The following is a 120,351-nucleotide window of genomic DNA, read 5'->3' on the forward strand; positions in this document are numbered from 1 at the left end:
GAAGAGAGGCGTGTGATTAAAATGCCGGAGGTCACGAGGGACCAAGGACCAAAATTCCAAACTGCGTCAAAAAACAAGCCACTCTCTTTTGTTGAATTATGATGAAGTACAATTAGCCATTATACGAACATTGTTCATGAAATGCTCTACAATACTTTTATAGCAATATATGAGTTTATTTGACACTGTAGCTTTTAATTAAGCCATAAATGTTAATGTATCATTTGTTGCTTATTGATGTGTAGCATCATAATCCACTGAGACCTAGGACAGATCAGAAATACTTTCATATGGCATATGGGGAAAATTAGATGCATAAATCAAACCAAATGTAGTATGAAATATCTCCACCCCCTTCATTCTTACACTGCACACACACACACACACACACAAGTTTGTCTTACTCTTCTTGTGAGGATCTTCCATTGACATAATTATTAACACAGCTAAATTAATGCTACGCTACACCTAAATCTATCCCAAACCTCAGAAACACTTGTTTTTTTAAAGGTTTGTTTGTTTGTTTGTTTGTTTGTTCCAAATAAAAGCTGGAAAACACAAGTTTCGTCAAGGAGACCAGTCAGATGTCCCCACAAAACTGTCTTTCTCTCTCTCACTCTCTCTCTCACACACACACACACACACACACATCTTACTGTCCTTGTGAGGACCTTCTACTGACATAATTATTAACGCAGCTACTTAAAATGCTACATTACACCTAAATAAAAGCTGCAGTTCTGTATAAACAAACAAATAAATAAATAAATAAATAAATAAATAAATAATAAAGTTGTTTTTACTTGTAGGGACCAAAACTGTCCTTGTTAGGACATTTGGTTCCCACCAAGATATAAAACCATGCCCAGACACACACACACACACACATTTCTTACAGGGTAGGCACACACACACCGTCGTGTTGTGATCTTGATATAAGAGGCAAATTTCTCCGAATCGTTTTTTATTATTTTTTTTAATTATTTTATTTATTTATTTTTTTTTTTGTCGAATATTCGCGTGGGTTTGTGCGTGTTTATTATTTACAGACGGTTAAGATTTGTCTCAATCTGGCAACCCTGAGGCTTTCCTGCACATGTAGCGGTGAGCAGGAGTGATCCTTCCTCTCCTCAGCACGTTTCCACTCTAACTCCTCACACAGCACACTGAGGGACAACCAGCTGGACATGGGGTTGTCCACGTCTCTGTCGGTGTTGACTTGTCCTCCTTTTCTCCCTCACTCATCGCAGGAGGAATGAAGGAGGACAGAAATCTCAGCCACTTGCATTGCGCGCTGGAGGAATGACGCTGCGTAAAGAGTGCTGGAGAATGGGGAAAACTCACTCTTTCACAAACATCCACTTCATATGAGCTGCACTTTCACAAGAGTTTGGCCATGAGGACACTGCAAACCGAGTTTATTCTGCGATTAATCGACTAAAGTTTGGGAACGCACGCACACACACCTGCTCCGGACCAAACATGAGGTGCAGCCAGGACTGAACACTGAAAGCGAGGTAACAGCTAATATTAAATATACATATACTAGGCTAAATTATACTGATATGTGACGTAATAACATTTAGTACCTCTGTTGTTGTTGTTGTTGTTCTAGCTGATTTTTGGTATGTCAGATATCAGTGCTTCTGAGTGTGTTATAATGAGTAGATCTGCATTTGCAGATTTGCATTAAACACCTACAGGCTTAAATGATTTCCTACACACAATTAGCATTTGGAGAGTTGATTTTAGCTTTATCTTTCAGTGTGCTTAATTATTATTGTTAGGAGACTAAGCACTGAATTATTATTATTATTATTATTATTATTATCATCATCATCATCATCATCATTTAGAGAGTTAACTTTAGTCTCATCCTTTAGTGTGTTATATAGTATTATTATTATTGTTAGGGGGCCAAGCACCGAATTATCACTATGATTAGTATAATTTTTAAAGGGTCTGTATGTATATATTGTCCAGTACTAACTCACCGTGGCGTCTTTCCTCCACATGTCCCATACGTGTTACTCTCTATGTACATCCTTGTAGCCAAAAGTGATCACCTGACAAATAACTATAAATTTTACAGTTAAAGCAGATATCATGTAACATTTTCTGATCATATTTCATTAGTGTTATGTTCACGAGCTTTTCCTACTACGTTGCATTAACTCTTATAGTGTTGGAGTCGCCTAATCCTACTAATGCTGAACTAACAGACATCCGGTGTTGAAATAACGTACCTGTATGCTGAATTAAATCGACGGTAATTGCTTTAAACACTTACAATGATGACTTTATATCTATAGGGTTGAAGAAATTCTTATAGTTTCGGATTAACAACAACAACAACAACAACAACAACATACTGCAAACACCCTAGAGTTAATCCAACCCTTCAGTGGAGCTATAAGGCTAACATAAGCTAATAACAGATAGAATTTTATACACATCAGTTAGTTTCAGACTACACACTGAAATCAACACATACTCGCCTAAATAATGCCATTTCTATATAATCAGTGTTGTAATATAGTAGAAGTAGTCCGTCTTTAGAATATTAACTGTAAATCCAATCAAGTGAGTTCAAATGGCTGTCACTGCATAATGTAAACAATGTATAGTTAATGATTTTTATAGATTTCTAATAATATTAAACAGTACCAGAAAGCTTAGTTTAGTTTATATGAGAATATTTAACATTTTAATACAAATATCTCAGTACCTAACTTTCAATGTGTGTGTTTGTTGATCATAAAGACCAGGCTTTTTTGTGCATAATCTATAATCTATACACTGTACTGGACAAAGGTCACTTTAGATTACAGGCTGAGGGAAGAAAGATCAGTTTAGCTTCAAAACTTAATAAATAAGTTATTGTATGTATATATATATATATATATATATATATATATATATATATATATATATATACCCAATAACTGTATATATTATTAGTATATTAAATTTATATATTAAATAATTGTATGTATGTATAGTTATATACAATTATTTCATATATAAAGTTAATTTATACTAATAATATATACAGAACAGCTCTTTATATATATATATATATAGAGAGAGAGAGAGAGAGACAGAATGTGTTTGGATGTTTGTATTAATTTGTATTATTTGATCTATTTCTTATTTAACACCTAATTTTTTTTCCAAATTGACTCTTGCTTTTTAAAATCAACACATACAACAACTTACAGATTTTTTTATCATTCTTTCTTACATCTAATTGTTATTTTTTAAAAAGTGGTCTATATAACTTCCATTACAAAACTAACTTGTCTCTTTACATCCTTGTAACTGAAAATGATCACATGGCACATAAGCTTTCGTTTTACTGGATAATAGGAATATTATGTAAAAATATAGATTATTTTATTGGTAGAATTGTTTAGTTGCTAAAGTTTGTGTCCTTTATAAATGATAAAATCCCATAGAGGGTTAAAATTGTGCTTTTCAATATTAAATCCCTTTTAAATGTCACATATATCTTTAAATGTCTCTGCTGATGTGGTCAGTATTTTTTGGAGCTCTGACTATTTATGAAAGATGTAGATCACACTGATATTTTATACTCTCCAGTTCATCAGGTCTTTTTAAATGTCTCTTAAAATGGTTCAGCTACATTGCCCAGACGTTTAGATGTGGATTATGTAGAAATTGTGTCCTTTTTTAAAGATCCCTCTAAAATTCTTAAATGTGTCTGTTGATGTGGCCAGGTCCTTGGTTTCTCAGTTGATTTAATAATGAGATGTAGATCACGCTCACATTTGGTAAGCTCTTGATGTTGTCAGGATTATACTTCCACAGGTTATTCAAGAATAAATCCTAGAACACAATGGGATTTTATCTTGTTTTAATTTTTGAATATCGTGTCCTTCTTAACATGTACTTTATCATCTTAAATGTGTCTCTTGATGTGGTCAGGAGCTCAGGTGCTGAAGATGGAGTGTGCGTTGGTGGGATCACTTTGGCTGCCCCTTTTGGTTCTGCTCAGCGGAGTGTCTTTAGGAGTCGTGGAACTGGAGATGGTTCCTCAGCATGGAGGATCACCTGCTCTTAAGAACATCACCCTGGCTGTAATCTTACCCCTCCATAACACTGAGTACCCATGGGCATGGCCTCGAGTGGGTCCTGCTCTAAACTGGGCTGTGGAGAAGGTCAACTCGGACCCCACACTGCTTCCAGGCCACCGCATGCGCCTCGTCTTCAGCAGCAGTGAGAACAAGGAGGGTCTGTGCTCCGACTCAGTGGCGCCCCTCGTGGCCGTGGACCTGAAGTTTGCCCATGACCCGTGGGCCTTCATTGGGCCGGGCTGTGACTATGCGTCGTCACCCGTCGCCCGCTTCACCACGCACTGGGAGGTGCCCATGGTGACGGCTGGAGCGCCGGCTTTGGGGTTTAGCTTGTACTCTTCCATCACAAACACAGGACCAACGCATGAGAAACTGGGCCAGTTTGTGGTGAAGATGCACAGAGACTTCGGCTGGCAAAAGTACGCCATGTTCATGTTCCATGACCAGAAGAATGACGACCGGCCGTGCTACTTTGCTGTGGAGGGACCGTATACGGAGATGAGAGACGAAAACATCACAGCTGAGCACATTGTGTTTAACGAGGATGAGACTGTTTCCTACGCTGATCTCATTAACGATATTAGCCAGCAAGCACGCGGTGAGTTGCAAAAGTTGAACTCAAACTCTGCTTGTTAATCCATCTGTCATGTTTAGTGGAGGCTAGTGATGTGGTGGAACAAGATACAAGTCAATTTATCAATTGGTAGAAATTTGCAAATATAGTTGAGCAACACTGCAAAAAAAATGACGTGAAAATCTCTTGAATATGGTCACATTTACATAGTATTTTCAATTATAGTATTACACTTAACCAAATATAAGATTATTAAATGTATTCCTAAACATTTTTTCCTAGTTTCAAGCTTGAAATAGTCCATTTGCAGGAACTGTTCCGTTGGCAGATGGAATTTTTGCTAATTTTAAATATTTATTTCTACAAAGAAGCAAAATTATCTGCCAATAGAATGAGAACATTTAAAGCTTGAAATCAGTAAAAAAAAATGTCTAGAAATAAGTTTGTGAATCTTATATTTGGTTTAAAATGTTTTAATTGGAAATTCTAGATCCCTCAGTCTATATTCAAGACATTTTCACTTGCTGAGATGATATTTTTCGCTGTGTGAATGTGGACTTTTCACTGACAGGTTATCATTTCCTGATTGTTGGACATGGCTAGAATTCATGCCAGTTTCTTCTGGAGAGGAGACAGAAGTGTCTACACAATATTTTTAGCTAGTGGCTAACATGCTATGTTGACTGACTGTTTATACTGAATGTTATCCCAAGCCTTAAAGTGCCTCTAAAATCGAAAAAAAAAATTTTAAGACGTGTCTCGTGGACTACAAAAACATGCCTATATATTGACAAAATTGTGTTTTGTACATTTTCTTATTTTAATTTTACAGTTTATCATTTTTGGCAAAACTGTCAAAAAATTGATGACTCATCCTGTTCTTATCCGATTTGCATCCAATCAAATGCTTTCTAGATTGAATGTGTCCCGCCCCTAAAACCAAACTGTGAATATGAATCTAGGTTCATCAGTTTGTTGTTTTTTATTATTTTCTTTTGGTGCAAACACTCAGGTGGTGAAGAACATGGCCTTCTGGGTGCACGGTATGCCGTCATGCAGGAAAACTGTTCTTGTGTAAGAAGATTTTTAGCCATGAAGGCTGTCACGATTTTCATGGTGCTCTCAGTGCAAGCGCTTGCACCACAATGGCAAGCTAATTACAATGCTCCAGTCTTATGAAAGTCTGCTTTTATATATCAATAACACGTTCCATCTCTTCTGCTGACTGTAACAACCCTTTTCCTATCATCACCAAGTAACATGACCAGCAGAACCCATCACATTACCCAGCATGCAGCTGTGAGAGGAGAGCTTCCACACCTGATCCAGACCGCACTACAGTTTGGTTGAAGCAAACCCCAGACCAGGGATGTGTTCTCTGAACTGTTCCTGTGAAGCCCCAGACCAGGGATGTGTTCTCTGAACTGTTCCTGTGATGTCACACACGTTTCCATTAGTAGTGCTGATGCACTGTAAATATATTTATTAGATTCGGCACACTGTAGTGTTTCGGTCCACCTCTCGCTGGCTGTCAGTGTCGTAGCTTACCAAGAAACCGAAGTGCTGCTGTACACAAGGCTTAAATATTTGGTGGAATGTTCCAGGTCCTGCTGTTTTTCTTGAGCTAGTATGATAATACACTATTATGTATTGTCTCATGAAAACACGTGCTTAGGAGAGGCATGTTTTTAAAAAATATATATATATATATATTCATTTATTTATTTATATGTGTGTGTGTATCAGTGAAATGATACATGTGGCATAGTGCCTGTATGATGACAATATTCAAAAGTATTTTTCCATGTTTTTCCAAGTGACTTTTTGAGAATTTGGCTTCAGGAAAGCTTTGCTATGACAGCTAAATGCAGAGAGAGAGAGAGAGAGAGAGAGAGAGAGAGAGAAATGAGGGAGGATGAGAGAAACAGAGAAGAAAACCAAACTCTACATCTGCTGCTCATCTTTTAATCATTTCATAGCTTTTAGAAGTACAGATTGCTCTTGTCCCTGTTTCTCGTTACAGCTCTTGGAAGAAGCGACGTCTGTGAATAATTACAGGGGTGATTTGACCCTCTTTATCCAATTAAGACCAAACAGCACTTAAAGCCTCGTTGAGAATATCATATTGTCTCTTTTCCCATGACATAATGATGCAGTTGGGCCATGTCATAAAGGGTCCGATTGAAAACACACACCCTTCTTTCTCACGTCGCTTCTGTTACTTCTCTTTCTCTTTCTGTATCTCTAGTGTCTCATGGCTGATCCGATCAACTGGTAATGAGACTTTTTCTCGCTTGCTCTGTGTCAATACTGTGTAATTGCTTGCTCTATCATCTGATCTCTAGAGCAGCATGTGTGTGTGTGTGTGTGTGTGTGTGTGTGTGTGTGTGTGTGCAGTCGTAAGGCTCTGTGTATCTGGTTCTCGTGTTCAGTGTGCCATGACGTGTGCTCTGTCGTGCAGAAAGATGGCACTGGTTAGGAAATTAGAGATTCAGACACTGGTGCAGATGCTGAGATAAAAGCGTGTTAAAAATGTCAACTAGCGCAAGTCAGCTTCTTAATGAACACACACACACACACACACATGCATGCATGCCGATACTCACACACAAACACTCCTCTTCGCTCTTTTTTAATGACACATGCTCGCATGCCTCAGAGCCAGAGTTTACGTACAGCTCATTCTGTCACACTGAACACTGAGACATGTCAGTGTGCTGCAGGCGCTACACAGCAAACAACTTTTATTATCCACACAGCAGTCTTCTTTTTTTCTTTAATTAAATCTAGGAATGCAACAGCTTTTGGGTGTTATTCACATAGATCTGGTCCAAATAAAGTCAACAGGATTATCAGGGAGGTTTTTAATGAGCTTTTCATTATTAGCACAGATGAATGCATAAATAAAAAGTGAAAGAAATTACTACAATTAGCACAGTTAACATGGTGCATTGCCGCATGTTGGTGCACGCCTCCAGGGTCTAGAGTTCGATCCTGACCTCAGGTTAGTGTCTGTGTGGGTTTCCTCTGACGTCTCCAGTTTCCTCCCACCCAAAAACATGCCAGTATGTTGATTGGCAAGTCTAAATTGCCCCGAGGTGTGTAGGAGTGTGTGAATATGTGTGTCCATGGTGCCTTGTAATGTAATGGCATCCCATTCAGGGTGTATTCCCAGGGGATGTGCTTCAAATCCACCACGTATCTGACCACAATAAAGCACTTACTAAAGATGAATAAATACATTTTTGGCCATTTTTTGGTTTTTCTCATTCAGGTGTCAGCTCAGTGTGTCCTGAATTCGGATGTTGTATTAGTGACATTATGTATAAGTGAGGAATAACACACAGCAGACTGTGATGGGGGGTGTGATGCAGCACAACTCGCAAGCCACTGATTTTCATAAAATAGTGCGGTCTGGAGTGTGTTATTCCACTTATACCACAGCAATTTGCCAATGATTACAAAGTTCAATTTATTAATGAATGACCTGTCACACATTTTATCAGCTAATAGTTAGATTTTACGTTGTGGAACGTCCAAGAGACAAGTTACTTGCTGTTCTCACTTACGTTATATCCTTACCAGACTCGTTCTTTTCTCTCTCTCTATCTGTCTGTCTCTCTTGCTCTCTCTCTCTCTCTCACACACACACACACACACACACACAAATCGCAGTCTGTCATTTTACCAAGAAAATGTGTAATTGAAACTGAGAGTACTTACAACCGAGACTCCTTCCATAAATGTTTAATACATGTCTGCTAACAAAAAACCTCACCACATCAACGATTATAAGAATTACTTTTGTTAAACATGTTTTTAAATTTGTTTATTATTACACCTTCTGACCAGATTCCAGCATTCTACCACACTGTGGTATATGTAAGAAATAAAACACTTGGGGGCATGCTGTTATAGGAAAATAATCAATAACAGGGTATTGTGATGCTGACTTACTGTTACCATGCAGAAATTCATCATTCATGATCTTGAAGTGTCTTTTTATACCAGAGCAATTTGCCACAATTATAGTTTTTTATTTATTAACGAATGGCATGCTTTACTTTTAAGCTTCATTGTTACATTTATTGTTTATTGTAGAACATCCTTGAAATAAGTTAGATCCTGTAAACACTTACGTTATAGCAGCTTTCAAATTCCTCACCTACTTTTTTGTCAGTATCCTGAAGTTAATAAGACAGAAAGAATGCAGCTTGTCATGTTATCGAGACCAAAAAGGGCAAAATCGTCTGAAGACTTTCCCATGTCGGAAAACTTACTGACTGATACAAAGCTCTGAAACTGGAGACTCCTTCCGTAAATGTTAAATAAACATCTCTTATATCAATGATTATACATTTGTCTTCTTAAACATCAACATGTTTTTAATCTGTTTATCGTTAGTCTTAGATTATCGTGCAGAATTTGCCTTGAAACCGGACCTGTTGTCAGAGCTTCTGTTATAGAAAATTAATCAACACCTTCTGACTAATCAGATTTGAGAATTCAGCTGTTCTGTGGTGTAATAGTGCTTAACATGAACACTTTCTTTTGAGCCAAGAATGATAATACACATAACTCTTAATTTTAATACATAACGCACATGAAGTTACACAGATAGAGACGACAGTTTTCATGTATCTTTCAGACACCCAGTTGTTTATTAAAGGTGTTTTTGCTACAGCGTGTAATTAGAAAGAAGATAATATGATGGGAAAAGAAACAAAGAGATAAAGACCTAACATTCTGCCTACTAGTTTCAGCTAAACAAAGCTTTCTCTCAAAAGTAGCAAACCCATCATTCTGTGTTCGAGAGCTTCACAATGACATATAATGTTAGAATTTCTCAAAAGTAAAATTGCCAAAGTACAATGAGCATAATCTAATAAAACCCTGAGGCCTGAATTGAGTTTTTGACTGAAAGATCTGATTTGTTATTTTAATATATTCAGCTCACTGGGCGAGATGAATATTGATTGATAGATTCAGCTTCTCCTTTCTCGACACTGGATTTACTGCTGCAGGTTTGGACAAATTATAAATTCATTAGCTAGCCCATGAGGCAAGGAAAAGCTCCAGTCTGCTGTCTGGTCCCGTCTTTCGGTTGCTCGGAAACCTTGACAAAAAGTCATTGGTCAACATTTCAGCTGTTGGTGTTCTGTCCTTGAATCACCACTATATGGCCAAATGTTTGTGGACACCTGACCATATGTGGTTCTTCCCCAAACTGTTGCCACAAAGTTGGAAACACACAATTGTATAGAATGGCTTTATATGCTGTAGCATTACAGTTTCCCTTCACTGGAACTAAGAGCTCCAAACCTGATCCAGCATGACAGTGCCCCTGTGCACAAAGCCAGCTCCATGAAGACATGGTGTGTGAAGGCTGGAGCTGACCTCAACCCCGCTGAACACCTTTGGGATGAACTGGAACACTGACTGAACCCCAGACATCCTCACCCAACATCAGCGCCTGATCTCACTAATGCTCTTGTAGCTGAATGATCAGAAATCCCCACAGCCACACTCCAAAATCTAGTGGAAAGCCTTCCCAGAAGAGTGGAGCTTATTATAATAGCAAAGGGGGAATAAATCTGGAATGAGATGTTCAGCAAGCACATACGGGCGTGATGGTCAGGTGTCCACAAATGTTTCTCCATATAGCGTATTATTCAAGCTATACTCTTTATTGTTACTGTTCTGAAAGCTTTGCATATGATATTTTTTCCCACATACCTGTTTGTTTCCTGGTTCTGAAAGACTGTCTTCTGTGCACACCACAGATGTCGATGTATGTCAGTGTTTGTCATCTGTTCATGTTAATTAATCCGAGTAGGAAAAAATCAAACAAGCAAAAAAAAAAAAAAAAAACGTTCTACTGTCAGCCTGTCGTCAGGGCTGATGGAGCCACTTCTGCTTGGAGCTTCACTCACCTGAAAATCACTCACTGCTGCCGAAGATGGTCCCACATGGATAACCTACAGATCACTATGAGTTTACTGTGGATGGTACCACACAAACCTCTTCAGATGGCTGTGGATGTTCTTTCAGCAACTGCTAAGAGCATTTTACACTCCAGTCGCCATCACTGAAAATTTAATAACTTCAGTTTGGTGAAAGAAACTTAGACTTAAAACTCTAATGATGTTCATACTCAAGTTTCTTAGCACACTTAGCACTGCTTGACTTTATAGTATACAGTTGTAGAAGAGAAATGATTTATAATCGCACTATCCAGTGTCACCCAGATGAGGATGGGTTCCCTTTTGAGTCTGGTTTCTTTCAAAGTTTCTTCCTCCTGTTGCCTCAGGGAGTTTTTCTTTAGCACCGCTGCCTCTGGCTTGCTCATTAGGGATAAATCTAAATGAAAATTTTATATCCGGATTTGTGCAAAGCTGCTTTGTGACAATGGCCATTGTTAAAAGCATTATACAAATGAAACTGAACTGAATTGAATGTGTGTAGTGCAGCAGATTCAGAAGCATGTTTAGAAATCACTAGTGTTACAGCGTTGAGGTGTTTTGCTATGTTACGTTTAAGCATAGCTACACCAAATCAAAACATTTGTCTTGCAAAAGTCTTTTTCTGGTTGTTGAACCTAAAGCTCAGACACAAAATCTGCTTTTTCTTCACGTTCGCCTCTGCACTGGGTTCAGGATGGCTTTGCGATCAAATTGTGTATGGAACATTTCAGGTGTTTTGTGGCCTGAAATCCTTGATTAAATTATTTGTACTCTTTTACAGTATAAGCACTTTTCGTTGACCAAATGAGGGTCATAATTATTAAACTTGGATATATTTAACCGGTCTCTCAGGCGTTACAGGACGCCAATGTTATAGTCCAAATTAATTTCTTAGACATCTGTTCTACCCATGAGAGTTACTTGGATTTACTGTTTTGCACTGAATGACCAGACTTGTATTTATGGGCATCGCTGTAAATATTCCCACACTCTAATTCGCATCTGTAAATCTGTAAACGCTCTCTGACTGAGTGTAACTCAAATCTCGGGCTCAGCCGGGGTGGATGCCCTGGATTTTGCCTTAATAAGGAAACAGCCACTGGTGAATGGTAGATATTTCCTGAAAAACATAATTTGTCCCCGACTTTTGTTCCTCTTTGGTTTTTGGCGCTATTTTTGTTCTGATTTCTGGTGTAAGTCCTGGACTTTATATTGACCATGTTTCTCTAAAACCGACCTGGGAATTGATTCAGGGAGTTGATCAGACCCAGATGGCGGGAGGTGGGAGGTGAGCGGGATGGGGAGAGAGTAAATTAGATGAGGACATTCGCGCTTACCCACACTGCTTTTTCCCAATTCACTTACACATCCCTGACCTTTGGTTTTCATTATCACTAGCTCAGCGTTCGGATTACATGAAAGTGAGATTGCATGAAGATTCACAAAGATTGTGTATGAGGTTCTTCTGGAGGTTGGTAAATCTAGGCGTCTAGGAACTCCAGATTTGGGGCTTCTGTTATGGTGGCTGATAAAAATAATCATATCACGGTTAATGGTCATTTCATGTATCATAGAGGACATTTCTATGATACATGATATGTATCACAATATATAGATTTGCTAACAAACTGCCAGCAATACAGTTGTAAAACCTGCTCGATAACATTTTATATACAATTTCTGTGTTAGCCTTATTGTAATCTGCCCAGGGGTTAATATTTTTATGCTAACTTAAAATTTTAAAACTAGCTTTATTGTTCTGGCAGTAATCAGACAAACAAAGCTACTTACCAGAGTGAATTACAGTATTTCAGCATTAAGCAGTGCGGATGTACTTATAGATGGATATTTTCCATGTTTGATCAGACCAGAATCATAGCTTCAGCTCAGGAAACAATACAGCGCTAAACTACGGCAATGCTAATGAGACTAAACATAAACTGTAAATGGAGTGTTGGTCAGAGATGGTTTAGTATAATGACCTCGAACAGAGCATGGATTTGTAGTGAGGATCAGGTGACACTGGAACTCATAGAGATTAGCATTATTAGGCCAGATACTCAAATTTGATTTTTACATACAGAAAATTAGATATTTTTAGACAGTGTAAATTAAAGCTCATTTTGCCAAGTAAACTAAAGTAATTATTTATAGCAGATTTTTTTGTGGCACTATTGTAATTTCAGATTTCAGGGTTGGTGCACTGCAGGCATGTCAGGCCCTGTGTGCGCGGAGTCTGCATGTTCTTCCCGTGCTTCGGGGGTTTTCTCCGGGTACTCCGGTTTCCTCCCCCAGTCCAAAGACATGCGTTGTAGGCTGATTGGCATTTCCAAATTGTCCGTAGTGTGTAGGTGAGTGTGTGTGTGATTGTGCCCTGCAATGCGCTGGCCCCCTGTCCAGGGTGTCCCCCGCCTCCTGCCCCAAGTTCCCTGGGATAGGCTCCAGACTCCCCGCGACCCTGTGTAGGATAAGTGGTACAGAAAATGGTTGGATGGAAAAAGGAGTATCTGGATTTCGTGTTTGGAGTTAAATGAGCAAAACACAGTGATTTGTAGCCATCAGTGCTTCGCAGACCCAAAAGCCCCATTACATCCCATTATTTTGAGTGTGTGACTGTGTCCTGGTGCTTTGGCTCACATGTAGGTGGTGAGAGGCTAATTCAGACAGTATGGCTAGGTTCAGTGCGGGATTACATTATACTGTCTCTGGGGTGATCAGGTGTGTTTATCCCTACAGCTCTATTTACTTAATCAAAGCTCTGTGTGTGTGTGTGTGTGTGTGTGTGTGTGTGTGTGTGCTTGAGACAGAGAAGAGCTGTACACCAGCATATTCTGTATTCCTTACAGGATGATATGTGCATGTCATTACCCATAAGGCCGAAAGTACATCTGTTTCTCCATATTAATTACACACAACATGCCGATTCAAAATACATCCATTTTTTTTCTAATGCATGTTTCTCGGAGGCTCAAACAAATTATAGTTAGCTCACGGCATTGTGGGCTGGTTGTTATTGGTTGTAATTTTAGTAATCCATCCAGTTATGTCACGAACACTTCAAAATGCGATCATTATCCCTGCGTTTTCTGTCCCACACTCCTAAATTTGTAACAATTCAAATTCAGTTCGTAGGAAAATTTACGAAGGGTGAGGGTAGGGTTAAGGGTGGGGGTGGTTTTCATACCTTTTCTTTTTGACTTTAAATGAAATCCAACTACATCGCCCTTTCTTGTTAAACCTGTCTGGATTTTTCACGTGTGGTGATTTTTACATGATATGCGATACACAGTACGATAATGCCATAAGTGTGTAAAATCAATTTTATTAATTATTAATTAATTTATTAATCAATAATTGCACATATATATATTTACATTTGCGATATTTCGATAATTTCAACATATTGTGCAGCCCTAAATGGAACTGTCACTGATTTAATTTTTCATCTGAAATTAAAGGTTTAGTTACTGAATTGAGAGAAATTTGACTTTAATGCCTTGACCCTTTTGTGTTAGCTACACATTGACTATAATATCATGAAACCACCCAGAATCTGCTCACTATCACTAAATCTGTCACTGCTTGATTCATTGTTAAACACTAACCAGAGAGAATAAAGTATGTCTGTGGTGGTTGTAATATTTCAAAATACGACACTTTGCTAAACATTTACCCTGTACTTTGACAAAAGAAGGTTCCGCGTTAGAAAAATATGAGCTAGTTAGCCCAATATCTCTAGTTACACAGGACAAAAAAACCACTCACACTTTAGCAGAAGTGGTACCCAAATCCCTTATTTAAGTAAAGGTGCAATTACGCAGCTCACTGTTTCATACATAAATTATTATAAATCTAGGGCTTTCAGAATTTACTATTTAATGCACTTGATTAGTTTTAAAATCATAACGTGTTTTACGTGTTTCATTAACACACAGCCATTGCTGAGGTATTTTCTACTAAGGCAGACGCAGACACTATGTGTGTAAAATCTTATTTTAAAATCATTGGCTATTGTTACTGTGCTCATAGTGTTAAGCACCTGTCCTGTTTTTTGGGTTTTTGTAGTTACCATAGGGCGGAAATTAAAATTGAAAATAGCAGTGGAGAAGAAAGGGAAACTATTACACAGTTCTTTTCATTTTAAAAACACTCCTAGATGGTCTAATGGACAAGGGTGTCATAGTTTGCAACCTTTGTCTTGCCGAATTATGATGTCTTTAACCTAGCTTTTAAAATCGAAGCACACCAGTGTGAAAACTGCTCTGATGAGTCAAGGAGTGCGCCAGACTGCAGCGGCACTGACTACTGACTACTGTCATTTAGCGACCAAAACTACCGTGCATCTAGAACATTTAACACTGGCCTGAATACAGCAACAATAGGCAGTGGAAATAAAGTACATGTGTTTAATTCCTTAATGTTATTTATTGCACTAATGAACATTATCAGCATATTATGTGAAAGCCAATTGCAGAACATTGGTCTTCCAGTGTAGTTATAGTTTATCTTCTTCCATTGGAAATACCTGTGTGAAGCACTGTCATGTTATTATGCTCAATATTTACAGTATTTATGTATGTAATCTCAATATGATTAAATATGCGATTAATCACAGAAAGTGTGAGATTAATCATGATTAAGAAAATGAATCCACTGACAGCGCTATGTAAAACATATCTAGATTTGCACATTTTTATTAATCAAAAAATAGCAAGCAAATACAAATTCATTTTTCCTTTTTTTAACAAGATATTGAAAAATAACTGAAGTTAGCAGGCAACAAGCAAAAGTAAACCAGAGTAAAATATTTCCATTGAAACATACTTGCAGTGTATGAAGTTATTCACTACAATTTTAGGTCTAAAATATTACAGAACATTTTTTAAAAACTTTGATAACCAAAATTATATTTTTAATAAATAACAGTAACTATGCAGTTTTGTGCAGAACATATGCGATGTTTTGTCTAAAAAAGCTAATCAGGTTTGTTACAGTCCGACATGTTTTTTTACTTGGTTAGAATTTTTGTGGAGAAAGATTAGACAGAAATGCCTGAGATGTGCTGGGTGTGTCACTGTCAGCCATTTCAGATTGGGAGGACAACATTTAAAGGTGCATTAGGTAAGATTAGTCTTTTTTTTCTTCCAAAATTAGGTCTCTAACAGCTAGGTGGATTCAACTTTTGAATGATTTCTGTCCCTGTTCAGGAATCTACAGTGGATCTACAGTGGCCCGTAGAGTAGAGTGTCTATAAAATGACTGACAAAAGGCGCATCCAAACCAGTATTCCGGACCGGAAGTCCATTTTCCAAATGGGGTTTCTCAGTGACTTAATAGACATTTGCTAAGACCATGGCATTATGCATTGTTTTTTTTACCAGGTTATTTGTGCAAGTAAGGAATAAAAATAATTGGCTATTTTACCTTTAATAGAGAAATTTGAAAATCAGGATAATGGTGTATATAACAAACTAATGGTCTATGAGTGTGGACACCGTACAGTAAAGAGCTAATTAATATAACTTACTTAAAGCATGAAAGTACGAGAAAGATTCACAAAAAATGATGCCTCGGATCACACACTGATTTTAGTTACTGACGGTAAATTAGTGGCTTGTTCACCAATGAGTCAACGTGTGAAAACATTAGCTAACAACTAACAACAGTGTTATTGCTAATCTCTCAAATGTTAGCTAGCATGATGATAACTCTGACAGTATAGACTAGCTGAGTGTGAATAGATTCGAATGTTTGAAAATTCATTGAGTAGAAAGTAGATTTTTCTTATGAAATGTGGTAAGCAAAAATGAACGGTGAAGAAAAATTCAAGTAAATTAGAGATACTTATAAACCAGACTTTGTACTTTGTTACTTCCCACCTCTGCTATTTAGATAGCAGTGCTTGAAAGATAACTTGGAATTCTGCCTCGTGAGCAGGACAGATGATAGGATAACATTAGTCTTTTTTCATTAGTCTATTTTGCAGTGTGGGGTTTTGGAAAGCTGGATCATAAATGCAGCTTGCTAATATTACTATTACGACTGTAGTAAGGCTAATTTGTTTAAACACGGATGTAGAAAGTAAGAGCGTAATGACACAGAGAGACGAATGATGAGTGTATGAGTTTTCCCCTCAGCTGTTTCCACAGCACATGTCTGGTTGTAGTGCAGGTTTATGGCAATTAAAAACAACTTTGAGACAATTTTATCCTTCTTGTCACCATGACTGGGAAGAACACAGATCAGTAGCCAGTGTTTCCATAGAGACAGAGAACATTTGAGCAAGTGTACAGAGGAGTGTATCAGGGCTAAGAGGTAGAGGGGTATCACCAGCCCTTTGACCTGATCATTTATGGCTTCCTGGCACTATTAGGGTAAACACACACACACATATACTCTCACCATACATTTTATTAGGATTATCTAATCAGCCAACCATGTGGCAGCAGTGCAATGTGTAAAATCATGCTGATACAGGTCAAAAGCTTCAGTTAGTGTTTACATCATACATCAGAATGAGGAAAAATGTGATGTCGGTGACTGTGGCCTTGCTGATGAGAGAGGTCACAGAAGACCAGACTAGTTTGAGGAAGGGACAGGACGGCTATGGTAACTCAGATAACCACTCTTTACAACTGTTGTGAGCAGAAAAGCATCTCAGAACATGTCGATCCTTGAGGTGGATGGGCTACAACAGCAAAAGACCACATCAGGTTCCACTCCTATAAGCCAAGAACAGGAATCTGAGGCTACAGTGGGCACAGGCTCACCCAAACTAGACAATTAAAGAGAGTGGGAAAAGGTAATCTGCTCTAGTTCCAGTCCTTAACTGACCAGTTTCAGTGAAGTTATCCTGAGCTCTGGTTACTGTTTGTGTGGAAGTTCTCCCAGTGTCCACATGGATTTCCACTGGGCTCTCCGGTTTCCTCCCAGCTAACAAAAACAAGATGGACTCGCTAAGCTAAAGTGGACCCTGACCAGGATGAAGCACTTACTAAAGACAAATGAATGAATGTAAATGTACAGTTTTGCTCTTCAGTTCATCCTTAGCTGAGTCACATTTCTGGTCTGTTCTTACACATCTAAATTCTAATGATGTTATAAAGGGTACATAGACACTTTTCTGGAATGTTGTAGAATGAAGCTGACGATTTCGAGACCGGATTTTATTCTCACTGACCGTATCGGAACAATTTTCTCACTATGCGTTATTTTTGGGGAGAACGTCTAGAGCAAGACGAAGAAGACCAACCAGGTGTTAGTGGATTAATTTACACTAGTAGCAGCAGTAAGTCATCTGTACAGTTAATGTCCTGTTTCTAGTTAGACGGAATGTTATAAACATTTTATTAATAATGTCATTAATATTGTTAAAATAGACAGAAGTGTTATTAATACTGTTAATATTATTAATAGTAGTGTTAAGATAGACAGACATGTTCTTTGAAACACTAATAATGTAATTAACTAATTAGTTTTATACTAATAGTGTAAAACTTGGCTGAATTACTAAAGTAAAAAAGTGCCAAAATAGGTATTATTAAATTGTTATTAAAACAATTAACAATGTTATTAAGTGTTTACATTTTATTTCAATGTTAGATTTGTTTGTATTAATAATTAATGCCAGTTAATACTGATGCCAGTATGTGTTATATTCAGTACTAGGGATGCATCAGTACAAATACTGATATTGCTCAATTACTCCCTGATACCAACAACTGATGCCAGGTCTTACTATGTGACACAAAGCTCGTATCTGAAAAAATTTGTAAAATTTAAAAAATTTGAAAAGTTAATATGTTCTCACACTAATGAACAGATGGTGCGAAATGACTGCAATCTGGACAAATTTCACAGTTAAGTAGTGCAAACTGTGCAGTGTGAAAATATCAAGAGGAGGAACTACAGCATCCTGCTACAAAACTAGTAACCTAATGAAAATATAAAACATAAAACACAGCACTTCATTACTAGAGGCACAAGACAGTAAATGATGCAGGCTAGGTGAGAAACCTAAATGAAGTGAATGAAAATAACAGTTCTTACCCAGTATGTTGTTCTTGAAGCTCAGCCACTGCTGTCATCGACAACAACGAATTCTGATGTAATTAAATCAAAAACATAGCTTTACACCTGTACTTCTGAAGTCAAACTAATCACACTCTCCACTACAGCCCTACTCGAGCCAAGGTAACTAATGTAGCTAGCTAATGAACATCATTTAAAATCAACTACCTAACATTATCAAGAACAAGCCTAGTAGCATAACCATAGCAACTTAACCACATCTAAATAAAATGTTCACATTAAATTCACATCAAATGAGTCATGTGAAGACAATCCCATTTAATTTAATTTTGTTTTTTTCACTCACGCCTAGCTCTGAAACTAGGCTAATTCCACTCGTTATTAAACATTAAACAGTTAATATCTCTCTCAAAGCAAAAACAAAAATTGTAGGAAATATAAATTCACCTACTCATTACAGAGGAGCATACCTGGAGTTGCTAGAACGTTAAAATCGAAGTGCGATGTTGCTTTTTCTCCTGCCCAGAAATAGCTGAAACACATCTGGTATTGGTTACCACTGGAAACGAGGGTAAATGTTTAAAAAACTGAGCTTCAACTACCACTTTATCATTGATTTGTTCCTTAATATTTCAAGAGTAAGAATACGAAAAAGTGATACTGTAAATGAATTTTACAGACTTACTGATGCTTATTTAGATGATTTACTCAAAAAAAAGTTCTTCTGGTTAATAGTGGAATGTCAAGGTTTGTCTCACTGTCCAGGAACATGGAGGTATACGAGCCTGCAGCATGTGCAGAGATACATGACTGTAGACAGTGATGAAGGGGAGAATGATGATGAACAGGACGAGGTGTATGATGATGATTATGATGGCAGTGATGAGGAAGAGAAGGGGGATGACTATGATGAAAATGATGATGAAGAGGAGAATGATGATGAAGAACAGGATGAGATATATGATGATGATTATGATGGCAGTGATGAGGAAGAGAAGGGGGATGACTATGATGAAAATGATGATGAAGAGGAGAATGATGATGAAGAACAGGATGAGATATATGATGATGATTATGATGGCAATGATGAGGAAGACGAGGAGGATGACGATGATGAAAATGATGATGAAGAGGAGGTATATGATGATTATGATGCCGATGACAAAGAAGAGGAGAATGATGATGAGTGGAGTGAGGGCAAGACGAGGATGAGGAGGATAATGACCGTGTCAGCAATGACCCTGATCACTTCGATGACATTGATGGTGATGAAAATGAAGATAACCCAGACAGGTGGTATATTATCACCACACAGGATGTGCTCTCGTTTACTGAGGAGCTCACGGGGATGAGGAGGAGGAGGAGGGACCAGAGATCTGAAGAAGAGGGAGTTTTAGAGATAGAAAATGATGACGAGGCTCCACCTCGTAGAAGGCGCCGTCTGGACCCTGATAAGAACAGTCGGTCTCAGAATAGAGCAGTCCCTGATTACGTGCAATGAGCCCTTTACGGAATCCCTGTGGTTCTGCAACTGGACACAATTTTCAAACCTGTTACTAGAGAGCTTTAAAATGTGGTCCATTAAACTTCTAGTTTATTTCTTCTAGTTGCATCCTGTAATTTCAGGCCTAATTTATTTGTCATGCCCTGTTTGTTCTTGTTTGTACTTTGATGCTGGTGTGATATTTAAGCTGCACTGATAAAAAACAGCTGTCCTCAGAGAAAGGTTGGGAGGTCATCATGAATCAGTACAGTATTGGTAAAATCTGCCCCTGTCAATCCCAGTGAAAGAGGCATGGCCCCTTTGTGTCTGTCACTTACAGTGAAAAAGGAAATCAAACTGTGAAATAAGAGCCGGGATATATTTATACATAAATTGTACTTAATGACGCCTCCCACTGCACATGTTAATTGCTATGGCTTTCTTCATAAACACGCATTGTCCTGCTGGTGGTCCAGAATGTCTTGACCTCCTGTATCTCTAATATTAAGGCACATGGCAATCTAATTTTCACACTGTAATATAGCATACAGCACATACACTCTCAAGACACAGCACACAACCGGTTTAAAGGCAAAAATCCTATGCATTTTAAACTCAACAGCTGATTTAAAAGTTATGTTTCCAGTGGTATGTTTCCACTCTTGTCACCTGATGTCATCTTCTGCTGTTGTAGATGCTTTTCTGCTCACCACAGTTGTAAAGAGTGGTTATTTGAGTTACTGTATCCTTCCTGTCAGCTCACTCAGCAACAACGCATTTCCAACTGCAGAACTGCTGTTTGCTGGATGTTTTTTGTTTTTCGCACCATTCTGTGTAGAAACCATTGTGCATGAAAATCCCAAGAGATCAGTGGTTTTTGAAATATTAAAACCAGCCCAACTGACAACAACAACCATGCCACGGTTAAATTCACTGAGATCACATTTATCAATATTGTTAAATAGAACTAATTAACCACAAAGACAATCTTTTTTTTAACTGTTTTTACTAATAATTTTGGAGCTGACTGTAGCATCATAGTTGCAGTGTTGAGTCTGACGTGAAATTGGAACGTGTATGTCTTCTGCACTTGTATTGGGGGAAAAGAAACAGCTGAATGAGGAGACATTAGAGTTGGAACGATGTGAGGAGGTTATGGTATGTATCACAGTTTTTGCTCTATTACAAAACTGCTAGAACTTTTTTCTTCACTATCTGTTAGTAGAAATATGATTTTTCCCTGATATCTCGTGACGTGCAGCACCTGTAGAGAGTATTTAGTGACATATAAAGCATAACATTAACAGTACTGTTATTTGGATTTTTTTTTTTGCGACCACCCATACAGACACAGTCTTAAGTAGTAAAAATGAAGTATTGAGGAGGTGCTGTAGACCCAGAATGCCTTGCGTCTTCATCATCAGGCATCTTGGCAGATGGGAAAGTGCTGGTTGGTTAAAGAGAATTCAGGCGTAACTCTAAAGTAACCAGTGGCCCAGTGAAAACTCTTTTTACGCACGCACACTCACACACTCAAACAGACACACACGATTATCTGCCTGATTTATACAGTGTGATAAGGTTGAGTGTGACGTCTGCATGAAAGAGAGAGGGGGGAGAAGTCTGACAAACACGCCTGCAGTTTCAGTCACTTCCAATAAACAGGGCCATCTGTTGCCCTTTGGCCACCCAAATAGCGATGATGCTAATCAGACCTGGGTGAGCCATGTAAGGCTTGAGCTGCATGGATTGAATGTGTAAAAACTAGTTGACTGGAAATGAGCATCTGCCGTTTTAGCAATTTCCTGTCTTCACCCCTGAAATAAAGAAGACTGGGGAAGTGAGGTCAAGGGAACATTTACTGGTATAACATCCATACCATTATTATAAGCCTTGATGTACTGATAATCAGTTATACAATATATTGTGATCTTTAAAACAAACAATATTGTTATCATGAGCCCTCAAGTGTCAGCTCTGGGGAAATTTTTGTCATTTTTGAACCTGGTCTTTACTTTGACCTTTGCATAATAATAAACACAGCTATGAAATGTATCCAAGCAGGCCTTTAATAGACAACTTTATACCACAGTGATGCTGAATTCTCGATTCTAAATGGTCAGAAGGTGTTGATTACTTTTCTATAACAGGAGCTCTGACAGCAGTTCCAGCTATAATTCAAATCATAGGTTTATATTAATGCGCTTGTTCTAATACATTATTGATTCATTTTCTATATTATTCCTAGAGTAATAAAAATTGTTGATATGGTGAAGTTTTCTGTGAGGAGATGTTTATTTAGCATTTCTCGATGGAGTGTTCAGTGTCAGAGCATTGTTCTAGTCAAAGATAAAGCTTTTACAGGATTTTAGGTTTCTCTGTAATGTGATAACGTGTTCTTTTTGTTTATAGCTGCTATAACATAAGTGAGAACAGGAAATAACTTCTTTCACGGACATTCAACAACATAAAATGTTTAGAAATTATAGTGCAAGCATGACAATTCACTCATTTATTTAAAGTTATGTTTATTTAAACATTTCTTAAAACTGATAGATGTTCAGAAAATAAAGGAAACAGTGTTAAGGAGTTAAGCATGTGATTTAAGCTCACGTCAGTATTCTTAGCTGAGTGCGCTGACTGTAAAGAGTGTCACAAGTGATTGAGAGCTGACTCCCGATTGGTGCAACAGAAAAGTGTTCACCCTATCAAAGGGAGATCGAGAATTTGTATCCCAACAGCCATCCATGACTGGGAGACAAGATTGGGGGCAATGACTGGGGGCAAAATTGATGGTGCTGGGTGGGAGGAGCATTGTCTCTCTCCCCTGTCAATCACAGCAATGATAGCCAATTGTAGGAGTTTGTGAGCTCATGTATGTGGAAGAGGGCAGATAGCACTTTCCTCAGACTGTGACGCAGCATGAGCAGCAGTTCGAAAAGATTCATCTGGCTGGCTTCATTCTCCAAGGAAGCCTTCACCCTCCCTGGTTGGTAGCTGTCATGTGATAGAATAGAGCTGGCCAGTGGGTGGGACTTGGAATCAAATTAGGAAGAAAGTTGGGGGAAAGTGATTGAGAGGTCCAGCATGGGAACGTTCTTAATCAGTAGTTAGATCAGCTTTGATTTGTTGATGATGAGTCTACATCCAGGATGAGATATCAGAAAGCCAGTCTGAGATATTGTATAAGGCTTGGGAAGTTGTGTGTCATCGTTGTAGAATTGGCAGGAGAAGACATATGATCTCATCACAGAGCCCAGTGATTTAATATATTGGGAAAACAAGAGTGGACCATGAACTGACCCCTGTGGAGCTCCTGCAGTGAAGCTGTGAGGTGATGAAACTGAACCTCTCCATGCTGTGTGCTCAGATGATTCCTGTAGATATGATGAAAATCAGGTTAGAGCAGAGCTCTCGATGCCCAAGTCTGTGATTTTGAAAACGAGGGTCTGTTGATTCACAGTACAGAAGGCAGCTGACATGAGAACGGAGGACACAGAGTTTTTCTTGGCTTTCTGTAATGCTTCAGCAACTGAAATCTTTCTGTAGAACTGGTTGTTATCTAGCTAAACAGTATGACAGTCCAAATGGCATGAGATTTTAAAAGAGAATATGAATAAGTAAACCTAAGATTAAGAAAGAGCCATACTCTATTGTCCTCTCTAACTGCGGATACAGTTCCACTCAGGCCCGATGTGGATTTGGAGTCTAAATTGATGTAATTGATGAAAACAGCCATGCTGCACACCATCTGAGAGCAGCTTGGCTCTGTTGTCGGTGTCTTTGTGTAGGGTGCAGGTGGCTTTTTATTTCTACAGCTACAGCTATCATTATTGTTATTATAGGTGTTTAAATGCATTTTTTTTTAAAGCTTTTTTCTTTTTATTATTATTTTCAGTTTTCTTCTGAAATATAGCTTAGTGTTGATTTAGCATTAAGATTTATTTATTTACTTACTTATCTACATGTTAGTCATATAGACCGATTGTGTAATTAGTTAGTCTCATCTTTAAAGAGGGATGAATGAATAGAGTACACATTGTGTAAAATTATTGCAATGGGAAAACATGTTAAAGGTGTCCTCTCTGACAGTGTTCTTAACATGTGACTATTTTTGACTATTTTACCTGTAATCATCTTGTTTATTCTGGCAGCACACATGCAGAGCCTTGGATTGGGAGATTTAGAGTCTGTTCACTTTTGGAAAGTAGCGCATCCTAAAATCTAGTTATAATTTGCAGTGAGCTGAAGGACATGATGATCAGCGTGGTGTTTTTTTAGGGCTAATCCAAGAATCATAGTCAAAATCTGGCAGGGGTCAAAACACAGGCAGACAGCATTAAATTAGAGCAATCCATAATTGGGGAAACTGGAAACACAAGCGAGGCACTAAACTTGGAAATACTAGACATGGAACAAGACTAAGGCTTGGAGTTTACGACAAGAATGCATGGCAAGACTTCGCGACGAGTCACAGGACGGTATAAAAAGGCAAACAAATAAAGGTTGAACAAAAAACAGGTGAGCACAATCAGAGAACACACCAATCACAGGACAGGAGTGGAGACAAGACTCAAATTCAAAACAAAACACAGGTGTCAATGTAAGCAAAGGAGCACTTGGAGGGAAGTCTATGTTTTTATATCTGTGTTATGTTGTTTACGGGGCATAATGTAGGGTACTTTGGTAAAATCTAGTGTGACCTTCTGAGCTATTTATTTATTGTGAAGCATATTGTGAAGCTTAACACATAAGAACTGTGAAGTTAACTCCTCCAGTCCTTCCCTTATCCCTGTCTGTCTGCTTGCTGGATTATCTCTCGCTTGGTGTACGGATAGCTTAAAATGTTTTACATGTGTTACAGGTATCACTTTGTATCCAGTCTATGAACTTATATATACAAAATATTTGATAGCACATGAAGGCAGCATAGGAACAAGATGTTCTAGAAGCAGTTATTTGCAACATTTTCACAAAACGTAGTGTTTTTTTTTTGTTTGTTTGTTTATGTCTTGACAAATAAAGACCCATTGTTTGCGTGAGTAACATTGGTAATCTTCATGGTTCAAACCTTTCGCTGATTAACTCATTAACTACCATGTAACCAAATTTGTGGTTGAGTTTTTCACTTGAAGGCACTTTAGCAGATTTTTCACCTACCAAATAGTGTAACTAATATGTACTTCATGTAATCAGGTCTCATTAAGAATCTCACATAGTCCTGCTTTAGATTTGAGACTTGTTGCATTGAAAGAAACACGGAGCCTCCGTTCTCATTTACCACATGATAAACTAGGAAAGAAGAGTATATGGAGAAAGTAAGGCACCTTCTCTGTATCTGTTTGTTTCTCCGCAAAGAACTGTGTGAAGCAATTTATTTCAGAGGAGGCTGCCACTTTGACTCAAGTACACTTTCAGAGTGCACGCTTCACCGCACTGCCCACCTCCCGTGTTTAATTAAACCGAAGCCTCTATTTTGCTTGCTTTCCCGTAAACGACTCTGCAGATCATTAATTCTTGTGGCTTGACCGTGGGCAGCTGTTCAGCACAGGGCAACGGCAAATACCGTTCACCCAAAGAGAGGGGGAGAATACAAGAGTATATAGCTCTCTTGCTGTGTTTCACATCTAAACCACATACATGATCATTTACAATAAGCCTAAATTTGATCATCAGCAAAGTTCAAGACTGCAGAAGGATCACTACAAGTGCACAAATGATTTAGTGATTTAAAAACAATCAGCCCATTTCTTTTTAAAGAGTGCAACTCAAACCTGCTTGATAAATTTAGACGCTGAGGTAGTACTCCCTGGCAGTGGGAAATAATGCTATTCGAGTTCCCATGAGTGGGTTGTCTTTGGAAACAGTTCACAGCCTAAGATGGCAAAGCCCAGACTATGACAATGAACTTGCTAAAATAGATTAGAAGACTCCTCCACATGTAGCCATTACTCATTAATCTACTGAACAGGCATTTTTCAATATGGATGGATGACTTGCTGGGCACAAACAGCAGGTTTAATTCCTGGGAACTTACTTTAGGGAGGATTGGTTTGTGTGATGGTATTATGTATGTTGCTTTTCATTTAAAATCTTTGAGATAAATTACCAATATTTTGGACTACAGGGCGTTTTTATTTGCAATTATATCACAAATAAAAACATAGATAGAGGATTATGGGTATCTTTCTAAAGTCTGTGTATAAAAAGTCATATAGCCTACATAGCGGATCATCTGGAAAGGTGGATTAAAAATGTTGTAAATTGTAATTTTTTTTTTACATTTGTAAGTGTTATTAGTGTTTATTAGTGTATTTACGGTAGAGACATGCTACTCCAACAGTTACGGTACTTTCCTGTACTATTTGGAAATGACCTTGACTCTAATCGTAATGTTGCTAATGACATAATTAGCAGGACTGGGCATGATTGGACAATGAATTCTATCCCACAGCATTGATGAGCTCTCAATTCTGATTGGCCAGAGGACTAGTTACATTTTTGTCTCTTTTTTTTGTCAACATTTTGTTTTGGAAACAAATTTGTTTCACGGATGTTCCACAACATTAAACGTAACTATAAATGGAAAAGAACTACGATGTGTCGTCCTTTAAACAAATAAAAAATGTAATGGCTGGGAAAAGTTGATGTGGTATAAGAGGAATAAAACATGTCAGAGTGTGCTGTTATAGGAAAATAATTCATTCTGAGTTCACAGTAACTCCGCTTCGTGTGGGCTTCACACCAACTCACATCACACCACCCTGTTGTTGATTATTTTCCCAACAGCACGCTGACAAGTATTTATTTCTTCCTTCAGGTGAATATTATCAAGGCGGATTCTGTATAAACAGCACTTCCTGGTTCTTGTGTAATTTGTTGTAGCTGATTTCCACAAAGAATGGGAGCAATGGGTGCCAGTTTTGCTGTCAGTCAGTTACACTGCTCCTAGTTTTAGCTATTTTTACCAAAAAAAAAAAAACAGAAACAGGTTGCATTCAAAGGAACATCAAGCTTGATTGCTGTTTAACTGTAAAGACACAGCTGCATGTTGTGTTCAAGCAACTGGGAATTAAAACATTTTAGTAAGACCTAGATGAATGTCTTGAGTGCTTAACATCTTTGTTTTTTATCTTATGATCATAGCAGAGCTTTATTGGTGATGGGAACAGATCCTCCGTCTCAGTTCTGGCTTGGCAAAGCTATAACACACTCACACACACACCTCCATTACGGCTCAGCACTCACGTACCCAACAGCTTTAACAAGCCTGTCAGACTTTTATTAATTGCATATGATTACATCTTAATTGTGGCTTTGATTGTGTGATGGCTGAAAATAGATCAAATATTCTCTAATTCATCTGGGAGAGGTGAGGGCTTAATAAGAAGTATAGAGTTTACCTCTTTATATTTGGCCATCCTCTGTGTGTAGTATGATACCAAATTTCTCTCTTAGCTCACTGTCCCTTTTGTAACAAATACTCAATTATATAATCAGTTATGCAATATATTACAATGTTGAACACTCACAGTATTGTGCACACCTCAGTGTAAGAAGAGGCTGCGTGGGTAGAGTTTATACCCCATTTGGGAGACAGTTATCCTCTGATGTGGCATATTTTAGACAGATTTGACGGCAACGCTATATACACCCTTCCTGCCAATGGCGGTCCCAATATCCTGTTTACCAGACGAGAGCTTAATGACGTATTTAAAAAGACAGCAGACAGAATTGCTCCTCTGACTACACACTTTTTGCTCATATAGTGCTTTTTGTACCACAGTGCTGCTGAATCCTCCAGTCTGATTGTAGTTGTAGCAGTAGTAGTAGCAGTAATAGTAGCAGTAGTAGTCAGCACAGTTACCAGTGTGATTTGAAAATTCATTTCATCATTATCCAACAGCGATGTTATGCATTGCAAGCAGGTTTTTTTTTACATTGACAGTTTTTGAGCCATAACACTGGGTTTCTTCACTTAGCTCCCATTAGTTAATGATACTGAGTTTGTTAGCCTAGTGTACTTCATAATATACAGCATACTTTAATGTCAGCTATGACTTTTTTGTAGCTTGCAAGACAGCAAACAAATCTTGCTTATTTGTGTGCCTTTTATGTCCGATGGGAACCTATTCAGGTCATACACAGATGGAGAATGCAGATTTTGTTATTTTCTTAGTATTTTGCCCCACCCTAGATTGCCACCCCAAGAAAGTGGTTGGGTCCAACCTGGCCAAGTCTGGATACGCACCTAGACGGAGGGCTTTGTAGTTTCTCAGTAACACGATAAGCTGCATTAGAGGCTAATGAGGGAATGCATTGTTGCAAAACATGATAAACGGTTGTGCAATTATGCACATGCATAACACAAGCCAGAAACCTGCTGCTGTCACTAAGCTTCAGTCTTTGTTGCCTATTTTTAGAGACGGTATCCAGAAGCCAGCACAAAACGAAAGTATAATAATACTTATAAATAATTAAACAAAGGTGATTGAAATGAGAAAATGGTCACCCTGCAATGACTGGGTTTTCTGAGCAAAACTTGGAAATGAAAGAAAGAAATTCAATTCACCAGGTATGATTCTGTGCTAGTGACAGGAAGGTTGTGAGTTAAATTCCCCGGACTGTCAGACATGATGACGGCTTTGACCTATTAAGCCAATTAAAATGGCAAACCTCCAGATATGTTTCTAAGTGTCTTCCCTCGTGTTTAGACTTCATCCACTGGGGTATTATAAAGGTCATCATTGAGACGAGCCTGTCACCGTGCTCACAAACAGCAAGCTCCGATTATAGAAGGGTAGCGTGGACCTGCAATGATTTCTCCACAGAAGAGACAGCAATTAAAGCACCAACTTTATGGAAAGGGTAAAATGTGAGGAAAAGAAAAATCTGTTTTAGACAGTTGTGCGGTATAGATTTTTTTCTGCTTTTTAAAAAGAAAAATTGCGATAAATTATTTCTTTTTTTAGTCCTTTTTTCTCTTTTGGTCTTAAACTGAAAGAGCCATTTTTGACCAATTTCTTCCAAAATTTTTCAGTGCCATTCCTAATAAATATAGCTAACCGAAGTAAACTAACCTAAGTCGTATATGCATTGATAGATTTCATTTCACATTAATGAACTCAAAACATTCTCAATTTTCCTTGATTTAGATTTCAATCACGAGTATATGAGATTGGGGGAAGGGGGCGGGGCTTCAAGGTCGTGGTGGTTAATATTAGAGAGGTAAAAACACCGGTGCAGATAATTGCAGATTCATATGTCTATTGGTACATTTCCCATTTTTACTAGGGAGAAACATACTGCTCTGCTCTCTCGTACTAGTGTACGTAGTGTTAAAAGATGCGTAATGGTTGGCTGCTCAGGTAACACAGTATAATTTGAGTAAATGTCACTGGATATCGTGGAAGTGTAATGTCATGTAGGGTCGATTAAACCTTTATATTGCAGAAGTCTAGTGTTTGGGTTTTTTTTTAAACAATTCAATAATTGTCTTTTGTTTGATTTTGCATTTTTCTTTATATTAGCTATAATTTTTTTCTATTTTTACCATTTTTTGACCAAGTATGAGTATGATTACATGCTTTTTGATATTTGTCAATACCAATAGCAATACTGATACTGAGATGAGTAACCTACTTAAATCCATTTTATTAACCTCTGTTTATGTTCCTCGGTTAACATAGTGGTAATGAAAAGCACACGTGTGCTTGTTTCAGCTATAAGTAAGGAATATTTTGTTTTCATCATCGCCAATGATTAATGTGGCTGATCATCAAGAATAACATACTGGGTCTTTTTTTTTACAAGTACAGCTATGAGGAAATGAGCAGCAGTATCAGTATCAATGTATCACTAATCTATAATGAACAATATAAAATTGCCAGAACAAATAGTAGGCCATGTTTGCTCTTATTTTGCTCTCAGTCCCCAGGAGCTCAGTTGTTGCCTTTAACCACATACTGTTTCCTTGGGGTATAAATATGAGGTTGCACACATATATAACCTTCTTTATCGTTACCATGGAAGGGAAAAAAAAAAATATTTTCAACATGGCTGCTGTTATTCCATTCATACACAAATGAAAAATGAAAAAAGGGTCTCAAAGATACAGGAATTACATTTTTTGTTACAGTTACTGTTTACATTAGCTTTTAGAGCCATTTTATTGCGTAGTAACGCAGTTACTAGGCAGAAAAAATGTTTCGTATTTAAGTTGTCTAAGTAAAGCCCATATGCAGGCAGCGCAGCAAATGAGCTACTGCATGGATGAAATCTGCTTTTATATGCTTGCGCTTAAATAAATGACTTCTGTTTTTTTTTTTTTTGACGGAAGCAGGTGCAGCCTACGCAGTGTGTTTGCCAGATGGAGCTCCTCACTGATCAATTATTTACGAAATAACTGCGCAGTAATGGGTGCTTTCAGAGCCACACTTGAACAGAGGAGATAAAAGCAGGTGACAGGCTGTGTGATGGGGAAAAGAGAGAGAGAGAGAGAGAGAGATGGACAGATAGTGGAAATGAAAAGAAAATGAGCGTGAATGAGAGGACATTTTTTATCTCTGATATTGTACATATATCATTATGTAATGAAATAAAAATGTAATTATCTTCAGCTTATATCCAGAGGCAGTGGTGGCTGGTCGTGATGTTGAATGGGAAGGCTGAAACATTGTAATTTGTGTATATGGTATATTCAGTATATACTGTTAAGTTAAAAATGATGTTGGGGAAACTACGCAGACACACAGGAACACTCACACATTCACTGAATATCACAGGCAGTTGAATTTGTGCTTTATACATTTCCACAAACAACAACAAAAAAAGCATTTTATGTTATTTTCGTGTCTCCATCAGATAACAAGCTACACAAAACGTGTGGTTTAGTCAGGGTTTTTTTGTGTGTTATTGGACAACATGTGCGTAATCTAATTATTTCTACTTTCTCCTTCAAGCCATTTTGAAAAAATGGATAATCAAGTATGTAGTCTGTCTTGATAACATACACAACACCTGCTATTGTATTCACAAGTGCCTTCTCAATCCTTGCTGATTACGATGTACAGTTACTGCTGCATTGAATTCTTCCTGAGACCATCTTCATCTTGGTGGTTCTTTAGGATTTGGATTTTAGGATTTAGTCATTTTGGCTGGAGTAATCTATATATATTGTGACTCTAAAGTGGCATGTAGGAAGGATCCTTGAAATGATAAAAAGAGAAAAGGGACTCCGGTAGACACAGACAGCTTGAGACCGTCAAGACCTTCCTTCTTTGGTTTGCTGGTAATTAGTAAGTGCAAAGAGAGAGTGAAAGAACAGGATGGAAAGGTCAAAGGCAGGAATGCCATCGTTTAAGCTTCATAGCTTTTAAATGTGCAGACGGCTATAATCATCATACTTCTACTTCCTGCTAGACTCAGGGTAAATCTCTGACATGTGTGGCAGTCTGGGAAAAACCTCTGACATGGTGAAATTTTGACATTTTCTACTATATATAGTTCTGGAAACTACAGGCTTTCCTTAACTGAAAGATTTTCCAAGTATCTCAACCACCAGTAAAAAGTTATGTAAGAAATAAAACATGATGGTGTTATAGGAAACTAATCAACAATGGGGTGGTCTAATGCAGCTCGATGTAAAGCAGAAATACTGTCACCACTCTGAAGTTGATTATTTTCCCAATAACAGCACATCCTGACATGTTTTATTCCTCTTAAACCTCAATAATTTACCAACCATTACATTTTTTTCATTTTATAATGAACACATTGTAGTTTTTATCCAATTATAGTTATGTTAAATGTTATGCAAGGTGATTTAGTTCCCATTACCACTTATGTTATAGCAGCTATAAACAGTTGTTCCATCACCTTCCTCTCATTTTCTCTCATTTTTGTTAATAAGACAAAAAAACACAGCTTGTCATGTTACCAAGAAAGCATAAAGTGCAATTTTCGAAGACTTTCCTGTGGTGGAAAACCAACTGACCGTTCCAAAGCGCTGACTCTGGAGACACCTTCCATAAATGTTAAATAAACAAATCTTTATAGAAAGCTTTGTATCAATGATTATACGTTTTCTTTGTTAAACCAGATTCTTATTTTGGCCGTTTGCTGAATTTAGCCGCAGCCGCATCTGACAGGTTTTCACTACAAAAAATAGCATCTCATATCAACAGTCAACATATCTTAAATGTAGTTGAATTTATCTAATATTTCCTCATATAAGATTATAATAGACCAAATACATGACATATTTCTAGACATTTCTACTAATTTCAATTGTTCTAGTGGCAGATCATTTTTCTAAATTTATGCATTAATTTCTAGAAAGAAGCAAAATTATCCAACAACAGAGTAAGAAAATTTAAAGCATGAAATGAGTAAAATCATCTGAAAACAGGTTGAATAATAATATATTTGAGTTAGATACATATTAGATAAATTTAACCATATTAAAGACATTTTTACTTATATTTACTAAGATGTTCCCAGGCCTTCACACATGTTTCAACAACGCAAGGTTGCGTTTCATTTTACAAAATCAGATCATTTTTTTTTTCATGCTCTAATTTTTTTTTCACGCTCCGCAAATCAACTTCATTAAAAGTGCCCAGTGTTAAGAGAAATGTTTTCTCTGCTTCCAGTGGTGTACGTTTGCTGTAAGCTGCAGACATTCAGGAAGCTGATGGTGCAGTTCAAGAAGCAGCGGCTTCCCCAGGAGGAATACGTCTTTTTCTTCATTGATCTGTTCGGAGAGAGTGTGCAGAGACGTCCGGCTAAACCGTGGGCTCAAGGAGATGCAGACGATGACACTGCCAAGGAAGCCTTTAAAGTGAGTCAGCTTTTAATGTCTGATTTTGACCAAAGAAAATAACCAGACCACTACATCAGTGATTATTTCCCTATAACAGCACACACTGTCTTGGTTTATTTCTTTACATAATTTTCACTACAGTAGTCATGAACTACAGAAGTTTGTTTAAATTGCCTTAGGAACAGGAAGTTAAATAGAACGTTGCCACTATATAATACACGTAAATGTAAAAATTTGCCCTTTATTATTTATTAATTATAATTCTTAATGATTAAAATAAATGCCAGCCTTTGTTTAGCAATTAACAAGCTCCATGCTGATTCAAATTATAATAGGTTTCACCCCAGGGAACTGTATTACACATTCAGCAGTGTATACGCAGCCAAGACACTACGTGAACACTGCTGGGAGGCTTAGTCTTCTCATTGAAAATGTTAATAAAGTCATATTGAGCATGAGGATTTGCATTTGGTGACCTTTTCCAGTTGGGCATTTGGCAAACAGTTATCCAGTTACACTAACAAGGGAGATAGAATTTAATCTAAGCACACAGCTGAGGAATTGAGAGTTAAGCATTTTGATCAAAAGTTCAATCCTGGGGTAGTTAACAAATCAGAGCTCACAACTTTGCAGTAGGGGTGTAACACAATGCCTGTATCTGTATCTGTTTAGTGCTGCCAATATTCATATCTGTATTTGTACTCGGATGTAACTCGGATGAAACAGACGTAGTTGTGGCCTAAACTGGAAGTAGAGATTAAACTGTTTAATCCAGCTTGCACAGTTATTTTTTTTGACCTGCTTGATATATTTTTTAATGAATTTAATCTGTATTTCCCCAAATTTAAACCAACTAGTAGCCTAACCAACCAGTGTGACCCGGACCAGGCAGTTAGTAAGGACCACTGCACATTAACGAACATGGTCTTTGTTTGTCCCGTGAGCTTCAGACTTGAGCACTTCATACGCGTGCCCACATCACATGAAAGTAAAAACCTCTTCCTAGTGCAAGTTTCTTGTTGTATTCGGCAGGATCCCTATCCTGGTAAGATCTAGTCTCAAATACTGTAGATGTCCTTTGTAGAATGTTTTCTATTCATATCTATATTCGTTTCTATTATTTGTTTAGAGCACATCATCTCTTTAATCTGAATGATGTACTGTATACATGTTTGGTTACATCTCTTTTACTGAACCTCCAATCACTAGAACAGAGCAGTAGCCAGTACAATATTACTGCGTTTATGTCAATGTGAGATTTTAAAGAAAGATATTTTCTGCTTCTGCACGTTGATGAGTGTCAGCGATTAGCCAGGATTCATCTCCATTTTCAGTCTTATATCACATGGTCAAGTATCAGCGTTTTGTGGAATATAAAAACTTTCTCACCTTAAAAGGGCTTTTGGCTTTTGTATTTTTTAACACAGATCTTCTCTTATAAGGGCACGCTTCAGCTCCTTAGATTTTACTTTAGATTCTGCTTGTGTAAATTAAGCTGTAAGTGGTATGAAGCAGCCGAGGTCTTCACAGGCACGTCTGTGTGATGAGAGCCAGGAAGATTGTAACAGTGCTGGGTTCTGTCATTCGAGCTGGTCCACATTCTCTGAGGACAGCGACTGATGCTCCTCGCTTACGATCTAGTATTTTTAGGATTTAATTCAAACCCTATAAGATGGAGAACGATGCTGGTGTTAGAAAGGGAATGGAATACATGTATGCGTACTTCTGTGTGAGAAATGCAGGAAAAAGCAACCCACCTTTTTTTTTTTAATTATTTATTTACTGTAGACGTGTTTTGTTTGCCTCTGTTTTTTGTACAGTGACAGGGTTGGTGTCGGTGGCTGCTTGACATGCTCGGTGCTGAACAGAGACGTGTTTGTCTGAACTGATTGGGCTCAGCGCTGATGAATGACAAACGCAGCACTTTCACGAACAGGCTCTTTGATTAATACTGAAGGCGCTGACCGCATACACAGAACTGCATCTGACACCCAGACAACAGAGGGATAAGATATAAAAAGAAATAAAAGGAGTTTTCCATTTTTTACATTCTGTCTAGAGAGGGATCCTTGTGTGTTATTTGTCATGGTGTTAACGTTCAATTAGACATATCGCAAAAGAAAAAAAACTGGTGTCATTTTAATTATACCATTTTGATTATGTATTTAGCTGCACTAGGTCCTGCTACAGGAATATCATTTCTCTTTCTCTTTAGAAATTTTATGCATTTTTATCTAACAAAATGATTGAAAGTGTTTTGACTTTCAAGTTACAGTATATCATTAGGACAGTTTCCTTTGGTCTGTGTAAATACTATACAGAAATTATAGAAATAATGAATCGTTCTGCTAGGTGCATTGCTCACTGTATCATTATTTATAGGTCATTTATCCTCTACCAGCTTTTGAATGACTTGCTGATGTTGTGCTCAGTCTGAAGATATTAAAAATGATGCAAAAAAACAAGGCTTTAATGGAGGTCTGAAAGCTTTAGCTCTGTCTATTTTAATATCTAGACCGTCCAGTATTGGCTTTTAAAAATGGCACGGGGAGAAGCACTTTTAAAAACCACTGTAGATGTTTAAATATGCCCTTTACATCAACTTTACATTTGAAATCATATAAGAGTTATTTGTCATTTGATCAATGTGTTGAGCCACAAGAACATGAAGAAACAGGGTCACACAGACGAAAGATGCCATAATTTCATAATTTCATAATTTCAATTCTCTGTATGTGCTGAACATGTGGCAGAATTGACAATAAAGTTGACTTTGACTTTGACTTGACTGATGTATATAGACATTTTATCAAAAAATATTAGATAAAAAGATGTATTTCGTGAAGACTGTAGTCATTTTAGATATCAAAACTCCATAAGACAAAAAAATAATCACTAAATAGACACAACGCAACAGACTGCAACATATTTTCACAAGTTTAACATGTTCTTGTAAACTTATTGTACATGTTAAATTATAATTTTTTTTCAGGGCATAAACAAAGCAACGTTTTTTTTTTCTTTCTTTTTTTTCAATATACAGCCAAGAATAGGTACTTGGTTTACTTCAAACTTAATATGACCGGAGACATTTGATTGGTGAAACATCGAAGCGATGTAAGCCGTGACCTCTTCATAACTTCACCAAGATGTAATAGTGTGGCAGGCAATGGAGAATGAAATAAACAAAATAAAACAAGCGTAATAACTCTATTTTGTCTTACAAAAACATACACGTTTCTGTGAGAAGTAATCTTATGCTACGTTCACACTAACTAGCATCAAGTTACATGTCGCGTGTACATGTCTCTTGTAGGTGTGTAGCGAACGCTACTCTTGTCGCTTGTGGGCGTGCACTGTCCATTATGCTTGAGTTACTATAAGAAACAATAGTAGCTATATATATATAACTCTTACAGCTAACTAAGCTTTGATTGATTTACATGATACGTGCTAGGTTTTGTTGGCAGATTAGCAAAACAAGATACTAGAGCCACTAACGATCTGTGCTACTTCCTTTCAGGCTTTATTTTTCTTCCTAATTTCTCTAGACACATTTAGTGAGAGGTTGTGTATGAAATAATAAGATGAAACCATCTTAGAAAACAAAATTTAAATTTAAATTTTACACATTTGCCCTGAGGAATCATTTGAGGAATCATGTGGTTTTGCTGCTGTACCACGTCATACCCAATTTGCATAGAATTGAGAATATATGAATTCATGTCACTTGTTGCACTATGGCTTTGCCGCTTTCTAGTGTGAATGTAGCTTTAGTACGAATGTAACAAAAATTTTAGTAAATATAACCATTTGTTGCAATATATATCTATAATATTGAAAATACCTGTGATCTCAAACAGAATACATTCATCTCTGCGGTTTCATCTGTTTATGATACATTTTACCTTGTTTTTTTTTTCTCAGAGTGTGAAGATTTTGACCTACAGAGAGCCCCAGAACACAGAATACAAAAACTTTGTGTCCAAGTTGAAGACAGATGCCAAGAAAATGTTCAACTTCAGCATGGATGACTCACTGGTAAGAATGGAAAGGTTGAAGTGAAAAGTTAATTACATAGAAACAAGAGAAAGGTTTGGAACTCAGAAGGTACCTGTGTTGATGGCGAACAGCTGCTCGGTGTTTTGTGACTTCCTTTAATGAAAAAAAAAAAAAAATCAGGAAATCTTTGTTGGTCAGTTACAGCTACATTGCCAGTTCCACTGGAATATTCCATACTGTGTAAATAATCCCAACGGGAATTCGTTTAAAGAGGAAAAAGAAAAGATAAAGAGGTGACAGATCAGGTAATCTCTCTTTAGCCAGTGATTCAAATTAAAGTATCCCTTAACTTATTCCTTAAAAATATGATTTTAAATATTTTTAAAATTTTATATATATATATATATATATATATATATATATATATATATATATATATATATATATATATATATATATATATATATATATAAGATTTTATATATACTCTGGGAATCTGATTATATTGACTGGTTTTGGTCCAAATGTGTTAACACAAATATCAAAAGATATATTTTTCCCTTAGGAAAGAGATATTTTCTGTACTTAATTAAGTGTTAAGTTATTCCAAAAAATCAACTTCATAGCAACGTGGTCACTTTTTAGCTGCAGAATCTGCATTCGAAGCTAGCTAGCTAACTATTAATAAACAAAATTATGTCTGTTATGTGGCTGTTGTGTCAGTGTACTTTTACAGGCTTGAAAAATATGACGGTGTAAATCCAAACTGAATACTGAATCTTCCTTGTGTCTGTTTGTGACAAATCCAAGCTCGTTTGCTAGCATTTGACTAGCTGGCTAGCTATTAGGGATGACAGGGAAATTAGCCAAAGTGCATACATGTTTTGTATAGATCTTGGCATTTTTAATAAGGGTAAAGTTGTTGAGAGCTTCCTGGGATATTCTGAGTAGATTATTAAGCATTTAAGTCATATTTAAAATCTCTACATAGTTTATTTTAATGGTTTCAGAGGTACTTTTCTTTTATGGATTATATTTTGTGGCAAGGTATTGCTTCAGCCTGACGAAGCCAGTGTTTGTGTGTTTGTGCCGGGTAACTTACCTTTTACATAAATGTAGGAAGGAACTATATTTACTGAAGGAAAGTGAGTCAGCTCAGCGACAGCTTTCAGCTGGAGCTCCTGCGCAAGTGCTTCCTGAAAAAGGCATCGGTCCAACAGTCAAAAGCTTATTTTTGCGATAAATCGTACACTGATAATGTTTCAAACAGCATGTTGCGCCATGTGCTTTTAGGAGAGGCTTTTACAGCATGTACTTTCTGAAACCATCATTGTGTAAGGAGTGGAGCTTGTTTTTTTTTTTTTGTGGAGACTCTTTAATGGAAGGTTTTAGTGCTTGTAGAGTAACTGAGTACAGTGAGTACAGCAAAAGGACAAAAAAACTTAGTTACCTTACTTTCTCATGCATTCAATTTAAAGCCAGAACAAAAACCTGTTAATGATTTTTCATGCTTCTAAAATACAACTAATCATTTAAACATGATGAAAAAATTTACAGGCTTTCCTATGAGTCAGTTTCATAACTTATTTGTTAAATTCAGAAATTATACACAGATCATGAGAATAACATGGACTTCAACTGTGAAATGGACTTGAGCCTTTTTTTAGTATCTTGATGTCTAAAATTTTATACCATGAGGAAGGTTTTGGAAGAATTTGGCAGACATTCCCAGAATGCACTCTGTGCCTTAAGGGAGTTCATTTCAGTCATGAGACTTTGTGACATAAACTAGTACATTTGTAAATAATTGGTATTACACCACAGTGCTGTTGAATCCCTGATTCTGAAGGTGTTGATTCATTTTCTATAACAGCATGACGCAGACATTAGTGTAGCTGCGAGGCGAATCACAGGTTTATATTAACACGCTTGTTCTAATATGTTATTGTTTCTATAGTAACAACGTAGACAGGGACTTGTGTGGCGAACGTTCCACATAAACAAATTTAAAAAAATGAAATTTAGAAATCTCGTTTTTGAGATTTCTGTGAGGAGATGTTTAAATAACGTTTTGGAAGGAGTCTCCAGTGTCAGTGCTTTGTAACAGTCAAATTGCTGTGGTATAAGAGGAATAAACACTTTGGGACATCCTGTTATAGGAAAATGGTCAACTTCAGGGTGGTAATAATAACTCTGCTTTGCATGGGGCCGCATCACACCACCCTGTTGTTGATTGTTTTCCTTTAACAGCACATCACTAGATGTTTTCTTCCTTACTTAAAGAACTACCTACCAAAGTGCCCCATTTTGTATATATGAGCTAAGAGCAGGATTTTTGTAGAGATTTTTTTTTTTATCTGCATTAATGGAGTCATTAATGGACATGAAGGTAATCAGTGGAAAGGTCTGGTGAACACTGGCTGGTGATCATCATCCTTTATAAAGATAAACAAATTATAACTCTACCGTATCATTGTTTTAAATCATTTTCATTTGATATTGAGAGAATGTCACATCTCTCCTTTTTCTGGTGTGTCTTCTGAGCATTCTGTGTTAACCTAAACTCTGTGACATTAAACATCAGACCAGACCTGAGGGCTTTTGGCCACTCGCTCCACTCGACACACCTCCGCAGGGAACACAATGGCTCTCTGTTTTCCGAGATCTGAAGCTGTTCGGGAGGCAGTGTGGAGAAATGTGCTGGCATTACTTTAATCAGGCTCCAGTGTGCTGCTGGCGGTGTGTGTTCCCTCAGCAGAACAGTTTAACATGCTAAAATATGCTCAGGGAAAGCTTTTTTACAAGCACCGAAACAGAACAACAGAGGGAATGAATGTGTTTGTCTCAATTTCACATCATGAAAACTGGCCTACCATTCGTAGTTTATGATACTGTCACCATCTTTGTGTCAAAATATGGCATGTACTTTCATGGTTTATTGTACATTATTATTTCTTTTTTCATTACACAGATTGCACTACAAAAATATAAATACCTAATTAAAAATACAAGAACAAAATTCAATCAAAATATACAAATTCATATGACCCTTCCTCAGGTATATTTAATTGTCAAAAAAAATAAATGTTTGTGTCCATTCAGTATCGAGCTATATTACTGTATACAGTATAAGGAATGATCAATACATGCCTATTAGACATATTCTTCTCTAAAAGCATGAAATAACAAAATCACTCACACATTGTTAATCCATTGAAATATTTATCTGCTAAAAGGATAATGTGCTAATGAGAGGAATTTATATTGTCCCTGGCCAAAAGCAATAATGGAAATCCCAATGGAGTGCTTTGGTAACAGTGCCTCAAACACACACTTTCCAATTACTTCTGTCTCTACTTATGAATTTAATTATTAGACACAAGTACGTATTTACTGAACCTATTCTAAAATCGAATGTCTTTGAGTGTCAGTCCAAATTTCATTAATTCAGTGTGTATCCCAAACATGAGTGTTTAATATACTGGTTGTATTACACTTACGTCTTAATTTATTATGACAGAAACGTCTTTGGGATTTACTGCGTCACAGAAGAGCTGATAAAACAGAATTATTTAGCAGTTCGTTAATAGATAGGTGATTGTTTAAGTAAGGAATAAAACATAATGGGCAGTACGGTGATCGAAAAATATTCAATGACATCATGGTCTGATGTAGGCCAACACAAAAAGTTGATTATTGATAGTATTTCTCAAAATGTTTTATTTCTCTTACACCACAGCAATTTGCCAATGCAAATGGTTTTTTCTATTATTTAAAGAACAGCACATCATACTTGTTATCTATCTTTATCTTTTAGTGTTGTGGAATGTCCACGAAACTGTACACTTTCCTGTTTCTCAAAAGTTACAGCTTTATCTTTGACTGTTACAAAGTGCTGACACTGGAGACTCCTTCCAAAAATGGTAAATAAATGTTAAATCTCCTCAAAGTGCAATACACCATATCAACAATTATGTGTTTTTAATCTGTTTATCTAGAGCATGCACCAAGTCAAGATGCTGTGTGAGTTACTATAGAAATGATAACAATAGAATGAGTGCCTTAGTATAAGCCTGTGATTTGCCTTGCTTCTGTGATTCGACCAATCAGAATTAAGCATTCAACAGTACTTTGGTACAAATAAGCACATAAATCAATACGAGATAAATATGACCTCAAGTTTCATAATCAGAATATTTACTGCATTGCATTCCATCATTTGAGTGTAAATCACCTTGCCACATGCAGTTTAAACACTTCATGCAGTACATTATGGGTAATGTACTCTGTCCCTTTCCCACAGAGTATAACACCGTGTAAATACCAGAAAGTGGCAGCCAATGGGAAGTCTTGTTAAAACAGATTCTAAGACATTTCTGAAAATGCTGGACTATTCCTGTACCAGCACCTTGTTATGAAAACTAGCATTTGGGACACAAGCCTGCTTTTATTAGACAGAATTAGTGTATAATCTTAATCCTCTGTGGAATGCTGTTTTCCATAGCCGGTGCCTCTTAATTCATATTTGACAGACATGCTTTCTTATCACGAGGATTTGCTGAGGCAGCGTTCTGCTGTTGTTTATTATTAATAAGACAGAATCAAATGGCGGATGTTGAATTAGCCTAGAGTGGCTCCTGTGCGAGCGGCGAGCGTGGGAGTCTGGAGCTGTAGCAACCATTACAGGAAACAAGGGAGTAAGGGCGGGAATGAGAGACAGCTGAGAAAAGAAATGCAGGTAATGAAGTGACAGGAAGTGTTGGTAAGCAGGCGTGAATCCTGCATGAGGGACACTTCATTAATGTCGCAGTCATTTTAACAAATCAAGGGCAATTACAGTCAGAGACACAAATTGCAATGGCAATCAGGTCTAAAGAATGAACTAATCAGACATAACAAGGTTCGATATATAGATTGGGGAAGGAACGCTTGCTTAATATCGTGACACAAGAGTGTAAATGTGACATGACTATGGAATGGAGTAGATGTGGTGCATATGACGTCATGTGGGGTATCAGTTCAGATCTGTATCACGTGTGTATCTCAGGATCATGACATTTCTCTCTCACTATAATTCTGGAGGTGTTCCAAATGCTGCACTATTCCTAATTAGTGTTCTTATTAGTGTACTAAAATATCATCCATGTCCCCAATGGCTGAATGCATAGAATCTGCTCTAAAACATCTAGATAGCTATATACACATAATATGGTTTAGCTTTGATAGCCATTGCCATGATGCAATGTGTCAGTTTTAATTCTGATACATTCAAAATTGTGTAATGAAATAAACCATAGCATTATCTATGTATCTTATTTGTTTAGTGTCCATGTATAGTACGATCCATTAACTTTTAGTCAGTCAGACCATTAGCTAGCTAGTGATTCGGCGGCAACAGCACAACTGCGTAATATCGATTGTTTTGTCACTCTTCTTTACCACACATTATTTACGTATGCTAATTAATCCATAATTGATGATGGTACACAGTAGTAATTAGATTAGCATTTAATTAATTCATTTAATTGAATTACCAGGCATTAGACTTGTGTGTGTCAACTGAATTCCAAAGCAACTGGCTTACTGACCATCTGGGAAACATCATGCAGAATTATAAGCTAGTTTTCAACATTGTTGTTGTTCTTCTTCTTCTTTTGCCTGCTCCCATTCGGGGTTGCCACAGCAGATCATTGGTCTGCATATTTGATTTGGCACAGTTTTTACATCAGATGCTCTTCCTGACGCAACCCTCCCTAGGTTTATCCAGGCTTGGGACTAGTGCGCTGTCAGTGGCTGGAATTGGTTCCTTGGCCAGGAATCGAACCCCGGCCGTGGCAGTGAGAGCGCTGAGGCCTAACCACTAGTCCTCCAGGGACCCTAAGCTAATTTTCAGTAAATGAGTCTAATTGATAGATTATTATTGCTAAGTCAAAATAATGACATAAAATTTAGATCATCAAGAGTTATTAAGTTGAATTAATGGTTCAGGGCTTCCGCACACTGACACATAGTAACAAGTAAAAAGATTTGATGAGTAGAACTATAAAATAAATACAAACATTAAATTAATCAAACGTTATTTAAAAAATTAATGATCTGCTGGCCCTTGCAGTGTGTATGAAGTACTGTATACACAGAGTACTCAGCAATATATAGAGCAATACAGGGAATATTCTGATTATAAGGTGTGTATTTTGGGTTATATACAAATTGTACATTATTGTAATTACACTATGATCATCACATACAAATTTCACTCTGAGTGTGAGATTACAGTCTGTTAATTATGTGCTTTTTTAATAATAAAGTCCTTTTTTCTCTATATATATGATATTATTCAGTATGCAGTAACAAGCACTTTGAGTTGCATTTTAATGAGAAATATTAAAACATAAAGGCCCTTACATAACACACATGACGCTTATATAAATAGTTATAAAGACCTTTTCCAGTAGTCAGGTGTCAGCAGTCACGGCATGATTCCTGAGTCTGAATTTTTCTTATGACACTCTCCAGGCTGATGTACATTAGATTGTCATGAAAACTGTCTTTGTAGCTGGATTGTCAGAGTCATGGTGATGATGTGAAATAGCTTGCCGAGTGCAAGTTAACTGGAAAATTGAGCAAAGGCAAGCAGAAAAAGAAGCCCAGAACGCTCAGAAGCTCAGAACTCAAACCATCAACTCGAAGCCCTGTTACACGGTTTTCACAATGACAGTCATCACACTGTAACAACAGAGTTATTTCTTTTTCCTCTGGTTTATATCAGAGGTTCTTCAACTTGTTGCAGCCAGGGACCCCATTACCTGTAAATTCCGCAGACGTTTTAATGAACGAATATTCAATTATTAGGCTCGTTATTTAACTGTGTGCAATAATTACAGTGGCTATTTCTTGGAGCTTTTTATTATTGAACTTTCACCTGACAAGTAAATGAATAATCCAAGGTTTGGGTTAAATCCATTTAATTAAAGTGACAAGTCAAAACAGCTTGGGCCGAGTTCAGAGGATTCCCTTTTCACACACCGGGATTCACTCACATCTCAGACGTAACTCTGGGGTTGCGCTATTCAGAGAGTCACACGAGCGAGTGGTGGAATGCGCCGGAAACAGAGGCGTATTTCCATCACGTGCAGATCTGAACTTGAAATAAAGTGCAGTGTATAAAATCATGCAGCTACAGACCATCTGTATCAAGTTTCAGCATGTTGTACATTCTTGGTTGTACATTCTTGGTTGCTTTTCAGCTCCCCACAGTTGTAAAGAGTGGTTATTTGAGTTACTGTTGCCTTCCTGTCTGCTCGAACCAACAAGCCATTCTCTACTGACTTCTCTCATCAACAAGCCATTTCTACCCACAGAATAAAAATGTTTTTTTGTTTTTCGGACCGTTCTGTGTATCTAGAGACTCTTGTGTGTGAAAATCCCAGCAGTTTCTGAAATACTCAAACCAACCTGTCTGCTGTGGTCAGAGTCACTGAGATCACATTCTGATGTTTGATATGAATATTAATTGAAGCTTTTGACCTGTAGCTGCATGATATTTTGCATTGCGCTGTTGCCTCAAGATGATTGGCAGATGAATGCAGGTTTTAATGTAGTCCTGTGAATACAGTATTTATATATGGAAAGCATTGTATATATAAAAATGATTATGATGATCTTGATTTAATCTGGACTTGAAACTTGTACTTGTTGCTCCCTTCTCGCTCATTTTCTCCATTAATCTCTCCTTTTCTACCATCTATTTGCATTTCATTATCCCTCTCTCTCTCTCTCTCTCTGTCTCTCTCTCTCTCTTTCTCTCTCTCTTTTTCTGTCACACACACATGTTCAATGTGCATGACTCCATGCAGCAGATGTCTATAGTTGCCATAGCAACTTCACTTTTTCATCTCCCCATTCGTTTTTCTCTCTCTATCCAGTTGCTCTTTTTGGAAGCGCCTCTTTCTCTTCCCCCTCTCCTTTACGTTCCACTGCTCGTTCTTGTCAAGCAGTGGAAGCATCAATGTTCTGCTTCCACTCCGAGTCGCACAGCAGCCGCTGATGCTAAACTTAGTCTTGCGTTCATATCTTCACCAGAGGAAAACACTGAACACAGATTAGGAGTGGAACAGTATGATAATAACAACACAATATCGCAGCATTAGCGAGATGAGAAGACGGCCTTCACAACGACATGATTAAATTAGTAATAGTTGTTAAGAGCATCACTCGTAGCCTTCAGCAGTTTTATTATGTGTGGCAGAAAAAGATTGTTCATATGAAGGGTATTCTTAGGCAGCGACACACGTGTCAGTCTGTTAAATTTTAAATATGGACAACGTTATACTTAAAATGAATAAATACACTACATGACCAAAAGTATGTGCACACCTGACCATCACACCCATATGTCCTTGTTGAACATCCCATTCCAGATTTAATCCCCCATTTGCTGTTATAATAAGCTCCACTCTTCTGGGAAGGCTTTCCACTAGATTTTGGAGCGCGGCTGTGGGGATTTGTGATCATTCAGCCACAAGAGCATTAGTGAGGTCAGACACTGATGTTGGTGAGGAGGTCTGGGGTGCAGTCGGTGCTCGAGTTCATCCTAAAAGTGTTCAGCATATGGATGTGATGGGCAGGTCCACATAAGTTTGGCCATGTAATGTATGTGACTAAGGTAAACTAACAGATAGATAAATTATATCACTGAGGAACCTGTGAATTATTATGCTAAAAAGAAAAAGATGTGAGCGAAATTAGCTAACTTTGCTTTCATGATTGACCATGCTCTTATGTGAAAAGAATCCACGCCATTTATTATTAGCCTTAGATTATGTGGAGCATCCATCATAAAAGTCCCTGTGTGTGAGTTGTTACTATAGAAACAATAACATATTAGAACGAGTGCATTAATATAACCCTATCATTTATGGTGCAGCCAGTACTACTTTAATTATTCAAGAATTCAACCATGCTGTGGTATGAAATATGACTAACTGTTTTCATGGTTAGTGTTCTACTCACAATTGATCACAATTTAATATGTTATTATATACATATAATAATTACACAATGACCAGGATGAGTGTGTGTGAGAGAGAGAGAGATGGATAATTACAAAAAGATGTTGGACTCTGGACTTACAGAACCCTAGCTGGGCCCTCCTGCAGTAAACCACGTGTGGATGTTCAGTTCATTCCAGTTGTTTCTTAGATAAATAAATAATAAATGTCTGATTGATGAGTGCTTGGCACAGGGCAGTTCCAGCTTCAGCACCTAGAGATTAAAGCACTTATGACCTTGACCCCCCTTACAGCTCTTGGATCTTGGAGCAAATAATGGACAGGTGGGTTGTTTTTTTGTTTTAGTTTTTTTTTTTTTTCAGCTTGAGAAGATTGCTGTTGAACTTGGCATTCCCAAGCCACTTGGAGTTGAGTAATAGCTCTGCGTGTTGTGTGTTTTCCTTCAGGGCTCTGTCATCTCCCATATTTTTCTCATTCATCATCAGTGATTAAGAATGGAAACAAACGTGTTGACACAGGGGAATGGGAATGTTGAAGCGTTGATGTAATCACCCAATGAGCTGAGGGGAAGAGATGATAAAAAAAATGATAGTGACAAGAGACAATCCAAGAGCGGTTTATAAAGCGTATAAATAGCATATGCTTCACCGATTACTTCAAATCACAGCAGCCATCGCTGAATATTAAGTAATACAGATATTATTAATATATATTGAGATTACAAACAAGACAAGACATGTTTGGTGGACAAATACATTGTCAGCTGTCTAAACTCTCAGCATGGCTGTCTGTCCATAAATGGTGCCAAACCTTGAGGAGTAAAAACTACGTTTATGTTACAAAACCTGTATGTTACAGTTTATGAATTTTTTACTTTGTACTATTGCACATATATGGCACTTTTACACCTATTAGTCAGTTTGCTGCATTTGATTCAAAATGGATACTCTAGGTTTATTTGCTATTTGGTTTGGTTTCATGCTGCATTAACAAACCAAAAAGCAAGAAAGGAAACAGGCTGAGGAGTGAGTAGGGCTGAAAACATCCTCTTAAAACATTTCGTTTATATCATCCACCATTTATTTTCTGTTGTTATTTCTCATGGCTCAAGTTTAGCAGCTTACATCTACAAAAAATTCGACCTGCACCCCAAAATACATGGCATACTTGGTTCACTTACTGCAGTCGAGTCGATTCAGAGTCAAATCGCTTTCTCAGATCAGATCAGATTATCCTGTAGTTGGATATCTTGAACCAGTTGAGTCCAAATGAAGCACATGAAGGAGGGAACGCCAGGATTCAGCTGAAATAGACAAACCTCTGCACGACTTAACCCTTTTTTATCACTCTGGATGGGAACATCTGCTAAAAAATTTCTTTTACTTTCATTAATTTGAATATGAAGATCCCAAGATCACAAGAGTGCTAGCTAGCCAGTGTATATGTTGATCCCCAAACAAAGCTAGCTTGCTAACATGTCCAGGAACATCATGATTGTTCCATGTGATCAAACTCATTAATAGCAAGTCATTTACATTTACATTCAGTTGCTAATTCATACAACTACTTTATATCTACACTCATTTGCCATATTGTTAGTGTGCAAAGTTTGACTGTAGCTAATCTGTTGCTATGCGCACACACACACACACACACATATACACACACACACACACACACACACACGCACACACATTGTCCATCGAAGACTCAATGGATAGGAACCATAGGACCACCACTGAGTCACATTGGATGGTGTATTATTCTCAGAACAGCAGTGTGTGTATGGTGTTGTGTGTATGCTTATATTCAGTGTAGAAATAATAGCTCACTTTGACCTTTACGATTGCACCTGGGTTTGTTGATGTTGTCTGCTCCCAGAATGACATTACCTACACTGCATGGCATCCATTTAACCACTAAACACTGGTGCTCAGTCAGTCAGTTTGAGATATTGACTATCATTGTTCTCTTATTCTTTTTTTTTTCTTTTTTTTTTCAGATGAACCTGATAGCCGGAGGCTTCCATGATGGAGTGCTGCTCTACTCTCATGCCCTGAACGAGACTATGAACCAGTCAGGACAGAAACCACCGGGTAATGTGGTCACCAAGAGGATGTGGAACCGTACTTTCCATGGTCAGTCTCTAGATCTGGGTGAAAATATAGGCATTTATGCTTTATGTCATGTCAGAAACAGCAGCATGCTTTCCCAAACAAACATACAGGTGTTGAAGATTGGAAAAACATCGCCTCATCTTTTTCAGTTCTTTAACTGTCAGTTTCCGTGAACCTGTACCCATTGTAGCCCAGATTCCAGTTCTTGGCCGACAGGCATGGAGTGGAGTGGTCTTCTTTTATTGTAGCCCATCAGCATCAAGGTTTGATGTGTTGTGCGTTCTGAGATGCTTTTCTGCTCACCACGGTTGTAAAGAGTGGTTATTTGAGTTACTGTAACCTTTCTGTTAGCTCAAACCAGTCCATTCCCCTCAGATCTCTCGTTTCTGCCTACAGAAGTGCCGCTCACAGGATGTTTTTAGTTTTTTGGTCCTATTCTGGTTAACGTCTAGAGACTGTTGTGTGTGAAATTCCCAGGAAATCAGTTTCTGAAATACTCAAAGCAGCCCATCTGGCACCAACAACCATGCCACAGTTAAAGTCACTGAGAGCATTTTCTCCCCATTCTGGTGTGAACATTAACTGAAGCTCTTGGCCTGTATCTGCATGATTTTATGCACTGTGAAGAGAAATGGGAAATAGCTTACAGTCTGCTATAGTAATGCTAACATATCTACATTTTCCCAGCAGATGCTCATAAATATCATAACAAGATTGATAATGTCAGCCTGGCAGCCACCGTGAGTTCACCAAGCATTTACAAATGATTAATGCTGGAGTGGAACTAACCATATGGGTGTTCCTCAAACTCCATGATCAGCTGCTGCTGTCCACAGCTCTCTTCTCTTTCATATTCCGAATGATTTCCTTTTTTTCTATGCTGATGGGCATCTTAGCAGCTCTGTTTATATTCTCCAAGATATTAAACCACTAAAAAATACTAGCTAGCCAGTTAGCTAGACAATATTAGAATCATCCTGATAGGTGAACAACAATCCAGTGTATGAAAGACAGATTTATATTATAGATTTAGAGTTTTGAGTTCTTTCACTGGGACTGACAGGCACAGAGGTCACGTGGTATCCGATTTTACCGACATGGTGCAGCTGCATCATGATTATCTTCATACACGTCATCTTCTTCTTCAGAAATATTAGCCTTTCTTCCAATCAGAACTATTTTTAATAAAAAATCATTTACTTTAAAACTATTAACACTGTTAGTATACTGTTAGTCCTTACTATTTACTATTAGTCATAGTGCAAAGCAAATTTCCTTCTTAGAGACAAGAAACTAAACTGAACTAAATTGGGTCGAGTTTCCCAAAAGCATCGCAGCACAAGCATCAGCGTTAAATGGTAGAGCGAGCATGACATTGAACACTCTCTCTCCCAGTTACGATGATCTTTACTTTATAATGCTTTTGGGAAACTCAGCCTTGATTTTTATCACTTTGATAAAAAAGTGATTTATCTCTTTGCACTTCTTTACAGCAGGCAGTCTAAACCTTTTTGCAGTCAGGGAGCCATTTAACTGTAAAATAAATATGCAGACCCCCTCCAAACACTATTTTTTTTTACAAGTTATTGAGGTTTTAGATTAAACCCATTCCATTCAGTTCAATTGACCAGACATACAGGCCAATAACTATAAATATCATACCATAATTCATAAATATAATAGCTTTTATAGGGGGAAAAAATCACAGACACCCTGACTTTGCTTCACGAAGCCCACCATGCTAGTCTTATTGTTGATATTTCTGTTTATTTCAACACTGTTATTGCCATTTTTTTTAAAAAAAAAAATCTTGTTTTATTCTTACAATATTATTAATATGTTTAATAACTTCTTCATCTTACTTTTGCTACTGGTGTAAAATAGTTCACTAACGCCAGGCTGACTTGCCTTCTGTAGATCTAAATCATTATTCTTTCCCAAAGTAATGCATAGTGAAAGTTCTCAGATATGATCAGTGAGAATAAAATTGCATCTCAGCATTTCAGCTTCAAACCTAAACTTCAAAAAAATCAGATTAATCAAACAATCTAGAAAAGTGTCTACTGTTATGCGACTCAGCTGTGGATGAATTATACATTTACATTCCTGAGATGCACAAATTACAGAAAAATAAGTACCTAATGTACTAATTTTTTAATTTTCACACTATCTAGAATTCAGTTTAAGGATATGTTCTTAGCAGAGATAAGCCTCAGCTGTAATTGAACTTAAGCTCAAATGTGTACATCTGTACGACTTTATTGTCAATTCTGAACCCTGGTGCCTTAACAGGTCCAAAAGAAAGATGCAACACCACACTGAGACTAACAGTAATTCTAATGTTTAGCAATTGTAATACATTCTGAGGGGGAAAAAACACTCAAATTTTGTGTAAAAATTTATTGGCTGGATATACAATATATAGTGGATATAGTAAAAATAAAGCGGATCAAAAAATCAGAATCCTCATTCTCAGGACGTTTCGGACAATAATTCTGTAATTCGGAGGCTGTAGGAGGTGAAACTATTTCATATTCGAAATTAAATTAGGTGACAATTTGCGAGCTTGTTTCTGTGCTACTCAAAAATGAACATGCGAATTAACTTATTTCAGTATTACCAACTCTTCTCAATTGAATTAGAGCCAATAAAACCACATTTGGCTGCGCTGTGTTTGACTCAGGGTTCCATCGATGGTGTGCTTGTGGTCTAAATTGGACGGGCTCATTAAAACTGTTTATAACGCATTTTAAAATATTTTGTATTACCTACTGTTGATTCACTCATTTTAGGAAACTTCATTGCTACTGATTCTGTCAAGATTTATACTTCCTTTTGGAATAGTCTATTTTAATTTAAATTATAGTTTGTTTTTTTGTTTTTTTGTTTTTTTGAGTAAAATGAGCACTGTGAGGTAGCAGGGAGGGAGAACCCGATAGAGAGAACATGGTGAAGAAGAACAGTATATGAAAGCGCACCAAGGGAGAAAACAGTGAGACTCTATGAAACCATGTTTTCTCTCAGCACATGCTCTATTACTGCATTCTCCCTCGCAGTGTTTTCCCTCGCCACAGCACTTCGTGCAAATACATCTGCAAGCCACATGCTAATGTGACCAACATTGCCACTCGCAGCACTGAATATTTTTGATAGAGAAAAATAGTAAATCAACAGGAGGGTTAAAATGAGGTTTAGTTTTGGTGTGTGTTTGCTAGCTGTCTGGACCAGCATGACGGCTAGTGGCAATTTAGCCAGTGTGATCCAAATCAAAGAACATTGTGTGGAAACAATGGTGCATTTGTTTCAGCAGGTACGAGAGGAATAAAAGGCTAGTAATGCTTTTGTCTAAATTTCAGCTTTGCATTTGTCTCCCTAACTGCTTTCATCATATGTGAACATCATATGTGACACAAGAGATTGTATTCTTTCACTTTTGGCACATTTACAAGATATTTTTATGCCTTTATAGAGATTAAAACAATGCATGCAAATGGAACAAAGCACTGCATTTAGACATGGTTTTTTCTGAACTCACTATTTGCAGTAAATACTGAATGTACAACTGCTTATGTAGAATGTACTATCCCTGTTTTAAGTTTTGTTTACTAACAGTGCGAATATTTTCGGTGTCTGATGGGTCAGACAGTTAAGCTGTTAAGGTCCTTGCGAACGTCCTGCAAACATTGAAGCAAAATCTACACAACTACATGAATCTACCATTAAGGTACTGACTGTCTGACCTAAAGATATTAATAAGAGGACAAAACCATAGCTATACTGTAGAGCGGTGGTTCTCAAAGTGGGGTCTGGGGACCTCCAGAGATCCCGGAAACATAGCCAGGGATCCATGATAGCCAGGGGTCCATGACTTCCAGATTGGAAATCACAACCCACATTATCAAAGTTATTATGTTTAGGGGTCCAAGCACCAACGCCAACTCAGACCTGGAAATTTCAGGAATAGAAAGGTCCACAAAAAAAAAAAAACATCATTTAAAATTTTTTAAATGAATCCATACTGAAGGGGTGCGTGGAATTTATTTTATAGTTAAAGGGGCCAGTGGCTACAAAAAGTTGCTGTAGAGGGTTGTTGTTGTTCCTCTTTCAGCTACTCCCGTTAGGGGTCACCACAGAGAATCATTGGTCCGTGTGTTTGATTTGGCACAGTTTTTACGCTGGATGCCCTTCTGACGCAACCTTCCCCAATTTTATCCGGACTTGGGACCAGCACTGACAGCGCACTGTTGGTTCCCTGGCCTTGAATCGAACCTGGCCACCTAACCACAAGTCCTCCAGGGACCTCACTGCCGTAGAGGGTACTGTTCTGTTTTAGAGACTCCGTACTGCAGTACTTAGAACTAAGTACTTAGATCTTAGTACTTAGTGTTTTACCTTTTCTACCACATGAAAGCCTTGGCCAATAGCTGATGAGATGAATCAGATGTGTGAAGTAAAGGAGAATATTGGCTGCTGTGGTTCTCCAAGATTGGAGTCTAGCACCCTTGAACTAGATCTTGCAAGTGAACATTTAGGGCACGGACAGTGAGGATTTACAGAAAATTGCACATCAGTATTCAGACCTCAGACGTAAATACAGAATTAAGCGCTTCTCTGTAGAGAACAGAGACGCACTTCAGTTTCTAACCTTAAGTTGAAGTTTCTTGTGTGAAATTGCCTTGAGCAGAGGACACTTTTTAAAAAGACGTTGCTCAAGGAGTGAATTTTATATAAATAAAATTATGAACTGCACTTGCATTAAGAAGAGTGCTCAGTCAGCTTATCCTGCAAGCCATAGGCACATTTTCATTATAAGAAGTTATGAAATTAAACAAAGATATATTGAATTAATTTGAAAACTCAAAATAGAGAGTTAAAAGTGCAATAAAATAGCCTATATTCTGAGCACACCTTAGCGTTCCATGCCCTTGATTTAGTATCACATGACTACAGTAAGTAGTCATTGCACTGCGTGTGATTTGTTAATATGTGTCAAATATCTGACTTTATCTATTTATTATTTGTATTGCTTTCTATTTTACCAATGCCTTTGGCTGTTTTAGCACCCAGATTTCACCTTGGGGATCAATAAAGTACTATCCATCCATCCATCCATCCATCATTTTAATAATTAGTAAATCGACTTAAGCAGCTGTGTAACCCAACTCTGAATACAAGGAAGTTTGAATATTGATGTAACTTTTGAACTAACATTGTGAACACGACACAGTGAGTGCTGTGCTTGAGGTATTTGAGATGCATATTTGCAAGCCAGTATTTAAAAAAGTAACAAAAATAATTAAATAATGTATTAAGTGATTCTACGTTAAAGGTAATATGTACAACAGTCAATAGGCAACTCTATTCTTGTTAGTAAAAAATTTATAAAAATCATTATCTGCAGATTTTTGAGCAAGGATCTTCTTCGACAAGTTGAAATTAACTTGTAAATCTTGGTAAACTTTTTCGAGGTATGGTACTTCCTCTTGTGTCCCACTTGTCCTTTGAGCATTACAGTTTTGCAGCCTGTTTGTGGAATTGCTCCTGGGAATGTATTGAGAGTTGGCTTTGAGTTTCTCAGGGGTTTTCTGAGCTCTGCTTTCTCTCCGTGGTCACACACTGAATTGACTGTTCCTTTGCCTCTAATTGACTCTGAGAGCTACACCACAAAGCTGACCACCTTCTCGTAGCTGTCCTTGCAAAAATAGCTGTTCCATTCAATAAATGCAGTCAAAATTGGGACTTGAGATGACGACACTTTCATCTGTGAGAGAAAGAGACCCAGTGAGATAGATCGAAGGATCTGTGTTGTAGAATTTCTTTGTATTTTTTCTCCATTGCTCTCTGCAGCACTCTCTTTCCCAGTTACTGTAATCTTTAGTTTTACTACCTGTTGCTATGCCGGCAGAAAGCCACTTAACGGCAATCTAGCAAGCTCTTAGCTGCATGGGCAATACTGGAAGGCTCAGCTTGCTATAGCTGTGTGTGTGTGTGTGTGTATGTGTGTATGTGAACCTTAGATGCAATCTTTTGACAAGGTGTAACAGAGAAAACCAGCGAGTATTAAAGAAGACATCAGTATAAGAGATCGCCTTGTGTGTATTGTTAGAAATGAGCAGAAAAGATTTTCACACATCTGCTCAACAGCTGCTCACTCGTCTAATATTTCCCGAGACTTACTGACCACATCATGGATTAAACACATAAATCACATCCATATTTTTTTTTCGATGATAAATTTCCCATTATACATTTTTAAGAACTCAAATCTCCATCTCTGAAGCCAAATGGCTTGTCGTCAGGCCTTGATGTCTGAGGAATGCTCCATTTTCTCAGGGTCATTATTCTGTTAAGACAGATGGCAGCCCCAGCACTGAAAGTCGACTACGGTCTGATGATGCACTTGTACGGATTCCATCCACATGATTTTCTGAGAAATTTGCCAAGAAGAGTGGAAATCAAGGATATGTAAAAATATATTTGGCTGAGGTGGACAGATTTGACAAATTACTGAAGTAAAGTGGATACGATGAAAAGTGACGAAAGCAGATTTCTGGAATAAAGTTGTCTCCCTGTGACTGTGTAAGTTGGCTGGCGCTCTGATGACTTCACCTGATTGCTTCACCGCTGAATGTTCAACAGTAAAGGCAACACTGATGTACTAATGACGGAAGTTGATTTGCTAATAGGGTCTATGGAGAATTGCGTCAATCAAATGAGCAAAAAAATCTTGTCTAAAGTTGTTTGTCTTAATGAATATGCAGTTTGGGGCATTTCTACTGAAAAGTGCAAAATTATTTTAGTGTAATTTATAAAGCCTGAAAGTCACTGAGGGAATGAAAACTGCAAGCACTAATGAAGACGGCATGCGCTAATTTGTACGCATAAAGGGCAGGTATTCAATTTGCATGAGCCTGTTTCTGTTATTTAAAAACATCTCAGCAGTTGATCTCAGCGGTGTGAATGTGTGGCAAATATATAATAATAGTTTAATAAAAACTGCTGAGATCAACAGCATTGAATTTCTTAAGTTTGCTTTTTAATGTTTGTAAAGTTTTTTTGAAGAGTATTACCACATTTAAATCTTATATAGCTGTGTGGTAATTTTCAGAATAATTTTCACAGGTAAAAATCTTATTTCCATGTTTTTTTTGTTACTACTTTACTTGGGCTGTCGTTGACGCACTTATCTTTTGTACATCATCTGCATATACTTTATCAGATTGCACATTCACATTACCGCTCTTTACTTTGGATCTTAGTAAATCAACTGTTCAAAAGTTGACTTAACATATGTGAAACATTTGGGTGGAAATGTTGGAAATGTACCTATGATGCAAGACAGATGTTCAACTCCAATGGGAGGTCTGCACTAGTGACCAGGACGCTGTGAGGTCAAGTCCCTGAAGTACCAGAGAGCCACTGCTGAAACCTGGAGCAAGGACTTTAACCCTCAACTGTTATGCTCTGTTCTGGAATTCTACGGATATTTTCACACTTGCACAGTTTTCTGGACTTGCCCATTTATACCAAGAGTCGAGGGTGATTCAGAGAAACAATCTCTGATTCATCTGAAGACGGTGGTCTGGGTTTCATTTCAAGTGAACTCAGATGCTGACCTCACCATGTGTGAAGGCGATCCACTTCTGGAAGTGGGAGTCATATAACATAATTGGTTCAACTTGACACATTAGTTATTATTTCAAGTTTTATAATAGTGGGGAAAAGGCATACTTGGAGGAGAAATGGCATTCAGTTCAGACATTAAGTGACCTTAAAAAGTAAAAATAAGGAACAATCATGCAACGAATAAACATTAATAATAACAGTAGTTTGCGAAAATATCCATATATAGAAATCCATTTGTGTGAAAACAAAGCTGTGATTATGATGTCCTTCTCTGAATCGATCCTGAGTACAGATTTGAGTCACTTGGGATAAAATCATCTGCACAATAAATCAATATAAATGACTTTGAGGTCTTTTTTTCGCTCCACTTCTCTTTCTGTTCATTTTATACTGTATTGTTATCTTTAGCTGTCTCTGTCATCCCCTTGGACCTCAGATCCAGTCTCGGATATTAACTAGAGCATAATCCAATCCTACTGTCCAATATCTGCCTTGCTTCTCCTCACCTGGGACCAGACAGACAGAGCACAGAGTAATAACTGCTCCAGGACAGCGTAATGGTGTGTAGGGTGTAGGGTGCACTCCCCTGAGGTATTTTAATGCTCCGTAAGTGCTTCAGTAACTGGAGTCTGTGTGAACACTAGTGTTTCAGAATATAAAGTAGAGGAAGAAAAATGTATAGGTTTTTTTTTGTGTGTCATCATGATTGACAGGCTTGTCTTCCTAAGGTTAACTTATTTCATGACCGTAAAAAAAAAAAGAATATAAATGTCATTGAGGCTTGGATACAGAATTCACAGACTTTTCAGTGACATTTAGGACATTTTCTGAAGGTTTGATTTTAGGTGCCGTAGTTACTTTTGAAGTATTAATATTTCATTTGAAGGCTACCCACATTAGGCCTACGTAGCAAATTCATAACAGTTGTAATAGTTAGAACTAGCGTAGATTTTATGGCAACATTTTTCTCCTTACCTTGAAAGTTGTCTTGAAGGTTTGTGGTGTCTTCTGAGACATTCTTTTAGCCCATTCATTCAGCTGACATAATGGCTTTCTAAATATGTGAAGATAGACAATACATATTAACACACTTTTATAATGTGAATCAATCTGTCTAAATATACAAAGCTGATCACAACTTTAGTTTGTGGGCATGAAAATTGTTCATTTAGCTGCCATATGGGCTTAAATAAGTATAATCATTGGTGTACATATACGTTATAACAGTGTTATAAACATAAAATTAATTACTACTTTATTCTGAGTGTATAAAAATCATTCATTCAGCTGATAAATAGCTATAGCCCTTTAGCTTGAGCGTTTGCATGATAATCATTCATTTACATGCCATATGCATTTACATCTATGGCATTTGGCAGACGCCCTTATCCAGAGTGACTTACAATTATCTTATTTATACAACTGAGCAGTTGAGGGTTAAGGGCCTTGCTCAAGGGCCCAGCAGTGGCAGCCTGGTGGTGCTGGGATTTGAACTCCCAACCTTCCGATCAGGAGTCCAGCGACTTAACCACTAAGCTAGAAGCTTAACCCCTTCCTATAGGGTTTGTGATGTTGTAGTGGAATGAACCTAGATATACGTAGCTAGATATATATATATAGCAAATAAATTTCTCAAAATTTAAGATGGCTTTAACGTGTAGGTGAATGAGGCGGGATGCAAGTGCATAAAGTGTATACTTTATTATTGTAGTCATTACCCATTGTGTGGGTCGTAGCACAGGCAGAAAATATCAACTACAGATAAGTCACAATCATAAGCGAGGCAAACAGGAGGAAACTAAAAAACAACGCAAACATATGATAAGCCATTGCAAAGATACTCAGAGTCAAAGGGGTATAAATAGGCAAAATAGGCAAATCAATAAATAACACAAACTAGGTGAACACAATCAGATAACAAACCAATGGCATGACAGCCAAGCAACAAGTCCAAAATTAAAACATCACAAGGCAAAACATAAACAAAAGCACATGGAGAACTAAGAATAAAAGCACACACGGCATTGGCCAAGCTGGGAACCATCACACTGTCGCATGCTGAGAAGTGGAATGTGTAACGATTATAAGGTTTTAATTCATATAAAATCTGAAATCTTTGCAATTGTGCTGTTGATGAAGACAGACTAATATCTCGTATCATAAGCCTGAAAATTACACAGACAACAGTTCATATCTAGCCATATAACGGATATAATGAATAATTAAAACATTCTCTCATTTCTTTTTCATGTTAAGACAGAGTCATAAAACTGCATTAAACATTAATATCAGCTCTAGCATTACCGAAAACCTCCAGGATTATTTTTTATTAAAGATTCATACAGTGCTTATGAATGTGTTACGATGGTCCAGTGTAGGTACCCTTTGAAATAAAGTGTTAGCATCAATTCTGTAATGTGATGAGGTGGATTGAGTCAGTCTTCCACCTCCATCTCTCTTTCTTCCTGTCTGCTTCACTTCACTCAGTTAAATGATTCATTCACATCACGTCCTTGTTGCCATGTTGTCCGTTCTCTTTTACTTCTGTACATCCAGACCACTTTATGTTGTTTATGCCCTTATTCCGCTCAGCTGTAATTATGTGTGTGTGTGTGGGTGGGTGTGTGTGTGCATGTGTATGTGGGGGAAAAGGTTTGGAGGAGGGACAGGGCATCTGTTTATCTCTGCCATCTGCGTCATTGTCTCTGAGGTCGACAGACCTGTCTAAACTCAGGTCTTATTCATCTCACTCTTCCTCCATTACTGTGTGACCTCTCTAACATTAAAGACTTTCCAGCTACTTTACACACAGCATAACCCTCTCCTACTCCTACTCATTTTCTTTTCTTCTTCTTCCACTGCTTTCATCTCATTTATAGTTTAAAGATACTGCATGGAGCTGTCTTTCTTCTCATGCCCATGTTTCTAAACTCACTCCTGTGTTTCGGTGACTGCCGTGTCTGACTCACTTTAGTCTGATTTACAGACGTTTGAAAAGAAAAAAAAGATAAACTCACACTGTTTAATCTTTAAACTAGGGGTATTAACTCGAGTGTGCAAGTCTTCTTTTTTCTCTTATTGTATAATGATGATAAATAATATACACCCATGATGTTTGCTTCCTGTTTTCCTTGCTGTGGCTCCACCCTGACCACGCCCCTTGTGTCATTTATTTAATCTGCCTCTTGTTCTGTTGTCATCCCAGGCTGTTTATAGGACTCCTGAATTATAGCTCAAATGAAATTACACTGAACAGACTTGAATATGCTGCTTTGTTTCGAAACAGTACCCCACCCCCATCTTTCGTTCTTTTGATTTTTCTCTTGATCCAGTCCACTCTATTGTTTCCGTCTTTAGTGTTGCTATGACGTCAAATAGCCGATTTAAGCCTGATAACATCATGACTCACCCATGGTAATGGACGACAGAAAGGTTTTACACATGTCTAACCTCAAAGTAAGTCAAGAACAAAAATAAAACAAATGGACAATGAATGGAGAGTGAATCATATTTTTTATAAGCATGACAATTCTTTTGCAATTAATGTAACTATTTTTAGGGGTGCCAGTAATTTTGCCACATATACGTTTTTAAGGAAGTACTCAGTAGCCCTGCAAAGTAAACCTGGAAAGTCCTGTAGACCACCCTGAAGTTGATTATTTTCTTATTATCACACTTTACAGCATGTTTTATTCCGTGTGTACCGCAGTAGATTGTCAACGCTAACGTTTTTGATTTTCTGTTAATTAAATAACAACGCATCATAGTTTTATCTGTTTTTAATTACATTTAATCTTGTGGAATGTCCGCAAAACAAGTTCCTGTTATCACTTACGTTATAGCAGCTATAAACTACAACACAGCTATAAACTGATCCCTCACCAGTCTTTCTTTTCTCTCTCTCTCTCTCTCTCTCTCCTGAAGCTAATAATGAGAAAAAACATTGAGCTTATCCCATAATTGAGAAGTTCTCTGTCTTTCTCTAGAAGAAAATAGCTTTCATAAATATTAAGCATTCTCTAAACAGAAAGCCTCAGCAGAGTAACGTCTAGACATTGTGTTAAATAGCAATATTTTTTAATCCACTTATTGTTACGCATAAATTATGTGCAGCATTTGCCATACAGGTCCCTGTGTAAGCCCTTACTATAGAAATGACAACATATTAGAAAGAGTGCATTAATATAAACCTGTGATTTGCCTTACAGCCAGAACTACTGCCAGAGCTGCTATTATAGAAGATGAATCAACACCTTCTGACCAATCAGATTTGACAATTCAACAGTATTTTTGTACAAGTCCATTCACTTGTTGATCCAATGTGTTACATCATCTGGCTGATCAACTTTTTTGGCTTTTCATACAGTACCTACATAATAAAAACCCATGAGAAGAAAGGAGAAGATCTGTTATAAGGCACATTTTATTCAGTGATATCATATTGCATGCACCACGCAGAGTGGAGGAGGTCAGGAGCGTGACACTGATTTAGAAAAGGTTTTTTTTTCTCCTTGTAGAGGATGTCTGCTTCTACACAACACCATCTGAAAGGTAATGTGACCATTACAGCTTTTGTGGTAGGAGGAAAAAGAGAGGAAGAAGAATCCTGTGAACTTGTGATAAGATTTTGTGTGTGTGTGTGTGTGTGTGTGTGTGTGTGTGTGTATGTGTGTGTGTGTGTGTATTTTGTAATTCCTCCAAACGTGGACGCTCAGTAGCAGTAGCATGTTCACAAAGTTCATGCAGAAGGTTCAGTCAATTTCGGAGTTCATGTTGTATCAAGGTCATGCTGATCTTTAAAGAACCTTCTGAGCACACTAATCCACACTTACATTACACTGGAGTTAACAGCATGTGTGGTGTAGAGCATTTAATAAAATCCCAGACACACACACACACACACACCCATACATACTACACTCTTATCTAATGGCTTAGCTTTAGAGCTCCCATAGGGGGCCATGATATTGAACCTCCATTACTTTAAGTGGAACTCTCTCTCTCTCTTTCTCTCTCTTTGTCTATCCTAAATGGTTAATAAATCTCCTGCTGGCCTCTGATCTGATTTCAGATCAATGGACATCCAGATGGAAACTTTTCCAAAAATGTTCTTTTGACTGAAAAAGCACAAATGTGTCACTGAAAAGCCCTAAAACAATACAATCATGTGCGCTGATTTCAAATGCAGTGTCAAAAGTCAGTACCAGCATTAAGTAGAAATGCTGGATGTTTTGTCCTTGTTTCAGGACAGACCAATAATGTTACCAATAATGTCACGAATCCTCCAAACAACTATATATATATATATATATATATATATATATATATATATATATATATATATATGTATATATATATATATATATATATATATATGCAATATACTAAATACCTTGAAAAAAGGTCAAATGAACAATGTCCTGATGGGAAACATTTGCTCGGTCATGACTTAGAAAGAATTATGTATAAAATGATGTATAATCTATAGTGTTGAAAATTTTCTTTACCACACACTTGTACATTTATGCACATTACAGATCAAAACTCTGTTCAGTATTATCAGTGGCATTCTGTATATCATTTGGAAGTGTTACCAGCTGTGAACTCTATTTTTCAGTTTTGCTATAAAGGACAGTGTTTGTGTTGTGTAATTAAGTGCATTAATACTGAGACTCTGGCAGCTGCTGCTAGTTGCACAGTTATATCTGCATTAGATTCTCTCAATAAATCGATTTCGTATGTTCATTTGTAAGCAATGCATTTGCTGTATTTAGGAGGCTTGCCTAAGAAAAATGCAGATTATTTACATTATTTAAATACTTGTTTCAGTGGGTAAAATACAGTACAAGCCTGTCACAAAACTCACCAAGTATTGATACTTAGCCATTCGATTAGCTTTCATTAAACAATGGCACGGTTAGCTGGCATTTTACGTCTGGTTTGATTCAATTAGAGATTTTGGCTGCCGTAGAACATTTTGAAACCGAAATTTTCTGTTGGATTGGAAGCTGATTTGGGAGTGTGTAGTATGAACTGCAGTAATTACCCCGTAACTCTAATCACAAGCCAATATTAGATTGTTGTCACTTACGACTGAGTTGATTATGTTGTTTTCAAATGTGTGCAGTGGATCTGGGCTGCTTTGGGGCTTTTTTGTAGGCCAAATGTGCAATTTGTGCAGAACGAGAATGCAGTGAGGGATTTTTGCAAAATTAAGACTGAGCAATTTACAGAAGCTGTAAATGTCAAGCCTTTAGAAATACAGCCACTTGTGTTATCTCTTGATTCGCACACTTCCGGCTGATAAACCTTCCTGGCCTGCATCTCCTCACAGATGCTCCTGATCAGGGTCTGCGAGGTCTCCATGGTGTCATATGTGGACCTTTGTGCCTCCCCTGGGTGCCAACATGAGCTTTTGGCTCAGCGCTCCAACATGTGTTAGCTTTTAGCATTCAGTCCCTCAGTTTAGAAGCTCTCGCTGTGTGGACATTAGGGTTGACGTTTGAAAGTTGTCTCGAACAGTCAATTAAAAATATTATTAGCATAGCATTTTTTCCATTTCCCAGGAAAGAATGTAGAGAGCAGGAGGCCTTCTAAAATTTCTGAAAGCATGCCTGAGGCAAGGGCTGTCTGTCTTAATCAGTTAGGATTGTGATCTGTAAGCAGTGTTCCAGCTCTGTGTTCTTATGCAAGAGTTCAGATCCAAAACCAGAAATAATTTTTCCTGATCAAAAAGCTCTTGCTTTTCCGTCCTCTTTGGATGAAAGAGGGTATATCATGTTATACCTCAGTGCTGTTGAATTCTTCATTGTGATTGATCAGAAGGTGTTGATTAATTATCTGTAACAACAGCTCTTATGCACCACATAACTGAAGGCTGGAAGGAGTCTCCAGTGTCTTTGTAAATGTCAGAGGTAAAGCTATAACTTATATATTTTCTATCTTATGTCTTATATGTACTTAGGGGATATATAGTATAATTTATGGTGTTTCATTAGCTGACGTAGCTAGATTTCCAGAATAAGACTCCTTTTTTCTCTGTCGGCGTCTAATTACCCAGAAACTAAACTGTATCCCCGAATTCATGCTGAAGCAATTTACCACCAAAACAGCGCAATCATCTGCGCAATCACTTTTGCATCATTGTCACTTTCCCATTCACACAATTCATATGCACTTCATTTAAAAACAAGATGCTTCAGTACTCCATTATTCCAGAAGTCAGTACTGTTCTTCTTGGCCATGTGAGCGCTACAGAGCCCTGTGTTCCAGTGCATTGGAAATGAAATGAACCGAAAATCACATCCAGTGCACTTGAGCACAGAGTCAAACAGGAAAAAACTGCAGTACCTCATTCTCGCTCATGTAGATTAATAAAGAAGACCCAAATTTAGAAGAATTTGTGATAATGACTCAAAAAATACTTTTCAATTCAGTAATGAGAAAGAGATTATATAATGCAAAGATTCAGTGTGGGTCTACATGGACATGTCAGTGCCACAAAACCCCAGTAGGCTATTCCATAGATAGAAGAGATTAATTTGAAATGAAGAATTTTTAAACAGCTATTTCTGGTTAACAGCCAACGCAAATCTCCAATTCCCTACGGAATCTCCAGGCCTTTTTGTACCATCATTTTTATCAGAGAACCCATTTTTCTCTCTCGCTCTGTCTCTCTCTGGTCTATTGGAGTCAGAGGGATCAGGTTTCACACAGTGCTACGACTTCTCAGATGTCTTCATAACCCAATCCTGCTTGCTGCATGTTCTAACCGTTGACCCCCTGCACCCTCTCCGACTCGGTGTGTGTGCAATGAGGACATCCTGTAGCCGTGACATGTTTTCCTAAACCCATGTTCCCCACCCTGTCCTCACTCCCTCACTCAGATTTCACTCGGGAGAGGGAATCTGAGCACGGCCCTGGAGTCAAGCGTCACTCGCCCTCCCTGTCTCTCTGCGCTTATTAGATTAGTTGCCAGCTGAGGCCAACATGCAGCACTTCCTGTGACAGACGCTCCCTTCCTGTGAGGAGACCTTTGGCACAGAATTGGGCCTCTCTTTATTTCCCTCAGTGCCTAATTGTTTTCAGTTGTGTATGAATATGAAATGGTACTTGCCAACATTCGGTCCTTGACGTTTAATTCATGAGCAATTCCTAAAGTGCTTCTGGTACTAAGGGTACAACTTTGTTTGTAATTTTCCACATTCTTTCAAGCTCGCCTTTGTCCTTAGTCCCTGCTTTCTTTGGATGTCATTGTCACTTCTGATTGCCAAACATTTGACAAATGCTGTTTTACTTCTTCTTGCCATATCTGGTTTGTTTTTCTATCATTTGTTTATCTGTCTCTATCCGGACAACACATGAGATCTTAGCTGTGTTCTGTTCAACTCTTCAGAAGTATCTAACCCAAACATCCTTGCAGATGTTCATGTATACGATCCCTGTCACCTAGTCTTGCTTCTCAGTGAATGTTGGTCCTGCTTGCATCTTGAACCCTTGTACTAAGTGCAGCTTTGTCTCTGGGTCATTTGTCTACGTTCTGCACTGTAACAGAGACATTATTCCGACTGAATTCTGCACTTTGAAAGTTATTTTCCATTTATACTTCAGTGTTGTTGAATTCTCAGATCTGACTGGTCAGAAGGTGTTGATTAATTTTCTACAACAGCAGCCCTGAAAGTAGTTCTCACTATAATTCAAATCACAGGTTGCTGCATTATTGTTTCTACAGTAACACCTCATTCACAGGGACTTGTATAGCGCACTCTCCAAATAATCTAAGCCTAATAATAAATGGAATTTAAAAAACCTTGGTGTTATTCAACAAAGAAAAATGTATAATCATAATATTGATATGGTGAAGTTTTCTGTACGGACAAGAATGTTTATTTAACATTTATTGAAGGAGTCTCCAGTTTCAGTGCTTTGGCAGTTTATATAGTAGCTGCAATATCAATATGTCATAACAGGAACTAGCTTGTTTCATGGATGTTCACAACCATAAATGTTTACAAAATACATAGCATGTCATTCTTTAATTTTAAAAAAACAGTATAGCTGGCAAATTGCTGTGGTGTAAGAGGAATAAAAACACTAAGCTCTCAAGTGTTTAATTCCTTACTTGATCTGTAAACACCTTTATGAGACAACACAGAAGAAAATATCGAATTATATTCAAGCAGTATCACACGAGCACTCGTACAGTTATACTGAATATTGGCACGGCTGTGATTTGGCCGTAGGCACAAGCCCTGCAGGGAGAGTACTGTAGCTAATCACAACCGTGCTGATATTCAGTACAACCACACGATTGTGAGTGCAATATTGCTTTTATACAACAGTTCTATAAACGAGAAATTAATATTGAGTAAGTGACATTTCAGACACAGTATGGTAGAGTAAATGTAAATGTACAGTAAATGTTTTGTTTATTTTTGCTAGCAGAAATAGATCCTGAAGAAGCCACACTCATTTTTATAGCATGTCGGCTAGCTGGCTAGCTAGCTCACATTGATTTGTAGACTCCTGTTAAAGGTATTTCCGGTGAAATTGGCTTCCCTTCTTCCTTTTCATCTTCATCTGACGTGTTTTCATATTTTAAGTCAAAAGTTATATTACTGAAAATTATAATTTTCCATGTCTGCTGATGATGTCACTGTAGTAACCGTTTTGTATGTATTTTTGATAGACTTCAAAGCTTCAAAGCACTACTGTAAGTCGCTCTGGATAAGGGCGTCTGCCAAATGCCATAAATGTAAATGTAAATGTAAATGTGAAATACCCCAGTGCAGTTATAGGATTATAATATTAGCATATAATATTATATTATATTAGCACTCTAAGAACGCTGCTCGACCAATCAAATTAGTGGACGAGAACTAACTTTTGCATAATAAATAATATTCTTGCATATTAACGATTTTTACAAAACACACATGTACTGTACATGTGATTCAAATATCTATTTGGAAACAAGGTACTATATTGTAATGGCGATGTGGAAAAAGTGTTATCATTTTTTTTTTTATTGCATTTGTGTTCTGCAAAAAAAGTACTTTGTGGGTTGACATAATGCACACTGACACTCATCCAGTTCTGGTGGAATTTCGAGCAGACGCTCGCACCAGAGCTGTTCTACGGCTAGAAATTCTTGGCAACACCAAAGACAATTCTTTGTGAACAGCTTCCAAATGCCTGACTGACTCACCAGAGAGGAAACAAGGATGTAGAAAAGTGTCGACTGACTCGTTTCTATCCAGCATGGTTCAAAAACAGTGACTGCTGTTACAGGATGTTAATAAGTGTTTAATGACAAGTAATATCCTTTATTTTTCCATTATACTTTCAGCTAACTACTGGACACAAGTTAGTTAGATATTGGCTATCAAACTGGATGCTAGCTAGTGAGTCGGATACTAGCTATCAAACTGGAGGCTAGCCGCAGATACTCTCAAAAACAGCAGAAAAATATAACAGCAGGTCCAAGAAACATAATCGGAGAAATAGTTAAGTAGAATAATAGATTAAACCGTGATGCAGTGCAGACCACCAGTGTGGTTTCTTAGGAAAATGTTAATATTAGCTTTACCACTATAACACTAACATTACCGTTATCAACTGAACTAGCAACTGATCTCAGCTCCCTTTCTTAGAAAATGCATTTCTGTATTTTCAGAATGGTATTTTATGTCTTCATTTTATCGGTTGCAGTATTTTTTAGTTTATTTTGATAGATTTACCTCTGAGGTACTATGTATTTTGTACTCGATCATTTTAACTTTCTAAATATTTTTTGCCATCAAACACTCTGTCTCATTCATTATCCATTCTGAAGAGGCAGACTGAACTTATGTATCCCTTACACCCCTAATCAGCAGTAAATACAGTCCATTCAGCAGCGGGCGTGATGTCCTTATCGAACTGAAAGCACACACCGGATCCTCTGGGTCCTGCACCATAGATCAGGCTGAGACAGCTCAGAGACACGAGCAAACACACAGAGCTGTCTCGCTCATCAATGATTCGGCTTCATTCGAACAGTCTACTCCAAAAAAGAAAATGCTATTAATAGTGCTGTGAAACTAAAAAATTACATTTACAGCAATAACAATACGTCTTTTAATTATATATCACCCATCAACAGCTTCAGTGATATTATTAAAAAGCTCAAAATACTTCACATGGGATTAAAAGAACATTAAAGTAAAATTCTGATCAATTAAAAACATTAACTGAAAGAAAAATGATCAAAATGCAAAGGTACTTATAAAAAGCAACATAAAAAATAAATCATAAAAATAACACCGAACACTGGGTCAGTACCAGAGAAGGAGGCATGGCCCCTGGGTTAGTACCAGTGAGGGAGGCGTGGTCTCTGTGTCACTAGTAGTGAGGGGGGCGTGGCCTCTGTGTCAGTACCAGTGAGGGGGGTGTGTCCTCTGTGTCAGTACTAATGAAGGAGGTGTGGCCTTTGTATGTGTCAGTCCCAGTAAAGGAGGTGTGGCCTCTGTGTCAGTCCCTGTGCCTGTCAGTCTGAGCAAAGTGGGCGTGGCTTGTTTGATTGTTGGTCACATATCAAGACGTCCATTGTATTGACTTGAAACGAGAGGTGCACTCCCCAACTTATAATGTAAGATGTTATTTAAAGCTTCTGTGTACGGTTTTGGAACTTTGCTCTCTCGAGGGGGAAGAATGCTATTGTCAGCTACTCGTGGAACAAATTTTCGTAGCACGTTGTGCTGTATTGTTCTCTGATTATTATAATGACTGAGTGCCAAGTTAATACACATTCAGAGAGAATCGTCCAAAGCTTTATATAGCACAATAAATAGTATCCATAAATGGTACATTGATGACATCATTGGTGTTATTATTAAAGTAGCATGCAAGTATCCATTCTAACCGTTGCTTTCTCAGTATTATAGAAGCATTATGGAAAATTGTTTTAAAAATGATCATGCACTTTAATGTGACTGTCACAGTTACTGAGTAGCAGATGAAAGAGCAAAACCTTTTGATTGCTTGGCTATAATCTCACAGTGTTTCTCTGTGTACATGGCTCTGCAGAGCAACCGAAACATTTTAGACAAAACTATCACATCTGCTCGCTTCTGATAATGTGTTTTATTACACAATACATTTACAGCAACCTAATATGTATTCTTCATGCTTTTTTATTATTTAATCTGTGTATTTTGTTCTTCAGCCTGACAAAAAAACTTTAAGCACGAGCTGGATAGTATTGGCATGCTAGCTAAAACAGAGTAATGAAGCTACAGCACAAGATGGGCAAATGCCTCAGATGACTCACTCTTGAGTTAGAAATACAAAAATACCGAGAAACATGCAGGCAATTCCCATTTACTGCAAAATATTCTATCTTAAAGTAAAAATATCTTGAATAGAGGAAAAATTATCTAATATTTTTTTATTATGAGATTATTGTATCATAAATATAAGACCAATGAGCCTGTTTCTAGACATATTTACTAATGTTATGCTTGAAATTTTCAGATCGTTTTGCTTCTTTCTAGAAATAAATGCTTGAAATAAGACAAAATTTCAAGGGAAAAAATATCTAGAAATAGGCTTAATGTTGTTATAATTGTTTAAAAATCTAATAAATAATAATAAATAATAGAATAAAGAGAAATATTAGTTGAATTTGCCTAAATTCAAGATATTTTTACTTGCTAAGATATTTTTGCAGTGTTTAGTCACTAGCCACTAGCCATCATGAGTTCCCTAGCTAAACAGCTTTATAACACAAGGATAAATTGGCTAATGATCGTTTTCTAGCTTCTCATCATATTATAGAACAAACAAATTTCTTACCTGTTTAGCAAGAAAAATGCTAAAACTCCTGAATCCTCTTTCCCCATCCTTGTTTGTTTTGTTTACACTCTCACACTCTTACTTTTTCTCTTCTCTCATTGGCTGCTGGCTCCTGCCTGTCACCTTGTAGCTGGACTTCTTTTGGGCCTAAAGTTTATGTTTGAAGTATCTGAGCCGGTATATGTTGTATGAGTAGAAATTTCCCACCAGATGTGACCCGATAGCCCAGACAACACTGAGTGTGAATTTGTGCTACAGGATTGTCAGTGCGTTTCACAGCAACTCAAGAACATCCTATTATAGAGTGAATCAATAATCATATGTTTTTCATTTTCAGTAAAATATGATGCACACTGTAGCTTTGATTAAAGTGAAGTAGAAGTGTGACCTTTTTTAAATTATGTAAAATGCGTGCCAGGCGTAATTAAAATGAGAGCTGACAGTAAAATGTTTTGAGCTGCATCACACTGAGACAGCTCAGGGACATGAGCCAATACACTGAGAAGGCCTTTCAGAGACAAAATTGCTAACCCTCATGGGGCCTTGTAACAGGGAGTGTAATTCTGAAGCATTTGCATTGCATTAATTGAAGTTATAATCAAATGAATCTATCACACAACGTCAGATTGTTTATTGAAAGGCAGCAGCTAGTTATGATAATTCCTGTATGTTTATAGGAAACCTTTTGAAAGGAAACCACTGTTGTCTTTTCAGATTAAACTTTGTCTTCCTGTTTCAAATGAGCCAGCCCACTGTAAACAGCTACCCTTAGTAGTGTATTGGAAAATCTGATGGTAAAGTTGAGATCTCCCATTTTAGCTCTTGTATTGTAGAAACCCCGCAGATCTGGCTGTCATTAAGAGTGCTATTAAAATGTAATCGTTAAATGGAGGATTATTGACAGAGCAGGTACAATCAGAGTTCAATATTATTGATCAAGCACAGAAGTGGCGAATTTTTTACAAAGCTGCACTCAGACACTGTGTTATTAATCTGAATATTTATAAAGAGAAGCTTCTGAAGATCCACAACACCTGTTTTTGCTTTTTAGTGCTTTTTAGAGTGAGATCAGTAGAGTGCTTTAGTATTAAAAGACAGCAGGATGCAGGTGCATTTAAATAAAGTCTCTTTATTAAAGCTTATCCAAAAATGTAGTCAGAGTGTAGAGATGGAGCTGAAGGCAAATCCATAATCACTATTTGGGTAATGGTCCAGAAAACAGCTACAGCATGACAAGGAACAGGGAATGCAAAGAAGCAGAGGAACGAGAAACTGAGAGACTACGAGACAATGAACTTGGGAAATTAGGTGATTCCCAATTTAGGCAATATTTGTTAGCACTTCCTATGCATTTATAATGTGTTATACAGCGTACTTCATAAAGCCAGGCATAAATAATAATACAATGTGTCCCAAAAGTCTCCATACATAGGGGAAATGTAACACAAAATGTAACTTTATTTACATGATTGCCATTTCGAGACGTCTCTCCCGCCACTCATGATGAAGCCGTGTAAACACATCTGGTGTTATGCGTGTAATTGCATGTCCATTGCAACCTTGCAACAGCTTCCCGATCCAGCCATGAGAATGATTTCAATGCGTTCTTCCTTTGTCAAAGGCATTCTTTAAAAGCATTCTTGAGTATGTGACCATAATGTCAGGATATGCAACATAATTTTAAAATCTGTTTGTAAGCACATAGTACATGCTAATAAAGTAATGCTCTGTAGAGCTGTATCCTAAGTTATAATCCATTATAGCATACAATACTGGTTTATCAAGTTATACTCCACTGAATTAAGGAGGAAACCACTTGAGGGTATGCTGTTATAGGAAAATAATCATTGATAAGGTGGTGTGTGGTGGCCTGGCATGAAGCGGAGTCACTGTTACCACCCTAAAGTGGATTATTTTCCAATAACCACATATCCCAAGGCATGCTGACCTGCAATGGATGGCATGCCACCCAGGGTGTGTTTCCACCTCACACTCATTGTTCCTGGGATACACTCCAGATCCACCCTGACCAGGATAATGCTAAAGATGAACGAATGAATGATCTTTAACAGAGGTTGTTGGAACAAGGGCTCGCTCTGTCCTTTCCAAATGTCAATCTGATAATGCAGTACCTCCAGCTTGTGTGATGCATGTATGTGTTTTGTATGTATTCTGTGTTGGTTATAATGTTAGCACTTGGACGTACGTGGGTTCTGTGTTATAGCAAATCACTTGTTCCTCGCAAAGATTCACCGCATATGGCTGTCTCCCAATAGAGAATCTATTCTGTATTAATTAATTAATTCAGCAGGCCCAACATTGGCACACTGACAGTCCTGAGATCTGAAATCACCAGCACAATGAACTGGATGTAACAACATTAAACTTATTTTCTATTGAAATATTCAATAATGCACATATTTAATCGGAGTGATCGCTGTTTGTCACTGGGGATCGTAGCATCATGCATTAATCAACATTACCCACATGAATACATTACTTAAGATTGCACAGGAAGTTGTATATTTGCTATTTTAATACATTCAGAAAAAAGAAATTCTTAACACAAAATGACAACTCGGAAGTGTATAAAGGCGAAGATTTCAGATCTGCATTTATGTTCATATCCCTGGTGAGCTGGGCTAGGGCTGAGAGTACTGACTCGCACCCATTCCCACACCCCAGCAAGCTCCTTCTGTCCTTCCCATGCCTGGCTCATTACCCACAATGCCCCTTTGGTGACATTCCGATGTTGCTGTTTCCCAGTGCTGTGATTTTACAGGCTTTTTATATATATTTGTTTTATATTTTATATATATATATACAGGCTTTATGTAAGTTTGATGTTTTTAGAGAGTAAAGATGTTCCTGCTGTCATCTTCCTTTTATTAGTCCTGGTATTAAATGCCTACATAGTTCAATTATGTAACCTCTTAAGTTATGTTTTTCAGTGTCTACGTTTCTTGCTTTAGTTGGTCGTCAATCTTGAGTGTAATAATGCTTCAGTATTAGCAGTATAAGGTCATTAGGTACATTCATAAATAATACATTCTGCTACAGAGGTCTGTGGTTGAGTTCAGCTTATTGTATCTTACATTATTGTATCTTACTGTTCAATTTCTTTATTTTTTTCAAAATCCACTGAATTGCAAGTTCTTTAGTTATTAGGTCAGTGTATATATAATAAAACAGTGATTCAGTGTATTTGAAAATTCTGTATATACTGTATATAATATGTATACACCATACATATTAATATAACTGCATGGCACCTAAAAATTTTAGTTTTAATACTTAGAAATCAGTGAATCACAGACAGAATCTTTACAGCAAATAAAGCGATGATGAATGAAATGAGTCGCCTGGTACAAAACTTTGCGTTTTTGAAACAACATTTTGAGGGTCAAACATCATCCTAATGCATGGATTCATAATCATTTTTAGCCAGTGACACCATTTTAAGGGCCCAAAAGTCTGATTGATAAGTATATTTCATACTTAAAAATTAAAATTGCTCTGTATTTTATAATTCTCTTGCCAGTTCCCACCCACTAGCCAACACTAACTAACTTCCCTATCAGACAACAGCTACCAACCAGAGAGAGAGCTCACAAATGCCCACAATTGGCTAGTGTCGCTGTGATTGCCAGGAGAGAGAGAGAGAGTATGCCATTACTCTCACCCAGAAAGCATGGCCAATTGTTCCCTTGGCTCTCAGCCACAGACCCCAGCAATTAACAGCATTGCCTGTAGCTGAGTGGTAGCTCAGTGGTTAAGCTGTTGAATGACAGCTTGGGAGTTTGTGGGTTCAAATTCCACTACTGCCAAGTTGACACTGCTGGGCCCTTGAGCAAGGCCCTCAATGGCTCAGTTGTATAAATTTAAGTCTCTCTGGATAAGGGTGGCTGTAAATGTAATTTACATTTATTCCATCTTGAACATCTTTACCCTAGTGCATATTTAATTACTAGTCAGTTCTGATACACAAGCAAATACATATCGGCTTTTTATATGCATGTTTAGCGGTCGTTCAAGTGCTTGTTGAAAAAGTTCATTTTCAGTCTTCTTTTAAAGATGAAGATAGCTGCAGATAGGGAAATTTCGTACTGGGGATGTTGCACACAAGTCAAGCGCATGCAGTTTAGTGCACCACAAGGTATAATGTGAAAAAAACAGGGGAGCAGTGCAAAAAAGCATGAATTTTCCATTTTCGGCTTTGTAGCCAAGCATCAGGGGTTTAACACCAATGTGGATAGCAATAGTGGAGGAAACGTAGCTGTGGAGTGATGCTCGAACTCAGAAGGATTGAAGACAAGTCAGGCAGGCGGACTTTATTGCCGAACGTGGTATAATGTGGAAAAAGCGTAATGGAAGAGGAAGGCAGCAATGCAACACGGTCAATTTAATGTCAACGACTATCAACATAAAGCTACCTCTCAGGGCAGGTATGCCAAGAATAGCTCATGTCAGAATGAATGAGTCACATCAGGTTTATTCAGTAGATCAGGTTCGTTGCAGTGGTTAGTTTTATTACATGTGAGCTACTGTGTGTGTGTGTGTGTGTGTGTGTGTGTGTGTGTGTGTGGCATGCAGTCTGACTGATATCATTAGGAACATACAGGGTTGTGTGCTGAGCATGCCGTCTCCATAGGTACAGTGTGGATTATTTAAAAGCACTGAACAGGAAATGCTTGACACAGACAGGCACACAAGAAGAGGTGATAATATTCTAGTGATAATATACAGGGCATGTTGTATCACATACCATACTTTCACCACAATAAGCAATCTTTTATGGCATAATTAGTACATTAAAATAAATGTAATAAGCCTTTTTATACCACAGCACTGTTGATTTCTTTATTCTGATTGGTCAGTAGTTCCAGCTGAAAGCAAATCACAGGTTTATATTAATTCACTCGTTCTAATACGTCGTTGTTTCTATACAGCAGCAGCTCATTCCCCAGGGACTTGAATGGCAGACATTCCATATAAACAGATTTTTAAAATGTGTTGATATGCACATAAGGTTTTCTGTACGGTGACATTTAGTTAGCATTTCTGGAAGGAGTTTCCAGTCTCAGCACTGTCTAAAAGTCAGAAAGAAAGTTGTAAGTTTTCCGACACTTGGTAGTTCTTGGCATGACAAGCCAGATTTTTTTTCTTTTATTAACTTCAAGAGATAGAAAAAAAGAGGCTGGTGAAGGAATGAAGGCTTACAGCTACTATAACATAAGTAATAACAGGAACTGACTCGTTTTATGGACACTCCGCAACATAACTATGTAAATAAATAACTGGCAAAGTGTAAGCAGAATAAAGCACTTCAGGACATGAGGATATTAAAATTAATAAACGTAATCAACTTCAGGTTGGCAAAAGTAACTCTACTTCACACAAGGCCGTATCACGCTAGCTCATTGTTAAAGATTTTGTTATAACAGCAAGTGTTAGTTGCTTATTGGTGTTTTTAGCAGATGATTGTAAACAAAAACACAGCAAGCAGAAATCAAATTTTTAACTAAATCAGAAGCAACATTCGTAGCTGACAGACATGTAACTGTGTGATATGCTAATGGATATGATAACACAGTATGAGCTATGCTAACAGAGCTACCTAGCCAAGTACAAATGTATAAAGTAAAAAAAGTAAAGTAATGCAATGTAGATATTTTTGCTCTAAACAAACAGAATTTATTGCGTGCATCTGGTACTCTAATGCAACGTATGGTCCAGAACATATGGTATGTCGGTTACATAAAATTGATAAATGTTCTGTCCTTGAAATCAGTTAGCAAATTTGGACCAGTTATCCTTCAGTGAACACTTAATGTGCATCTGGGGTCATTTCATTTAGAAATAGAGCTGAACTGAGGCCAGAAAAATAAAAGAAGGACTTGTCCAAATGATAACTCATCTCTGTGTTGCCTTGTGGTTATTTGGGACATTGGGTCATTTCCCTGAAGAGAGTATTTTACACACACACACACGCACACACACGCACGCACGCACGCACGCACACGCACGCACACACGCGCACACACACACACACACGCTAGGCATCAGGTTTCAGCACTGACACATCTGAACCTAGCTCATGGACATACAGATCAGTGTGTGCATTATTTGTGGCTGTGTGTGTTATGTGCAGTTCTGCGAATGTTTTTATGAAACAGTAAAAGTGCTGTGATTGTGTAAATGATTGATGGGGCAGTTTAGCTGTGAGTGTGTCAGTCTCACCCTCAGCTTTGCTCTTTTGAGAATTTGTGTAATATATATTTATATAACCAGATCATCGGCAGAGAGCAGCAGGCTGGTGAGAGGAGCTTCGCTGTTGTGCTTCCAGTCCAGTGCTAATTGGTGTCACTAGTGTGTTTTGAAAACTGTGGTTTCCATGGCTTTTAAAAAAAATCTGCTTTTTTCTCTGACATGAAATGCAGCTAGTTCTTGAACACGTGACTGTTTGTCTTTTTTTAATCAAACTGAGCTTCTCAAGATTTAACATTCATTTGCATTTCAAAGGAATTTTTAAAGCTGCCTGTTTGGAGCATTTGTAAAGCCGTCAGCTAATTTGTCTATTCTAGCTGTTTGTACTAGCAGAAAGAATCTGAATATTGAGTGGCTTTCAGAATTCTGGTTCAATGTGGGCCAAATAACTGTTCAAACATCTCTAATCAGTGATATGCCAGAGAAGAATAAGGGAGGCGTGGCCTCTTTGCTTCGATCCCAGTGAAAGAGGAATGACCTCTGTGCCTGTCAATCCCAGTAAAGAAGGTGTGGCTTTGCTGCCTGTCAGTCCAAGTATAGAAGGTGTGGCCGGTGTACCTGTCAGTACCAGTAAAAAAGAGGCGTGCCTTCAGCGCTTCAGTCCCAATAAAGGAGGTGTGGCCTTTGTGCCTCAATACCAGCAAAGGAAGTGTGATCTTCCACTTCTCAAAATTAAAATGAAACACAGTACTGAATCACAATATATCACACTGAATTGCAATGATATAGACATATCATAAATCATAATCAAATTATATTATATCATTAAATCATTTATACACACTCCTACTACCAATATGTTTCACTGCCTGGCCTTCAGCATATTTCTATTTACAGAAAAACGAGGAATATTGAGTGTTGGCAAAAGTAAGCAGCTCCATTGCCACCTGTTGCGACATTAAACTGGCGTCGTTCCCTCTGCAGTCTGTGTGTGTCGTATTATAAGCATATGGGCTCCATATGGAAGTGAAGAGGAAGTGTGTGTTTTGATGCTGGATGAAGCGCAAGACTTGTGTGCTTGTATTGCTTGTGCAGGAAGTCCAGAAGTTCATGAGTTCAAATCCCAGCACCGCCAAGTTGCCACTGCTGGGCCCTGGACCAAGGCCCTTAACCCTTAACTTGTATAAATGAGGTGAATGTAAGTCGCTCTGGATAAGGGCTTCTGCTAAATGCTGTAAATGTAAACATAAATGTAAATGTAATGCAGATAATTAGGCTTTCAGTGTTCATTTTTCACAGACATGTTGCTGTTTACATTTGTTTTGCATTTGTCCGTCTGCTATGTTGGTATATTGATCAGTGAGTGTCACAGTGATAATATATTTTCCTCGTTTCTAATAGGTGTCACAGGGCTGATGGAGATGGATAAGAATGGCAACCGAGAAATCGATTTTGCTCTCTGGGACATGAATGACACCGACTCCGGAGTTTATCAGGTAGCATTTAAAAACAGGAACTTTTCCTGGATATTGTCCTGAATATCATGATTTATTTTGTATGACCTGTGTTTTGTGTGTGCATGTTTGTTTATTGCAGATTGTGTCAGTGTATAACAGCAGTCTGAAGCAGATGATTCCTGAGCCGGGGATGAAGGTGCACTGGCTGAAAGGCGTTCCTCCTCCTGACATCCCAGTGTGTGGCTTTAAGAACGACAATCCTTCCTGTCTGGCCAGTAAGCAGCACTACAACCCCTCCTTTACTTCAAAATCCGCTCACCAGCTGCATGTACATTGAAATAAACTAATTTTGGTGTATTAGTCAGGGGAAATACATTCTGTCACTATATGTTGTATTCTAAATTAAGCCTAATTTTAGTTAGAGACCTCACATTCAATAATTCTAGACTTTTTTAAAAATTATTTTAACACCAAGGGTCTCTCTCTCTCTATTGAATTGTTAAATATTGTTTGTTAATTAGACAAATCTAATGGGGAATATAACATTTACACTTACACCCTTAAATAGAACTGTGCTGGAAAATGTTGGATGTAAATATTAGAAGAATAGAAGAACTAAAAGAAATCCACTCGAAATGTTACCCTCTGTATGTGGAATCATCTTTGCAGTGGAAAATGATTATTCGGTTTCATGGCACCATTGAAAACTTATTAAAGAATCATGAACCGAAAGTTTCTTTAGAGAACAAGAATGGTTTGTCCATGGCATTGGTGAGATATTTGCTTAACATGACAATAATAGAGTCTTAAATACTACCACAAAATGAGTTACAACCTAGAAATATGAGGCCACTTTACAAAGCCACGTATAAAGATTCATGATTTAAACACTAATTCCATTATCCCATATGACTAAGTGTCCATACACGCTATTATACCACAGTGTTCTTTCTCGGAAGTGTTTATTAATTTTCTTTAACAGCAGCTCGGCTGCAAGGTTTAATTTAATGTGTTTGTTATAATTCGTTATCATTTCTGTAGTAATAACTTACACAGGAACTTGTATGATGGACGCTCCACATAAATTAAGTAAAAACGTGTAATTGTTGAAATTTTTTCTAAAAGCAGATGTTTATTTAGCATTTTTGGAAGGAGTCTCCATTGTCAGTGCCGTGTAACAGTCAGATGTAACGTCTTCAGGACAGAGGACGTTGGGGTTTCTCTGTAACATGAGAATCTGCATTTTGTTTTTGTCTTACTAACTTTAAGAGACAGAAAAAAGAGAAATCTGCTGTAATGGAAGTGAAAACAGGAAGTAACTTGTTTCCACATCATTAAATGTAACTATAAACAGGTGAATAGTATGATGCATTGTTCTTTAATAAATAAAAAATTGCTAGTGTTGGCAAATTGTTGTGGTATAAGAGGAGTAAAACATTTCATGACATGCTGTTATAGGAAAATAAAAAAATTCTGGATTTTTTACGTACGTTTTATTTAAAAAAAAGACATACATATAGACATATCTGCATATTTTTTGTCTTTATTTCAGGAACGGTCACCATGCATCAGATGATCTCAATAGTAGTGTGCTTCATCTTCATCATCATCGTCACTGTCACAGTCTTCGTCTGCAGGTCAGTGAAACACTATATGCAGCTTGTGTTATTCTTTCTCCACTTTGACCCTCATTTATCCTCATTATCACTCCCTTGTCTCTCTCTCTGTGTTACTTTGTTCCTGTATTTGTCCATTTTTCCAACGCATTGTCATCCAAACCATTTAAACCTTTAGTCTTCTCTCTCGTGTCCCATAATTCTAAAAAAAAGTTCTTCCTCTTTTTTTACCTGCTTCCATTTCCATTTCCTTTTGTTGAATCCATATTGTTGAATCCCAGAGGTTATTTTCAGACTGAGGAACAAGATTGTGCAGGAGAAAACAGACTTGTCTTCAACATAGCATGCACCTTTATAGACGTAATACACTGGTACTTTATTTCCAACAGTCTAAATATAATGCTTCCTAATATAAAATATTAGATAAATAGGCACAAATAGGCTCCTAGCTCTGACCGTTACGTGACGTAAGTCGGCTGCCGAAAAGTGGCTTTTGAGACATTGGCGATATGGACGATATAAAAAAACATCTATCAATAGATATTTTTATATTGTCCTATGATATGTATCGCCATATCACATAGTGCTATCCAGGAGAAAGAAAAAAATACGAATTTGATCCAGTTCCATAACAAATACAGCCTGAAATATCACAGAATTGTTGTCGCGCAAAGAAATGTGAAGTGAAGTAATGTAAAGTAGGTCACATGATACAAACATTAACCACCTAAGTTACCATTACAGCAACACAATCTGCACACATTTGCACTGATATGTATGTCTGGTTGTTTTTCTTTTTTTTTCTCGAAAGAGTTTATTTGCATGAAATGTTCTTCCTGTAGGGTAATTAAGCAATATCACACGGGTAAGACTGTGATTATACTGAATATCAAGTACTGTAGGTGATCACAGCCGTGCTGATATTCACTATAACCACACTACTGTGAGTGCAATATTGCTTTTACACAACAGTTCTATAAACAAGAAATGAATGTAAAGTAACTGACATTTCAGACAAAATATGGCCAAATGTGTATATTTTCGCTCTTCTAGTGGAAATAAATCTTGAAGAAGCCACACTCACCTTTATAGCACATCAGATAGCTGGCTAGCTAGCTCACAATGATTTGTACATTCCCCTTAAAGGTGCTTCTCGTGCCCCTTCTTCCTTTTCATCTTCATCTGACAAGCTTTCATATTTTAAGTCAAAATGTATATTCTTGAAAAATGTAGCTTGAAGTATTGATACAAATATTCTAATGTTTAACATACTAATGTTACTGCATACTGAAGTATACAGAATTTTTTCCATAAACAGTAAATAGGCAGACTGACTGCTTCATTCCATTAACCTCAGACATGTGCATCATTACTGCACACACACGCACACACATTCAGAGATAATGGCACACCTTTAAAAGTGGTGGCATGAAATTTAATAGACTGGTGAAATAATTGCAAGATATTTCATTAATATCAAAGTCATTTCATAGGACTTGTGAGACAGAATACCACTTTGACTCAAGCTTTATGTGAATTGTGCAAGGAGTGTGAAATAAATCTAGCCTCCTTTAGCATGGAAGTAAGGAATAAAATACGACAGGCATGTTGTTGTAGGATTATTTTAAGTCAAAAGTTATATTCCTGAAGAGTATCACTTGCCTTGTCCACTGATGATGTCACTAGCACCACTGTAGTAACAGTGGAATTTTACATAGCGAACACAGACGAGTGGAGTGATACACACGGTGAAACACCCCAGTGCGGTTATAGGAAATATAAGCACTCTTGGAACCCCACTCGACCAATCAAATTAGTGGACCGGGACTAACTGTTGTATAATTGAGTGTTTGAGCAGTCATGATGAGTTATGATCGTTATAGCTGATTGTCTTAAATAAAGTGTTTTAATTAAAAATTGCTAATGGTAAAACTTCAGCGTCGGCTTTCAGCATGGGTATCAGAAAGGAAAAGCGGTATTACGGCATTTCTAATCCAAAGCTTTGACTTTTTCTCTAAATGTTCTCTATCTTTCTCTAAATCTCCTTCAGAAACTGACGATTGATGGTCATTGCTTATTTCTGTTTTGCATCTTTGTGTGTATTTCTCTTTCAGTACTAAGTATTTGTATTGTTATGAGTTTTTGTAACACTTTCTTTGAAGATCTTAGTTATAATGAATTATGAACAAATTCTTATTATGTTATAATATATTCATAAGGTATGATACTCATTAGAATGCATTACACTTTATAGCTATTTTTATTATGCATTAGGAATCGTTAACATGATATAAGTCTTTTTCATAACACATTTGTGTTAATAGACAAGTGCATCATGACAAGTATCTTGATTTTTTCTTCTTCGTTGAATTAATTATGCCAGGGAGATGATCAGGAAATCATAAAATCCTTGTGAAGAACTTTACCAAGAACCTGTCAGTATTTCTATGACTAAACTTGAAGCAGTAATAAACTGGGGCAGAATTTATTTGTTATTGGCGATATAATGCGTTAAAAACACTGTTTTTGCCTTATTAACAATTTATTTGTTAACAATTAATAAATGCATTATAAATATTACTATAAACTTCATGATCTTCAACTCTATTTGAACTAAACATATTAGACGTAAACTGCATTCAGTATTGATACAAACACACTAATGTTACACATTACAGTAATTACATTAGTTACTGTGCGTCAATAAATTCTGTCCTTTAAAATACAGAATACTGTCCTTAGTATACAGAATTTTTTCCATAAACAGTAAATAGGCAGACTGACTGCTTCATTCTGTTAACCTCAGACATGTGCATCATTACTGCACACACACACACACACATTCAGAGATAATGGCACACCTTTAAAAGTGGTGGCGTGAAATTTAATAGACTGGTGAAATAATTGCAAGATATCTCATAAATATCAAAGTCATTTCATAGGACTTGTGAGACAGAATGCCACTTTGACTCAAGCTTTATATGAATTGTGCAAGGATTGTGAAAGTAAGTAAGGAATAAAATACGACAGACATGTTGTTATAGAAGAATAATCCATGATGGGGTTGTGTTGTACCACCCCAAAGTGGATTATTTTCCTATAACAACACCAACCAAAGTGTGTTATTCCTCTTATAGCACAGCAATTTGTCAATGATTAAAATTTGTAATTTATTAACGAATGACACGTCATGCTTTTTTAATCATTTGTAGTTACATTTAATGTTGTGGAACGTCCATGAGACAAGTTAGTTCCTGTTCTGACTTACATTACGTTACGTTAGACAAAAAAACAAACAACTTGTCATGTGTGATGGTAGCTCTGATGATCGTTGCTACCAATCAGCCACTGTACTCCACATGTTCACTTCACGCACCAAGTCACATGATCACAAACACCTGAACCGTATCAGCGCTACCATGGCATCCTGTTACAGAGAAACAGGAAAGTCGTCTGTCCTGAAGACTGTTACAAAGCACTGACACTGGAGACTCCTTCCATTAATGTTAAATAAGCATCTGCTCACAGAAATCTTAAAATGTTCCTTGTTAAATAACAATACACTTTTTTATCTGTTTATTATTAGACTTAGATTATGTAGATCTGACCAATCAGATTTGAGAATTCAACAGCCCTGTGGTATAAATCTAATTAATAGTTAAAATGACAATTACAATGACAAAATTTAATCAATTACATATAACCTTGATCATTTATCTGTATCACAACGTGTTTGTCTTTCTCTACAAAACATTGTTTACATGCGGTTTACATTTTTATCTCTAACACTGAGTCTCTGATATTACACTGATCTTTCCTTTCTCAAGCTAATAAGCTTTGACATATTCAAAGCCTTGATATATACAAGTCTACTGATGAAAAAAAACATTTTATTAGAGGTGTATCCAAGTACACACCTATCAGTCTCCAAGGTAATGTAATGTTTCAAATAGATGTAGAAGGTCTTTAAAATAAATGCTACTGCTAACATATCTACACTCTCACTCTCTCATTGAGAAAAATGAGAACATAATGACACTTTTATTTCATAGTGCAGTGTTAAAGCATTTGCGTTGTGATTGGAAGATCGTCTAGTCACATCCTTTCGCTTTGCTTTGACTCTTTTAATCAGAAAAATTTCATATTCATATCTTAAAGAATTTTAGGAGAAATATTTGTGACAAAGTTGATAACTAAATCAAACACAGGAAAGAACCGCCATGAAATCTCCTGAGACCTTTAAACAAAGCAATTCTCCTCTGGGCGATGAGGAGGAGAAGCACTTTCGCTAAACACAAAGCTAACTTTGTAGCTTTCATGTTTGGGGAAATGTCATGTCCATCAGCTGAAATGGAGTTTTTTTTGCTACTGCGTTTGACTTAAGGCACTTAGAGGGAGAGGAATTTTTCTGTATTTTTCTTTTCTTTAAATAGAGTCGGTATGAACTCCATAAAAATTCCCTAGTACTTTGAGAAAGTGTTAGGTCCATTCACACGCCATGTTCTTTTTATGTTCCATCATCTACACACTTATCCCTGTGTCTGTTTGTCTTTTATGGTTCTTCCTGTCCTGTACGTTCACTCGCTCTGTCTCGCTCACCCACGCGTTCTGTCCTTCAGAAAGGTGAAGTTGGAGAACGAGTTAGCGGCACAGCTGTGGAGGGTGCACTGGGAGGACATTCAGATTAATAACCTGGAGAAAGCACTGCGTAGGACATGCAGCAGATTGACACTATCGCTGGTGAGGACACACACACACACACACACACACAGTCATGTCAGATTGTACAATTTTATTGAACATATACAAAACTCAAACAATGCTAAAATTTAATATGAAATTATATATGTCTTATGCAACTTTTATGCTTTTGTGCTTGGCTCAGTTTCTCTACTTAGCTTTCTTTGTTCAGTAAAGGCTAATAAGTTGAAATATATATATATTTTTTAAAAATATTGGTGTATTAGCTATAGATATTGATTTTATTGGGTCCATATTTGTTGCATTTTTTTCATTTTTTTTGTTTCAGAAATATGAGAAAACATGGAAACAGCTTTTTTATTTTATTTTATTTTTGTTTTTCCTTAACACAAAATAATGTGTTCCATAAAATAGAAAATACATTTTTGAATAATTCATATTTTCATAACAGCTTTTTTTAAAAAAAAATACAAATGTTGACTGATTTTTTTATTGTTTCTACTTTTTTCACCTCGTAAAGTCTAGAAGTCAAATATTGATGATTCAAAATATGAAAGAAAAAAAAAACTCCCACTGCAGTACATTCCAGTGAGAACAGAGTCGACTTGGGAGTATAAGTCAGAGTTATACAGGCTCTTATCTGGTTAAGATGTTTACTCTGGAACTGGATTCCATTTTCATAAAAGATATGATAAAAATGGGATCCGCATATTCAGAAATTAATATAATATAAATTCATATTTGGGTGATTAAAATATTTTGAAATCGTATCAACTGCTGATTCTTTTAGCCTCCATTTCATCTACCTTTACCATCACCTTCTTGCTAATTAAAAAAAAAGCACATTGTGATCCATATTTATGACATCAGGCACTAACAGCAGTCTTTCCTTAATTTTTAGTCAAAAACTGAATCTGAAATTATTAAAAACAAGCAAAGGAGAAATACAAGGGGGTTTTGTAATATTTTTTGTCCTGAAGCCAAAACTGATTTGAAAAATCTCATTTGTATATATATCTTTTTTTTATTATTATTTGAAATGACGAATGAATGCAATGCACACTCACCTTAGTGGCTATCTCATTGCCTTTGTTTCTTAGTCACACTCCCACCTGCCATATGGAGGATTTCCAAGCATGTACTGTATATGTCAATACACATATCTTCAGTATTTTTCTATTCTGTCTTTTTCTACTATTCAAGTACGTTGCTGTAAAATCAAAATCAAGGGATGGCCAGTGCTTAGTAGTGAATAAGAGTTAAACTATGTGCCAGAAATCCTCAGTGTGTGATTTGTTACTCAATTTCCTCCCTACAGAGAGGCTCCAATTATGGCTCACTGCTTACCATGGAGGGAAATGTTCAGATCTATGCCAAGACCTGTTACTACAAGGTACGAGAACTTTTTTTTACTTCTTATTTTCAGGAAAGATGATAGAATGCACAAGGGTTCAACCTAGGTTATGATGAAACCATGAAATCCAGGATAACAGCTTTTCAGTATCTCATGGTTCGACCCCATGTGACTTTTAAATGTATAAATTCCATGTACTTTAATTCTTCATTTGTTTAAATCTTGAAAAGTTATGACAATATAGTAATAGTATATTTAAGAGAATGTACAAGTTTCAGCTGAGAGAACAGAAAGAGAGAGACTCATGTCTTTTTTTTTTTTTTCAGGGAAACATAACAGCCATTAAGTATATCAACAAGAAGCGTATCGAGCTCACCAGGAAGGTGCTGTTTGAACTCAAACATGTAAGTGTGCCTTTACTGCCCCCTCTGCTGTGGGATTGTGGAATAGATAATTATATGTGACTTTCTGGGAGAGGATCGTGGTCCACGCACAGATTGATCTTCTCTCTTGTACTCACAGATGCGTGATGTTCAGAATGAACACCTGACCAGATTTATTGGAGCCTGCATAGATGCCCCAAACATGTGCATCCTCACCGAGTACTGCCCAAGGGGCAGCTTACAGGTCAGGATACACAATATTTATCTACACCCACACACACACACATACGCACGCACACACACGCACACTCACACACTGCAGAATATGCTGTCTTTTTCACTTTATTTTTGTCAGATAATGTAAAAATCTCTACTAAAATGGCTATACACAATAAATATGGGACTGGGACTGATAGGCACTGTGGCCACACCTCCATCACTAGGACTGACAGGCACGGAGGCCACACCTCCTTCACTAGGACTGACAGGCACAGAAGCCACACCTTTTTCTTTGAGCCTGACAGGCACAGAGGCCACGCCTCCTTCACTAGGACTGACAGGCAATAAGGCCACACCCACTTCACTGGGATTGACAGGCACAGTGGCCACACCCCCTTCACTAGGACTGACAGGCACAGAGGCCACACCTCTTTTACTAGGACTGACAGGCATAGAGGCCACACCTCTTTCACTAGGACTGACAGGCACAGAGGCCACACCTCTTTTACTAGGACTGAGGCTAGATGGAGTTGCATTATGCTTCTGTTTTAACATATGGCATACACAAAATCTAGTATGTCCATGCTTTTATTTCTTGTCTCTCTCTCTCTCACACACACACACACACACACAGAAACTAGTACAGATATACGTCATAAGACTAGTCCCTTTATACTATATCTGATTACAGAACTTGGGGGAGAGGAGTTGAAGTGAAATTGCCTGTGTGTGTATGTGTGTGTGTCTGACATGCTGCAGTGAAATTGCTTTGGTGTAATGCTTTTCATGAATATTATAATATGAGTGAATCCCATTTAACTTTGTCCTTCTTATAACCTACTCTGGTAGTACCTTCAGTGTGGGTCCGGCTATAATTGAAGTGGTTTGTGTGTGTGTGTGTGTGTGTGTGTGTGTGTGTCTATATATAAAAACCCTACAGGACCTCATGGAGATTGAGAGTATTACACTGGACTGGATGTTCCGGTATTCTCTGATCAATGACATTGTCAAAGTAAGTTCATTACACTATAAACAGTTGCTGTTAAATCTTATTTATGTTATTATCTAGCATTAATCTTAAATAGGTAATTTTCAGAATGAGTGACCTCAAAGGAGGAAGGTGTAATGCTATTCATCATGATGTCTCACTGTAAATTGATCTTTATCTATACAGTGAAAGAAAACTATCAGAAATGTAGAACTCTGTAGACACTGATGTAGGGATGGGCGTTAAGTCAGTAGAGTTGGTACATAATTTGATATCATCTCTCATTTTCACCATTGGAAAGTCCTGATATAGCTGATATATATCCACATGTGTCATATTAAATGGGCACTAAAGTTGGTCAGGTGCATAGAAACAAAGTCTCTGTATTGATGTTTGTTCATCGTCAAAGTCAGCAGGATTTAAAAACACCACTACACACCATTGTTAATCCAAAACACAGGCAAAGATCAAAAGCTTAACATAATTATCATGGGAATTAGAAACAAGGTTAGAGAACCAGGAGACATGGAGAAACTCGGGAAACTAGAAATAATGAACTGGAAATGGGGAAAAATGAAGAAACCAGGAACTACAAACACTAGGAAACATGGTTTAAACAATCCCGGCCATAGGCTTACAGTGGGATACAGTATACACACTGCCAGTCAAATGCTTCTGAAGATTTTTAACTAACATTTTGGTTGAACTTCAAGAAATGGGCTGAAGTCAAATACTCTAGAATTAGAAAAGCTTAATAAGAAATAGGTTTAAGTGAAGTGAGATTGTACTGGAAAGAAAATCTAGCTCTAGAAAAGCCCGATCTGGATCACTTTAATTAGTCACACAATGTATATTTTTCTTACAGTTGACACTAACACTGTCTAATATCAACTGGAAGACAAATCTAGACTTACAGTAACTTTGTCATAACATTAACTGCTTCACTAAACAAGTGCTCTCGCCTGTAAAAAAACTGGGATGTAATTTTTGAGCTTGGAACGTTTGAGCTACAAAGTGGAGAAAAAACATGGATGCCTCCATGAAAGCATGCTTTTGTTAGCAACACGCTAGCTAGCTAACGTTATGATGTATTTACTTTCCCAAAAATGCAAACCATATGGTCCGTGTTATTGATTTAACCAACCAGCGTGTCTGTGTTGATTGATCTAAAGTAAATACTACTCTAAACTCATTTAAAGTCTTGAAGTTATATTTATTTACTCTTGACTGTGTGTGGCCTTGCTGACATGTTTCGAGTATGAATTCCGAGTTGAGAGGGCATTTCTTTGGTTTTTCCTAGTTAGAGGTTGGAAATTCTGAGTTATGAGCTTTAGTCACACATATTTTTTCCTCATGTAATTAGCAGTAATGGATAAAACTTCCTCCGCATGTTCAAAATCTTTGGAGTAGCAGTGTATACTGATTAACAAGTTGAGATAACGATGAGGGACATCAAGGGAAGGCTTCAAGTGGTATGAAAACAGGAAGTAGGAAATGTGCAAAAAGTCCAGGAAGTAGAAACAGGAGGCCTGGCCTCAGGAAAAATTCCACAACAGTCATGACCATATTAGCTAAACCAATCAAAATCATTGAAAAAATACTGTGATATCTGACTAAATTGCCCATATGGTCATAAAATGTCAACAATAACTGTGAATCTTAATTATTACTAATAATATTAATAATACTGTATAATAATTCATTACAGAAATGGAAATGAAAAATCATTCATGCTAATAATTCAAATGGCTCATGAGTGGTGAAGTGCGAATTACACAAGCGTGCATGACAGACGCCATCATGACAGACATGTTATATGAAATATTCATAATAAGTGATTAGATTGGGACTTTTTAGATTCGCCACATTTTGCATGAATAATAATGTGGTCTCGTCTCCATGCAGGGAATGTCATTCCTCCACGACAGTGTGATCGTCTCCCATGGCAACCTGAAGTCCTCCAACTGCCTAGTGGATAGCCGCTTCGTGCTGAAGATCTCAGACTACGGGCTGGTCAGCTTCCGCAATGAGAGCAGCTCTGAGGACACACACGCTTACTACGCACGTGAGAAAGCACTAATGAGTGAAACTCTTCAGGAGCTGGTGTGACTGAGCAAACAAATAATGATAGAGGAAAGTGGAAAAGGTGTATTGCAGGTCCTCAGGTGGAAATGTAGCTTTGTCGTGTAAGACTAAGAGCTGATAGTGTTCTGTAAAGTTTTGTCTGAAGTAACTTTTTGTCATATTGTTTACTTAATGCCATTAATATAAAATGACTTGGTTTCACAAAATCTTCATTCAGTTTGTGCGTGTAATTGAAATACAGCTCGATGGTCCCTGACCTAGTGAACTAGCATGAAGGTGTGTTTTTAATAGAGACTCCAACGCTAGAGACTCCAATGCTAGAGACTACAAACTTGGCAGTATAAGCTGTATGTAAAAGTGCAGTAATCCATGCAAATTAGACGATTACAGTCTAATCAGTTGAGGTTTACATTAGTTAGTCTTGCTATGTGCAAATTTACACGCACTCGAGAGCACGAGTGGAATGCAAAGGTTTTTTTTTTTTTTTTTTTTTCGAAATTACAGAATCACTTGTATGATCAAAAGTTTCAAGATCAAAAGTTTCCACAATACAGTATTAGGAATATCTGACCTTGTAGGGACATTTTGATGGTCACAAGGAAAACTGCTTTTATTAAAAAAAAAAAAAAAAAAAAAAACTAAACTAAAATAGTCAAAGGGTTTTGTTTTGGTTACTGAGATTAAGGTCAGGGTTAGATTTAGGTGTAGCATTTTAATTAGCTGCATTAATTATTTTATCAGTAGAAGCTTCTCACAAAGAAAAAAACTGTGTGTGTGTGTGTATAGGTAAGCTGTGGACAGCTCCGGAGCTGCTGCGAGCAGAGAGCAGGCGAGCGTGTGGCACTCAGAAGGGAGACGTGTACAGTTTCGGCATTATCCTGCAGGAACTGGCTCTCCTCAAGGGAGTTTTCTACCTGGACGGCCCTACACTCAGCCCTAAACGTACACACACACACACACACACACACACACACACACATGGGGGAACAAAATGCCTGTCAGAAAGTCCATAGCAACTGTGTTTTTTTATTTCGGAGAATGAAAGGCAGAACAATGCATGCTTTACAAAAAAATGTGTGTGTGTGTGTGTGTGTGTGTGTGTGTGTGTGTGTCATTGACACTATTAAGAGTTAATAGACAGCTAAATACAGCAGCACGCCTCTCATGTTCCTCGTTCTGTGTCACCTTTGTCTTATCTCACCTCTGTAATGTCCTGACCCCGTGCGTGTGTGTGGGTGGGTGTGGGTGTGGGTGTGGATGTGTGTGTGCGTGACCTGTTTGCTAATGAGCATTCACTTTATTTATTCATCCGCTGTCAGCAACACTGGGTGTACCAGCACTGATTGTGCTTGGGAAATCTGGCTCTGGCACATACACACACGCACGCACACACACACACACACACACACACAGACACACACACACACACACACATGCACACACTATAAACTGGTAGCTGAAAGAGAGAGGCAAAGTAACACTCCTGGAACAGATCCAACTGGTGTGGAGATGAGAGGCAGTAATAACATAATGCCAAAGGAAATGTAATGAAAAAGGAGAGACGGTTAGAGTGCCAGAAAGATGTGAGATGGAAACACTGTCAGGTGATAAAATGGTTCACGCTGACAGAACATGAGGTGAAACAGAGATAAGGACATGAACAATAAACTCCTGCTTCTTGTGTCCACTGGAGGCAGTATTGCGACTTCTTTGCTCGCTATGTGTACAGTTCTAGCTAAACGCATCATAGTGGCAATAATTCATCAGGAACTGCCACATATTAAAAAGCCTACTCTACATTCTTCATCCAGATATCGAAAGATGCTGTGCTTCTACCATTACCAAGCAAACACACACATGCACACACACACACACACACACACACACACACACAACACGCATAATGGATTTGGTGGAATTTACATTTCAAACACTAGAAATTGTTATCGTGTGTTATTTCTCTGCTTATGCTGTGTGGTTGAACGTGTCAGGCGTCGTAGTCATCACGATCATGACGTAGTCATCATGATTTCTGTAACTATTGTAATTAGATTGAGGATTTTGGCGATGGTTGTGGCTTTATAGTCAGAAAATTTGACTGCTATGGATATTTTGGTTATTTGTGCTCGAACTGTGTATATGTGATATTGTTTAAATGATATTTGCACACCTGACCATCACACCCATATGTGGTTCTTCCCCAAATTGTTGCCACAAAGTCAGAAACACACAATTGTATAGAATGTTGCATGCTGTAGTATTACAATTTCCCTTCGCTGGAACTAAGAGGCCCAAACCTGATCCAGCATGACAATGCCCCTGTGCACAAAGCCAGCTCCATCAAGACATGAGGGCCTTTCACACCGCGGGAACCTTTTCATAGTACCTGAACTAATTGTGGAACTACCCACTTTCTGGTTGTTTACGTTGTTCTCCTTTGTTTCCGTCGTTGAACACCGCGCACAAATGACGTCACTGTCGACCGGCTTACGTCACTTCCCAGTGCCCGCTGTCGGTGCGAATGCAACCCTTTAAATGGTACTGGGAAATAGTTTGCGCAAAATCGCCCAGTACTTTAGTACTGTAAATTTAGTTCTGGAACTAAAGCTGTGCGAAAGGCCCTATGGTGTGTTAAGGGTGGAGTGGAAGAACTCGAGTGTCCTGCACAGAGCCCTGACCTCAACCCCACTGAACACCTTTGGGATGAACTGGAGCACCGACTGAACCCCAGACCTCCTCACCAACATCAGTGCCTGACCTCACTAATGCTCTTATAGCTGAATGATCACAAATCCCCACAGCCACGCTCCAAAATCTAGTGGAAAGCTTCCCAGAAGAGTGGAGCTTATTATAACAGCAAAGGGGGAATAAATCTGGAATTTGGTTTTGTAAGCAAAGTCTTCAAAAGCCAAGTCTTCAGTGCCACTTTATGCTTTATTATTTTATTTTAATGCCTGCAAAACCACCACCTCATCCCTTTACAGATACAAAGAGCTCTGATGTAGCTGATTGACAGATACTTATTGTGCAAGTGCTTTTGTGTAAATTATTTAAAAAGTCTCTGTCATTCTGCATGACTCAGTTAAAATTCACCATCAAGCTTCTTTTACAGCACAAAAGGACTAATAACAAATGATCATGTTTCTGAATTATACATAATTGTGTGCTAATAAGCTCTAGTATATTAATTCAAGCATGGTTATGACTGGCCATGTAATGTGAACTGATTTATCTCTTTCTCTGTCTATCTCTCTTCTGATTTCTCTATCAGAGATCGTGGAGCGTGTGGCAGACGGACGATGGCCGTACCTGCGCCCCCTGCTGTGCACTCAGAGCCACAGTGAAGAGCTGGGTCAGCTGATGCAGCGCTGCTGGGCAGAGGAACCCAGCGACAGGCCTGATTTTAACCAGATCAAAGTGTTGCTACGCAAACACAACAGGTGGACAATACGTGTTAAATAAATGTTGACGTAGCTTTGCTTAGAAAAGCAGCCTGTAATATTGAGCTTAAAATCACAAGTGCCTTTTATGATTGCCCTGAGCACAAACCGACAAACAGGCCTCTCTTTCACAGCCTGAAAACATTGATGAAAGAAGTAACTCAAGAACTAACTCAACTAAGTCAACTTAGAAATTCATTTTAAATAAAACTTGTGCACCATTGAAGATCACATATTGATTGTAAATATTGACATGCACCTAATTAAGGGTGGATTTTTCCTTTAAAGGCAAACTTGAGATCATTGTAGTAATCATTGTAGTAGATCATTGTAGTTCTACACAGTAATAGCATCAGTAGTGTGATACATTTAGCTACAAGCAGCATGAGTATCACCACAAATGATATAAACAAGGTAAAATAGAGAACACCTAGATACAGAAATGATTTCTTGAAGTTTGTAACAGAATATACTGATAACATAATGAGCAGTAAGTGCAGCAAAAGAAAGACTACAGAAGACAATCGAATGTTCATGTGGATTCATTTTTATGAACTGTCCCTCTCTGCAGAGGCTATGGCTCCAACATCCTGGATAATCTGCTCTCGCGCATGGAGCAGTACGCGAATAACCTGGAGGAGCTGGTGGAAGAGAGGACACAGGCCTATCACGAGGAGAAACGCAAAGCTGAAGCACTACTCTATCAGATCCTGCCTCAGTGAGTGCGATCCTCAGTGTTTTCATCCATACCAAGCCTTTCACTCTGCTTTATCCATGGACATTGTACATGCAAGGTCACTAATGGGGTTAAAACGCCTCTTTCTGTACTTTCTGACTTCCTGTGCGATGCAGCTCGGTGGCGGAGCAGCTGAAAAGAGGCGAGACGGTGCAGGCCGAAGCCTTCGACTCGGTCACTATTTACTTCAGCGATATAGTGGGCTTCACTGCTCTGTCTGCAGAGAGCACGCCTATGCAGGTGAACTTATTCAGATACATATCTGATCCGTACATCGTGGCTGAGTTACAGTATTGACACACAGGCTAATGTTTTCGTAGGTGGTGACTTTGCTGAACGACCTGTACACGTGCTTCGACGCCATCATTGACAACTTTGACGTTTATAAGGTAATATGCTACAGATACATAACGGTTCAAAGCTGTGGGTCTGCTACCAATTATCATTTATTAAAGATGATAACATTAAATGTTATTAATGAAAAGTTAATAACATTATGTTATATCTTATATAAGTCAAAATGAGACAGATGTTTTTAGCTGAAGATATCCTCATACGGAACTGAAATGTATTTAATGACCTGCTTCCATTTTTAAAATCATTTTAAAATCTGATTTGACCTTGTGGGGACATTTAGCTGGTCCCCATAAGGAAAACTGCTTTTTTGTGTGTGTGTTTATATATAAAAAAATGCTGTTAATGCTGTTTTTATTTAAAATACTGAAAGAGGAAAAATATTTGCTTTTGGGTCACTGAGGTTAAGGTTAGGGTTAGAATTAGCTGCATTATTAATTGTGTCAGTGGAAAGTTCACACAAAGATATTGTGTGTGTGTGTGTGTGTGTGTGTGTGTGTGCGCGTGTGTGTGTGTGCGCGTGTGTGTGTGGTGCCCCCAGGTGGAGACTATCGGTGATGCGTACATGGTCGTATCAGGACTTCCTGTGAGGAACGGGAAGCTGCATGCACGAGAAATCGCTCGTATGTCTCTGGCCCTCCTCAAAGCCGTGCACACCTTCAGGATCCGCCATCGGCCTGATCAGCAGCTCCGCCTGCGCATCGGCATTCACACCGGTGAGGGCATGGGGTCAGAGGTCAAATGTAAAAAGTGGAAAACGTCCCATTTTGGGACAGGACAAAGCCCCTGTAATAGCCTGGAGGAAGCATGAGTGGAGAAATAACTATGGACATGACTAACCCTGTGTGTGTGTGTGTGTGTGTGTATTGGCAGGCCCTGTATGTGCTGGGGTTGTTGGACTGAAGATGCCGAGGTATTGTTTGTTTGGTGACACGGTTAACACAGCTTCACGCATGGAGTCAAATGGGGAAGGTAAGACACCGGTCTCACTGCACAGCTCTATTCTGATCTGTCTTGTATATCAACATCCACAGAGATATATGGTATTATTATTATTATTATTATTATTATTATTATTATTATTATTTGTTCCACAGCAATGTTGAATCTTCTAATCTGATTGGCCAGAAGCTGTTGATTAATCTTCTATAACAGCAGCTCTGTCATTAGTTCTGTCTGCGAGGCAAATCACAGGTTTATATAAACGCACTCGTTCTAATACGTTATTGTTTCTATAGTAACAACTCCTACTGGGCGCTGTATGGTGGATGCTTCACATAATGTGTGTAATTCTTGCTATGGTGATGTTTTCCATGAGGAGATGTTTATGTAACATTTTTGGAAGGAGTCTCCAGTATCAGCACTTTGTAACACTCAAAGAGAAAACTTCAACTTTTTTCCAAAGACTTCATGATGGAGGACATTGTGGTTTCTCTGTAACATGACGAGCTCGTTTTTTTGTCTTATTAACTTCAGGAGAGAGAAAAAAAGAGAGATTGTTGTGGGAACACAAGTGATAATGTAAGGAACTAAATTGATCCGCTGATATTCCACAACATTAAATGCAACTATAAATGGATAAAAAGTACATAAGAAAATAATCAGATTTGCGGTGTTAACTCTGTCACGTTGGGCCACATCACACCTCCCCATCGTAGATTATTTTAAGAAGAAGAAGCCTTTATTTGTCACATATACATTACAGCACAGTGAAATTCTTTTCTTCACATATCCTAACTTGTTAGAAATCTGAGGCCAGAGCACAGGGTCAGCCATGACACAGCACCCCTGGAGCAGAAAGGGTTAAGAACCTTGCTCAAGGGCCCAGCAGTGGCAGCTTGGCAATGCTGGGGCTTGAACCCTGACCTTCTGATCAGTAACCCAGAGCATTAACCGTTGAACAGCACCCCACGTGCTTTATTCCTTATACGTTTAATTGAAACGCAGTGCTAAGGACATGCAGTAAATATGTGCTTGATGTGGTCATTATGTACACACTGGCAGCTTCATCTGCACACACATTTAACATTTATCATGCTAATGTCAGTGTTTTTGTCTGTTCTTCTGTCAGCACTAAAAATCCATGTATCAGAGGCGACGCAATTAGTGCTGCAAGAGTTCAACTGCTTCCAGCTGGAGCTGAGAGGAGACGTGGAAATGAAGGGCAAAGGAAGGATGAGGACCTACTGGCTCCTGGGAGAGAGCATGGCCAAGCACGCCTGAGCAGAACGCCTGAGCAGCACACAGGAGGAAGCACGAGTGGAGAAATATATACGATCATGTAGCAGAAATGTTTAGAGGCACAAACGGCCCTGACGACAGCGAGAGAGAGAGGGAGAGAGAGAGAGAGAGAGAAGCACGGTGATGGAACTGCAGGGTGGAGCTGCACAGGTTTGAGGATATGATGTCCCAGAAATTCCTTTTCAGGCTGCGTTGGGTTAAAATAAACAAAATCAGCACCATTTGCAGGAATGGAAGGTTGATGTAAAGGACTAACAATTTCAAGCAGCAGGAGAGCATCATCTAGTGGTGTGAAGTCACACGTGTCTTTTTAATTTTTTTTTTTTTTTTAAGTTTTCGTAGGATGGCTCGGGAGTTTTGTCGTCATATTTGAGTAGTTTCATTTGTGAAAAGATGGAGAAGAAATGGTGTTTGTTTTCCCCTTGAAATGAAAATTGGCAGGAAGTTGGGGATGGTTGTGTATCATAATATATTATATTATATTGTGATAGAGTTTGGAAAATTTCACCCCTTGTGTGTTTAAAGTGTTCATTTTCCTATTAAATGCCCTTTAGTTCACTTCAAATAGACTGACCTTTGTGTTTTCCTATTTTATATACTTGCCACCAGTGCTTGAATTATTTGTGTTATTTGTGTAGGCATGTGCCAGTATTTATGATATCATGATATTTATCATACACAACATTGTTAAAAGCACTCCAGTATTGTATTTTAGGAAATTTAGTTGGGCATTATTTGTTCTCACAAGACAAAGTCAGCGGTCCTTATTTTGACCATATTTAAATGTGCATAAAAATTACAAAAAAAAAAATAGTGTTATAAATAAAAATAAAAAATAGTGACAGCTGTACTTTAAGAATACTTAAATATTTGTCCAAAATAATGTAGAAAATTTATTCAATCTTTAAACTTGCAGCATTAAAAACCATTAAAGCCTGTTGTAGCTCATCCACCTCATAGTTTGATGTGTTGTGTGTTCTGAGATGCTTTTCTGCTCAGCACGGTAGTAAAGAGTGGTTATTTGAGTTACCGTAACCTTTCTGTCAGCTCCCACCAGTCTAGCCAATCACCCCTGACCTCTCTCATCAACAAGGCGTTTCTGCTTACAGAACTGCTGCTCACTGGATGTTTTTTGTACCATTCTGTGTAAACTCAAAAAAGTTTTAAAAAGTTTTGTGTGCAAATCCCAGGAGATCAGCAGTTTCTGAAATACTCAAATAAGCTTGTTTGGCACCAACAACCATGCCAAAGTTGTTGAGATCATTTTCCTCCCCCATTCTGATGGTTAATGTGAAAATTAATTGAACTTGTATCTGCATGATTTAATGCACTGCTGCCACCTGATTGGGAATATTATAATTATGGTAATAGTGTAAAATAATAATAAAAGGTTTTGGAGTTATCATGACACATAATATTGGCACATGCCTATGGTTTTGTCATTTCACCTTTGAATATAGTTTATTTACTAAACATTAAAATTCTGGTTCAAAATGAAAGCTCAAGCTAAGACAGCATGTGTGCAGAAAAGACCTATTGTGCTAGACGCTACGCCGGATCATCTCTCCACACCTTCCTGCGGACGCTGTGGCGAAAGCCTGTACAGAACATCCACGTGCCAGCTCATGGACTCCATAGACACACTGATTGTATATGACCAGCTCAAGTGCTCACACACCTGTAGTTCCTTTTGAAAAGAGTATACATGTGTGTATTTAGAACAGAGTTAAACAAAAGTTTGCCAAATCCTGAACTTGTAATCATACTGTAACACTCAAACTCTATGAACACACCACAGCAAGCTGAATTCATGTGGTAAAGACGTGTGTTTTATAATGTGATATATAAGTGCAGCTCAGTGTTTTGTTTTGTTTTTTTTTTCTTTTTAGGAAGGGCTTCAATCTTGTGTTCGTTTCTATTAGTTGTCTCAAAATTGTGCTTCAGGAAAAGTGACTCAGTAGGAGATTTTTAAAAATCTAAAATATATGTTAGAAATACATTACTGTGAGTGTTCATGTACTTTATGGTGTGAGTGAGCTTTTGTAAAAAACCAACAATAAACTGTAAATACCAGAGTCTTACATGTAATCACTGTGTAACTCGTGTGTAACGCAACACTCAAAGTGTGAAGTGTGTAATGTTACAGGATTAAATGATGTTATGTGATGTTATTTTTATACTCTGTAAAACTGAACAAAAAAAATTGAACACTGCATAACTGTTTGAACTCAAAGTCACTGATTTATAGCTGGACTATACGTATCTGATCATCTTGGCACAGTGTTAACTCTTGGTTGGAGCGTCCATTTTGTCCTATTTATTAGATACATAAGGACAAATAGGCAACCAAACATGTCTCAAGGTATTGATTACCTATGAGGTAAGTGGAGGATTTGTTTATATATTTGTTATTTTTGTCTATGTAGGCATGTAAGAAAGCATTCAGAGATGAAGGGACAGTGCCACTTTTACAACTTAATCAATTTCCTGTCTTTCCGTCACTTTCTTTATATATTAAAAGAAAAAATCCACCCTGAAACACATTAAATATGGTTATATAGAAATATTTGTGATGTGTTTAGTGCTTCTGGTGCTAATTTGTTGGTTGGTGTTGTATTTTCATTATTCCCGAGAGTTCATCACAGACGTCACCGAGGGATATTTTTAATGCTCGCACATTAGCAGTAGTGTTTAATAGGAAATAAAATTAAACAAACATAAGTGAACTGCCAAGTTCCTCTGTTAGCACCTACACACAAACAAGCTTCTTTTCTTGCTCACCATTTTCCAGCTATGTTCAACATCATATTAATGAGAGCCCTTGCAAACATTGGACTCAACGTCCCAGAATGCAATGCAGCTATACGGTTAGTTAGTGATCTACGAGAGTATGAGCACGATGACATTGGCGGTGGAGTCAGCATGACTGTTGAAGGTTTGGAAGCTGATCTGTGTGAGGAGTGTGTGCAGACGAGGAGGTGAGAGAACCGGACGGACTGAAGGACTAAAGCGCTGCTGCATCGCTCTTTACAGTGGGCAGGTGAACGGCATTGTGGGTAATCACTAAATACAACAAGTTGATGAAAGAAGTTTAAATTAAAAAAATATATCATTGGATGACATTGAAGATCACATGTTAATTATGAAGATTAATATGCACACTATTGTATCAAGGTGGATTTTTCCTTGAAGTTCACAGAAGCTTCATGGTGAGAGAAGTTATATCAGAAACATTTCTGTTGTTTTATGTATGCAAAGCTACAGTTACTTTTCAGCTATGAGAGTTACAGTAGTCACTCTAACAGACAGCACAGCAGTCAGTGATGATCTGCTTATGTACAGACTGAATACTGAAACAGATGAACACACTCCTCCACACTCCACTCAACTCGAATGGATGTGGATGTGGATGAGCTGCTTGGCACCACGTTAGTTTCTTTTTCTTCTTCTCGTCCTGAAGAAAGTCTCCTGAAGACAGCGCCCTCATGCGATCAAACGATCAACATTTACTACTTTGGACGTCAGAAATGTTGTTCGTGTACAAATCTAAATGATAAAAACATAAATCAATCGACAGCGTCTTTAAAAATCAATGTTTTAACTTCAGGGCGCAGCGCAAAGCCAGCTTTTAAAACCCTTTCCATCCGAATCCCAAATGCCTCTATGTTGTCTATGTAGGGATACTACATAGGGGGTGAAATAACGGCTTTTACACCTTACGTAGTGCACACTGGGTCCAATAAGAATGCTGTTTGAGAGTCGGCCAATCACAGGGAGCGGTTGACGCGCCGAACGACAGCGACGATTGGTCATGTCGTATGTCATTCTAGTGCATTCCGAGCATGATTGGTTCAAACTCGCGTCGTTGTCCCGCCTCTTGGTCAAGCGAAGGGACTACTTCCGGTAGGCCGCCGTGTGTCCTGCGGAAGTCGGACCGTTGTAGTCGGGACACTGGCTGAAAACACCGGAGCGGCCTCGCGAAAGCTGGCGAATTCGCTTCATAAACACATTGTGTGTGGGCGGAGAAAGTGCTGAAAAGTGCATAAGCAAACGACAGGTGATTAAAAAAGGCAAAGAAAGAAAAGAAACACTGGGGTTTGCGTGAAGCCCCGAGCCGCTTTAGCCCCTTTGAGCCCGCTGAAGTCGGCGGTGGCGAGGCGAAGCGAGGCGGGAGGTGATGGAGCCCTCAGCGGCCAAGGGGAGAGCGCAGGGCCGCCTGCTGGTGTCCACCAGCCTGGACGCCAAAGACGAGCTGGAGGAGGTACACATGGCCTTTACATCAACCTTTATCACTCACACAACTCTACTTTCATTCCTCTCCTTTCACTCCCTTTGTTTCGATTAACATGAGAAGATTTCCTATTGTGTATGTACATATACATATGTGTTCCCTATTGTATAGATCTGCTGTATACATGCACACTGCACATGTCTTTCCTATTATTACACCAGTGAAAAACAACATTAGCAGCTTCTGCTTGCTATAGAAACTGTCACTGCATTATTTCCAGGTCATTTTGTAACTTTGTAGAGAGATCTGTCTCTGTATATGAAGTTGAGGTGAATTTACACACAAGGTCCTGATCCACAAAAAGAAGGAGTCAGTAGTGAAGCTGATGGAAGACTGGAGGCTGGTTGTGCTTCTAACCTTCAAAACTGCAAGGACAGAATGTCAGTGACCTGATCAACCATCCTGAAATGTCCAAAATTGCAAAGCAGGACTCCTGAAAGATGTCATTTTTTTAGACTCAGTGCTCATCAAGAGACATTCATGTTATTTTCACCTACTCTCATTGTGGTAGGGTTCAGGAAACACCTGCCGGGTAGCACCGTTTGCATGAGACGTCTGCCCTTATTTATGATTATATCATTATAAAATGTATTTATCAGGTTGTATGGGAAATATTTCTATCTGGTTTTGACCGTCTCAGTCCTCAGACATGTTCTGGAGAAGGCAGAGTATGACGTCTAGCAGACATAACAGAGATGGCAATGAAAATATTACCCCAAAAGAAGATATGAAAGAGTTTGCACACAGTTCATAAGGCAAACGATGGCCGTAAATGGTGATGTGTAATATTTATAATCGCATACAAAAAGAGGGTTGCAAACTTTTGAAAAATAGCATTTTGTATTCCACTATTAATATTGTTACATAAATTATTTTTGCAGCTTATGATGATGAAAGATCATCGTCACGCCCTGAAGTGTCTTGTGTTGTGGTTAACTTGTCTTATGTCTCGAATGTCTTGTGGTTATTAATTACAATGTGGGTGTGCAAACTTTTGCACTCCGCTTTATGTACGCTTGTAACGAAGTGCCCCAAATGTCTGTGACACACTTTGATCTGAAAATTTATACAAGGAAAAGATCTCAAATGAAACAATTACACACTTTTTCTTTCAGAAAAGCATATCATCATACCATTGCAATCAGGAATTTTACATTTCCTGCTGCCATTAAAAATAAAACACTTCAGGGCATGCTGTTATAGGAAAATAATCAACCACAGGGTCGTGGTATGGCTTGACATGAAACGGAGTTACTATTACCATCCTAAAGTTGACTATTTTCCTATAGCAGCATGTCCTGAAGTGTTTTATTCCTCTTATACTACAGTAATTTTCCTACGCCAGCCATTTTATAAGTGTTAAAGAATGACACATTGTACTTTTATCCATTTATAGTTACGTTTAAGGTTGTGGGACGTCAGCGAAACAAGTTAGTTCCTGTTATCACTTATGTTACATCAACACTTTCTGACCAGTCAGCTTCGAGAATTCAACAGCGGTGTGGTGTAAGTATATGTAATGAGCTCATGGGCATGTGTGTTAAAGCATTTTTCTCTGTGTGTGTGTTTCAGAGGTTGGAAAGGTGTGTGGCCGTCACCACTTCCATTACAAACGGATTGTCCGAGCGAGAAGCCAATGATGCCCTCACTGCCCACGTGAGTATTCCTGCTTGAGTTTGAGACGGTGATGTCCCTCATGCTAAATATACTCCAGGAGCACAAAAAAAGAACGATCCAAAACACACCAAGCTAGATATGAGAGAAAACCTTCCAGAAAATGTTAATAAATAAACAAACAAACAAATAAATAAATGTGGGCTATGAGCATCCAATCAGTCAAGACAGAGCTGTCAGTCATGTTGCCTGTCAACTTAGAAAACTCCGCCTCTTTCCCTAGCGTTCATGCATTCCGTCCTAGCTATGTGTTTTGGGCGCGTGGCTTTTTAGGGAGCGCTGAAGGGAAGGGGTTGTGTTCATTTCCTTCAGCTCTCTTCTTTCTGACAATCAGATCCACACTCTAAACATAAGACCAGATGTATTTAAGTAAAATTTGTAAAGGTCGAGTTATGTGAACTTTGTTGCTCAGAAAGATTCAGCAACTAATATGACTGAAGGACAACAACAATTACATTTCAGTCCTTAAAAGTGAATGATTATGGACATTATGATTATGGATTTTGTTTTGTATTGATATTTCACATTGCCCTTTTTCACTAGAGCCATGGACTCTGAAAAGATGAGACACATCTGTTGTGAATTTGATAAACTACCTCTCTGTCCACTTGTCTTTAATTCTTTAAGTCACGTTGTCACTTCGCTAGTCACAGCAGAGACGGTGAATAAAGTGAAAAATCAATGAAAGTTTGGGAAAAACGTCTCTCGCCCTGTAGCTAGTCTCGAGTCTGATGAGCTGCCTTCAGCTAAAGAATTTACATAAACACATGTGATTGGCTTTAACAGAGAATCTGCTACATTACTTGCACTGGTTTGTGTTTAGAAAACTCCGGCTGGTTTTTGCATTACATGTATCGTCTCTCGGTTCAGTCCGCACTCCACCTGTTGATGACCCCTGATCTAGACAGTGTAACCACTACCCCCTGAAAGTTAAATTATTAATAATCTGTTGTATGATTATAATAAATAAATAATCCTAATGTCGCTAAAAGAACCACAATCAAACTAAATTATTATTCAAGTGATGGGCTGTATACACTCCCAGTATCATATTTTATTAGTAACCAGTTGGTTGTGAGTTCAACTCCCAGTGGGATTCATTTGGAACTACAGGCCATATTTAGTCATCTTTGCATGCGTGCCTCGAATTTATTTTAAACACTCTTCAGGCACTCAGAAAATAATGGCTGCTTGGGAGAAGTCTCTGAGATTTAGCCCTCACTGGGAGCCCATTAGAAAGTAAAAGAAAATAAAGCACATGCTGGCTGTTATAATGACAGCTATGGGTATAAAGCCTACATTCACATAATTACTAGAAAAGAATTTACTGTTTTTAATAATGTGATTATTTTAACAGTCGCTGTGAGACTGTGTGCTGAATCAAATAATTCTCTCTCTTTGAGTTTTACATTGAGTTTTACATAGTGTTACATTTTATTCACGTTATGTAAAATGCACTGTTAGGTAATTGTGTGTGTATGTATATATATGTGTGTATATATATATATATATATATATATATATATATATATATATATATATATATATATACACACACACATATATATATATATATATATATATATATATATATATATATATATATATATATATATATATATGTAGTCTTTCTGTCTAGCTGTAAACTTGTGTATCACATTCAGCGTTTCACGTTAACTGTTACTTTTTACTTTACTTTACTTTAGAGTTACGTTTCACGTTAACTCTAAACTGTTTCTTGTTTTTGTTTTTGCTTTACAGCTAATAATGTGTATAAATGTGCTTGTGTGTGTAGGTGTGTAAAGGTCCTCAGCAGCATGAGGAAGTGTGCCTTGGCTTGTTCACGCTGCTGCTCACAGAGCCTTCACAAGCACAGCGGGTGAGGAATCAGCATACACACACACCCACACACCCACACACCACTTTGCATGTACACATGTTAAGGGTGTAAAGTTTTACTCATTGGAATTGGTGCACTGTTTATGATTTAAATTATGATTTAAAACAGCATGTATCTGGCAGAAGTTGGGAAGTGATCAGGGATGAATCCACACAGCTCTGTATCACCTTACAGCTGTAAGGTGTGATACTGTGAAGGAGGTGTGGGCTTATTGCCTGTCAGTCACTGTGAAGTAGGTGTGGCCTCTGTTCCTGTAAGTCCTAGAGAAGGAGGTGTGGCCTCTGTTCCTGTAAGTCCTAGAGAAGGAGGTGTGGCCTCTGGCTGTCGGTTTTAAGTGAAGGAGGCGTGACCTCTGTATGTGACTGTCCTTGTGAACATGGCATTGTGTCAGTACTTATCTGTCTCTCAAGGAGGCATTGCCTCTTTGGGTGTGTCCTAGTCAAGGAGGTCTGGCCTATGTTCCTGTAAGTCCTAGTCAAGGAGGTGTGGCCTCTGTGGCTTTCAATCCTAGTGAAGGAGACGTGGCCTCTGGCTATTGGTTTTAAGTGAAGAAGACGTGGCCTCTGTGATTGTCAGTTTTAAGTGAAGGAGGCGTGGCTTCTATTCCTCTAAGTCTTAGTGAAGGAGGTGTGGCCTCTGGCTGTGTCATAGTTGAGGAGGTGTGGCCTCTTTTCCTGTAAGTCCTAATGAAGGAGGCGTGGCTCCTGTGGCTTTCAGACCTCGTGAAGGTGTGGTGGCCTCTGGCTGTAAGTTCTTCTGAAGGAGGCGTGGCCTCTGGCTGTCAGTTTTAGTAAAGGAGGCGTGGCCCCCATTTCTCTAAATTTTAGTAAAGGAGACTTGGCCTCTGTGGTTATGTCATAGTGTAGGAGGTGTGGCCTTAGTGCTTATAAGTCTCAGTGATGAAGGCGTGGCCTCTGTGGCTGTCAGTCCTAGTGAAGGAGGCATGGCCATTGTTGCCTGTCAGTCTCAGAGAAGGAGGTGTGGCCTGTGTACTGGTCTGTCCCAGGGAACCTTTGTGGCCTTTGTGCTTATCTGTTCCTCAGTGAGGGACAGTTTCAGTCCTAGTAAAGGAGGCATGACCTCTACTGCCTGTCTGTCTGAAGGAAGTAGGCGTGGCCTCCAGGTTCTTTAAGATAAAATCATTTCCACAGGATCCTATTGCATCATATGGTAAGATGATTAAATATCTCATTTCATATAGAATGGAGACACACAAGCACACAGGTTTGAACACAATGCTCAGCATTCTGATTTGATCAACACCATTAACTTATGTTTAAGGACAGGCCGCGCTCTGTATACTTCACACTTCATCTTAGTGTGTTCATCTTAAGGTTTGTGACTGTAAAGGTTCTTCTGTAATGTTATCATCTGAGTGCTTTCTTCTCCACGCAGTGTTACAGAGACCTGACGCTAGTCAACCGTGACGGCATGAATGTGGTTCTGATCAAGATTAACCAAATCCTCATGGAGAAGTTCCTCAAACTGCAGGACGTGTGTCGCACGCAGGTTTGCATACTGACTGGTCTTAGTATGTGGTGGTGAGTTCTCGAGTCTCACCCAGGGTCATGCTGCTTAACCCTGTTTTTCTGTCTCTGTGCACAGCTGGTGTGGTTGGTCAGAGAGCTGGTGAAGAGTGGGGTCATAGGAGCCGACGGAGTCCTCATGACCCTCATGAAGCAGATCGCTGGTACCTCACTGACTTCACTCACATTTACACTGATCCACATATCCACGTAGTCTTACTTGTCATATTAAAATAATTTATACCTCAGGCTGTTGACTCCTCGAATTCTGATTGGTCAGAAGGTGTTGATTAATATTCTATAACAGCATCTCTGACAGCAGTTTCTATAGTTTATAAGTTTATATTAATGCGCCCATTCTAATGTTATCATTTCTATAGTAACAGCTCATTCACGAGGATTTGTATAGTGGACACGTCACAAATGGATATAAAAAGCGTGTATAACCGTTGATATAGAGAGGAGATTTATTTATTTATTTATTTATTTATGGAAGGAGTCTCCAATGTCAGCCCTTTGTAACAATCAGAGGTAAAGCTGTAAATGTACGTTTTCCACCATGGGAAAGTCTTCAGGACGGAAGGCTTTGCGATTCACACCACTCAGTCATTGATTATTTTCCTATAACTGCATACCCTCAAGTGGTTTATTCCTCACATGACTGATTTCCTGAATGTGTGGCTTTCTTTAGGAGGTGACATCACGATTAAAAACCTGTGGCTGGCTGAAAATGTCTTGGACATCTTAGTGGAGCAAAGGTACTGTTAATACACTCGAACTGTACTGTATATCATGGTCACAGTTTTATTTGGGGTCGCAAGTTTACATACACCTTGCAGAATCTGCAAAATCATAATAATTTTTTAAAAATAAGAGGGATCATAAAAATTGCATTCTGTTTTTTATTTAGTGCTGCCCTGAATAAGCTATTTCACATAGCAGATGTTTACATATAGTCCACAAGACACAAGAATAACTGAATTTACACAAATGAACCAGTTCAAAAGTTTACATCCCCCTGGCTCTTAATGTATCGTGTTGCCTTCTTGAACATCAGTAAATGTTTGCACCTTTTGTAATAGTTGTGTACGAGTCCTTCAGTTGTCCTGAGAATTTTTCTGAAGAACAGTGGGCAGTTTAAGTGCTCAGGACAAACAAGGGACTCAAGAACAACTATCACAAAACATAAAAACAGTCGTTGATCATCAAGAAACAGCACACAGTATTAAGAATCAAGCGTATGTAAACTTTTGAACTGATATAGACGCAAATTCCGTTATAGGGCAATGCCTGGTGTTTGCTATGTTAATGTGTTACTTTGTGGTATTTGTGGTCGTTTTTGTGCACAGGGAGTGGGTGCTGAAGAGCGGAATGCTGGTGGCCATGTCTGTATATACATATCTGAGACTTATCGTGGATCATGGGACACAGGGCCTCCTGCCGCTCCGCCAGAGAGAGGTGGACTTCTGCGTCGGCCTGCTGCGAGAGAGGGTGAGAGAGAAAAGGGAAGGAGTGCGATCATGTGATCAAACATGTAAACTTGTGGTTAATATTATATAGTAGTAGCTATTTCACATAGATGCTGTATAAACTACAGGCTTTCCTAAACTGAAATAGGTTCCTCTTTTGTTTACATCAATCACAAGTCAATTTTAAACTCGGGTTACTTCCAAAAGTGAAATGGGAGAAAATGTTTAATTTTATTTAAATATTCTGTTCTGTCTGCAGCACAGGAGCATTGTGGGTATTTTAAGAGTCAGTGCTTCATCACAAACTGAAGAGATTAGTATGATGATGCTTAGCATAGTTGCTTATCCAGTTAATTTGATCAAACACATGGCATTCATTGTGTGAGGAAATTGCATTTAGATAGCAAGGTTTTGTAAAATATTTATATGATGTGTATTATAGAATGAAAAGGTCTATTATAAACAGGAAAAGCAGTTTTAGCCAGAACATTTTTGACTGTTTTCCAGAATTCTTAAATTTATGGTGATGAGACTAGACTGATTTTTGTCTCGGTTGGTTGTGGTTATTTAGTGGTTATACATTATAAAGGCATTTTATAATCCTGTATTAATACATAGCCTGCTTCTATAAATGTTCAGTCCAAATGCAGGGTGCATTGTCATTAAATAACAATGACAAAATTTTATTTATTTGTTTTTCATTATTATTTTTGTATATTTTAGCCAAAGTATAATTTTGGTGTGTGTGTATGTGTATATATATTACACATATACAATGCACATAAAATACAGACTCTGCCTTAGTGAGCTTTCCAAAAGAGTACAAACACAAGGCTAGAACTCTTATTTGCAGGTTTAAATCCATTTTTTTTTTGTTTAATATAACTTAGTAATTTTATTGACATGCTAGCTGATCTCTGTGTTCTTACCTATTCAGTTTTTTTTCTTCTACATACCCTTGCCCTTCATACCTATTTATTATATCATATTTCTTTTCTGACATGTTTTATATTATTATTGCAAAGTTGGTATTAGTATGAGAATGATGTATGGTGATGGCTGAGTGTAAACAGGAGGTAATTAAAGAGACTCTTGTCTGTTTCTCACTTTTTCTCTGTCAGTTTATGGAGTGTTTTATCATCGGGAGAGATCTCGTCAGACTGTTACAGAATGTAGCTCGAATCCCTGAGATGGAGCTCCTGTGGAGAGACCTGCTGCACAACCCTCAGAGCCTGAGCCCACAGTTTACTGGTGTGTGTGTGTGTGTGTGTGTGTGTGTGTGTGTGTGTTGCAGTAAGAGACTCTGCTTTTAGTGTTTACCAGTGCCAGACAAGTTTCTGAACACCCAGTGTTTGGGGTTATTTTGGGTTAAACATTAAGCAATGGGTTTAAATTCTATAAAAATTGAAACAATCCAGATGTAACTGCAAAGAGTCACGATTCTAGCACGGAGCAGTATATTTGTCCTATAACTGATACCAGAACATTTTTAGTCTTTTGTCTCTGAGATGTCACTGATTTTCCAGTTAAATGTATCATATTTTAAATGTGTGTGTGTGTGTGAAATGCCTTTGTAGGTCTGTTGCAGCTTCTCACCTCTCGTACATCCCGCAAATTCCTGGCTTGCCGCCTCACTCCTGATATGGAGACCAAGCTACTGTTCATGACCTCACGGGTAAAAGCACACACACCACCCACACAGCTGAGACCTACTTCATAACACAGCTAAGTAGAAATACTTTAGAACTACTCATCTGGATGCTGAACGTATGTGTGTGGGTGTTTCTAGTAATTTAACATTTTTATTATTTATTATTCTTCATAATTAATTTTTTTGGTTTCTCTACTTAGCTCATAGTACTACAGTTACACACACTGTTAGAAGGAGATCAATATGGAGCTAAGCGTCTCTGTCTCTGTGTCTTTCTGTGGCTGCAGGTTCGATTTGGCCAGCAGAAGCGCTATCAGGACTGGTTTCAGAGGCAGTACCTGTCCACGGCTGAGAGTCAGTCGCTGCGGTGTGATCTGATCCGCTACATCTGTGGGGTGGTGCACCCCTCCAACGAGGTCCTGAGCTCAGACATCCTGCCTCGCTGGGCCATCATCGGCTGGCTGCTCACCACCTGCACAGTAAAGACTCCACATACACACACACACACATACACACACACGCGCGCATGAAGATGTTCAATCATTTTGAAGTGTTTTTCTAATCAGAACTGAGCTCACTGGGCTGAAATGTTTTCATATCCTCTCTTTGACACTATTTTTCCTAAATCTCTGTTGTTGTGCAGAATGTATTTGTCCTTAAACGTTTTAATTGCAGTTCATTTTAATTGCTTTCATAATTCACAAAGCTGATTTAAAAAAAGTTTTACTGCGATGTATTGGCCACACGCCCAGTGTTCCTAGATTCACAGCAACCTGGATCAGGATAAAACGTTTACTGAAGATGGAAAAAAGAGACTTTTAGTTATTTTATTCTTTTTATTTATTTATTTAGACCTTTTATTCCTTAGACCTTTTATAACTTTCCAACAACAGAACGCATTTGGTCCAAGCTGACATTATTTATAGCCTGATTTATTTTTGAGTTATTAGGGACCAGATAAGCAGGCTAATAAGAACAATATTTATATTATAATAAATTTGAGAATGTACTAACTAAAAAAAAAAAAAAAAACTCAAACTACATTGCTATGCTTCATATTTAGTCCCCGTACCTATGAACACTTGCAGAACCCCAACACTATGCAGATTTTTATTAGTAAGTCAAAACTAAACGATTTGTGGAGGATCTTTTAAGATTGGGAGAACTGAACAAATGAGTGGTGTGTTCAAAAAAAACGGTCACCTTGTCACCTTTTCTTCATACTAATTACATAAAGCAAGTAGTATTAAGAATCTTAAAGATGTTTCACCATACAACTGAAGAGCTTCATCAGTTCTACCAGTGAAACAAGTTCGATCACATTCGCCTTCTTCTCCTAGACACTTCAGAAAGACAGCAAGTGCTATGTTAAACTCTGTGTTACCAAAATTATTGGAATTCTCTGGACCCATCTTTCAAGCCTCACAGTAAAATACTTTTACTTTCAAATAGCGCTTATTTGCTTATTCTAACCTGCGTACCTGTGTGCAGTCGAACGTCGCTGCTTCCAACGCCAAACTGGCCCTGTTCTACGACTGGCTCTTCTTCAACCCGGAGAAAGACAGCATCATGAACATCGGTGAGGATGGAAGCTGACATTGTCTCCTGATACTGATGTTTCTAATGAATCCATACGATTTGCATTGTTTTCATTTCTTAATTTGCTGTTAATGTATGTGTTTTTCAGAACCAGCCATTCTGGTGATGCATCATTCAATGAAGCCACATCCCGCCATCACTGCCACGCTGCTGGATTTCATGTGTCGAGTGAGTTGAATTAGTGTATCAAGACAATTAGTGTATCAATTAGTGTATCAAATTCTCCCACAGCCAAAGCATAGCTACTTATCACTGCCTCTTCAGCTGAAAAGACAGCCACAAACAAAATTGGTGGTACAGAACAGATGATGGAATTTTTTATTACATTGCTATTAATGGTGCAGCCCAATATCACACACTGCACCTTTAATATTAAATGACTGGCGGGTCATAAATAAGAAAAGTCAATAAAGAGAGGAAAAAAAATATATATATATATTAAATGACTGGCTGTTTGTTTTTAAGCCTGGTTAAAGCAACACAAAATTGTTTCATCAATTGATTCATTTCATCTCTTGTTTTTCTTTTTTGTACTTTATCTCAGATAATCCCTCACTTTTTTCCACCATTGGAGGGCCAAGTGCGCCAGGGTGTCTTCAACTCGCTTAACTTCATTATGGAGAAGAGAGTTCTGGCGTGAGTATTACACACACACACAAACACACACACACACACACACACACACACACTTCCTTTTAACTAAACTGGTTATACTAGGGTGCTGTTGAATTCCCAATTCTGATTGGTCACAAGGTGTTGATTAATTTTCTATAACAGCAGCTCGAAATCACAGGCTTGTATCAATTCTGTAAGGAGATGTTTATTTAACAATTCTGGAAGGAGTCTCCAGTGCCAGCTGACTAAGTTTTCTGCCACAGGGACGTCTTCAGGGTGTAGAACTTTGTGTTTTTTTTCTTATTAACTTATTAGCAAGAAAAAGAAATAAGAGAGCGAGGGTGGTCAGAGCAACTGTAGCTGCTATAACACTAGTGATAACAGGAACTAACTTGTACTGAGGACGTTCCACAAAATTAAACATAACTATAAAAAAAAAAACTATAAAAGAAGTATGTGTCATTCTTTAATAAATATATGTTTTATTCCTAACAAATTGCTGTGGTATAAGAGGAATAATACATGAGAGTCATAGTAAAATAATAATAATACAATAAGTTGTAATTTGTACTTGCAAACACAAAATAACATGACAATAACATGTTTGTGTTTGAGTGTTGGGGGAAAAAGACACATGAACTGAACAGCACATATAAACTTTGTGCTAACTCTCTACACCTCTCCCCTTTGCTCAGGCACTTGGCTCCGTTGTTCGACAACCCCAAACTGGACCGGGAGCTGCGATCCATGCTGAGAGAACGTTTCCCTGAGTTCTGTAACTCACCCTCTCCACCCACAGAAGGTCCGAATCCCAAAACCGTCCACTCTCAAAACTGCCATCTTGGTCTATAGTGCCAACTATAACTGTCTCACTTTTTACTATTTATCTTTCTATTCTTCAGTGAAAATGGAAGAGTCTGTTCCCTTAGAGATGGACAATCACGTGCTGGATAAGGAGGACGGTTGCTATGACAACACAGACGCAACATTTAGTGATGATGAGGAAGAGTTGAACAATAAGGGTAAGAGATTGTCACACACTGCTACTGTGTTCAGCAGCTAAGCCGTATACTTAGACTTTAGGAACTCATTTCTTTGCTGCCTCATGCTGCAATTTTTCTCCTAAGGTAAGAAACGTGAGTTCAGGTTTCAGCACATCAAGGAGACGTACATAGAGGAGCCGTCTGACATCACGCCTTACGTGGACCAGCTGGATGAGACGCTGAAGGAGAAAGTGTTACAGTTACAGAAAGGGAGGTGAGACAACGGCCATGTTTTCTTGACTATAAGGTGTCTTTGGGTGGCGACGTGGTGTGTACAGAGGTGCCAACATCTGAAGCAGTTTAGCTTTAGCATTTACATTTGATCACTTGGTACGGCAATATAAGTGACACCTTAAAAAAAAAAAGAGAGAGAAAGAAAAAACACTTTTATGCCTTCTCAGCTACAGAAGCCATCGGACCAAACGCGAATTAAATTCACTAGGTTGGAAAGCTGGTGAAAGGACGTGGGTAGTAAAAGACACATCGGTAGTTACTTTCACTTTGTGTAAACTTTATCTAGATGACCTTTGACCTGTCAATATGCAATCCTTGGATTTGTTAACCAAGTAGAAAACAATAGTGAGGATTTTGCATTTCATGTCAATAAATAGATCGTTTAATATTAAAAGTGCAGGGTAAAATATGCTTTGCATCAACATTTAATTAAAAAAAAAAATCATCACCTGGTCGTTTTCCAGGCTTCAACCTGTGCCTTCTGTAGGCTTAGATTCCTATCGATGTGGTCTTCTGCTGTTGTAGCCCCTCCATCTCAAGTTTCCTCGCGTTCTGCGATGCTTTTCTGCTCACCACGGTTGTAAAGAGTGGTTATTTGAGTTACCATAGCCTTTCTGTCAGCTGGAACCAGCCTGGCTATTCACCTCTGGCTTCTCTCCTCAACAAGGCGATCTGTCCACAGAACATTATTTATTACACACAAATCACACAAATAGAAATATTAAATCATCTGATATGTGTGATGAGGCTGTGCACTTCAGTAAAGCAACTGATGGCTCTTTTTGTAACAAAAGCCTTCATCTAGACATCTGAATCAGAACAGAGGAAACCAAGGCCAATCCATCCAATGTCAAATGTCCAACTAATTGAGCTGGATAAACTGTTTAATCATCTGTAAAACATAATCAGAGCAGACAGAAAGATATGTTTTATAGTCTGGAAAATACAGCGTGATTAGAGCAGTTACACTAAATGCTCCTTTGAGATCTCACAGTGAAGTGTGTGTTGTTCTGGCGCAGTGACACAGAGACGCAGTGTGAAGTCATGCAGGAAATAGTGGACCTGATTCTCGAGGTGAGTTTAGATCAGCAGATCGAAGGATTGTTTTTAATTTGCATTTGATGTAAATAGTGACCTGAAGCTCTGTCGATATTTCTCTCCCTTTTAGGAGGACTTTGACTCAGAGCAGATGTCCACGCTGGCTTCCTGTCTAGCTGAGCTGTTCAAAAGCCATTTCAGAGGAGATGTGCTGCCTGAGGAAATCACTGAGGAGTATGTCTCTCTCTCTCTCTCTCTCTCTCTCTCTCTCTCTCTATCATTGACTCTGTGTGTGTGATTCATTGGGTGTGATTTCCAAAAATTAACTTTTTGGATACAGTCCTTGCTGCAGAACCAAAAGTCTGGGGGTGGAGCTGGATCTCATCCACCATCTCCTATAAGTCTAACCCCTAACCTTTAGCTTGATGCAAAATGCACAACATACTTATCTATACACGTAAATATCCAGCCTGAAACACATCAGGATTTCCACTCCTGGACTTTTGTCTCGACTCCGCCCATGTAGTCCTTGCCATGGACTTTTTGTTCTGCTGCAAGGGCACTTAACTTTTTCATCATCGACCACCAGTTCAGTATCAGAGGTTGGCAGTGGTTAGTCTTTTGGTACCTGCTCAAAATCAGTACCAGCAGAGTTACTGCATACTGACTCGTTATGCAGACTGTAGGTGTTTTGAACTCTCCTTTATTAACTGACACCCCCTGGAAGCCCCGCCCTCTTCACCTCATCTTGCATAATCACTTGACCATTGTCCTTGACAAGCAGTTAAAGGACAGTAATTTCAGCGCAGCTAAAATAAGCCAGTTGACCAAGCAGCCATTCATAAAAAAGGAACGTTGCGATAAAAGTAATGATGCAATTGATTTTTATATTTCCTAACTGAGCACCCCAGTCTTCTCTCAGATTAGTGGAAATTAAAGCTATAACTCCTGGATTGGTTGGTTCCTGTCTGGGACTAGTTTTTCAGTTGAGCAGTGGAAAATATCTCTGTGTGTTCTTGTACAAAATTTACATAGAAATTTAAATAAGGTCCATATAATACATCATCAGCTCTAAGCAAATCCTGTGTGTTTAACACTGTATGTCTGTGTGTGTGTGTGTGTGTGTGTGTGTGTGTTTAGGTCGCTGGAGGAGTCGGTGTGTAAGCCAGTGTGTCTGATCTTCAGGAACCTGTGTCAGATGCAGGAGGACAACAGTGGCTTCTCAGTGCTGCTGGACATGCTCGCTGAGCTCTATCAGAAACAGCCCAAAATTGGATATCACCTCCTCTACTACCTCAAGGCGAGGTGTGTTTACTGTCCACACTTCATTCTTCATTCACTTCACTTTACACTTCATTCTTGGTCTGTGGGATTAGCAGTTTTTCTGTGGTTTGCTGTCATTGTGCCATGAGAATGAGGAAATAAGAGCCATTGGTGGTATTATCACTGCTTCTGCTTTTAGGAAGCAAAGGGATAGGCGAGGAGAAAAGTTTACGCCTCCTTCGTTTTGGTTATTCGTGGCTTGACTGTAGGAATGCCCCATCCCTTTTTAGTTTCACACACTAAAATGGAAAACCCCCCCCCATTGCAACTATTTTCATTGCAATACATGTAATATGTCTTCATCTCTCAGCCTGGTGTGATCACGGCTTTATAGTGAGATCGGATAAAGCTCTATAATGCTAAAAATTCTCTCCTCTGTTTCTCGACAGTAAAGCGGCGGCGGGAAAGATGAGTCTGTACGAGTCATTTGCTCAGGCCACGGCGCTGGGGGACCTACACACGTGCCTCATGATGGACATGAAGGCCTGCCAGGAGGATGATGTGAGACTGCTCTGTTACCTCACACCCTCCATCTACACAGAGGTACACACAAACACACACACGGTCTGATATCGTTCTATTATTGGCTCCATTATCTGCACTGTAGTGCTGTCAAATTGCTTCAAATTTTTTTTATTTACTTACACAAGATGTAGTAGTCTAATTGATTCTAAATAGTATTTCATTTAATTTTATAGTCCCACATACAGAGCAAACACTAACAGTAGTGATACATAGATACACAGAATACTTTATTGATTCCCGAGGGAAATTTTGTTGCAGCAGAAATTACAAGGACACAAACAATGTACAGAGAACACAAACAGTACCCATGGCAGTAAATAAGAATAAAATAAATAAATAAAAAGCTTAGTAGCAATAAAAATAAAGTGGTTGTAGTGCAGGTGATGATCACAAGATGACTATCGTTAGAATGTGTCCATAAGAAAAAAGAATAAATATTAATACATTATAAACTATGGAATATCAAAATTCTACTTTGTTTTTATTCGTTTAGCCACATTAATGTTTTCTGTTTGCTGAAATTTTGCTTTATTTTATGGTTTTATCACTCAATCCCAAACCAGCTTCCTGTTCACTCACTACATAGTGTATGACACAGTGGCATAGTGTGCACAATGGAACACCATTCAAGCAGAGAAAAACTGTGATAAGTGTCTGAGGGAAATTGTGAACTACTATGCAGTGTAGTTTTTGTTGTTTTTTTCCCCAGTTCATCCTGTCAGCACTAGTGGACAATTTGGCCCAAAAAAACAAAAAAAAAAAACAATAAACCTAATTGAGGGCATTTTTTGCTAAACACCATATAAATCATAGTATTTAGTTGTGTTGATGTTTTGTGCCAAGAGTCGACACACGTTATGAAAAACTTCATAGTACCATCATAGCATAATTTTTTGTGATATGAAAATCATATCGCTAACAGAATAGCAGCTTTTCATAATACAGTTTTTAATATTTGCGTGTGTTTTATTTCTCCAGTTCCCAGATGAGACCCTACGCAGTGGAGAACTCCTAAACATGATCGTAGCGGTCATAGACTCCACACAGGTTTGTTTTTAGCGTTCAGTTCTGCATTCAGTTAGAGTGATAACTCACCTTCACTACATTTTCATTTCTTTCAATATGCTCTTGTGTTCACAGCTTCAGGAGCTGATGTGTCACGTAATGATGGGAAATCTGGTAATGTTCCGCAAAGACTCCGTGCTCAACATCCTCAGTAAGTCCGTCTCCGTGTGTCTGGCTGACGCCGTGTCCGTCTCCACTCATGTCTGTCTCCATCCATCTCAGCTGTCCATTTGTAATTGGATCACTCGAGACTGATGTCTGAACAGGCCCTGAGTGTACACGCTGTGTAATTGTGTGCGTGCGTGTGTGTGTTGTGTGTTACAGTTCAGTCACTGGACTGGGAGACGTTTGAGCAGTATAGCACATGGCAGTTGTTTCTGGCCCACAATATCCCACTGGAGACCATCATCCCCATCCTACAGCACCTCAAATACAAAGGTAAGAGCTGCACTCCTGTCAAACTGTCCTCCTTCTGCTTTATTACTCAGGATTAATTTGTGTTTGGGTTCAATTAATTATGCTTCATTAATCTCTCTCTCTCTCTCTCTCTCTCTTTCTCTGTGTGTGTGTGTGTGTGTGTGTGTGTGTGTGTGTGTGTGTGTGTGTGTGCAGAGCATCCTGAAGCTTTATCCTGCTTACTCCTGCAGCTTCGCAGGGAAAGGTAGGCTTCTTATTGACCCAAATCACACTGTTATTTAAAGGTGTGGTCAGCATTTTTTTTTCATCCTGCATGTGTGTTTGCGTGCGTGCAGTCCCACAGAGGAGATGGTGAAGATGGTGTTGAGTAGGCCGTGTCACCCGGAGGATCAGTTCACCACCAGCATCCTGCGCCACTGGGCAGCCAAACACGACGACCAGCTGGCTGAGCATATCAAGGCCCTTCTCATCAAGAACAACAACATGCCTCGCAAACGCCAGAGGTATCACCACGCCAAGATGTAATCCGTACCAACTTCTGACATCTTCAGTTTATTTTTTGTTGTTTGTTTGAACCCCTAACAGCCACAGGAAATGTATATATCACAGTCTCGTGTGTGCTTGTGTGCCCTGTTTTCTTTTTCAGCTTACGAAGCTCCAGCAGTAAATTGGCTCAGCTAACCCTGGAGCAGATGTTGGAGCATTTAGACAGTCTGAGGCTGAGCCTCAGTAACACCAAGAATAACTGTGAGTCTGTTATTTTACTCCATCATACGTTCATGTACTTCATAAAGCAGGGCCTTTGCATTCCTCTGATATACAGTGTCTATAAATAGTACCTGTATTTACATGTATGTATGTGTGTGTGTGTGTGTGTGTGTGTGTGTGTGAAGTCTTTACCCAGACACCCATCCTGCAGGCTCTTCAGCATGTCCAGGCCAGCTGTGATGAAGCCCATAAAATGAGGCAAGTCTCTCCACAGTATAAAATGTACCTTCATGTATTGAGTCTACTTAGAAAAAACGTGAATACACCACAGCATACACCATACACAGGTTTTATTAACATGTACTTATTGAGAGAGTACGCATGTGAGAATTTAGAGGTCAGAATAGAGTTGATTTTTATATTCAGACCCTCATATTTAAACTCCAGATGTCTGAGTTGTATGCGCCTATCTCATTCTCCTCACCAGGTTCAGTGATCTTTTCTCCTTGGCTGAGGAGTATGAGGATTCCTCGAAGCAAGCCAAATCTCGGCGCAAAGCTCCAGCGTCCTCACCGCGCTCACGTAAAGGCGCAGCGCCTCCAGCCAACAACGAGGAGGACAGCGGCTCCAGTAGCGCCTCGGTGAGTTCCTGTCTATGAAATAACGATATTTACATGCCAAAAGTTTTGCCCAATACATGAATGACAATGCCCAACTAAGAAATTACAAGGTCTGATCCAGAGCAGACAGTTCCTGAGACCACAAATTAAAAGATTGAAATCGAAATAAATTCTGCCTTGAACCCTAATAGTCTCCTTGTGTGACCGCAGGAGGAAGAGGACTCCAAACCCAAAGCACCCAAGAGGAAACGAAAAGGCTCGTCAGCCGTGGGCTCAGACAGTGACTGAGAGGACACGCCAATCTCCACATGCCCCACCCCCCAACATTTCCATGACCACGCCCATTCCAGTGTGACATCACTGGAGAACAAACCACCAGCCAGTCATCTGCTCTGACCACTCATCAAAGAGGAAGCGCTGGATTTCCTTCCTGGGACTTTGACTGGAGCAAGCCAGGAAGCACACCCTGTAGCTTCCCTCAGCACTAGTGTGATTGGCTGCTTGGGGATTGGGGGCGTGACTGAGGCTACAGAAGAGCTGCTAAGCTTCAGGAGCCTCCTTTCCTCCCCTGACTGGGACGGACTGACGGAAAGACGGATAAAATTGCACACAGGAGTCATTCTTTAGTGTCTCTGTACTCATTGACCCACTTATCCTGATTGAGCACAATCGCTGTGCTTAAAAGGGGGGGAAAAAATCCCACACTGTAGACTACACGAGGGAGATGATTTACAACATTCACCATGAACGTTTGAACGTTCTACTCCACTCCCAGAAGACACATTTTATCGTTTGATAATGAACAAGCATTTGCTTTGTCCCTTATAAATCCCTCTTTGTCCTGATTGGATGTCGTGGCCCAGTGGAGGCGACGCCGGGGGTTTTACAGGGAGGACGACACTCCTCCTGGATGGATTTTTACCACGAGTGCACGGCACAGGTGCAGAAATTGGATTGTAAAAAAAAAGGTGGACTTGACATGACAGACTTTTTAAGAAAATTGCTTTCTACTGACCTATTTTCATAAAAAAAATCATAACTATGTAAAAGGATTATGATATTAATAAAAAAGGCAGGGACAAACACTTTTTGTCTTTAATAAATGGTTGTGGAGTTTGAAATGAATTGTACATTTATAAAGGTTGGCTGCTTAAAAGAGCTTTTAAAAAAAATTGTCGGAGTCATTACATGCGAAGTTTCTCAAGTGTCTGGAGCACAGCTGGGAAGACGATGAACCCTGGCGCTCAGGAGATCATAATACAGTGAAATCTCACCAGCAGCAGAATTTTGGCAGATCTGCAACATGTTTTTCTTCCTGGTCTTGAATGAAAGTGTGCACACAATACCTTGGCAGGAAGTTAAGTGTAGTTGGGGTTCAGGAATTTTGGAAGCAGTGGCTTCAACTTAATTTCCATAACACATTATCACACACTCTGGTTTAATGTAAATCATGGGGGACATATTGGGAAAGCCTTCACAGTGAGCATGCTTGCAAAACAATTTTATTACTTCATGGAAATGTTGTAACTGAATATAATCCAGCTGTATTTGATTGAGAAAATAACTGCAGTAGAAATTAAGTAAGGAATAAAATACTTGGGGGTGTGCTGTTATAGGAAAATAATCAACTATAGGTAGGGGATTTTCCTAACACGGCACATCCCAAAATGTTTATTCCTCCCATACCACAGAAATTTACCAGTACTATTCAATAAAGAATGACATTAGTACTTTTTATACAGTTAGAGTTACATTTACTGTTGTGAAACAAGTTAGTTCATGTTCTCACTTAGAAAACAGCAGCTGAATAGTAACAGTATTTCTCTCACCAGGCTCTTCATAGCCTTTTTTCCCCCCTTTTGAAGTTAAGATGACATGCTTGTCACATTTACAAGAAAGCAGAAAGTGCAAAGTCTTCTCTCCTTAAGGCAGAAAACCTCAAACTGCTTCAAAGCACTGACCCTAGAGACTCCTTCCTTGTTAAATGAATGTTGCCTTACAGAAAATGTCACCATAAACATTTTACCATGTCTTAGTGTTTTTAACCCATTTATGATTAGCCTTAAATGATGTGGCTTATCTGCCACACTAGTGATTTAGCTGCATCTGATTTGCTTTGCAGCTGGAATTATTGTCATCAATTCAACACCAGCTATGCCACCTAGTGTCTCACCATATTACCATACAGTACATTTATACTACAACACTTACTACACACAGTTGACACTTGCAAAAACTTTAGAGGAACTTTCATAATACATTCAAGTGATCAAGCGTTTCCTCATTAATCATTGTGGGCATGTGCACACTGAAAACCAGATCCTTTATGCCTTCATAGTTTATTGTTGTAATCAGCCATTTTAGGTGGAAGGTAGCTGAAGTTAGCCATTTTGAAACTCAAATTATGAACACAGTCAGCCTCCCTCCAGAGCCACACCCCTAAACAAATGCATGCACAAGAGTGGCGGAGTCTTCAGAATTGACCAGCAGTATGACGGACACCTGAGAATTGAGACTCATCCTTTGTTCTTATTGGTTGAATGTTGGTGGTCTACAACATGGAGACTGAGGCATCACAGAAACTACATTTTTATCTGTAGCAGACTTACAGCCACCAGAATGTGAGGGGAAAAGAAAAAAAAAAAAAAAAAAAAAAAAGTCAAGTATGATAGATTTCCAACATCAAAATGGCTGAGCCCACTTAAGTGTAGAAATAAAAATGGTAGACTAGTACTGTTAAATGGAAGGAAACAGAAATTCAAGTTAAAAACCAGGTTTTATTTATTTTCATAAAATTCATTTTGAATACAGGTTGGTTTGTAACTTGCCCATAAAATATCCTAAAGTACAGCCTGCACTTTTCTGCTGTGGTTTTTCTTGCTTCTGGGAGTGAAACTCTTGAGTGCAGTCCGAGACTTGCTGAAGAGCAGCTGTAGTCGCTTTCTCTCAGATTTCTGAGCAGAGCAGCATGGTTCTGGACTCAGCTTGTCATTTTGAGCTGCGATGTTGGGAATGGGAGAGTCTCTGAGCACTGGAAAAGCAGGTGAGATTTCAGGACTTTGACAGTCTTTCTCTCCTCTGCGTCTATGAAAGAGGGACTCCCTGCGGCTCACGTTTGGGCTGGCAGCCAGAGTGCGGAAGCCATACGGAGTGGTGACTTTCTCCACATGCTTCAGGGACATCGCTGCTTGTGTAGATGGGTCAGACACGTCCTCACTGCTACGTTTGCGATTTGACTGTGGGGTGAATCGGAGCTTGATGGGAAAGCGTGGAGAGGCTGACGGAGACCGTGACCATGGAGAAGATTTCTCTGGGCTGCTGGGAGACAGAAGCTGGTACTCATCTGTGTCTTTGGGTTTTCTGAATCGAGGAGAAACACTGAGGTGCAGTTTTGGAGGAATGTAAAAGCTGGGTATTCTTCCTGGCGTTAGTGGTACATTTTGCCAGGCCTTTAACTTGACTGCTTGGTTTTCTCCATTACTGCCAAAAGCAAACATTTTGAACAAGTCTCTCAAACACCTATCCTTCTGTCCACAAGTATACTTTAAGCCACAGGAGAGTACTGGTTTACCAAAATGTCCTAGTGCCTATGCTCAGCTTTTAAAGCCACCCCTTAAATGAGCTGCAGGTGAACATAATTATCATAAAGCTACTCCACAATTGACTTCCTATTGGTCTAGTGAACTTCCTGGATTTTGGAAGCCATTTGTTTTCATACCCAATGTAGTCCACTTGTATATGGTGAATGTGGCTGAATCCCAAACGGCACACTACTGGATATGAAGTCAATTAAAAGGTGTGCTATTTAAGGCAAGACACTGTAGACCCTTCTTCGCATCTCCAGAACTTGGTCATAGGTATGAAGTTGTCTGTTCATGGTGCAGCATGCATTCCCACCTCATGCCCTGTGTTCCCAGGACAGACTCTAGATTCTCTGCAACTCGGACCAGGATAGAAAATTAGACTAAACCCAATTTGCATAAATGAATGTACATTTTTAACAAGTTCCAAAACAGACTGTAAGTGCACTTAGACAATGAGTCATTTAGGCCTCAGCCCATGTGCTTCATGCAGTGGAGGTTTGATTACACTGCCTTTGTTCATCTGAGACACACCACTGCTTTGTAAGTGAATTTCCCCCATTCTAAATGTACATAAAACTTCAACTTCAACCAGTGGGTGTGACAAATAGGCAGACTGTCAATCATTTGATGCATCAGCCAATCATACAGAATAAGGTTACAGTTAGAGTTAGGGTTCAGGTTTCAGTTAGCCAATCTTATTACAGGTATTGATTATCAGTCACAAATT

General features: G+C 38.3%; 2 protein-coding genes across 3 annotated transcripts; both read left to right on the top strand.

The window, feature by feature from the left end:
• The first annotated feature begins 918 nt into the window (after nt 1-918).
• npr1a (natriuretic peptide receptor 1a) lies at nt 919-96,430 on the top strand. Its single transcript, XM_053231266.1, has 22 exons — nt 919-1,517; nt 3,949-4,695; nt 32,802-32,989; nt 36,899-37,012; nt 47,987-48,122; nt 76,170-76,264; nt 76,365-76,500; nt 77,778-77,862; nt 82,461-82,581; nt 83,861-83,935; nt 84,223-84,300; nt 84,419-84,523; nt 85,439-85,510; nt 87,392-87,551; nt 88,358-88,513; nt 90,843-91,011; nt 91,583-91,729; nt 91,864-91,987; nt 92,068-92,136; nt 92,643-92,817; nt 92,975-93,073; nt 94,173-96,430. The coding sequence occupies exons 2-22, from the start codon at nt 3,966-3,968 to the stop codon at nt 94,322-94,324; spliced, it is 3,186 nt and encodes a 1,061-aa protein (XP_053087241.1). The 5' UTR covers nt 919-1,517; nt 3,949-3,965; the 3' UTR covers nt 94,325-96,430.
• A 1,815-nt stretch (nt 96,431-98,245) lies between these two features.
• On the top strand, nt 98,246-117,145 carry ints3 (integrator complex subunit 3). 2 transcript variants are annotated; one of them, XM_026942375.3, is made up of 29 exons: nt 98,246-98,603; nt 100,206-100,289; nt 102,103-102,186; nt 103,603-103,716; nt 103,813-103,897; nt 104,425-104,491; nt 105,083-105,224; nt 106,324-106,453; nt 106,780-106,877; nt 107,141-107,332; nt 108,345-108,432; nt 108,541-108,620; nt 108,997-109,088; nt 109,763-109,869; nt 109,970-110,089; nt 110,195-110,324; nt 111,364-111,418; nt 111,513-111,616; nt 112,523-112,687; nt 113,095-113,248; nt 114,209-114,277; nt 114,371-114,446; nt 114,620-114,733; nt 114,908-114,956; nt 115,048-115,233; nt 115,359-115,459; nt 115,606-115,678; nt 115,908-116,061; nt 116,251-117,145. In XM_026942375.3, exons 1-29 carry the CDS (start codon nt 98,520-98,522, stop codon nt 116,326-116,328), a joined length of 3,075 nt encoding a protein of 1,024 aa, XP_026798176.3. In that variant the 5' UTR covers nt 98,246-98,519; the 3' UTR covers nt 116,329-117,145. The 2 variants fall into 2 exon arrangements, with proteins under 2 accessions (XP_026798176.3, XP_026798177.3); XM_026942376.3 differs by having other exon boundaries at nt 115,048-115,215.
• The last annotated feature ends 3,206 nt before the right edge of the window (nt 117,146-120,351 follow it).

The sequence above is a fragment of the Pangasianodon hypophthalmus genome, chromosome 29, assembly GCF_027358585.1.
Source record: "Pangasianodon hypophthalmus isolate fPanHyp1 chromosome 29, fPanHyp1.pri, whole genome shotgun sequence".
In the NCBI taxonomy this organism is placed as follows: domain Eukaryota; kingdom Metazoa; phylum Chordata; class Actinopteri; order Siluriformes; family Pangasiidae; genus Pangasianodon; species Pangasianodon hypophthalmus.

Bases quoted from the DNA above. Each gene is read 5' to 3' on its own strand.
- npr1a (XM_053231266.1), top strand. From the start codon at position 3,966: ATGGAGTGTGCGTTGGTGGGATCACTTTGGCTGCCCCTTTTGGTTCTG. The intron at 76,265-76,364 runs GTAGCATTTAAA...TGTTTATTGCAG, and splicing joins CCGACTCCGGAGTTTATCAG to ATTGTGTCAGTGTATAACAG. The intron at 84,524-85,438 runs GTCAGGATACAC...AAAACCCTACAG, and splicing joins GCCCAAGGGGCAGCTTACAG to GACCTCATGGAGATTGAGAG.
- ints3 (XM_026942375.3), top strand. From the start codon at position 98,520: ATGGAGCCCTCAGCGGCCAAGGGGAGAGCGCAGGGCCGCCTGCTGGTG. The intron at 109,870-109,969 runs GTCCGAATCCCA...TCTATTCTTCAG, and splicing joins ACCCTCTCCACCCACAGAAG to TGAAAATGGAAGAGTCTGTT. The intron at 112,688-113,094 runs GTGTGTTTACTG...GTTTCTCGACAG, and splicing joins CTCTACTACCTCAAGGCGAG to TAAAGCGGCGGCGGGAAAGA.